The following is a 119,689-nucleotide window of genomic DNA, read 5'->3' on the forward strand; positions in this document are numbered from 1 at the left end:
GCTTTTAAAAAATGTATAGAATCGCAATCTTATTTATTATCATAAATGCTTTTTTTGTTTTTTTTTTTAAAGCTGAGTTGTTCCTTCAGGAGAGCGAGATGGAGCACTAGGGATATTGGCGTTAACAGGAGCTGCTAACATAAACACTCCAGTACCCAGTACTGACCTCTTGACCTCTAAAACCTGGCTCTCCACGACCAGCAGCAGGAGACCACACACACGTGCTGGGGGGAGGAGTACAGAGGATGCAAAAAGTCTCTGGTGTCCTTGCTGTAAAGAGCTTCACATGCCTTAACTGAGGACTGTGAAAAATTAAACCATACTCCAGACATCTGTGTGGCTTTCCCACTCATGGATTTTTGCAGGTTTTTCAGAATGTAGGTATGGCTTCCCCATATGGAAAAGTTATTTGAAAGGAAGCCGCTTCTGTCTCTTTTGTTCTCCTCCTGTTGTTGTGCAATGAGCAGTTTCCATTATAAATGTGGAGACTTTGTCACAGCCTCCTTGGACTGGGCTCAAATCTTCATGGTAAAAATGTGGTTTTCCCCCTTTAGCCGAACCACGTTTGCTGAAATCACTGTAGACGTAGCTCACTTGTTCACTATGTTTTATCACTGTTGTAGCAATCAGTTAACAATCAAATAACTGATTTAACACAAGGATACGTGGTTAAATTTTTATTCTGCATCCAACATGTAGTACTTAAACTTCAACACGGAGGACTAATTTTTGCCATCAGGATAAAAAAACATGATTCATCCCTTCGTTTTCCATTCTTTGCTTCTGTCTGTGCGGTACTGCCTTCACCCCATCTCATTCTGCTGCAGAGCACAGGTCCTGCAGCCGAGTGTGTCCCCAGGAGGTCTGGCCTAGTCTGCACTCATGCACCCATGACCACAATAGATAGAGCTGGAGGCTCTGCTGATCTCTACACTTATTTCTGCCAGAGGCCGCTATCCTTCCAATGCCAGTCGTTCACAGCTGGTTGAAACTGGAGGATGGCGAGCACTCCTCGGCTGTATACCTCGGCTCCTGCACTCCTCCGGACACCCACACATTCGGTCTCTGTCAAACGTAAAGCTTTTGCACATAAAGTTTTGGACAGTTGTTGGCAAAACAACACACATTTGCAATTCCTCAGCTTCTTTAAATATAAAGTTAATAGATTTACATATATACATGTATATATACTGGGAACCCACGACTGATAAAACAAGCCTTCAGGTGTTGACCACACAGTGAGACTTGGCGCCATTTCTACTGAGGCACTGTGTCTACACAATGCACCCCTTGTTTGGTAGCGACAGCATGTCCACAGTGGGGCAAAAACTGACCTGGAAATTGAACACAAAGGGTCACTTCCTGTTGTCCAACTTTAAACTTTGACCTTCCGGCCCTTCTTTTTTCTCCTGACATTATGAGTAATAATTGTCCAGCCGTCACAGCGAGGGCAGAGAGAGCTGAAGGGCAGACAGAGATTGATGCCTGACGCTAATCTGGAAATAAGTGGATCCTTTCACGCACCACATTTCATTCATTAAACATCTCTTCTATTCAACAATCTAAAGTTATTTTGAATATTTATTAGCCCGCATAAAGCACATTTATAAGCATCTAAGTAATTCCAGTCCGTCACATCAATCACTGTACTTCAAAATTAAAGTCTACATGAGCAGATTTTGATGTTTAATGGTTTTTTCCCCTCCCTTTTCGGCCAATGAAGTGGAAAAAAATATGCAGCTCAATAGCTGTGGTATTGCTTCAAAAAATGTTTGATTTCCCAGCTAAGATGAAAGATATTTAAACTAATTCTCATTCACATCACTCGGTCGGATGGATGGGGATGTGTTCAGGCTTCTGTAGTTAGAAAACACAGAGCCCACTGTTCATTTCATACTGCTCTTACTAATATCAGCACTGGCAGGGGCAACCAGACAGACTTTCCATTACAGTCACAGCAATCACCTTCCTGTTTTCATGCGACTTTATACGCAAGCTCTACTTTTGCTTGTGGAAATACTGCCGCAACCTAAAGCCTCATTCGCTTTCCTCAAATCTCAGCAGCATTATAAATCAAGGCGTGCCTGGAGATAGAAAACAACACTAGGGTGAAGAATCCCAGAGCTCCATGTGTAGAGATGATTTTTAAAACACAGTGTACTGGGTGTTGGTCCTCCATTTAACAACTTCGTCATCCAGTTTATGCACTACTCCCTTTGGCCATGGTCCCCTCAGGATTGAGCTGGAGAGGAGAGGGGGAAAACTTCAACAGATGCTGAATCTTTTTATCGTCTTACTGGCCAGGCTTTAACTCTCCTCCTCCAAGTTCACATGGCCAATCAGAGCTGACAGACCATAAACAGATGTATTGTGTGTACTAGTGTGTTCTCTGTTGTGTTGACTTGAGTTTATTTTATTTTTTTGTATGATTTGATCATTGAATTAGGCTTGGGTTACTTTTTTCTTTGGTAAAGCAATTAAAGATGTGACTTTGAATTCAAAACAGGCATCATACTGACTCAGGAAGAGGCTGTTATCTGAGTTCAGCATCCCGGAATAATGTGCATCATCTCTTGCACGCATTCAATTCACACATATACAATTTCTGCCTTATGCTGAATTACAGAAGTCACACGAAAACATTAAGCAGCAGTGGCAAACATCCGCTACGATCCTACGGGCATTCATGCTATAAATGTAAATGCCGGATAAAAACCACTGTGCAATTATTTGATCTTTTAAACAACCTTAACATTCTCACATCTGTCATGAGACCTTTTTTCCTTTTTTTCTGGGAAGATTTAGCCTTGAAATTTAAATCGGCAGTGTTTATTTTAAACATAAACACTCAGCGTGACGCTTTGCATGTGATGTAGAGGCGTGTCTGGCTCTCAGCTCAAAAGATCCAGCTGAGCATGAGGCCATCTCCTAAAATTCCTGTATCAAACAACTGCCTTCTGGCAGAGTAGCTAGCATGGTAAAGCCTGGTTTAAGCTCCCCCCGCCCTCTCCATCTGTAGCTGTTTACTTTGATTGGCACCGCTCTGCAGTGCTCAAAGAAAGTTGTTCAGGATTCATCTCAAGCGAAACACTGGCTTTCGCACACCGCCATCCCAGGAAAAATCTCACGTTGACAGCAAACGCATCAATCTTAATGTGAGTGGGACTTGTATATCTCTGTGTATTTAGGAATGTAAGAATTCTTATGTGGGTGTTTGACCGACTTGGTGAGCTATATGGATGAGAGTCATAAAGCGAATCAGAGCAGGGTGGATCAGATAGGGAAGGAATGGATCATTAATCTCTCCCCCACTCCCTTTAAAAATATATATATAAATATATATTTATGTATTCTCTTGGTGCATGATCCAGCTGTGTTGCAGCTTTGGGCCAGCAAGGAAGTGTTGGAGCAGGATACAGGGTGGAGGCAGGGTGAGGTCACACTGTTGTTGGACCTGGGCTGGAAGGATGTCTGTGGGGAAAGAGGAGACACTTGGCTCAGTGTTGCAACTGTTTTCGATCGCACTGTTAATTGAACCGTTCATCAGAAATACTCAGACTCTTTGACACAGTACTCCACACAGAGCTGCCATTTTGAACACTATCAAACACTGACCCTCTCTTTCACATGTGGAGCCATGTACACACACATGCGTGTAGTGAAAGTGAGTCACCCACAGAGGCCCAGGCGTATTTAGAGACCACTATGTGAGCGCCTGGCCCTGCATGCTTGGAATGCCTTGGGTGTGACCAGAGTGGCCATGTGTGTTTGCGTGTATGTGTTTGTGTATGTGTAGTAACGTTGCTCCAGCTGCCTGTCGTCTCCAGCTTGTCCCATCGGTTCTCACTTAAGGAGCAGAGCCAGCCAGACAGTGACTCAAGCAGACACACACACGCACACAGAGGATGAAGTAGTCAATGGAAAGAGCTGTACACATTGTTTGGAATTTCCTGGTCACCAGAAATTTCGCTTGAAAACGATCCATTGGTCATTTTTAAACTTTCACTGATCTTCTCACATTGAACTTCACTGAAGTTGTATTCATTAATGAAAGTGAAGGATATTTAACTGTAATTGCTGGAAGTGATCGTGCGAGCAGAACAGTTTTCCAGTTTTCCATGAAGTTTCAAGTTATGCATTGCACAACGGTGATCCTCAGAGGTTGGCTAGCACTGCCTACTCCCTCCTCCCACAACCATGTGTGTAGTTTTTACAGACTTGAGATCTACAAACCTAACCATGACCTCAGAGAATTAAATATTCTCAGTGGAAAACCCCCGTATCCCGAAAGTGGCATTTCGGGCTTGTCAGCTGCATTGTATGTGTAGTTTTTCCATGTGTGAGTGTAAGAAAGAGCAAAAAGAGCGAGAGAAAAAAGAGATTTTGTTTGCAACTTCAAATACAGGACTATTTTCCACGAGCCTGCATCTCTCTGCTGTTGTTTATATAGTGAACATATGTTTGTACTTGTGGTATTTGTACAGCACACAAGTTATTAAAAAGACTGTCTTGCAGGAGCAGAGCTTATTTAACAAGGCTGAAGCTGCATTGTAAGCTCAGTGTAATGGGAGCCCAGGTAATTGTTTTGAAAGGGTAACTTTATAATGGAAAAATATAAAAACAAGCCCTGGTTTCAATTAAGCCTTTCCACCCCATCCCCCACAACCCCGAAAAAGTGAGGAGTTCCGTCCAAGCTGCCATGTATATTTTCTTCTCTGCCGTTCACCATTTGCCTGCTCCGTATGGCCAAGTATGGGATTTAATGTAATTTTTCCGGCTGCACATTCTGAACCACAGTTTTGGGGTCATGGAAACTGCCTGAGTTTGCATTTACAGTCATTCATTTCCATTTTTTATTGAATAAAATGAATATTTTTTTAAAAATGGAAAGCTGAATCATTTTTCTTCACAGCTCTGCATCATTTTTCTTGACCACACCCTACTTTTAGTCTTTAAAGGGTAAAATCCATTTCCTAGAGGAACTCGAAAGAACAGATGTTTTGAAACTCTCAAATGGGTGTGGGGTGGGGTGGGGGGGGATAAGCTATGGTCTCATCTGGAATGCGTAAAGCACAACAATACATCCCACAGAGTGGGCGGAAACTGTTATGACTTAAATCCTCCCAGACCAGTATAGGATGATGGTGTAGGCTGTATAGATCAAGATGTTCTTTCTGACTTTCTTCACATATTTGCAAGGCATACAGAGTTCAGGGGGAGGACATTATTTTTCTTTAAAGTAATCTTGTGGTTTCATTAAATGTGCAAGGTTTGGCATATTGTGAATCTGTGTGTTGGCCATCAAAATAGTCCTGGAGAACAACACAGGGGCTATCCCGTGGATAGCCTGTAAGCTTTTCATGTCACATATTAATTCAATATACTGTTATGGTCTAAACTACTCACCACTAGTAAAACTATACTTTCAATTTCCAGCATAGGTTGAATCGGTTCTGATAACGAATACTTCTACACACTGCAGATTATCAATGTGGAAAAACAGCACTGAAAATATCAATCCTGCAGGGAGCCTATGTGGCAGCATAGGCTAAGGGCTGCTTTGAGATTATTGTAAATTGTACAAGTCCGCAATGCTCACTAAAGTCAAATTCAATATCTTGTACCCTTTTGAGAATTGGTCACAATTTCATTTCTTACAACTTGTGGCCCCAAAGTAATAATTTTCCCACACATAAACCAATATATCAGTTTTATTTGATGTTAGAAAGATACAATAATCAGTAAACGACATAAACGCCTTCTGTACTATGTACTATTATAAAACAATTTATTATTATTGGCACAATTCACTCAAAGCTACAAATGTAAGCTTTCTGGTTAAAATGATAGGATTTGTCCTTCCGGGACTTTAATTCAGAGAAAAATGACTAAAATACGTTTACATAAAATGACAGATGAACTGACCAGCAGACTGAGGGTTTTCCTGTTTGCAAGTTCAAAGTGAGGCATATTGGGGTCAGGGAAGAGGTGGAAAAAAAAATGCTAGATTGGCTGTGACTTTGGTGATGTTTTTAAGTATGTGGATTGTATGTTTGTAGAACATGCTGATGCACTGAGGTGTCTGCCAGAGTTTATCAGGCCATCCTCACCTCCTCATTCACTCAACCACTGAGAGGAGCTGTCAGTGGGTTTGGCACAGATCTTCTATGAGTGGCTGCTCTGGGCTGCCGCCCAGACTGATGCAGATGGATGAACACACACATACACCATCTCCGCTTCAAGCCAGGCTTTACAGCAAGGCCACAGTTTCCTTTGGCCAGGCCACAGTCTCTAGGCTACCCAACACATATGTATGGGTATCACCGCATTCGCTAACATTCGATCAGACAGACTACTCTCTAAACCGAGACTGAACTGAGCACCATGTGCGTTGTGGATTCCACTATCAAGTTTGGTTTCATGTTTCAGCAGGCATGACTCATAGCTTAGGCAGTGAATCTGATCTGGAGAGATACCTGTTAAACAGCATGCTGAGGATTGTATTCTTGAATTTTTTTCTTTTTCCTCATTTCTTCCACATAAGTTGATAGCTTGGCCTTTGTTAACTGAATAAAGAGCTCCGCTGTTTTGTGTAAAGAATTCATAAAAAGTCACGGCCAAGAGTAAGGGTGTGTAAAACCTGTCTGATGAACTATGTAAACACATTTTCCTTCAGAAAGTAAATGAACTCTAGTTTCTACACTGGTATATCACGGCATTTGACCTCAGAAGCAGTTCTGCAGATAATTCCTACAAAGCTGCAACAAATAGTGACATAATAGCCAGTTAGAGGCAACTTCTTCCAGGCAAACCCGATTTACAAAAGCTTCAAAAGTGCTGGCAACATTTCAGGAAAGAAAATATTTCCTTCCAAGCACCTTTATTCTCATAAAATCTCAGTTGGCAGCTTGTGAAAGAAATGCTGCAATGCTAGCTGTCAAAGAAGGACAGCTACAGCTTCGAAAAGATAACACAGCAACTGGAATGAGTAAACTTCTGATAGCAAGTACACAGGAATTAGTTTCTTCTCTGAGAGTTGTAGTGGATTCTAGCAACAGATCTGCAGATCTCAGAGCAGTTGGATCATATGATCACGACTGCTTATTGCAACATATTTGATTGTAATTAAAAAACAAATAGCAATAGAGCATGTCTGACGCAACTTAAATTCTTATCCACAGATATCAGAGCTGTGAGAACCGAGTAGAAAGGAGAGCAAAGCAATTCAAATTGAATTCTTTCATAGTTTTTATTGCTTCATTCTAAACCCCCGAGGCCAGTCGCACTCTGATTCCAAGCAACAGTCTGTGTTACAGTCTTGCCTGTTGGGATGTGTGTCCTGATGACATCGACTCCAACAGGAAGCCAGGGGCTAATGATTACCACATGTTTAGGATCACTAGGGTGCCACAATCTGGATTTTGTCATGCCGTATGTCTCTCATTTATTTGGTTGTTGATTCTTGATAGGGAAGGACAGAGCCTTTTCTAAAGGGAAGGAAACAACAACCCTAACCACTTTTAAACATGGCCTGTTTTATCTGATTTAACACCCGGCCAATGGATCTCTTCAGCTCAGTTATGGGTCTTCCTGGAGTTTTGACATTTAAAACAAAAGAGACGACAAGGGGTGTGTATTATAGAGCCTGGCCATATTTTCAACGTGCGTATTTAGGATCATTGTCAACATGCATTCTGCTGTTGGTGTCACTGGGTGTCAACACATTACCATGCAAACACAGATCAACTTGTGGTTCCGCTTCAGCTCTTTCTGTCTATGGGATGTCATTTGATAGTCACTCAGTGGTGTAAAACATAAGCAGCGAACACAGGGTAAGACCAGTTCAGCCCTGAGGGTTAAGAAACACAAGAAAGTGTCATGAACATCCTGGAAAACATAAACAGCATCTGTAAGAGGAATGTCACTGTCAGCGGATTCACATAGTATCATATGTTTGGAAACGAATCACGATTAAAGCAGGCAACAGAACAAGCAGTGAAAATGAACAAAAAGTTCTGTGAATAGTGCAGAAAAGCATTCAATGATTTCCAGCTGTGATGAGCCAAAGATGTGATTTTTTTTTTCTTTTTTCCTTTTTTTAGATTCTCAAAAGATTGATGTCAGAGCTTCGGTTTTTCCTCAACGTCCCATAGGTGAAGAGGCTTCCTTCATTCCTTCATATTCCCACATGTAAAATTATTAGCTGTCCCACTAATGTGTCCAGAAGGCAGCCAATTCATGGTCACATCCAAAACCAAACCCTAATCCCCAGTTGTGTCACTGTTCCTTCACTCATATGTTTCCTGTTGGACATGAAGCAGCCCCAAAAGCCCCCTGGCCACTCCTGCAGGTGGAGACCAGTGCTGTAAAACTGGGTTGGGCTTGAGCTGAGGCTGAGTCATTTTTATCACAAAATAGCAAACAGTTCCAGTTAATCCAGCTCATCGCAAGTCTAAACTTGAGTCTCAATATGTCTGCTTTGAGAATATAAGAACGAAAATGAAAGTAACATCACGAAAGAAAACGCAGAATGTGCTCACCTAGCTCTGAGATTAACACTGGATCCAGAAAATGGTAGGTAGGTAGGTATGTAGGTAGGGGAAATTGTTAAATACATGCAGATAAAGATGTCAGCAGCAATGCAAATAAAGTCATTCATACTGGGGAGGCTGCATTTTGTGGTGAGGTTACTTTAATCTTGTATTAAAACTAAATACAAACCAAACAGTAGTCATTGTGACGCCTTTGTGGTTTGGTTTCAGGTCAGCTGTTTTGCCTGAAGTGAGTAGGTCTCACAAATAAGTGAGGTTTATTTAAGAGAATAAATCTGAGCATGTGCAGTAAATGGCCGAAAACCTTGCAATTTTGACATTTTAAACAGCCATCTAACATATCTCACTTTTAGTGAAAGTCTTAATTAAAAGGGTGTGCCAGTTTTAAACTCAGCTACAGCCGAGCCGCAATAACCTCGCACCGTTGTCGCTGGTTTTGAGCTGCTTCTGCCTGTTTGCTTTGTAATCACTCTCTACAAAAGGACGAGCCTTGTGTTTTGTTTCTTTTTTGGGGTGGGGGTGGTGGGGGAGGGGTGGTGGTGGTGGTGGGGGGGGGGGGGGGGTGATGGCTTTGGGTTTGCTATCAGCCATGTAACAGAGATCATAACTGAACAGGGTTACAGTTGAGTCATCACTGAGCGAACCAAGTAATCAGTCAAAGCGAGCAGCAGTAGCTTTTACAGCATTCCAGAGTATGTGAGGATTTTTTTTTTCCTTCTGTTGTTGTCCAAGTGTGTGTTTCACACTAAAATATTCATCACTAAAACATCAAACAGCCGCATAAAAATTTCATTAGAAAAGCAATTTTTGTCCGTTTTTATAAATATGATTAAAAATCCGACAGCTCCATTAATGAAATGTTTATTGCATTCTTATTAGAGGTTATTAACTCAAAAGTAAAGGGTGGGGCACATTAAGGCTCACTGCAATAATGCTTCATTTGCTAAGGAATGCATCACCTATACTGCATTAGGAGATTTCACAACAACAGCAGCAGCAGCAATCTAACTTTATAATTCATGTCCTATTATTGTTTGAAGTTTTCTCTATTTTTAGTCAGATCCAGCGCTATCCTTCCTGCTCTGTATCCTTTTTGTAAGTAACAAAACCGCATTGCCTGTGAATTCTCCCTGACCACAGACTAGTGTTACACCAGTGAGATTTGTAGGCTTCTCTCACACCTGCTTCAGCTGCACCGCCAGGTTCATCTTTTCCCCCTGCTTCTCCTGCTGCTGGCAAAGCCTGCCCCCACTGACCACTGCACCAATTACATCTTCATAAACAGTGGCACGTCCATCCAGTGGTCTGGGCGGTTGTCAAAGAGATGTCTTTTTTTTTTTCTTTTTTTTTTTGCCTCTCCAGCTCTGCCAGGACACACAGTGCTGCCTCATCGGGCATCCCACAGGGAGGCTGTACAGCAGCCCACAGTTCATCCCTTTGCCTGTTTACAAACACAGACCACAGGAATCCACCTGATGGGCCAAGAACAGCAAGGGAGAGGAAAGAGGGCAGGCACGAGCTGTGTTCTCTGACTGCAGCAGGTGATGACTTTCACGTTTGGACTGTGATGGTTTCAAAGCAGCAGCGTGCGCTTGTTCTTTTATCGCTGTTGTCACTGCCATTCTTAATTTGGGGTTACAGCTCTGTCACTGTGAGGAAATGGCACGAGACCGCAGTGTAATGAGCGATACAGAACTCTGCCGGGCTTTGGCCTGCAATCTTAGTAACCCATCGATGGACCTCGAGTCAGGCCGTTCCATTAGTGTAGCATGACCAAAACACTGCACTGTTTTAATTCTCTTTGGCACTGGACAAACTCCCCTGTTTCTTCATAGACTCGGAGAGACAACACATGAGGCTCAGTTCACACAAACGCACACACACACAGGCATTCTGGGCATACCACAGGGCCCCCAGAGCACCTCGCTGGTTCACGTGCAAACACATACATGCACACACTGCTTGACATGTGTACAAGTGTGTTTTATGACGATCAGTGGGTTTTGTTTGCAATCAAATGCAACAAAGTCAAGAATCATGACTGTCATTGTACAAATAAGAAAATGAATGAGCACTCTGGATGTAATGAAGGACTCATTAGATCATAAACCAACTCTACATAGTTTTATATCGACAGGTTATGTTAATGTTTTGGAAAGTGTGGAATTCTGTTTGTGTGTCTGTGGAAGGCTTTAGGTTTGCTCAGCAGTGCCACAGGTTATACTACAGTCGTGTAGATTTCACTTTAGTTGATGGGCCTCCACGGGAGGAAAGAGAAAGAGAGAGAGAGACAGAGGGGAGGAAAGAAAGGAGTAGGCCTCTGGTGACGTGCAGGGCCTGCAGGGCGGTGTTCAGGCGGAGAAAGACACAGACTGGGGTGTGTGAGCTACATCTGGAATAGTATCTAGAGAGAGTCGCGAAGCAGAAGCAAGGTGATACTTTCCCAGCTCTTCTCTTCAGCTCGATCCGTTAAACGGAGAAAAAACTCCAACAACTTTTGATTTGCCTTTTTTTGTAAGTGGGATTAATATATTTGCTTTTTCCGTGCTCTTGCTATAGTCAGTGATCTCATTTTTTCCCCATTGAGTTTTACCCTCATACAGCAGGACTTCTCCCCGGGACTTAAAATCGACCATGGATTTTACTTTTATGACGCAAAACCCGTTAAACCGTTTGAAGCTGTGACTTTGCCTGAGAGTCTCGCTCGTCTCTCCCAGTTTTAAAGTTAGGTGCTTTGTACTTGAGATGACCAAACAGGGAAAGTTGTGGCTCGCGCATGGCGGTACTTTGCTGGAATGTTTTTCATAGAGATGGGTTGAGTTTGTTTTCCAGCAGCGTGCTCCCGATTACTCGAGAAACCGTCTCCCTTACTCACACCGACAGCTGATTCATGGTCAGGTTTTTATCCAGAGATTTTTTTTATGCAAACCCGTATTGCTTTAATCAGTTAGTTACGTCGTTTGGGTATTTAAATAGATCGAAAGTTCAATACTTTGATTCACTTTGACAAAAATAGATTCATTTGTGCAACTCGACGTTAAACTCGACATTAACTATTAACTTCGGGAAATAGTCAATGGTCCTCCCTTCTTCGCCCTGTGTTTGAATGTAAGGGAATACTTTCACATTGAGGTAAACATTGCGGTCGATGCATAAGTGAGGTAATGCCGCCCTCTGGCGTGGAGATAGGCTAGTGAACACACCTAGAAGAGAGTTGGTGTAATGGCAAATTCACGTGAAATGTCTTCTCTTTTCTGCAGACCTACTTGAAAAAAAAATGCTGCTCATCCTGCTTGGAGTGCTTATCTTGCACGTAATCATTCTCATTCTCCTCATCGTGTCGACAGCTGCCAGTGTAAGTTCTGTGAGACCTTTTGTCAACTTTTAAATTGCGAAAAATACAGAATGGAGCATGAGGATGTGATCTGAATAGACAAGGAGTTGTTTCGGTGATTGGTTGCTTTGTAATATTGCTACTGAATGTACAGCAGTAACAGGTTAAATGGTTCCGTGTTGTTGTGTTCATCAGGCCTGGTCTGTAGCTGACAACAGTGGCAAAGATCTATGGTACAAATGCTCAACAAACAATGGAGGTTACCATTGCCAACCATCCAGCAATGAAGGTTTGTTCATGTTTATAGAAAAACAAACAAAATGCAGCGTGCTTTGTTACTGAAAAGTGATGCACAAGTTCAATTTCATGCTATTCATCTCTTCTGTCTGCCTCCTAGACTGGATCCAAGCAGTGCAAGCTCTCATGATCCTGTCAGTGCTCTTCTGCTTCTTCTCCCTCATTGCGTTTTTATATCAGCTGTTCAGACTAGTTAAGGGCGGACGCTTCTTCTTCACTGCCATCTTCCAGATCTTAGCAAGTGAGTATGACTTCATCGCATGCTGACGGTCACACCCCGAGAAGAAACGGGTGGAGTGGTGAGATCATCTACATTCACGCCAATTTTCTTCAGATTCCCCTCACCTCTCTTCTCATCTTTCCTAGGTGTGTTTGTGATGTGCGGGGCGATCATCTACACTGTGATGTGTCCAGATGATGGCACCCATCCAAACTTCGGGTATGCGTACGTGCTGGCTTGGGTGGCTTTCCCTCTGTGTCTCATCAGTGGCCTAATTTATATTGTCCTGAGGAAGAAAGAATGAAAGAATCAGGGGAGGAGAAATAAGGAAGGGTAGTTAGGAGGCCCTTTACTACAACAGCGCACTGTGCTTACTACCCACAGACCATAGACTGACATCCCAACAAAAGTGCATGTGTCACCAACACAAAATAATTTGTTTTTGTTGCTGTATTTCAGTATCCGTTATTTCTCTGAAAACATCACATCTGTTTGTTTTTTTAAATTTCAACACCACACACGTGTTATCAGTGTGTGTTTGGAAATGCATTGGTGACATATTGATTTTTGATGCATGCTGGCACTTGATTTCAACAAATCCATCAACGGTGATGAGATGAATAACATTGCATTGCTTCAGTACAAAGATGTACATAGTGTCTGTGGTTTTTAGACATATTTATAACATTTTTTCATACATTGTGTACATAATGTCGTCAAGTTAACATTGTCATGCTCAATTATGTGATAGAGTTTGTGTCTTTCACAAGTCATGCAGCTGTGCCAAAGAGATGTCGCTTCAAAAGCCAGAATATCAAGCTTCTTGTTTCTTTTTTAACATTGTTTTTTATGTCTTAACTGTCAGATGCTTTGATCCGTGTGCCTTACTTAATCTGTTTAATTCTTGAAGGAAGTAAGAAAGCCCTCAAAATTGAAAATAAGTGTTAATACTCATGAAGTTTTGTTTCCTGACTTATCATTGTACTTGATATACCAAATAAAAATGTTTTGCATTTTGTAACCTAGTTTTAAAAATGGTGCTTTTTTTTCTTTTCTTTTTTTTATTACTATGCTTGAACTGTATAGCCTAATTTGTGTTGCAAGTGTGTCATGTCCTGTGATTAATTTGCTTTTGTACAAACTCGAGTTTGCCTTTTTTTTGTCAGTATTCTAAATAAACCTTTTGAAAATAATTCTGCTTGTTGCTTAAAGGTTTAATCATGTGCACGCTTCACAGAAGTCCGTAGGATGGGCTATCTGCACTCTTTTAGTAGTATAGGGCATACTAGGAAATGGCACAATTGTTTCTTTACACCATATTTTTGTACCTCTTGGTGGCGCTATGACACACAAAACGCGTAAATGCCTGCGAATAAGAGTGTTCACCATAGCCACAAACTACCGTGATAAATGCTTTCACTATGTAAGCATGGTGCTACATTATATTTACATGGTGTGTGGCAAGAATGGTGCAGATTAAACGATCATGTTTTGAAAAGTTAGGAGTCTCTCTCTTGTTCATTCATAGAGTTGGAAGTAAATGGAGGTAAACTGCTGATCTGCAGTTTTTCATGTAGCTTTCATTTAATTTCCATTGATTGTCAAGTATGGGTGAGATGAGAACAAGCAATTTTATGAAATCAAATAGCTCCACCTGGCTACATTTCGAGGACGTGCTTATCAAATTCTGGAAACTTGGCACCATATGCAGACATTATTTCAGCAAAACAGCATAAATCAAAGATCCCACTGAAACGCGGTTAAGGAAAAAATGTCTCAACAGCATCTCTGAGGATAAACCAAAAATAAAAAAGGGGGAAAATACAAGAAAAATGTAATAGTGCAAAGTGCCTCAGAAAAAGACATTGATCTGTTTAGAATTTGCTTAGACAGTTTCTCCCCAGCATCCTTTCTATTTAATGAGACATATTGAAAGCATACTAGTAGATTTACATATGCTATATCTTTTTTTTTTTTTTTTTTTTTTTAATTCAGTTTGGCTAAGAATAAGTTTAAGATTCTTTTTACTTATTAACATGATTTGGCAGCACGGTGGCACGGTGGTTAGCACTGTTGCCGCACAGCAAGAAGGTCCTGAGTTCAATTCCACCATCAGGCCGGGGTCTTTCTGTGTGGAGTTTGCATGTTCTCCCCGTGTTTGCGTGGGTTCCCTCCGGGTACTCCGGCTTCCTCCCACCGTCCAAAGACATGCAGCTTGTGGGGATAGGTTAATTGGATAATCCAAATTACCACTAGGTGTGAATGTGCGAGTGAATGTGAGTGTGAATGGTTGTCTGTCCCTGTGTGTTGGCCCTGCGACAGACTGGCGACCTGTCCAGGGTGTACCCCGCCTCTCGCCCTATGACAGCTGGGATAGGCTCCAGCCCCCCCCCGCGACCCTGAAAAGGATAAGCGGAAGCGAATGGATGGATGGATGGAACATGATTTGACCATGTCAAATGATCAGTTGTGATTTTATTTACTTTTGTTTGTTTGGGCAAACCATTGCTTTATGATTAGTATTTTACTGTAGTCCTTATGACCTGATAAGATAACATTACACTCTGATGACACTGAGGCACATAAAACAATTAAACAGCAATATATTTTTTGCTAATGACAAACAATTGTAATAAAGATTTTATTACTGATCAGTGATTCTGTTGTAGATTATTAAATACATACAGAGTTAATCTCATGAATGGATGTATTTTACCCCCAAGCCCACATTTTTTCCCTAAACCTAACCAAATAGCATTGCTTACTACATTAATTTAACGGTCTGAGTGCCATTTATTGATGGTTTATAAGCCAATTATTAATAAATTATGTGATTGATCATCATTTTTATTGCTTTTTTCATCTTCTTTCAGCTGGTTGCTTCAAGGAGTCACCACACTAACTGCCTGCTTCCGTCTCACCTTGTCTTTACTATCCACTGCATGTCTCCCCTCACTTTTTATGAATCTTTTCTGCGGTCTTCCTCTTTTCCTGGTGTCTGACAGCTCCATCTTTAGCATCCTTTGTCCGATATAGCCCCCATCCCTCCTCTGCACATGTCCAAACCATCTCAGCCTTGCCTCTCTAATTTTGTCTCGACATTTGTTTTTAAATTGTATGCTAACACAAAACTAAAGAGTACCAAAGCTTGATGAATCATTTTACCACAAAAACAAGTCTGAAGGAGCAAAAATAAAGGACCCAACAAACAAAGTGTGTTGGAGTCACCACCTAGTGGAATCATGAGCAGTGGTCAGAACATTTTTCTTTTTCCATGATCATTAATTGTCCGGGTGCTGCTTTGTGTAAAATAACACAACAAAGTTGACTGTCTCAAGGGTGGTCAGAATTTTCCCAGGTTTTGTAAGATTGATCAGATTAAAAAAATACCACTACTTCTAAATAAATCTTGACATATTTAATGATTTTTGCTGGTGGAACTCAGTTATTTCATATCAGCATATGATGCAAAAGTGTACTTAGACATGCATTGTCCATAGTTAGACATAGCAATAGAGCTGTGTATGACAGAACCTGTCACAAATGTAACATGGTCAAAAAAAGAGAAAGCTGTCAGCAGACAATGATGCTATGCCACTAGGTGGTGACTGCAACACACGTTTGTTGTCCATTAGGTCATGGGTGTTAAATGTGCAGAGGGTAAAAAGTGTCTCAGTGAACTCATAAATAGCTTCTTCTTCATCATCATCTAATAAGATGCACAGCCATTTCTGCTGTGAGGACACAGTAAGTGTAAATATGTGGAAATTCAAATCTTTTTTTTTCTATTCAAAGTTGTAACATATGGAGCTTTTGTGCTTTTGCAGCTTCACTGTGACATACTGTTGAAATTGCAAGTGTTGAGAGAACTCAGGGTGTTAATTGTTTGCTTTGCAAATGAGAGGTTCAATAAACACATTTGGAACATTTTCAGTACATATGTTTTTCCAACAAATGGCAGACGATGAATTTGGAGGTGTTGGACTACAAAGAGTTTAATGTCCCTGTTGTAGGATAATCCAGATTTATTTTTATGGCTTTCAGAAAATAACAAAGCTGTAGCTGGAAGTTTGTACATTGTTTTATACATACGGCGTAGGTTATATTACTGGCTTTTTGAATCATGAAGAAGACATACATCTCCACTCTGTTTCCTGTTTAAAGCATATGTACTGGGGTAATATGACGCTAATCTTCTCTCGTGCTTGCTCTCAGAAGTTGCCACCGCAGTGTATTGAGACAGGCTCCTGTCTTTGATCTAGAAGAGTCTGTAGATATCTTGCACTTCACATCAGTTTATGGGTGAAAACTCTAAATTGCATAAAACTACAGTGTGCAGATGGTGTTTATACAAAATTATTGCTGAACGTCCTGACAGCCACTTTCCCCCCGACTAATGTGGTTGATCATCGCTGTCTATTTGTCTTTTTTTTTTTTTTTCACCAGCATTTACAGGAGAAGTGACACTTTAAGTCATGTTACTTCTGACATGAATCACAACATCTCCAGGCTCCAGACGTTTTCAAAGATAACTTCGGTAACCGAGAAAGATAAATGCAAAGCTGCTTCCAAGACATCAATTTGCAGTCATCATGAATTCATTACCCACCACTATCTCTGCAGACACTTGTATGCACGTGTGCTCCTTCAGTAATAAATGCAGGTCAATTCACAACACACAAAACGTGTCACGTTCAACACACAATGCATGCGTTTTATACCAAGACTTATTATGCTTACTGAACGTGTAAAAACATCTAGATGGAAGATTGAAAACTTCTCAGATTTTTTGGTTAAAAGAGCTCTTCCAACTTCATCGGGACACAAAAGAGAGCTCAGTTAATGTTACTCTGGTAAAGGTCCCTGGGCATACAGATAACATATTGAGGATGTCAAGAAAACTCTGGAGGCCTATAATGGCCTCACTGCTCCATTTGAAACGTAGTTAACCTTAAGGGTTATTTATCACTGTTAGGGTCACTGGGGGCACTTAGTATTTACTGCAGGACATGGAGGATAGAGGAGAGGGGATTGAGAGGAAGCAACCCTTATCACTATACACTGGGTAATGTGGTTGAGGTATACATACATCAAAATTGTTTAACTGGTTGATAGAGACCAGGATGCTTCACTCTTCACTCTTTTTAGCGTTAAACTGTTTAACAGCAGCCAAGGACCTTTACATGTTGGCAGCCAAATGTTTTCTTGGTATCCCAGGAACACATCAGAATAATTTCCATAAGTCTTTAGTTGGGAATTTCTGTGGAAAGGCAGTAATAGTCGTGAAGCAGAACATACAATGGGCCTCAGCCAGCTGATGGGTCCCCGAATGGGACATGTGTGGACTTCAGAAGAAGCTGCAGCCCGCCTTTCTTCTTTTTCTTTAGATTTTCTGCCATTTTATCCAAAGTATTTGTCCCCCGTAACAAACCCTGGAGCCTTCAGATGTAGTTAAACGATAGAGAAAATGGCCAAACCCTGTGTATTCAAAGCTGATTTCATCACGCCTATAAATCTCTGAGAAATCAAAGCCCATCTTAAACCCACCCCTCAACTCTCCCATTGTCTTGCTAATTCACATTAGAGCGCGGCTGGCTGCCCACTTTGACAGCGGCCCTGACAGTCTGGGCAAAGTTGTAGATGTGGAACCTGAAATTCCCCTTTGGCCCATGACCTCTGACGCTACAGACCCTCAAAATGCACAGCAATCTCCCAGCCATGTCTGTCTTTGGACTCAAGGATGCATGAAGATACAATGAATAAAGATGAAAATAATAGTTTTCTGATTTCTTTACACTGTGCATCCAGAAAATATTCATAGGGCTTTAACTGTTCCACATTGTGCCATGTTACAGCCATATTCCAAAATAGATTCCCCCCTCAAAGTTCCATCAAAGTTCTATATATAATCCCTTTAATGAAAAAGTGAAACAAGTTTGCTTGAAATTCTTTCAAATTTATTAAAAATAAAAAACAAAAATATAATATGTATCTCTTTAATATGTACATAATATGTACACAAGTATTCACTGAGCATTGCTCAATATTTTGCTGGCACAACTTGAGCAGCCATTACCGCCTCAAGTTTTTGTTTTCTTTTGTTTTGTTTGCTTTATGAGTATAACGCAACAAGCTAGGCATACCTATTTTGGGATGTTTCTTTCATTCTTCTTTACAAAACCGCTCACGCTCCATCAGGTTGGATGGGGAGTGTCAGTGCAGAGGTATTTTCAGATCTCTCCAGAGATGTTCAAGGGTTCAAGTCCGGGGTCTGCCCTGGCCACTCAAGAACATTTGCAGATTGGTCCCGAAGGTATTCCTTTGATATCTTTGCTGTGTGCCTAGGGTCATTGTCCTGTAAGATTAACCCTTGCTCCAGTCTGAGGTCGAGAGTGTTCTGAAACAAGTTATCATCATGGATGTCTCTGCAGATTGCTGAATTGACTTCAGTCTCACAGTTCCTGCTGCCAAAAATATTCACAAAGCATGATGCTGCCCCCACCTTGCTTCTAGGGATCACATTGGCCAGGTATGGTTAGCATTCAGGCCAAAGAGTTCAATCTTTGTTTCATCAGAACAGAGAATTTTGTTTTCTGTGATCTATTCATAGTTTTCATGGACAAGTGGGCTGTCATGTGCCTTTTGCTGAGGACTGGTTTCTGTCTGGCAACTCTACCGTACATGATTGGTGGGGCGTTGCAGAAATGGTTGGGCAGTCTTCTTCTTTCCAAAGAGTAATGCTAGAGCTCTGTCAAAGGGAGTGCTGGGTTCTTGGTTACCTCCCTGGCTGAGGCCCTTCTAACCTGATAGCTTAGATTGGCTCAAGCTCAAGGAAGAGTCCTGATACTTCCAAATGTCTTCCATCTACAGATGATGGAGCCCACTGTGTGCATTCAGGCCTTCAGTACTGCAGAGATTTTCTGCACTCTTCCAATACCTCCTATCTCAAATTCCTTGGATTTCATGACTTGGTTTATGCTCTGACCTGCATAGTCAGGTATGGGACCTTTATAGGTGTGTCCCTTTCCAAATCATATCCTATTAACTTAATTTACTACAAGTGGACTCCAATGCTCTCCATCCAACCTGATGGAACACCAATTTAAGGTGTGCTATACACCGTACGCTGTAATTGCTGCCAAAGGCACTTCAAGTATTAAACAAAGGCTGTGAATCCTTACGTATATTATATTTTTGCTTTTTATTTGTATAAATAAATAAATCTAAAAGACGCAAACTTTTTTTTTCACTTGATCTGCATGGTGTATTGTGTGTATAATTTTGGAATAAGCCTGTAACGTGACAAAATGTAGAAAAAGTGAAGTGCTGTGAATATTTTCCAGATGCACTGTAAAAAGCTCATTGCCACAACTGCTCATGGCTACAAATACTATGTGGATGCACACGCCCACACAAACACTTACAGTGAAGCATACAAACACATCCGCAAAGTACATTAAACATTAACATATTCTATCTAAACTGTGAGCTTGAACACAAAATTGCCCATCATTCAAGCTCTTTATAGGTTTGTTTCCAATAGCAGTCAGCTGTGTGGAAGCAAAAGGGTCAGAGGTACTAAATGCAACACTATAACATCATGAATTAAAAAAAAAATGCATTTTCAGTGCTGTTTTGTATTTAAGCCTCAAAAAATTGTCACAGTGTGCGTTCACCAATCTCAAGTGACATAGAATAGTATTTGATTCAAAACATGGCTTCTGCAACTCGAGGCTTAATTAAACCAGCATCTTGTTAATAATTTAGTCCCAGAAGCAAGATTCATAATCATTGAGTAAGAAGAGACGTGATTACATGTGGTGGGAAAAAAAAATCAATTATCGAATGCTATTTTTATGCACATTGGAATTGTCTCCATAAATAGAATTTGGGGGGTGATGTTACCTTTGGTGCCTATACGTCAAATTTCCCTTCATATTTATGCGTGTGTGTCCTTCTCTCACAGATACAACTCATACACTTAATTCAGTTTCAAATGTTATATGGCCAGCTACAAAGACCTTGTAATTCAGTGCTGGTGGCTAACAAGGGTTTCTATACTGGTGTGACAAGACTAGTGAGGCAAACATTTCTTCTTTAATTATACGGCAGCGAGTTGGAGAGTGTTTGCTGCTTTCTGGTGTTTCAGGCCTGAGCAGAGATCCTCCAAATTAAAGAGCGGTGTGACAGTGCCGAGATGCATCGCTGTTGGGAAACATGGTACAGCGGTTAGACGGCTGCTGATCCATTTATGTGCTTCAAATGCGCTTCCCACATTTGAGTCGTAGATGAAAATATGTGGATAATTTGAGAGCGCTTGTGAGTGCGTGCACATGTGCAGATAATTACACACAAAGTGGCACAAAAATTGATTTGAAACCATGATACAGTTGAGACCAAAGAGATTCAGATCTCTTCATACAGAAACAAACGGGTGATCTTCATCATGAAGACAGAATTTGTCACATTTGATCATTTCACCCATGAAATGTTTGGCTGTGTCAGTCAGAGGGTGGTTATGCACAGAGAAACAAAACCCAGAATTGATGCCTGCATGTATTTCACTGCTGGTGACCTGTTGTACACCAGTCATTCATTATCAATCCTTACTGAAGCAAACAATGAATTACACATAACAGTCTTCCGTAGTATTGCCACTTAGTTTATAGTTATTTTCACAACTGACCTTGCACCTTTTGAAAATACCCAAAAGCCACTAATAGACAGACAGACACAGATAGTAAGCATACATGGGTAGATCCAGTTACAACCATTAATCGGTCAGTGGACTAAATAAGCCCATAGATGTGATATCTGCTGGCAGATCAAATGAAGGATGGCGGTCATGGCCTGATCTGGTGGGTCAAACTGAAGTAGCTGTGTTATTTCAACCTCAGTGACCCTGGCCAGTGGCTTAAGCCTTCCCAGTGGATTTGAGAGTGGATGAGGAGTTGAGACCAGAGCAGCTAGAGGTGTTTGGAGTGGGCGTCTTTGTTTGTCTCCCCAATCTGAACGCTTTTCTCTATCGTGACTGATCACCTGAGCCTCGGTGTCTGCTGAGGTCTCGAGCAAGGAAAGCTTGAATTACACCTTTAGCAAACATTTCACCTCTCAGAGTTCATAGAAGGGTGGATAGCACGGTCGCTTACACCAGATAAAAGCGCCACATACTCAGACCTATTCACTCAGGTGAGTTCAGAGGTTGCTGGTTCCGAAATGATGATGCTCATACAGATAATAGTAAAATCCCAGTCATAGTCGGCATGCTCTGAATAGAAGTAAGTTAATCTCCCTCTTGTTCTTCAACTTCAAGTTACGTTATGTTTGTGTGAATTCACCTACATTTGTTACAACTGTATTTTTACAAGCTTGGGTCAAGTCTGTTGTTGCTATGCTGCAGCTGCAAGTATGTTAATGATCAGACCTATAAGCTACCAGCTTTGTACACTGTGTTTCAATAGCCTCTGTCTGATGACTGATTATGATTGGCTGATTGACTGGTTTAACATTTTTAACATCCACAGTCGTAGAAGGAATTTATCCTTATTTATAAATCCAAGACAAGGATGTATGAGTAAGAAAGCCCAATTAGGGTTGTAAAGAGTGTTGATATGATGGAGACCAGACAATGTAAGCAGCACAGAGACCAGAAAACCTTTTTAAAGATGTCTGTAAACACGAAGGAACCCCAGTCGCAAGAGATTAGTCTAAATATTGTCATCCCACAGTTAACCCTGCCAGTGAGAATCTTCACATACCTAAACAGTGAGAGAGAGAACCCGAACTGAACCTCTGGTTCAGATGGGGTTAATAGGTTCCCCTAAATGTCTGTGTAGTGCAAATATTGACAGTGACTCCATGTTCTCATCTAATGACCTGCTTCATGGAAGATCTCTCCTCTTTTCTTGTTGCTTGCAGCCGCAGAGCACAAACAGCTGTTCTGTGATTGCTTACTTGGACAATGAGAAAATCCAGGTCTCAGTGTACAAAGAGCCATATCGCTAATGATTACCCAGGCTGCCCACAGCTGAAACACAAGCCTAAGCAGTATTCCAGACTCATGCCAGTAGTTTACTTCCAATAGCAAAAGTAAAGATATAATCATTTATCATGCATCATTTGATATGTGTAGTAATATGCCCTCCTATTAAATCCCTTTGAAAGGTAATGAAATTACATCCAGGGAGGGATATTATAAATAATTTCAATAATGCAATCTCAGTTTGACCACAGCCTAATTGGGTAGCAGGTATAAACATGTGAGCAAATGAACAATAAATATAAGATCTGAAATGCTGTTATGTCGCTCAATCAGGCTCACATTTCAGGTAGCAATTAAACCTGTTTATATTTAAGCTTCACTTGTAAATAATTTGGTAAGGGAATGATGTATTGGCTCACTATCCCTTTCAGATTCTACCACAGGCAGGTAGAGAGAGGTTTATATGTAATATAGCTATATAGATACACACAGCTATTCAATGGCGCATTCACATTAATCCAGAAGAGATGAACCCAAGACACCAGCATCAAACAATCAGGCCTCTCAATGTTTATTCAGTCTGTTCAGTCAAGTATACTGCAGTGTAGCTAACGGAAAGGAAGGTCTTCCAAAGAAAGGCGGTTCTTTGTTGTTAGCAGCTCATACTGAGCTGTAACAGTCTTTGTATATCTGTTGCTTTGTTAATTTTGACAATTTTGAATCCAAAGTCCATCTCAACATGCTGACTACAAGTGACCTGGAGACTGGACCTTGAATACACAGGAGGATAAATATATACAGTGTCTCATGTAATGTTATCTGACGATAATGTAAATCAATTCTATTGAATAAACTGATGTTTTGGTCTTACAGAACATGTTAGAGGCCAGTCTTATGCAGACTGCTAGTCTATGATATTTTCCCTCTTTATCTCGGATAAATGTTGTATGTTTCAAAATTGAGAATGAATATGTTATTAAAATAATTAAAAGTTATTTAGGCTTATAATCCACCCTGGTTCAAGGCTTCCAATAAATGAATAAAAAAATGTTCTTTGCCCTGGAGAAGTGTCTTTCTGTTGTCTTTCTTGTATGAAAGCACCAGTTATCTATGATAAGCCTGGTTGAGTGAAATGTCTATGTAAGTCCCCCTGATTTAATTCCTCATTTATGTTGTCAGGCAAACAAAAGTGCCCCAGGCACACGTAAGGCTGTGAACCCTTTAAATGTGTTTTGGAAAAGTCTGAACTGATGAGTGAGTTGTGCTTAAGCAAGGAGGAAATTTCCAGCAACACGTTGCTTTCACAAACACAGGGGCACACTTTGCACAGCTGTGATTCACCACTGGCTTAAAGTTAAATCTGCAACGTTGTTTATAAATCCATCAAAGAAAAGGCATAAAAAAAATGAAATTCTATTAATGAAATCCATAAAGTCAAAAACATGCTAAGCTTGAATGTTCATTCCCTGGATCTCTCACAAAGCCTCGAGTGGTAAAGGCAAACAATGGTGATCATTAGCTGTATCATAAAGAGCATCAGCTAATGATCCCGGTAACCTTTCAGCCTGTATACAGAGGTCCTCTGCTTAGCGGCGGAAGTCAAGCGTGAAAATTTGAGGTACCAGATTTCCAAAGCTGTGTGGAGAGATGTGTGATTTGTTTTGATGCTGTTACTAAGTATTCATTTAGGAAGCACAAATACAATATGTGTATACTTTCAGTGCGTGCATGGCATTACACAATATCATAGAAACCTGCGTTATTTCTTCAATAGCAGTGCTATTGAAGCACTATTCAATAGTGCTGTGATGGAAAGAAGGTATTGTTTTGGATTTTCTGATGGCTGGACCACAGACAAACCTCTAGCTTTTAAAATTCTTCCCTTTCAGCCTTTACTACACTACGCATCTTGAGCTCTCTGTGGTTGTATGGAAAACTGGCCAGTGGTAAACTTGGTAATTGTTTCTTTCTGAGATAGTAGCAGAAAATAATTGCTGTCAGAGCCTTGACCTTTTTTGCTAGCTGCATTTGAAGGAAGAATAGTTTGCATACCTTCTATTGATTTATCCAAGACAAATGCTACCTTTCTGTGCTCTTTGTGCAGTGCAGATGCAGTATGACTCAGCGCCACGTTATATGGCATTAATGTCTTCAATTAACCATCGGTATACAACACCTCCATGCATTTATCCATGTTCTAAATAAAAAAGACATATAAAAGCTGAAAGGGAAAAGAAAAACAAATATGCTAAACTTGCTGTCAGAAAAGGCTCTATTCTAGTAGATATCATATTGTCTTCGACAGAAGTAACAAGTGTTTTTCTACAGCTACATTGACACCTCAAGTGTGTTTATGCACTCTAACAAGACTTTTCCGTCTGGGCCTGTCAGCGTGTCAAGAAGCCTTTTGACAGTGCTGAAGTTCACACCATGTTCATTTTGTCAAGTTTATCCCCCACCCTCGACATATGACCAGCAGCGGAGCAAACGTCAACACTAAACCTCTGGATCATAAAACGCAGACATGAGGAGAGGTTCTGGGTTAGCCAGGGGTAAGATGAGGATTTGTTCAATGCAAAGCTGGAGGTGGAGCACAGCACTGCCTTGACATGGAACCCAAAGCTGTACATCATCACAGTGAGCTATTGCAAGCACTAGGAGCTTGGCGCGTATCAAAGTTCTGATTTTGTTCAAAAGGTGCACTTTGCCATTATTCATGTCACTGTAGCGTGACATGAATAAGGCGTCATATATCTAATCTGGCTGTAAAACGTCACCTCAACTGAGAAAGGACTTTTGAGCCCTTTGCACTAGTTTGCCTTTTCAATTTTATGTGTATTTGTTTGTACGGTTCCACCGTGACATGCTGAGATGACTACAAATTAAACGACTCATACAACTGCTTATAAACGTTTGTCATAACTTTCTAATTAAAAACAAGTGTGGAGCTGTACAATAACTTAGAAGTGAACAGAAATACTTCCAAATCCGCTGCTTCGCTCACGTCTAGTGCTCGCGGCTATTTCCTAGCCAGGCAACCAGATCATAGCAGCCTCATCTTAAGCTTGCGAGAGTTCACAGGTCCCATTCAGCCACTGTTAAACTTGAGTCGTGAGTGGAGCTGACTAACCCTGACAACTGTGGCTCACCAAATTCTGTTTGATCAGGGATCAGCCTGCTGAAAACACTGCAAGGCATGATGTCGCAGGATGTCTCTTGTGGGCGATGTGAAATAAGTGTTGACAATTTAAAACATGGTAAATTAGCAAATCGGAAATGTTCTCATCGAGTTAGCACGCCTGGAAGGTGCCAGTCGAGTCCTTTTAGTTCATCCCAATGGTAAGGAATGAGTTCATCAGCCAAAATGATGTGCACATATCTAAAGTTTTTTATTGTCTTGCAAAGAGTTTGACTTACTTTTATGAGGAACATTTCTCTGTGGCCACCTTAAATCTGTTTTTAGTGTTTATAAAGCTTAAAACGGTCCTTATCCATTCTGGAAACAAGTAGCATTTAATGTGGAAACTCCAGTGCGTGTACCCGGGGAAGGACCTCACAATGAAGTGGGAGTGATTTTGTGTCAGGCTTTTAAATATCTGGAATGAATCGTGTCTTATAGTTAAGGTTTTAGGATTGAGATTAAGTAGAGGGTAGAGTAGAGAGTTAGTAAGAAACATGACATTCAATGTTTTTTAGAGCTATTATATCAAAGTATTATAAAGAATTCACAAATAAAATAATTGTAGATAAAAATGTGTCATTAGAAAACAAAGTGCTTTTCATGGCTTTTCATTCTTTCTGTCTAAAGAAGCTTCTTTTAAAAAATAAAAATAAAAAAGATGAATTGCTTCACACCAGGCTCTTATAATGTAGGTCAGATATCAGGCTTTATTTTAGTTTGTTCGTTATTTGTACGAGGATAAAAGACAAGGAGCAGGAGAGAGGAGAAGAGGAGATAGGGTGAAAAGAGAGAAAGCTCTTTGAAAGGAGTAAAGAGCCTCTGAACGGTCTGAGCCATAGGCATGCTGTTTCTGGGTGGAAGCTGAGTTCCTGATGAGCTAAAAGCAATTTTTCAAAGTTTGTAGGGCATGAAGCCATCTTTAAAGCTGACAGGTCTTTGATCCTGTGGTTTGCCATGATTCGTTTCTGATTAATGTGGAATTTGGTCCTTCATTCATGCGGATACGTCTCACGCACACACAAACACACAGATGCGCACACGCATACACATGCACTGATCCTGAATTCGTATTCTGCCTCTACACATTCACACAGCGCTGACAGACCAAATGTGAGAGACGTCAACATGCAGCTGATTCCAAAAGGAAAAAACAGTATCCCAGTGCAGTAGGGAACACGACTTGTTTTCCTCTAGTTTCATGTGTTTGAAGACCAAGTAAAGAAAAATTACCCCCGAAGGCAAAATTTTAGAGATTAAAAAAAAACATAAAGACACAGGGAAAGAATTTGTTAAATAAGTGATTTGTGACTATCATACTCCTGGGAAGTGTTTTCCATAAGAATTTACTGCAGTGTACTAAATACCTTGCAGTTCAAACCAGGCCACAGTAAACAGAGGAAGTTCCAGGTGAAATGGGGAAACATTATCTTTAATTTTATTTGCCTTTAGATATAAAATCCATGCCTGCAGGGCAAAGAAAATAAAACTGTCAACACTTTTGTGAGCTCCCTCTGTATCTTTAACTGCAGCAGACAGCTGAACTTCATACCCTCTTTGGCTCAGTTTGAAGGAAGTCGACAAATGTTGTAAGACAGCACTTCTAATCCTGACCTGAAAGTGGCATCCGTCCATTTCCAACTGTTCGTGCTAGCCAGGCTGATGATGGCAAAAACAGAAAACAATACACTCTAAACATCGTAAAGTCAATTTATAGCTATAGCACAATTCATATACAGGTTTGAAAGGCACTAAAGCACCCACACACACACACACACACACACACACATAAACATATAGTTTAAAAAAAATCATGTCCTTATCCTGACTACTACACTATCATACTGAGGCAAATTCTGCCCTGGCAGCTAGCAAAGCGCTCAGTGGAGTTATAATATGCTTTATTATACTCGACCCATCCAGCTGAAGATGAATTGGACCCTAAATATAATCTTCAAGGGGAGCAAAAAGTGCATTACAGTAATCTAATTGTGAGGTGAATACATGGATCACTTTTTGTGAGTCAGGAAACTCTTATGTTTGGATTCTTTTTTTTTTTAATGATTACTGAGCCCTGCCATAATAGCAGTGGTGGAGTGCTGTGAGTACAGTTGGACATCAATAAAAACACTCAGGTTTCTGCCTTTGTACTTTTTCGGCATGAGGTTTTTTTTTTATTTCTTGGAGTTGGAGAAAGTTTTGAAATATTGAGTGCTTGAGATCATCAGTGCATCTTTCAAGCTTTTCAGGTTGTCTAAGCAACGTAACACATGCAGCTGTATGTCAGATTGATAGTGGGATTTATTGTGTTTCAGTATGATGGTTCCAAGAAAGCGAAAAGACTGAATAACAGTGGACAAAGGGGTGACTCCCATGAAACACCTCAGAAAATGTGGAATTCTTCAGACTTGAAGTTGTTGAGAGATGCAGTTGAAGTCCATCCATCTATCCAGCCTATTTCAGCTGTCATGGAGTAACAGGCATAGCCTGGATAAACTTATTTTTTCCAATTAACCTAATCCATGCGCACATATGTCTTTGGACTTTTGGAGAAAGCTGGAGTGTCTGTAGAGAACCCACACAAGCATAGGGAAAACATGCAAAATCAAAATGTCTCAGCTGACCACTGGATTTGAATCCAGGACTTTCTTGCTCCACGGTAACAGCACTAATCAGTGCACCACATCTACCTTAGTGCTACACTACTGTGATACCTGCAGTTAAAGGTCGTCCTTTTAAACCCTTTGGAAACATGATCAGTATAACACATGGAACGTCACATATGCACTGTCACTGACTGAGTGGAAGCTTTCTAAATATATTAAGAATTAGTGAGGAAATTGTCTAAATAATAAAATGCAGCACCAATTACATCTGTTTAGTGTAATCATTGTTCAAATGTTGTGAGTCCTTTAACAAGAGGCATTTCAGTGCTTTTTCAGTGTTTCCAGCAGTGACTGAAATAATAAGAAGAAGGTGAGCTTCCTCAATCCTGGGTCTGGTGTTACTGATAAGTCAACATGAGCAGATTGTTTGAAATAAAATTGAGAAAAAAAAAAGTCTAGAAATGTAAATATGGTCTGTGATCTGAAAGGAGAATTATACCACGTTCAGATTTTCCATCTTCAAATCAATCCAGGCAAGTGCTGAATGTACTCAAAGGAAAGATGTTTGCCTATGATGGTGAAGGAAATCAGGTCCTGGCTAAACACGTCAAGGTGTTTTCCTTAAAATTTTCAGCTCCATTCACCATCATATAGCGTGAGGGCAATCATGCTGAGGAAAACCTTCTCTTCCCTCTTTTCTTTATGTTTCCCGAGTCCGGCTGTATCACACCACATCGAAAAGCCTCAGCAATTATTCGGTTATTCATTCAAACCTTACTCTTCTCTGTGTTTCTCTTTGATGACTTTCATTAAATCACTATGTGAGACAACAGGCTGAACCCCAAAGGCCAGTTGTTCCATTCTGTGGGTGTGCACCAGCTGGTCCAAGTTATGTTGGGAAACTATTATAGAAGCTCTTCAAATCTGCTTTCTTTTTCCTCCAATGCAGCACAGAGAAGAAATTCTGCTACAGTTTTACAGCCATTGGACTACAACACATCTCTCTTTCAGCCAATGCCTTACAAATGGGGCAAAAGACCTGTCACAGTATGGATTTAAATGTGTTAATTTCAGCTTTTAGTTGCAGAATAAATCTTTATCTAGGTCATCCATCTTACATAAAGGATAGAGACTCTTTTTTTTTCCTGTTGTGTTCCTTCACGTGTCACTTCGTATTTAGATTTCGGGTTAGTGAGTGTCTTTGGAGCACATTTACACCAGGCTGCTGTGTAAGTCTTGGAAGGTGAGCCTGCAGACCCATCAAGATTTGTTTAAGTCAAATACCCAGCCTGGTATTTCTTTTATTCAGAGATATTACAACCCCGTAAGTGATTCATAAACATCTTAACGCTCAGTATGAATGTTTCTGTCAGGGCTCTGTGTGCGGGCAGGCGGAGAGGAGGATCCAAACGCAGGACTCAGACACTAACTTGAAACTCAAAAACCTCAGCTTTATTGCTGGTACGAAAACAAAACATGAAGTGAACACTGACTATGGAAAACAGAAACACACAGGCATAATCTGATGGTATGACGCGACACAGGGCTAATATACACAGGGTGGTAATCAGGGAATGGGTAACAGGAGGGAGACACAGCTGGGAGAGATCAGGGCTAACGAGACAGGGGGAGCTAAGCTGCACACACTAACATAAGACAAAGACTTTCACAATAAAACAGGAAACAAGAAACCACTAAACAAAGATGCAGACCCGACACTGAGAGACAGACTAGACACTGAACAGAAACTGCAATACACATGAGAACCCAAAACCTAAGAACTGATCCCTCACCGAGAATAACAGAAACACATCTATAATGATAATAATAATAATAAAAAAAAACAAAGCACCAGAACATCAGAAAACAATCCATAATGCAAAAATAAACCAAAATATAAGAAACTCAAAATGCTGGGTAAACACTGACCTAGAACCGTAACAGCTGCAACTGACAATCAGATGTGTGCGTGGGTTTACACATGTATGGATCGCAAGTGGTCAGTATCCATTATAGACAGAGTATATATCAGTGTCTGAAGCACTGACTGTTAATATAAGAAGACTACGAATCATAAGTGCCCAATTTTGGATGAAAGGGTGGCAAACCACCCAAGCGAGGATGCAGCTATAACCTGCATACATGGATTGCCTGGCTAATTATAACATATAAATAAATAAAAAATATGTTATTTACTCAAATTAAAATGCACGTTTCTTGGATAGTTTGTGGCACACAGCAAGCTATATTAATTGTCAGAAATGAGTGTATTAATTAATTCTATATAGTCAACACTACACATACAATTAACAAGTTTAGGTTCAGTGACTCAGATTGGTGCAGATCAAGTTTAGCAGGCAACTGGGGAAACCTACCTGTCATTAAAAGCAGCCGGGTAAGATGAAGAGGTGATTTCTTTAAAGGAAGGAGAAAAAAAAAAGAAGCTTCACCACTACCATTTTGCATTTGTTATAAATGCAAATATTAGACGTAGAGACCGAATTTCTTTTTTCATACCAAGCTGTTGGTCTGATTATTTCACATGAGAGTTGTGGAGTCTCCCTAGCTTTGTTTTTTATTCACTGAATTTGCCGCTTGATCTGAATATGCGACTTTATTTATACCCTGTTTCTGCTTGACATGCATTTCTATTTAACTTGGAGTTTGGTGTTGTGAAATAATTCATTCGAAAGGACGTGGAAAAAAAAGTTGAATAAACAAAACAAAGGGCCGCTAATGCTGCTGGTTTATGAGAAGAACTAAAGTGTGCTGCATGGTTAAAGTGGGCATATTAAAAGCATTATAAAACAACAATCAGGATTTAAAAAAAAATAAACAGAGTAGTCAGATATGTTTGAGAAATATTACATTTAATGGAAACCTTCAACAGAAGGCCAAAAAACATTTCCTAACCTCAAGTACAGAGAGTTTTATGTGGGCTTGCAGGCGACCACCCACTCAATGCTTCTCTCTGTTCGGCTCTTTTTCTCCTGACTTAGCCACCGCTTCAACCTTCTATAGCACACGGAAGAAAGAAAAAAAAGGTCTAGGTGATGATGATGTGGGTGGCTGAATGGCTCATCTTCGTGACTGCTTAAATACTGACACGCAAGACTGTCTAGCTAATGCCACGTCAAATTTACAGTACGGAGATATTAACCCTGCAACGTGAAATTATTAAGTTCACACCATTAAACAGTTTGCATTCCTTTTCAGTACAGCCTTTCCACCAGCCAGTGACCCATAGCTCAGAGGACTAGGACACGCTCTGTATTAGGAGAGACAAGGCAGACTAATTTAATTATTTCTGCTGTGATACAATTGTTATCGTGATTGTAATGACAGTTATGTTCAGAAAAATGCCTGTTTTCTGTGAGTTGGTGCTTTCCATTCCCACATTAGTCTTTGCTGTCTGTTTAAGGTTTCCTGGGATTTGCTGAAATTATTTCAATATTATATATGTGACAAGAGTTCATTTGTAGGTCAGACATTTAGCTTCATCTGTCTATCATTGTAGACTACTTCACAGGCTACATCTCAAGTGGGAGGTGCAGTAAAACCATGGCTGAACACAAAATCTTTAAAGGTGCAAACCCTCACATCAGGAATAATTTGGTCCTAAAAATAAATAACAGGGTTTTTGTTTTTTTTTTTTGATTTGACCAACTACACCACACTAGGAATAGTTTGGTGTTGGAAAATTGGAGTTATGAATGACTCCTCCGCAATTTACATACTTTTTCTCAGTCATGCAGTTGGCTACATTGGACCTGTGTTGAGTAATAAGTAAGGAGAGTATTTGGTATCAATGTGGCAAATACATGATGCACAGGTCTTGCATCTCCATGACGGCAATGAGCGACGCACAATCCAAGGAGAGCAGCTGTCTCAGGGGGCAGACTCAGACTCAGGTGTTTGACACCTAGAATGTGCTAATTGCTGCAAAGATGCTGATGTTGTGTAATTCTCCTACGCTTACAATCACAACCGAATGAAAAGAAAGAATGGGATCCAGAGGGTACGGGGAAGTTTGGTACATCTGTTTACAACTGAGTTTGATAGCCACACTTGGCTAATTAATGATTACCATTTGATTGGTAGCAGAAATCTGTGCTCCTCTCATGTTATAGTTTGCATTTTTGCTTCAAGTTGAAGCACCAATGTCTCAAAAGGGCAAATGTGGCAACAGGAAAAAGAAATGAAAGCTTGTCATCTTATTGACAATGACTGACAGCGCTCCCCTGATACCATGGCAACATAAGCAGTTCTGCTCAATAGAACCCATGACGAATCAGGACCTTGATGTTCACTGCTTACCAAATGAGGACAACAGGGGGAGGGAGATCAAGGGCAGAACTCATTCAGATCAGGAATAGGTCACCAGCTTTATAGAGGCAATGAAATATGATCGCCGGAGTGGATTTCCTCCTTACTGGGGATCAATTAAATGCTCAGTATCATGAATTATGAACATGTAAAGAGTACATCAAGAAAAGTTATTATACACATGGCGTGGGTGTTGTATATTATTTCTGTAAATACAGAAAATGACCATTTAGTTTGTATTGCCTCATAATGAATATGTTGAGTTTGTGATGTGTTACCCTTTGTTCAGAGTGTTGATACTTCTCTCTCACATTCTTGGATCCACCAGAGGTATAAATGATCAAAAAATATGATCCAATGACTAAAGTACTGTTTTCATTTAATTAGGCATTCAATGTGATCAGAATGTGAGAAATAAAAAAGCAATCAAGAGTTCAGATTCACAGTGCTTAGCCTGCTTCAGGGACTTACCAAGAAGAAGAAGAAGAAACACATGGCCTGCTGAAAATAAGCACCAAAAACACTTATTGACTGATTGCATTTGTGTGGATGGAAGATTACCAGAGTGTGTTGGAGTGACCGTCTTGGGAAATTCCCTGTTCTATTCCCGAATTACTTTAATTTCTGTTTAATCCCAGGAGCAGGAGTTTAACAAACCAGTTAATTGCAAAATCAGATTAAATCCCTAAAAGCCTTAAAATTATCTCTGTGTGAAGTGCTTCTCAGATGCTCAAGGCAGACATATTATTGTCCCTAGGCAATTTTTATTGTGGCTTCTCTGGTAGAAGCCAACGAGTCTTTAAATCATGAATTCCCACTGCTTATCCTTGTCCAGGACGATACTGAAATATGTTTTGCAATATAACTTTATTGAATATAATGCCTCATGGACTTGTCTCTGCTCCTGCCAGAAGGAACATTTCTATATTTAAGAGCTCTGTTTTAAAAATTATTCCTATCCATTACACACTTATGTACAGACAAATACATCCAGCTAATTCTCAGACAATACAATGCCTCTTACTCCAGATTAGCAATAAGATAAATATCCTCCTGCTCTTTCTTCAAATTTCAGACAGACAACAGACCATGCAACAGACAGTCCAGTTTGTAATCCCAATGAGGGTCCTATATATCCCTCTGGGTCCAAATCTTGGATTATAAAGGTGACATTGGTGCATGGAGAGTAGAGCTATACACACCTCATTACAGAGAAAGCAGGATAAGACTGAAAAAACATAGACATGTCTGAGCTGGGTGAGGTCACAGGTGGTGAAGTCTGAACAAGCGAGGGGGGGAAAAAGCTCTTTCTTTCAAGACGTGAGGTTGAATTAGATTAGCCAAGCATGCTAAGGGTTGTTCTAGTACATTGCTGTACATTGTATAGTACATTGCCTTTCAGAAAATATAGGGTACAATTCCAATAATGGTATTCCAGTCAGGACTGGTTTTGCTGAGATACACTCTCAAAAAAACGGGTACGGTAAAAGTCCAGAGCCATCCGTGAAGACACAAATGTACCCCCAGGTTTAAATGCTGAACATAACATATACACATCTAACTATGTGTAGATTTTTGAGACTTTTACAAGGTAAACATGTTCCCATGCACTATAAACTGTATCTGCATTATTTCCGTTAGATTTAAGGTGCGGAATTAGGAGACAGTCTTCGCCTGGATAAAAAAAAAAAAGGTTCAATATAGATTTTTACTCTTAGATTTTAAGGTTTTACTCTGTACTGCACCATGATCAGCACAACAAGGAGGTCCTGGGTTTAAACCTACTTTTGTTTTCTCAGGTGCAGATGTCATCGAGAAAAAGGTTTTGCGAATTTTAAATAAATGAATAGTTTCCCTATAACTAATTATAATGTTCTGTTACATTAAGACATAATCTGTTGTGACACTCTGTTGTACCTCCAAAGGTTTAATGAGGTATTTTATTTTCTGAGAGTGTAGAGTGATAAAGTCATTACAGCGGCATACAACTGGGATTTGGTAGGTCTGGCCTAATGGAGAGTCCAAAGTGGTACCAGGCAGGCGGGCGACTGCAACAAATAGTGCTGGGAGACCACAGAATGAGCATTAACGCTAGAAGTGCCTGCACTGGTTAGAGGGCACTTCTCCCTCCATACCTTTCCTCGAGGGAATCTCTGGTTACAACAAGTGGATTTCACTGACGGTGACGCAACTCCCTGTATTCACAACATCAGAGTATCTGTTATTGTCCTCTGAGAAGTCTTTTACAATAACGCCACAAAATCTGATCAACGTTAAGCTCATAAAAAATATCTATTTATAATGATTAGGATGATGATAAAACCTTGGGTATCTTTTAAATAAAACCTAATGGGCTTGCACATTGTGAATTTGGTAATCGCACTGGACACACCCTGCAGCTTGAGCTTTTCACGAGTACCGATAATGACACAAACGACTGACAGTGTTTAAGGGAAAGAGCAAAATATTTTCGGAACAACTGAACTGCGGCAGAAGAATTATGTGCGAACAAAAATTTTATGGGGATTAGATGAGAATATTTTCAAGTGCTACAGTTTGAAACAAGCACCTGAAGTACAGCTATGCTAGTGCATGAGGGCTAATTAAAGTCAAAGCAATTGCTAAGCTAAAAATGTGATTAAAACGAGGCCCGAGGACTCTTTGCACATCTGTTTCAGCTACTGATGAAGCTAAATATAAGTCACAGATCGAGAACACTGTCAACATGAACAGCACTGAAAAAGTGTTAGTGAGCTGATTGCAGCCACAGCTGTAAGGTTAAAGGGCAGGGTTTTAAGTTGTTTGATGTAACTGTTTACTGTTTGAAAATAAATTTCTTAAGAAAAATATCATTTTTACTAACACTAACCATGCTGTTCACTTCCACAGATGTTAAACAAATAAGTTCAAGCTAAAGCAGCTTATAATGGGCTTTTTTTTTATGTTGCAGTAAACCAATTTGGATGTGAATAGCTCTGCTGCATTTGAGCAAATAAGTAATCTGCATCATTATTTTCAGAATAACATGCTGAGAGATGTTTAGCTTTGCCGCATCTTATGAAAAACTGTGTTCACAAGTCTAGGTCCTGCCACCGAGGAGATCGCGAGCAGTAGCAACACATCAGAATCTGACAGCAGTGAATGCAGTAATTAGACCTGACCCGACAACTCCGAGGTGTGAGCGTGAGGCACAAATCAGTACTTTAAAGGAGCATCTGCTTCATCGTCAAATATAAATGATCCCTTGAATTTATGTAAATCAAGTTGGTCCAACTCAAAGCTAAAAAAGCCCTTTTGGAAAAGGGATTAGAGCTGGATTAGCTATGTCAGCACATACATGCCAACTCCAAGTCCACTGTCTGAGATTAATGCTTGCCCTTCCTATCGGATTAGGATTAGGGTTTGGACAATGTATAATAAATGATTAAGGGCAAGAGAGGAAGGCAACTGTTTTATTAAGCTCTAAAACAAAGTTCAGATTGTTGCTCTAGAACTTGGTTTTTTTTTTTTAACTTTCTCCCAGTTATAAATCATGTCTTAAGATACAAAACAACTACAAACAAAATTATGTGATCATATGCTAAACTTTGTGAAAATAATATTCAGAACAAAAATTAAAACATAAAGGGGCAGAGTAAGTTTTGATAATGACCTTATATCCTGTTTGTAAATGCTGCTTGATGGTGCAAGGATATTTCATCAGATAGTGAAGATGTCAGCAATCCAAATAGTAACTATTCAGTACAATGTGAAACTAAAATGATTACTGCAACATTTACTGATTTATGAATACTTTTCAGTTTCCACTCACCCTGTTTGAACCTTTTGTTAGCAAAAAAAAAAAGAGAGCGAAATAGAGAGAAAATGTCCTGTTAAAATAGAAGATATGATAGTATTAGACTTTAATACTTGGCTAACTTGGTGCAGTGGTGGTGTAGTTATTACTGTCACTTCTCTTTAAACCACCCGGGACCTTTCTGTGCTCAGCTTGCATGTTTTATCACGATCCCTGTATGGATTGTCTCCAGGTGCTCCAGCTGTCTACAAGAGAAGTGAATATGAGCGTAAATAGTTGTCTGACTTGTGGACCAACCAGGGTGTGCCGTGTTGTTTTACCTCATGTCAACTGGAATACACCCCAGTCTCCTCAAGGACCTCGAAAAGAGTAAACAGGTAGCTTACTCCCGTCTATAGAGGCAGCTGTCTCTGTAGATCGAGGCATCCACCAAGTACCTGAATTATTTTTAGTTCAAAGTCAGCCTGGTTTCTCTGTACATGCCTATTTCTCTCAGTTCCTCCTGTCAGATGTTTTGTTTGTTTCTAAGGCCACTTAAATGCACAATTTAGAATCTCGCAGGTGCAGAACTGAAAGCCAACAAGTCAGATGTTGACTGAATTAATCATCTGCAATGATTTCTGCATGTGTATGTTAAACATGTTAATCGACTCCTGCATGATTAACATCTTGGCACAATACGAAGACGTCTCATTGACATCCTAATGAGGGTACAGTTCATCCTACCGCCTCCACCCAAATTACAAATGTCTGTTCATATGTCCTCTAAACCAAACCTTCTGGTGTTGTGTAACACTTTTATTTCCATTCACTTTTGTTCAGCTTCTCTGATTCTATTCCCCAGTGGTAGCTGCCAAGTTGATATTTGAAGTCACTTAATTCTCATGGATGCCAGGTGTCTATTTTCCTTCATCCTAACCTTCAAACAACATCAGCCTTCCTTACAAGAGCCTGTAGGGATGTATGCTAACAGCAATTCCCCAGCTGGGAGCCTAGCAATTACAGCACCCCTCATCTATTCCTTTAATTGCAAAGGGAGCTGCTTCCTGGGCGATCAGACTCCTAGCCTGCCACCAGGGAGACTGGCTTCATCACTGCTGGGAGCCTCAGGTAAATGAGGGTGTTTTGCTGGAGAGTTAAATAAAGGTTGTTCGTTAATAGAGCGAGGTGATTCATACCTCTCTTGAACCATAACTTTAGCTCAGCGATTAGTTGTTCTGCTTGATGAATGGGTCACATTGTTTGAGACTAGTTCAAGGACAACACAGAATGCCTCAACAGGATATCTAAGTACGATAAAACATATTAACAGAAGGCTCTAAATATTTTCTGGAATAAAAAGCAATATGAAAAACAGACTGAATGCTATGCAATCGACAGCAGTATCATCTTTATGAACACTACAAAGTGCATGAGGGGGATCGCTCATATATATAAATTGACTCCTGAAGGCTCACCCAGGAACAAAAAAACAATCCGGTGCATTTCATAATAAGTCACTTCTGGCCTGATGAGAAACCTGACACTTAATGTGTTTGTGGGGGTCATGGCAACGAAATCCTCTTAGTGGTGGCAGTGGGAAGCCAAGACAGCTAACGTGCTAATTAGCCTGTTAGCGCAACAATGTGTAAAATGGTGATTAGACACAAGAGCACACTTTTGCCTGCAGAAAGCTGAAGCATTAATAACCCACGCTGCTACCCAACAAATAAAACACATTTATAGCACTATCCTATTTTTTTTCTAACCATCCAAGGATGCCAGAGACTGCATTGTTTGACTTTGATAAAACACACTTTCTTTATTTCTTCATTAAAGATGACAAGACTGCACCTTTTAATCAACATCTCATTTAAACCCAACTAATTTCAATGTTTTTAAAGCAAAGCATACAGTGAAATAGTGCCTCTACAACAACAACGTTGTAGCAAATCATTTTAGAATGACCCTGGATGATGTCGGAACTGCTGAATTGTAGAGGCTGAATAAAACTCAACCACAAATGAAACTTAGATGAGGAATTCTGAAAGGCTATATTGGTTTAGTTTCTTCTGAAAGTAAAGAAAATAAGTCCTTTTCACTCCAGCAGCTGATGTACTGTGGGAAAGGATATAATTAACACATCCACTATCAGATGCAGTAAGAAGCTGCACAGAGTGATCAATGAGAGCAATTTCAGTACAGATCAATAAACGTGAATGGCTCATATGACTTTTCATATAAATCATTTTCTATAGGCGTTATGAAATCTGGGAGGCAGCTCTTTGGAAAATGGATAAAAACATACAAAACAGATTTGACACGACTCTATTGGAACCCGATCAACATTCTTCTGTAGAGACAAAATAAATAGTGGTTAAGTCAAAATATTGCAGTGGAAATTTATATTCTCATATTAACTTGAATTTGGCTCAAAGGTTGACCATAAACTTGCTACCATTAATGGATCAATGTTTTATTGAGACGCTTGAGAGATCAAGACAATGCCATCACTCAGATCTAATTGACATGATGAGGAGCTATTACTTTATTGATCTACCTGGCAAGTTGCGCTGGATCAGCTGAGGCCTGTATCGACCTAACTAAGTGGGTCCACAGACCTCTGAGGGTCAGGCAAATGTTAAGGGGATATTACCAGTTTTGTTGTCAAGCTGGGTCTGAATTGGGTAAAAAGAAAGAAAAAGAAAGAAAAAGAAAACATAGTGACCCTGATTGTAATACCTGTAAAAACTGTGTGCTTTTAGGTCGAAAAAAAAATAGATTTTGTAGCTCGCGACAAATAAAAACATGAATAAACCTAGTTAGGCAGCTTAGTGAGTTAATATCATAACAATAAATTATCATAAAATAGACTTCTGATCTTTTTACACACCACCAAATACTGTACATAGACTGTAAAACAATAACTCCAGAGTGATATAATTATAACAAAAAGAAATTCCAGATAACCAGCGTGAGCCTGTCATCATTTTTTTTTCTTAGTCCCAACCAAAGTCATGACCAGTCATCTGGTAAAACTTGAAATTAAAGGGTTTATAAAAGTCTCTTAGCCTCTGAACCACCTCTGGGTCAATATTAGGATGGGTCCTGCCTTTGGTTTTACCCAAGCAATGTGGCCTACTGTTCCCCTCAGGTCTCTTAAGGCAGGGGAAGCCTTTTGCTGGGTTAAAGTGGAAATGCTTCTCTGTGACCACCCTCCTCAGCCCGAGAAAGTCCTGGACACGAGCCATCTCACCTGCAGGGTCGGTAATGAGACGCTCTCCGCTAACGAACAGCAGCTGCTCCATGGGAAAGTGCTGGAGCCAGCGCTCAAGGTGCTTGGCGTACATGCCAATTTGTACAGCGCTCCATGTGGTGTCGATCAGACCTGCCGAGGTGTTCTTCAGGGTCAGGCTCTCAAAAGAAGGGATGTCTGGCTTCTTGGAGCGGGTCTGAGTGTAGTCTGAGATGGCTCGCGTGACAGGATCCCGGACAACTACAATTAGCTTTGTGTCTTTAGACATGGCGTAGATTCGAGCAGGGACCTCCTTAGTAACGTAGTAGCTGGGGGTCTTTTCCATGGTCAGCTGGCCTTCTGATGACTTCGGCATTAATTCCCTGTAAAGAACAAACACAAAGAATTACATTTGCACTGCAGATGACATATTTTGCAAAAACCTACTCTACCATTTCCGCTGTATACTCTGTTTTCCTTTGTAGAGTTAACAGCTTACAAAAGTGCCAATCAAGGACGATGAGATTAGCGATGACACAATATCACTTCATGGCAGCTTTATAAACACTGTCAAAGAGAAGCTAGTCAGTCATCACCAAGAAGACAGGGTTAGAAATCTTGAGCTGCATTAACAAAGCCTGTGACAGTGCATGACGTGACAAGGACTGGCAGGTAAAGCAGAAGTCCTATCAATCTTCAGTAACTGTGTGGAGAAAAAAATACACAGTTCCACATTCCGAGTACAAACTGTAAAGGAAGACATCCACCCTCGTGTCCCTCTTGTACCTGCATTAAACATCTAATGACCTAAATCATCTCACAATCATCACACTGAAATATTCCTCAGACTCATTACGTTATACTTAAAAATGCTGGTTTAGCTATGAATAGGCAGCATTATGCACTTTAATGGCATGCACCTTTCTCCTAATATCAGTATTTTTGTGAGAAATGTGACAATTTGATGAAGCTTTGCATTCCTTTGGAAATATGCTTGGAACCTGTCTGTTCCCATTACTGCATATTCTTCTTAACCCTGGATGGCTCGGGTTGATCATAATATAGCCTGTTAACTGCAGCCCTCACTGGATAATGGCTCAAGTGAGCCAAGGGGGATTAGGACTAAGCCAAACACGCAGCAGCATTAGAGGCTGGTTGGCTGCCTGTTGGCGAGCTGGGTGGTTGGCTTGTCTCTAGAGAGAGGGGGAGAGAGATATGTGGCTATTATGATGAGAATCACTGGTGAGCATTTTAAATACATGAAAAAACAAACAGTTACACAAAGTTTGGATACAACACCACATATTCCTATACAGCTGAGTTCAAGTAGGGAATGCAATTTTCATGCTGGGATCAAGTCAGGGAGTTGGTGATTCGACTCTTTTCCTCATCTGGTCCTCATCCATCACCAAAAACATGTAAATAAAAACAGAATGCAATGATTTAGAAATTATAGCATTCCAGTTTTACTTTACACAGCATCTCTCTTTTTTTTTTTTTTTTAGAAATTGCATTGCATGTTGAACTAACGTTTTGGTGCCCCGCAGCTCTTAATCAGAGTCTGAGATCTCATGCTGATCTGACAAATGACTTGAATCAAGAGCAGTGTGCACATATCTCTTCTTCTGACAAAGAAATGTTAAGCCATGGTATATTGCCTTGCGTTAACAAGCATCCCTTTCAATCAAACCTCATGTGGGTTTGCATTAGTCACAATGTAAATCTTCAGTTGCTACACTGCATGGTAATATTCTTAGGTTTTGATAGTGAACGGCTGATCTAAATCAAACAACAGGAAAGCAGGGAGTCATGTCATGTCATTAAAACAATTACCACAATTTCCAACCATCTGTTGGTTTAACAACAGCTTTCTTCGTGCAATTCTGCATCAGCAAACCAACAGAATATGGCAAGATTTTGCTCTTCACAGCACTGCGAGAAGAGAAGGCTTTAGCTACAAACATCACCCAAACGTTATTAGTGCAATTTATACAGACGAGGGGTTCTCTTCCTTATACAGTTTCTTCGCCTAATGTCACCTGCTCTTTCTTTCGTCTATAGAAGCTGTGGGTCTTACATATTTATAGTGTTTTTCCTCTCCCTGAGAACCTTAGCTACAGTTGAAGGTGATGGAAAACAACAGAGGAGAGAGATACAAAAAAATCTATACTGGAGCCCACTGCAATTATCTTCTCCATCTCTTGAATAAACACAAGTGCAGTGCCGTAGGCCCTTTGTCGAGTCCCGAATAGGCACAAAAACTCACTACCTATCAAACTTTCCACTTAGTCAATGAGAAAAACAACCTGCGTGATGAGGGCATGCATTATTCATCTTAGCACCGATAGAGAACAGGAGAACATCTCCAACTGAACGAGGTCTGAGAGCGAGTTGCCTTAGGGGGGGGCAGATGTAGCAAGCTTTCGTAATTTGTTCTGCTTAATAAACAATGTTGCCTGGAACCAATAGGTTTCAGTGCATCTATCAGTCAGCCATGCAAATGCATTGTCGTTTAGCATTGAGGCACACTGAGCCATAAGGTGCTGACTTTTACCCCTTCATGAATTTTTCATGGTTTTATTTGGCTATACAAAGCTAATAGCCAAATATATAACCATGGTGGCACGGTGTTTAGTTAGAATCCTGGGTTTGAATCCACCAACTGGCTGAGTTTGCACCTGTGGCTGTGTGGGTTTTCTCCAGGTATTCTAGCTTCCTCCCACAGTCCAAAGACAGGAAGTTAGTGGGATTAACTGGTTATTCTAAATTGAATGTGTCTCTACTCTGAGTTGGCTTGTCCAAAGTGTGCCTTGCCTCCTGCCCTATGAATCAGGCATAGTTTCCAGCTTACCTATGACCCTGGTTGTACGTGTGAAACAAAATGGATTGCGTTTTCTGAGTCATGAAGCAAAAAAATAAAAACGCTTGTAATTGTCACGTTACAAACTAAATTGCATTTCAGACAAACCTCACTCAGAGCAATAGCAATGGGGAGATAAGGAGAGAGGAAGAGAGTAAATACAAGGATTAGATGGAATCAGGTGCATTGTCGGAGGATGGAGACTGCATGCCCCCACCCCTCTGTTCTGACGCCAAAGTTGTTGGCAGGCATTTTTAGATGCAGCGTCTGCATTTTCTTGCCTCAATAGCACAACCTACAGACAGACATTAATCTGGGATTGGTGGGTTGTGTAATGGGCCTCTGTTTTGTCTGCCGGGCAGTCAGGTGTGTCCATTTAACTGGCTGCCGGGGAGACAGGGTTTGTTTCTGGTGCCTTGTTTACATTCATTGCTATCAGGAAGCAGGTTCAAAGGTAGGAATTTACAACATTACTGCATGTAGCTTGGTGCTCAGCTGCTGGGTGATGTCCTCAGTAATGAGTTCAGTAAGGAACAAGTAGGGTGCAAAAAACTCCAGGAGGAGGCTTTTTTTTTTTGTATTCTGCAGTATCCTGCTTGACTGACTCTAATTGGCATCTATATTTCAGCTTTCTTAGATTCTAGTGACAAGGGACAGTGCTTGAAAAAAAAAAAAACCCTCAACGTTATCTAATGGCATGATGAGTTCTAATCTTACCCTGCAGCTCCAAGAGCAGTTGAGCTTCTGTGGGAAACATCCCTCTCCTCAAAGACAGGATGAGAGGTGTGGTATGCAGCCACTCGGAATAATCAGACCAGTGTACTAACACGCAAGGATTTCTCTAGCCATTGTGCGCCTTCTTTTCAAGTATCAAAAACATCGTCATTACACTTTAAATTTCCTTCTTATGGAGCCACAAATAACAGCTTTTGCATGTCCTTCATTATTACTGTCAGTATATGCAGAATTCAAGGCCACCTGGCTGCCTGGTGGAACCAGGCCTGTTTTAAAGAGAGGAGGAGGAGAAACAGGAGGAACGGCCATTCTGGTTTCTCTCACACAACTGCCAGCCTTCCTTTAACATCTAAGAATTCAGGCAATCCATTCTGTACAGAGCTTTTAATCTAGGTCTTGGTGCTCAAAAATGCAATTCAATAACATTCAGCTAATCGCTTAGCGTGCACTGTTTTTTTGTAATTATGACAACAGCTATAAAAACCTTTGTTGCTATCAGTGCATAGCAAGCCTGTATGGGTTACTCGCTACTGTCTTTACACACAGTAGATGAAAAGAGACAACAGTGTGAGCCATCAAATTTAAGGGGGTTTCACAGGAATGTGTTTGTGTCTGAATCTATGGATCAAAGTTCAGGGGGTGAACGGTCCTGCAACAGCAGCCAAGCTGAAGTGAACTAGTAGTCACTCAAATGCAAACAGCACTGACAAACACTCGCATAGTTGTGGATGTAAAAACTGTGACACAGATGTAACAGGGCCAGGAAAAACGAACTAATATGATCAAGCTTTAGTGTGCTAACTGTGAATAAGCACAAAGTTGCCGAGAGCTTACTGCACGTGGTTTTGCACAGCATTAATATATCGGAGCCTCGTTAGCTTAGCTTTGTATTGTTTTGAGCAGTAATGGAATAGAAATAGTGTACATTAAAAAGCTTAAATTGTGTTTTAGAGTTATTATAAAATAGAAAAGAAATGTTTTGTGTCTATGTTTCTGGCATATGTGATGTTTGGAACAATTAGACTATTTCTCACAGATGCATGGTGGTTTGAGAGGATCAGAAAACGAAAACAAGACTTCAAAGAAGAAAAACAAAGATGGCTGAGGCAGACTGGTTGTTTCTAAAGTTGCGCTGACGTTCTGTCAGGGAGTCTCTGCAGCAGAGTGAAAGACAGCTTCAGGAAACAACACATTTTCCCTGAAGAAACTACAAAAGAGAGAGATGAGGAAGTCAACAACTCATGGGGATATAATGGAGTGAACTTGTTTTGTTTCAGTGTTTCCAAAGTGCTGTAATAAGTGCTGTGGTTTGACAAATTGCCTCAAGCAAAAGCCCAGGGGGTTGTTGCAGCAAATTAAGCCTCCAATCTCTGGAATAGGGAGAGGATGCGCACATTACTAGTATCGACGATTTATAGGATTTATTCTAGGAATTGCTAGCAAACAAGAAGGTCTTTGTAGGAAATGAAGTTCTTAAAGTGCAAGGTTTCATGGTTTGCTGGGAAAACACCCCCCCAAAACTTCTTTTCTTGTGAGTGTGCTGACACATTAGTTTAAGCCGGGTGATACCTTCATCGAGAGCTGTCTCACTTAGACCAGTTCTCATGTGTCCTTGCAGCTAAAAGTGTTGAGTGAGCAAAAAGATACCAGTGGATTTAAATAAACCCGCTCCTGGGAAATGCAACTTTTCGCACAGAAAATCTGAAAGTCAACTTTCGGGCTAAAAAAGCTTAAGCGTAGTGTTTGAGTCTTTTCTTGGGCGAGTTCCAGTGAATGCTCTTCCTGATGAACTCCTGCTGGGCTTCCTCAAAGGGCACTTTCACCCTTTTGAGCACATTTGCATACAAAGTGAAGGCAGAGAAAACATGTTTCACACTAATTGTCTGCTCTTTTATTGTCAGGGTTAATGCAATCCTCGGGGGTTCTCCAACATCCCTTTTCATGGAGCTCCATCACGCAAAAGTAAGAAAGGACTCACTTTAAATTTACTGCCCTCTATCTGCCGCTGGGCTGCAGTAAGCTCCCCCGGGGCTCCGAGGAGGATTAGGCCCTGTTCTCCGACACCCTCCATGAGTTAGTAAGAAAGCTCTTCATTGTTCTATATTTGGAACCTCAAGAGGAAAAACATGATTACAGCAATTAAGTCACATCTATCGCACAGAGCCCAAAAGACCTTGATCAGAGCATTGAACAGAAGATAACCTGTCTATAAAGATATAGAGGAGGAAGTTAGAATCGTGCTAAAAAAGCCATTCCCACGGCTTTTGGGAGTTGCCTCCTGCGCTTTGTTCGAGTAAGCATGTGGTATTGTATGTCTGCTTCGCTTTTTCTGCCTTAGAGTGAAAATGCTATATTGTGGTTGGCCTCCTGCTGGGCGAGGGCCCCTCCTCTATGTGGGGCTCCAGAGGGATGGACACAACAGACCTCCAACAGAATGGAACACACCAATCACAGCAGATAAATGGTGCGGGCACAACTCAATGCCACCCCAGGAGCTGATAAGCCCACCCAGCAGAATGCACCTCTCCCCAAGCCACTGCTCACCATTAGTCGGGGGGCAATGAAGTGAAAGATATGGGCCAACAAGTCAGTGGATGCCTCTTTCTGGCTTGGTTAGTGTGGACACAGGATTGTCTGATGACTTTTTTTTTTCAGCAAAAGTTCAAATGCATTACAGAGTATACTTTTAAAGATCATCCAGCAACAATGCACTCTTCCTTAAAGGCAGCCGGAGGTTTTCTGAGCACCACTAAATGATCATTAAGGGCTGACTTGATGTCACAGGGCTGTGCTGCAAGGGGGTCAATTTGTGGCACAGCGATCTCACTGTGACAACTCAAGCCGAGTTGTTTTAATTAGCTGGATCACCTCTCTGAAAAAAGAAGAAGTCTTCATTATGCATTAAACATTCTCAAGATCAAACTGTTTCTCACAGCCACTAACTGTGTGTTTAGTGTGCATGTGTCACCGTGAACAAGAAGTAAGTATGCCTCACTTATCTGTAAAAGGTTTTTTTCTTGGACTTAATGAACATTAAATTCTATCCATCTTTAATGATGGCATTTCCTTTTCTTTAAGCCATCATCCATTCCAGACATGTGTTACTTGTAGATTAAAACCGCATGAAGACTAATAAGCGTTCAAGCGCAGGACGGTTTCATGTTATTTTTGAGGCTACAGTGATGGACAAAAGAATTTCTCCGTAGACTGATCATCCAAAAATGCCCTAAACCTGTCCGGAAATTCTCAAAGGAGCTTAGGCAAGAAGTCCTTTGAACAATGCTTCGCTTCCCCTATTGTAGCTCTATGAAGCCAGCTTTGAAACAGTGTCTACATCCTTTGACATTGCCTGTTAATCCCTGGGCTCAGTCAAATGGACACCTGAAGCAGCAGTATCTCCTATTATCTCTTGTTAACAATGTGGCTGCTCTGATGTAAAGCACTCAGTTCCAATCTACAGTATTTTCTTTTTCCACTAAGAGTAGTGCATTGTTATTGTGCAGCTGGGGTGCTAGTAAAGAGCTTGCATACAAGGACAACAGTTGCCATGAGAGAGAATACAGTAAAAATGTTGCCTTACAGTGTTGTTGCCTTATTCAGTGTTTAAGCAACCAAAGATCTGTGATGAGAGCCTCTGATCGACTGAGCTTCTGAAACAAATTACTCCAAATGAATCAACAGAAAGTTGAATCTCACTTCAGGAAGTTAGATGACAGTTTTATGTAACTTGCTGACTCCTAGCTACAAACCAAAGGCTATTACTCTGAACCGCATCCAGAATTCAGGTCAAGTCTAAATGGAAGCTCTGCATTATCATTTTCTCCCTGGTGCCTGCTCTCCTTTTTGGAAAGCCAGCGAAAGTCAAGATCCAAGGATAGATGTAGAAAAATTCCGGGAACTGTCAGTCAGGGTCAAGCAAACATGCACAAAATAATTGTCCTTTGTGTAAATCGACACAACTTGGAAAACCGGCCAAACAAAACTGCGCAAATGATAACAATTTCCCTTTATTAAAATGTGAATTCGTACTGTGTCACTTATTCAAGTGCTTAAAGCGCATTAAAGGTTTGACTTCACTGACAGTTGTTAAAACTGTAAAAGTTTGTCATTTATATGCTAAAAGCCTGAACCTGCTCTTCATGCTGGTAGATACAGAGATTATACAGTGCTGCAGATAACTCTATGACAGGAGGAAACAAATAACATCTCACCAGCAGTATTTATTTTGTGGATAAACCCCATGGTTGAGCTTCAGTCAGCTAAACAATGAACCTGCATGGCAATGAACCTGCATGGTGTTTCCTCCTTTCCACAATGGATATTTTACATTATATATTCCTCCTTCATGATTGGTAATCCGCATGACAAACTGTGAATGTGTTTAACTAGAGGCCATAATACACGACACACTCTACACTACATAATCTCAGTATGAGTGTTTGTATTTATTTATTTATTTAATTCATTTTTGTTAATATTCATAAAATAGAAATCTAGCAGCATCTCAGTGTTACTTGGTTTTCGCTGTGACAAATACACCGCGTAAAATTATTTTTCTTTTTTTTTTATGTAATCTCTTGGTTTCTTCTTCTTATCAACTTTCACACATAGCTCGATTATCAGAGCTGATGTTATGAGGCTACCTGTCAAAATAATTTACAGGCGTAACTTTTGGTTAAGTGAGGCTTTCAGGACATGAAAGGCTTTAGTAGAAATGTAAATATAACTGTGTCTTTAATAAGCCAGGGGAGAAGGTGGTTGTTAGGTTTTATGAAGATTGAAAATATGTTGATCAATCACAGCAATGTAAACCTCAATTATTGCGATACACTTGCAGACAACTGGAGATTTATGTCCACATAAGTAGCCCACGTTTCAATGAGCAAACAGCTTTTTGGAAAATGAGGCATGGCGTGTTTTTGTAGCGCTCGTGTGCGTGACTCGTGGGTTTTTAATACTGCACTGTGAGGATGAGTGAGCTAGTCTACCTGTACCACTCCAGTCCTTTATCGTAGTTGCGGTCGAAGAAGTGCGGCTCCGCTCCCACCGCTCGGATGTCCGGATGCAGGCGCAGAAACTCCAGCAGCGCCCGGGTGCCTCCTTTCTTCACTCCGATGATGATTGCCTGGGGCAACTTTTTACTTTCCGACTCATTGAGGGAACCTGACATGGCATTATCATCCAACGCTTTCGCCTCGCCTCTAATTTCATCCCACTCGTCTCCTCTGCTGTCCAACTCGTTCTCGTTATTTAGTAAGTCCCTGGACGCTCCTAAAGAGGAACCCTGGTTGTCAACTTCTGCGTGGTTTTCGCGTCTGTTCACCGATCCGTATGTAAGGTTTGGAACAGTGGAGCAGTAGCCAACACAGCAATATATCATATACACCCAAAGGGACAGCATTATGCAAAATACAAAGAGTTTGTTTTTCACGTGGGATGATGGCACAACATGTAGACTGTGTATAATCGGACTATATTCCATAGGACCGCCGTGACAAAGTTGTATTCCAGTTACTTTGCATTTTGACAAAGCTGCCTCACTCCTCTGCCATGGTTCTGCTCCTGGACAACCGCTGCGCAATTTCCCAAAACATAAATTAGCGCTTAGCCAACATGGGAAGTAAAACTGAACTGCATATGCTCATCTAATTCCACTTTAATACCTGTAAAAAAAAATACTTTAATTTAAAATAAAAACAAAAAAACTGAGCGGCAAAAAGCAATTCAAACAGATCACCAGTTGAGCGATATGCGCGTCAGGAACCAGCTTGCCTCCCATCACTGCCTCTGAGCGTCTGAGCGATCACTCTGAAGCACCAAGTTATTTTCGGGCGACAGCGTCAAGCAGAGAAATTATCACTTCCGATAAGCTTTTCAAAGTAAGCGTTGTCAAGTGGTAAAAGAAATCTATACATACGGTCTACACTCGCATGTTCACATTTTATCCATGATTTGTTTTTATTTAATACATTTTCCTTATATAGATTTTATGCATACACTACTTTAATACAACTGCAATCTATAGACAGTGGATCAGATTATAACTTTAAATCTATGGCAGGATATTATCCATAGGCAAATAATAATAATGATAATGATAATAAGTAGAAGAAGAAGAAGAAAAACCTATGTACTCACATTACAGCACACACTGATCATAATTTAGGCTGAAATTTACATTCATATGATAATATGTGCCACCCTTTGGTACTTGCTGTGATTTGTTCATCTTTATTACTAGAACAACATCGATTCAGGTTGTGCTTAAAAATATTACACACAATAATATATATATATATTTTTTTTTTTTTTTTTTTTTAAAAACACATTTCAAATTTTGCAAGAATTTTGACATTTTCTTTTTCTTTTGCTGTTTTTTCCCCTCCGTGCACATTAGAAGTCGGCCAGAAACCTCTTTTCTCTACCATATCACTTGACTTTTATTTTGAAAGTTCCGGGATTTTTCTTTCAGCCTTGGTCTACTTTGATGCAGGTGAAGCGCTGAATGTAGACTAAGCTAAAAAAAAAAAAAAAAAAAAAAAAAAAAAACCCTTACCAAAACGAACTTCAGCCTGGAGCGGATTGTCTCAACTTTATTAAAATCAAAATATGTCTTTTTAAAAAATAAATAAATACATAAATAAAATAATTTGTTATGAAAGAATGAAGCTGAAGTATTTATGATTATAATAACAGAGGAGGTCTCTCTTTGGTGTAAGGCACAATTTAATTTACATATCATCTAAATTCTCCTTCGTTAAACAGGTGGCTTACTTTAGCACAGGGAACCACCAAGGAAAGCAGTAGGTAATTCTTATTTGTATTTTAACTAAATAGAAATAGATCAAAAATGTTTTTATTTATTTATTTAAAAACAAGGGAATACTAATTACGCTATTATCTCATTTGCACATTTGACCCGTGTGATTTTTAAATACCTACTGATCAAATGGAAGCACATTACTACATACGTGTTTCTGTCAAGGGAGATCAAGCCATTTTATAACTTTAGAACTTACTGACACAAGCATACATCCAACTAACACCGTAAAAAACGTGTATTAAAGATCAGCTGTTTGTTGCCAGCCTCCCACATTTCTGTGCTATAACCGGTTCACGTGAGTCACCTTTAATTGGCCTCGTAATGATTCCTAACGGCCCTGCTAACGCCACAAAAATGTGAACGTGTAGTTCCACACAAACAAACGGTATCACGAACCATAAAAGTTAATCATTTACCCCTTAAGGGTGTGGGGGTGAGGCCACGGCAAGTCACGACAACGATGAAGATGTGTGATTGTAAATTTGGAAGCACAAAAGTTTGTTTCAGTGTGTTTGTGTTAGCACCTCCTTCTGGTGCAGGGTCAAAGGCCTCCAGTCCCACTGCACCCCTGAGCTAGCAGAGGATTAGCAAGATTACCCCAGAGCTGCCATGTCAGTCAGAGTTTCGCCAGAGACCACCCTCCCCCTTCATCTAAGCCCCTTATCTCATCTCTCAGACACTGCTATATATGATATGCGTGTGGTGTGCGGCTAACTGTGTGTGTGTTTTCTAATCCTAATAGTTGCACTTCCACAGGACACGGGCACAAGATAACCTGTTTGGGAAACTGTGTGCACCAAGGGGCTTGGTTGGAGCTATGCACTTGTGGTTTGCCCTTTCCACTTTGTGTACAGATCATGTTTATCTTTGCTCTGTGTACTTGTACCGCTGAGTGGAAGTTGAACTGTTGAGTTCAAGTATCGAAGCATCAGCAGTAAAGTTAAAGTCCAAAAAACGTGTTCATTTGACGTGCAAATGAAAGAAGGTAATGCTGTTTTCATGTGGATATGTCACTGAGACATTTTCCACATCCAGAGCTCACAAAATGGGAAAACTATCTAAGTAAGTATAACAATGAAAAACTACTACACTGCTGTCTTGAAAGAGATACAATGTGTTTATCTAACTTGGCTGAAGCCAAAGTTCTACTGACAAATTCAGTCTGTTTTTGCCAAGTGTAAACAGACTGGAACACTCATATGGATGAGCATCAGATAAACAGAATAAAAAGGGGATAAATTAGTTTTCTCATGTAATGTTCCCTGTCACAAATTGGCTCAAGGAGAGTGAGAACCAGGAGTTCACAGATGAAATGTACTTATAAAAAAGTGGAATTTATTAAAACTTTACCAAAACTTCAAAACATCAAATGTCAGTGGATGTGTGTCGTATGTGTTGTTGGGTTGTTGGAGGTACAAACACACAAGAAGGCCGATGCCTGGTGGATGGCAGAGAGAGGCCAGGGGCACGTTCAAACCTGAACACGGTGCACAGTGTTTTGTTTTGTTCCATTTTTTGGGGATGAATGAAATGCTTCCTTGAAAGGATGTGTGTAGTCACCGGTGGGCTTGGAAGCATGTGTGCTCTCATTTTGGTGGGTGTGCAAGAAAAGTTGTCCTATCACACAGCAATGCCTACATAAATCACACCACTCTGGTTAAATAAAATAATAATAATGTTTTGAATGCATTGACTTTAATAGGCTGGGAGACCCAGGTGTGCTACTTAAGCTCATGAACCTTTTATATTAGCCTCCAATCTATAAGCTAGGATCATAGGGGCACTGCAGTCCATACCAGATCAAGTATTGTTATATATGGAGGTGACAAAAGTTTGAATTAGTCCAAAAATTAACAGAAATTTCAGAAGTCATAGAATTTCGCCTTGTGTAATGCAGCCGCTTAGAGTTGACTTGAGTTGACTTGAGCCACATTTCAAGCCACTGGAAAAAATACTTAGCAGCTAATAATGAAAACGCCCACAGATTTAGTATATATCCTGTTTAGTATTTTATTTGATATTAATGTGATGTTAAGAGAGGATCTCTTATGTGCTCTTTTACAAACTCTAGCCACTTTGTTTTATGATGTTTGTGTATAAATGAATGTAGGCTGTACGTGTATTTATAAATGTGAAGGACCCGTGGGAGAAAAGCCAAGACTGAAGCTTGTGCCAAAGAGCCAAAGAAAAAAGGAAAGAAAGATCAGCATTAATATATAATGTATCAAGGCACTAGCTGCTCAAGAACACCCATATGTTTTAATATGATCAATACTACAGCATCTGTATAGATGTGTAGCCAGCTCACTGGTAATTTGACTGAAAGAGCTATAAAGATAAACTATTATCACATTGATCATTTATTTGCTTGTGATTGAGAAACACTGTAGAGCAGTTTTCAAAGAGGGCATAAGCCCTATTGTTAGCTTTTTCTAAGGCCTCCTTTTTGTCTCCATGCTGGGGGGATTGACAGACTTCAAAGTGGTGCACAGTTTTGGGAGGATGAAACCTAGAGTTAGAACAAAAGACACCTGAGGGAGGATACACACAGATGCACACAAATACACACACGAGCACAGAAGGTGCCCAAGCACGTTTTTTTGTTGTTGTTTTTTTCCGATTTCTATAAAAGTGTGTGTTAATTTGTTCCATCTGTCATCCTTCACAATAAACAATATCCAGCAGACACACACACACGCACTCTGCACTCTGTGTCACTTCACAAGGGTCGATGAAAAGCAAAGTGGACACACTAAAGGGAGCGCTTGACTTGTTCTACACATCCTGGACTGTGTTAACAGACTTCTATTCTGCAGCCTAAACAGATGACATAAACAGCACCCAGCTCATACATGAAAGCCAGACAGTCAAATAAAGACCTGTGTCTCAGCACACACTCCTACTCCAATCATGGGATTCAGTGTGTGTGTGTTAACCACTAAAATGTGTACTCTTGTTATAAACAAATGCAACCTTATCTTCCTTTTGTGTATTTGGGTTGCCAGTCTGCAATTATAATGCAATTAAGAAAAGCAGAAAGTTCAAATATAGAATCGTTTAACGTCGTGACTGTTCGCATTAGTGAAGAGTGCTGTTACTTTACTGCCAGGTGAAAAAAGAACCCTAAAGCTGAGTCTTATTAAACATCTGCCTGCACAATAGAACTTCAATGGCACTGCTTTATCCCGTGCTCGCTTATCACCTTGTCCTGTCAACGTCTTTTCAGAAACCTCTTTTCACCATCCTCGCAGTTGTGTGAAGAAAGAGGGAAGCAGGTGGAGACGTAAACCATGTGTGCTCTTGCGTGCGTGTTCACTTGTGCATCCTGTGTGCCGTCTATGGTGATATCTAATGTGTACATATAGACAAATACAAACATAAACATAAACACATGGCATTGCACAAGAGTCTCTACTGGAGCAACCTGCAGATGTCAGAGATCTGAGCCAATTAGAGGGTAAAGTCGACTGATGGATGATCTCATCCGGCACTCTGTCCTAGAAAAGGCAAATAACAGCGGGGATGACCGAGATCCTACACACGCAAAGCCTTCAATCTAATGACAGGGTTATTAGGTAAGCTGAGAGGCCGATCAAGACACTTCTCTGACTCCATTAGTCTTCCTTCAAGGTCTTTGACTCTAGCTAAGGCCATTTAAAATGTCTATAAATTGTCTGGAGCCGTGCTACAGACCATCTTATCTTCTCTTAAGGAAAAGCCACCGTAGCCTGAGCGGATTTCCTCACTTGATCCTGTAGAAAAAGTCTTATCCCATACTGATGTCCTCCTGGACATGGAAACAGCCTTGTGACAGGTTGGAAAGCTCAGGCAGGCTTAGATGTTCTGGCCCTGCCAAGTCCTGCACAAGCTAAAAATCCCATTATACGTTTAGCTTTTTTAATATTGGTCAGTGTGGCTATAATAACAGCAAAAAGATGCAGACGCATTTATGCTTTTTGCAATTTTTTGGAGAGTATATATAGAGTTAGCGGTGTATCTGGATGCAGTCGCTGTCTAATTTCTCCTCTTAGACAAATAAAAAACTAAAACATACATGGTGTATTTGTTCTGACCTCCTTTCACCCTATAAGGATGCTTCTTGTATTTTGCTGCACATAGACCACAGCCTTTTGTTTCACTGGTTTCTCCCAGTGGCACAAAAGGTAGAGTATTCAGTATAAGAAACAAGTCATCAACAATGAACTCACAAAGAAAAGGGTACTGAGAATATTTGAGTTCCTCTGGCAGCTGTTTCGCATGTATCAAAAAAGGCTGTGAATCATCTGTGTTGTTTGATGTTTTTTTTCTTTAATTTTCATTTTTCGGCAATATCCAGACGGTTACCAGTTCATTATCAAGTTTGCAGTATCTGTTATGATACAGTTTTAGCACCTCACTTTCAGATTTATTTTAAATAATATCAGATACATTTGCTTTCGCCTACCAGCTCGACATATCTTTGCTTCATGTTCATAAAAGTTAGAAATCTAAGCTGAGCTCAGGTTCTAACAGCCACTGAGAAAATGACCGTCATAGCCTGGAAAAGCCCACACAAACTATCCATCGGATAGTGTGTTCCAAAGTCTCTTAATGGTATATAAAGTGTGTTATTGACAGGCCTTTTAAGTGGAACTAAAGAGGTAAATTTCAAAATAGGGCTCACAGCACCTGAGTAAGTGAAAGGCTTGCTGTAGGTTATGATCTCTTACTGTCAGTTTTCTACTTGAGCCACATTAGCTGTGATCACCCATGATTCATCCATCAAGACTGAATTCTACCAGTCTTGGTTGGCATTTTCTTTTTAGTTCTTTTTTTAAAACCTTTATTTTCTTGTTTTAATTTTTGTTTTTATTACCACATTTTAAACATAAACCCCAGACAGTTCCAGACAATAAGGTTCTCACTTGATTATTTTAAACAAGGTGTAGGGACAGTACAGCGGTGCAGTGTTTGTCACGTTTACCTTTCTGTACGTAAGCATAATATGCTCAGTCATTTAATGTCCAAAGTGACTGGAACTGAGGTTAACATTTGCAGCTTCATAGTGTCAAGGCTTAGGACAGCAGCGAAAACAACTTTTCAGCTGTTATGTTATAGTCTGCTCAGTTGCCTGTATTATTTTTCCATCTTCGTGAGCAAAACAGGTTTGATTAAAAACAAAAACACAAATTTTTTGACAGTAATTGATGTTCCAGTGAGGACTGAATCAGGTGACCTTGAGCCATCTCTTAGGTATGCTGGGGGACTTCCCATGAAGCACTTCTTCTCCACTCCCATCTTTTAACTCCCCATGTGTTTATGCAGCACGCCAGTATGTCATTACATTTTTGTCATTTTTGCCTCTCTTTCACAGTTTGTGGTTTATCCTCTTTTCCTATGTTCTCTCTTTTGTTTGTGTGTGTTGTCCCTGACCTCGCAACCGTAACAGCATATGGCTGCCCCTCCCTCTTCCTGTTTAAAGGGAGTTCTTCATTTGCACTGTTTCCAAGTGATTGCTAAAGAAGAAAAGTCTGAACTTGGGGGATTTTTTAAAATCTACTATTGTAGGCTTTTACCATATGATCCCCGTATAAATACAGGTGAATTGAATTGAAATGTTATGAATCAAATGTTTAGATATTTAGAAAAATATATCCATCTCTTCGTTTCTTAGTTAATGTCATGGTACAATATTTTGGGTAAGAAGTGTGAGCTTTAATGTCTAACATTAGAAGAAGATTTCTAAAACAAAAGCTCTTATTTGCAGGAGACTGATACGGTGTATGATAAACTGAATGTTTACTAGTTAACAAGCTGGCTTATCGGCTGACTACCTTTGATATCTGAGTTTAAATAAAATGTAATTTATCTTGTTTAGGAATGCTTTCATTCAGAAATCTTATCATATTTTCACCTGCTGCTTCAGAGTGACTGTACTTGCATAACTTTAAAGAAAACAAAAAGTGACACATGGCAAGGAGAGACTGTGGAATGTGCATGGCTCTGAAGTAAATCCCTGAGACATTCATGCTGAGTATATTTGACCCTGATGACTGCTTTATCATAATGTACACAGATAAAAAAAAAACTTCAAAAGATAACACGACCTTGCTATTTGACCACTTCCATAAACAGATCCTACCAGCCAGAGAGCACAACTGACTGGTAGCGTTCAAAAGGTTGCAGTGAACGCTCATTGGCAATCGTGGCAACTAGATACCCTCAAGTCTAAGGTTTGCAGTGTCCCTTAGGGAGTATATCCTGGATGGAAATGTAGCCCATTATCTGAGCAGAGAACAGGTGCTTTCAACAAAGAAGCCTGCATCATTACAGTCCTGTGGGAAATTAGGGAAAATATCAAGGTCTAGGAATTTACGATGTGGCCTTTTGAAAGCAAAGCAGATCAGATGCCAGGGTTGTGAGTCAAAGTGGTGAAGCCAGTTATAAATAAGGGAGGAAAAACAAGGGAGGCTTTCTGTAAATTAAACTGGAAGTTCAGAGAGTTTTCTTAACCTGCACATCTCAGGTTTATGCATGCAGACATTATGAGTTATACTCAAAACTTATGTTGATTCTGCCATTTATGCTCTGTGATGAATTGTGTTTATTACCGTACTGAATAAACTTTATATGATAATGGAAAATGTGCAATTTTATTCTTTTTTAACTCAACATCCAAATTTTATTGATAAATAATATGTTATACTTGAGTTTTCATTAATCTCTCTAAATCATATGCACTTTTTAAAATTTTAGTTCAAAGCACAGACTCCATAAAACTGAACATACTGTCACACAGCTTCATAAGTCGTTTATTTTATTTCTGTGACTTCATTTTTTTATCTTTATTCTCAGCCAGTGTTTATTTTCCAATAAAGAAACATGGCATGTCAGCAGCGCTCTGAGGTCACAAGAAATTCAGGCTGGGGCCAAGACAAATTTCTCACTGAAGCTCCGTCTGGGTGGAGGTCCTCTAAAGACGCATTATGCTCAGCACCACATGTCCTTCCCTGTGCTTTTGTTTCAACATTCCAGTCATGCTTCATCTTTAGAGCTTCTTTTATCTCCCTCATCATTTTCCGATTAGGACTTCATATGGATCACACTTCGCATTTGTGGAGCATCTCTAAGAACTACTGTACCCAAAGCTTCCTCTTGCGGCCTCATGCCACCCGTGGTGCTGACTAAGTTCTGGTTTCCAACTGCAAGCTCATCAGAGCCTTCATCGAGGGCCTTGGCTCCTGTCAGACTGGACAGGTTCGCTTTGATCTGGGCTAAGATGACAAAGCTGTGTGGCTCCAGGGCTAAGCATTTGCAGTACTAAGCTATACATTTTGGGGTATTCAAAAACATCTTCCCCTCATAAAATTGATCGGATTTCAAATAATAGCTGTGCAAGAAAATTAGACAAGTATGTCGGATTTAACCACTGAAGCAGTGTGCATAAGTAAAATAATATCCCACAATCAATGAAAATCAATCACTGTCAAAAATGTTGCTTAAAATATTTTTTTTTAAAAATACCCTCTTTGATCCGTCTAGTTTCATAAAGTAAAGTTTAGCGTGCATGCAATCACTCCATTGAAAACATAACTCAGACATTCCCAGGGAAAGAATTAAATGCTACTTTTCTCTGAAATGCTGTGATTAGAGATGTACAAAGTAAATTTCGAATCTTCCAGTTGAACTTTTTATCCAGTCACGGATGTCTCTGTGGAGAGCCAGCTGAAATGAAGTAAAGCTTGTCTGTGGGCAAGCAGTCAACCCCCTGAGGAAGAGACAAGACAAACATGATAAGAGGCTGTCGGTAAAATTACAGACTTGAGGCAGCCCTTAATGGAGTTCAGCTCAGGGTTGAGAGAAATAAGGTCAGTCTGTCACCTAAGCTCTTCACCATGGATGATGCTTTCTACATTCCTGAAATCTCAGCAGGACAAAGAGGTTGTTTTTTACATTTGGTTCAGTCATTTGAAAACAAACCTGGGGAAAAAAGACAAACACGCAACCTTGATTCTGTTCAGCCATATGTCCGTAAAAACATTAATTTGAATAATATACTGATCCCGTCTTAACAAAGCATGAAGGAGTAGTGTGAGGCCAATACAAATACGGCATTAACAATCATGAACTCTCTCAGCGAGGCTAACCGCGCTCATTAGCATTGAATAAACACACCAGTGCCCTACAAATCTGTGCAGTGTATGTATATTTCATTGGGTTTTGACAGCCCGTTGAAAATTCAACCTCTTCCAGATTTACTGTACATACTAACTACAGTACGAAGTGTGGACAAACACCAAAAACATCTTTATTATAATATCTTTGTTAGATCGAGGTTTTTGAACTGTTTTGTCAAACATATACTCCAAACGTCCGACACTTCAACTCGGCTTCATGCTCTGCAAAAGAACACGAAATTTGTTTGCTCGCTGTACATTTTACTTTTCCCATGCTTTATGAGCAATCAGCTGTAATATCCCGACTGTAAATCTCTCTATCACTAGTGGCTGCCAGCACAGGGAGGAGTTGGCTTGTCCCTCAGGTTGCTCGCCTTGCATCATAAATCCTGAACCATCTGAGTTCAATCTGTCTTTCAGATCCATAAAATGCCAAGGCTGCCTCAAGGCCTTGGTTTCCATGTGTTGGTCTCATATCAAAAGTCTTCTGTGTCTGTGTGGGCGCGCGTATGTGAGTGATCTGCTGGGATAAATCTTTGTGTAAACGATGAACCAGCTCCACCTGCAACAATATCCAAGTGTGGCGTTACAGCTGCAGTCTCTCTCATAATAATGAGTAGGAAAATGCTCAAATTCTCTAAAACAGATCACTCTGTTAACGTTAAAATTTTGATTTATGACCTGTTCATATCTAAGCTGATAACAAGCTGCACACATAAACTTCACATGCCCCTCTGAAACTTTTCCTAACCTGCATTTTAAACATCTACTGCACATCTGAACCTGGACTGCTCCTTTACACACATGTAATAAGAAAATATAATAAGGGAGGGTAACAGTGGCCTCATGTTTCAGTTTACAGGCCTATAATGTGACATCTGCTCCTAAAACACCAGCATCACACAGGTACAGTAGTACAGCAGTACCACCTCACCCATGATTTCCAGTTCAGAGGTATACAATCCTGTTTGCAACCCTTCATTTCTTTATATTTTGCATAGTTTGCAAAAGCAATATTTGAAACCTTTATTCTTCAACACAGCCTGAGCTGTCTTAGGCAGCTTTCTTGTAATTTCTTTAAGTCGTCTTTAGGATTTGAAGTCCAGGCTTCTTGAAAGACATTTAAAGCTCTTCTCTGGATGTTTGCTGCTTTTTGGTTTGCTCTCTGGAGGAACCAATCCATGACTAACAATGCTCCATTGTGTGTTTTTCTGTCCTGCACCCAATCACCCTTTCACTGAGACCATTTTTGATAAGGCTTCATTGAACAGTAGACTGATCAAATGAAAGGCCAGATTCATCTCTCAGGTCCTGTGTCAGGTTTTTGCTGGATTTTTTTTCTCTCACTTTCCAATGCTGTTCATCTGCTGTGGATAGATTTTTAGGCCTGACACTTCTTCTTTCATCCTCCACTTGTTCAGTATCCTCAATTTTTTAGAGGACACGCTGCACAGCATGTGTCCTTAGCTATTGACGAATCACCTTGTTGGTACAAAAATACTATTTTCTGCTTGTCAAATTGCTTTATCTTTAGCACTTTTCAAAGATTCAGCTAAAGAATTGGAACAAATTGTGTGTGTGTGTGTGTGTGTGTGTGTGTGTGTGTGTGTGTGTGTGTGTGTGTGTGTGTGTGTGTGTGTGTGTGTAGGTGTGTGTGTGTAGGTGTGTGCGTGTGTGTGTGTGCCAAAAGGTGCAGTTTAAAATTGTTTCTTTGTGAATTTGTCTGTTTTGAGTAGACGCAACACTGGTTCAGCCCTTCAGCTGAATTATGCTAAAATGACTGATGGGAGCCTAACTGCATTTTTTCATATTTAATAGTGTGTTTGTGTAAATTTCATTTTCTGTAGTTCACAAGAACACCATAGTGAGTTAAACTGATTTCCTAATTCATTATTCTGAGCAGTATTTAGTGTCCATGTACAACTTAGTTATTTTTCAACAAGGTGGGATAATTATTATAATAAAATGTCATTTATTTGAGAGAGCCTCACAGTTTCCTTTTACCTCTCTGTCTCTCATCACCTCGCATCATTTTTAATCGTTTTGTAAGCGTTCAGGGTGAAACGTAGCACTGCCACGATGTTCATAAATAGCTTGGTGTCAAAGTAAAGAGCCTCTGTGAAGTTTAATAAATAGTCTGGTGAGGCTGTTTGTTAAGAAGTGCGGATTTATTTGAGGAGGAGCCGTCAAGAACGTCAGGCTAAGGCTTAATTCATTAGGATTTACAAGTGGCTTGCAGAACTATTACTCAAGACCAGTTTTTAAAAAATGACCAGAACGTTAGACTCTTTGGAAACATAGAAAAATGTTAAAATGAGGGATGACTCAAGACTTTTGCACAGTATTGTATTTAAAAAGTTCCACATATCAAACCCCTAAACAGAAAAGACAGACCAACATTTAGTGCATATTCAGGCTCTCTTTCAAGCAAAACCCAGCTTGCATTTCGTGTGCTTGCATGTATATACATGCAGACTCCAATAACAAATACATTCACAATACACCGCAGCTGCAACTCACCACACCCGAGCACAGTTATTGAGTTGGTATTAAAAAAAGGTTGACCAAGTGTACCATGCCAAAAACTTCCTGTAAAACACATCACTGAGCTTGCCACAGGCAAAGACCTGTCACTCTGGTGAACCACTAACTGTTCAAATAATAAAAGATGGTTTAAGTCCTTTTATATAATATTAGGTTGTTATAACTGGCAATTGGTTATGAAACTTACGCAATGATCAGTTTAGTAAAACAAAACGATAAGAGGGTAATGACTTAACAACTTTACAACTGCCAGGTGGCTTTAAATATTTTCTTTAAGAACAACTTTCTATTGTAGCCAAGATTTATTTTTATGTTAACTCACTCCGATAGCGTCTTTTACATCTTTAATTATTGTTGGTCTTCTATGTTTAACTTCTCATTTCTCATTATTTTTGTATCAAAGTGGAAATGCAATTCTCTGGAGAGGTTTTCTGCACAGATGAAAACCTCGAGTGCAACAGTTTTCATTAGTGCGCATGTGACTGTTTATTTCCAAACGAGATGATGAAAAATTGTATGCTTTTAGCTCATTTGCTGCTCTCGGGTTTAATTTTCCTCAATATGGCGCGGGTTCCATGCTAGAAGATCTAGGTGATGTGCTGTGAAAGATAACACCTTCGTAGCTGATATGATAGCGCCATCTTCTTAGTCCGCACCTTACTGTATAAATAGAACCATGTGTTTTTCTGCTAAAGTGCCACAGTTATCTTCTGCTTTGTCCAGAGCAAAATAAAAGAAAAAGTATTTTTTATGTTTTCCCATATGTTGCATGTCCAACACACCATCAGTGTTTGACGTTCTGCTTGTTTCTCTCGACTCGAGGCCCACTGGCTAGCAGACCTGCATTTAGTGTGTCTGAAAGGTGTTTGTGATAACCATCATTTTCTGTCATTTGCATGTTAAAACAACCCCTGTAGTTTAGACCCATAATGCCTTTTCGCCCTCAGATGTCACAGTGTTTTCATTAGGCCTGGCGCTTAGCTTGTTGAGGCTTACTATGGCCCAAGGTAACCCTTTAAAGACACACCACAAAGTCAGGCCTCAGCTCTCGGGCTTACCTGAAAAGCTGACGTTAATGCCTGTGCAGAACTTTTTGTTTCCACACCCGAGAGGCAAGAACTAAAGTATATTAACTCCAAAGAATGGCCTTTAAAAGTAATTTGACACAGATCTGTATATCAGCTATCAACAGGGTCATAATGATTACCAAATAGGTAAACTCTTCTTGTTTAACCCTTGTGTGGTGTTCATATTTTTGTTATTCAGCCAGTGTTCATGGGTCTGGTGGACCCGCTAGAGTTTTGGCTTTCCAAATTAACACTATCAAACAATTTTATGTTAAATTACTCAACAGATGTTTACTTCATCCCAATTACAAGCCATATGAACAGCAAACATGGCTATTTTTTTCCCTTTACCTTTGTTAGATCACATTTATGAATTAATGTGCTTCTCATTTCTTTCTTTTTTTATATAAAATGTTAAAAAAAAAAAAAAATCAGTTATAATCAAATGGAGTGAGTGGAAAGACACAACACATTTACACGTGAAGCAATATGTTTCACAACTAAATGGGATCAGCTGCTCATCAATGGTGACATCAGGCCCAGGGTTGTAAAACAGGGGGAGGTGGTGCACACACTTATCCCACACTGTCCTGATGGCAGCTAGCTTGTCTCTCTGCCGTCGAGCTGGTCTGTCGTCTCGATTATCAAAACGGATAATCCTGGAAATTTTGTGTAAGTTTTCCAGAGACATTGATGCACGAAAAAGTTCTCTGCCGGTTTCTGCATCCCACAGAGATTCTGTGGATTCCCCTTTGGACCTGAAAACTCCTGCAAGGATAAGAACCCCAAAGTAGGCCTTTGGGGTTCTTAGATGAATTTGGTCCATCTCCTTCCACCTCTCTCCAAAAACACACCTTTCCTTCTAGATTACTGCAATCCAGAATAATTTTCTGGATGAAATCTGGGATGAAAAGCTCAAATGAAGACTTGATGTCCTGCACATGAGTACCTGTCAGCTGTGTTGGCCCTGGCTTATCACAGTAACAGCTCTGCAGGGTGGCTCATTTCTTGGGCAAGAAGACCATTCAATTTCACCAGTTATTGACATCCATATTTCTTCACTTGCTGTCTGGTGGGCTTGTTCTGGTCCTGGAGCTGGCTGCAGATGGGGTACTCGTCTTCGTTTTGTTACTAAATAGGGCTCAACCTCTTCTTCAAAGTCACTGTCAGACTCTGAATTTTCAGAAATGTGAAATATTCTGAAACCTCTTTGTCAACATCATCATCCGAAGCCCCTCTCTCTTCCAAAATCAATTGGATGGCCCTCACAGCAGATAATCTTTTGCCATCTTGATCAGCTGTGATGAGGAACCACACTGGCAAAGTCTTATTTATAGTATTATGCCCCTAATTTGCAGGTGGGACAGGGTATGAGAAAATAAAATTTGGATTCCTCAAGAAAGAGGGTAAAATGTGTGGGAATGTAAGAGCAGACGGTGTTGGTAGTTGAATTTTCAACAATGTTGCAACTTTGTGCGGGAGCAGGAGGGGAAGAAAACACTATCAGCAGCACCAGAAAGGAGGAAGACAGAGTATGGGAACACAGGACCTACACTTTCAACACTTTTATTAGACCTGGGTCCAGTGGACCCGAACACCTTGTATGTAATGTAAATGCGTGGGGGGAGGTACAGTATGAGGTCAGTAAAAATTAGTTCGGATTTATGTTCTTCACAGAAAATAAGCCAAAGCCAATGAATTTCAGGTTGAAAAAATAATTAATTGTTTAATTTTTCTTTTGAAAAAAAAATGAAAATGGGTCTCACAGACCCGAACACCATACAAGGGTTAAAAGGGGGGCCACTGTGTCTATCTGTTGCTTTGCCCACACTTCCTTGATGAATATATTAGTTCTCTTTAATGAAAGACCAAAGGCTTGTAGCACCCCACTCCTCACGCCTGGACTAATTGATGTGGGTAATATGATGCTAACTGTCTGAAGATAAAAACACAAGCGTGACGATCCTACCAATCTTGCCTTTGTTGACTGGGCAGCTTTTAACCTGATCTCATAACGTGCCGTTAAAGCTTTCCTAAGGCCCTACCTTTGTTTGTTTTGAACAAAGCAAACACATGCCACCAGCAAGACCTAACACCTCCACTGGCTGCATGCGAAGGCCCTGTTGCTTTGCAGGAGTGACTATGATACCACGCCTTAGTGAACGAACCACAAGGCATCCGTCTTACCGGGTCACTGTCGAAGTGCAGAGACACATCAGTAGCAGCAGTGGGTCATCAGGTGGACAGGTCATGACCTGGGAGACGGCTTCATTAGACAAACTGGGAGCCAGTTACTCCCCAACTGCCAAGCTAAAGGAGCATTAGAGTGAGAGGAAGAACACTCAGTCATCTCGTTCAGTGGCACGAACAGCAGGATACCAGATGAAGGGTTCATTTTTTTCTTCCCGTTGTGCCATAATGTGAAATATGCTGCAAAAATACTGTAAACCCAGGAGATCTTTAATAGTTTTCTTTAACATTGAAATGCACCACACAGTTCCCATGTGGTTTAAGTTTATGTTCACCCTTCCTGTTTCTCTGAAAAAGGGCATACTGTTCATTGTGCAGGGATTACCGGTGAAAGAGTTTCTGAAACAGGCTTAGCGGATGTGAGGAATCATCCACGCTGATTTAGAAGTGTCCAGAGACTCTAGAGCAGTACATTTTGGGGGTTGGGGGCTCTAGAGTTAAGAAGACCCTTGGAGATACTTTTAGGAATCCTCACTTCTTTAGGGGGGCAGGGTAGGTGTCTGAACTGGAACTGGCCAGTTCATCTGAGTGCGGACTAATGAAAACAAATGATCTGACAAGGTCAAAAGGTTGAGATCAAGGCTGAAGGTTCCCCCGCCCTTCTCAATTTCCAACATGTGAGATTAATGAGGGCAGAAAACAGCTATTTCTCTGTATCATTTACTCCCCGAGGCCTCTGAACCTTATGGCAGCAGCGTGTACCCCACCTGTTGGCCCATTAAGGCATATGACACTAAGCCAGAGGGCGTCACTCCTAGTCAGAGGTTTTAACTGCTTTGTGCTGTGAACTGACATGCAGGGACATATTTTGTTATGATAGCCCTATCCATAGCCTTCCTATAGCTTAATTTATAAGTACTCTCTTTGCATTAAGAAGAAAAGAAAAACGCAAAATGATGTGTCGTAGGTTGTAGTCACAATTGTTAGCAGTGTTTCCTCTGAATAAAGGTTTGCACAGTGTTTTCAGGCAATAAATAAAAGAGCAGCAATGACACTGTGACTAATAAATATGCATTTTAGATTTGCAAGTTTTGGATTTATGTGATAAACTCAGCAGACGAGCGTGCCCAAAAGACAAATCCAGCTAGTCCAAACATTTGAGCTCACACGTAATTTTAGTTTGAATGTGGGAACATACCAGACGTTATGATGCTAACACTGTTATTTCACACTGCAGCTGTGAAATTTTTAAGTGGTTTATAAAGCAAGACTGCTCCCTTCTGGACAGTTACCCTAAAAGCAGCAAAGAGCCCATAACACAGATGCAACAAAGCCTATGCCCTTACTTTTAACTTTCACAAAGGAGACAAATAAAAAGACCCTTTCATAGTTGATTTTTTTCAGTTCTGCACTCGAACCAGTTATAGGACAGAAAATATATTTCAGAAATATGTCTGTTATTCTTAGTGTCATTAAAAATTACATTATGAGCACAAGAACTTCAGTTAAAGTTTTGTATTTTTCACGTAATAATTAACTTTTTCCCCTTAATATTATAACCTAATACTACATGTGCCATGTAGTTACATTGCACTGGCAAACAAATGACACTAGATGGGGATGTTGTGCAAATGCAACAAAAGGGTGAATTGGCAATGCATTGGCACATAATGGACATTAGATGGGGTTGTGGCCAAGGCTGACTTACAGTAATTGAGCTATTAGTGGAGGTTTGAGTGCAGGTTTCCTTATTGAAACTCCTGTAGCAGCTTATTTTGCCATAAGGGTAAAAATAAAAATACAAATGAATAGTAAAATTTTCTCAATCAATCAACCAATCAACCAGTAATTAACTGGGATTCCCTTCACGCTTTCAGCGGACCAGTATAGGCAACCACTGATATCTACAGAAACACACACAAAAGAAATAAATACAAAAATGCAAAAATGAATACACATTTGATCTGTTTAAGCCTAATAGCTCACAGGAACCGGCAAGAATAGAGTCTTTATTCAAGAGTCAGCCATAGATATACTACATTTCCCACACTGCATTGCTGCGCAGCCGCTACTTGTCACTGCTGTCGCTCCCTGCCTGTGTGTGTACGCGCGGTGGACTGGTCCAGCATCCCTGCGCAGGCAATGGGGCAAATATAGATGTGCAAAAAATATACATATATCTATCAATTGAAAATATGTAATCGTGGAATACTTCTTCGGCGCTGGCAGCTTGCGATGAGGGAAAGGGGGGGAATGGGAGATTGGAATTTGTGCTGCACCTCTGTGGAGGATGGAGATATGTATTGTGAGAAGTAATGCGGAATATTTCCCCTCGTAGGTGCTAACAGAGAAAATACAAGATGAAGAAGCAATTCAATCGGATGCGACAGCTCGCCAACCAAACGGTGGGAAGGTAAGGAAACCGTTTCCGTGCGCTATTGTCGCGACTGGCCAAGTCAAAGAGAGGAGAACCCCCCTGCATGGCCCCAGTAGGATGCGAATCGGATGAATGCAAACAGACTTTCATTCTTTAATTTGCCCCTTTTTTCCCCTTTTTGCGCTTTTTGCTTATTTACTGAAGAATAATGTGTACCGCATGTTCAAAACGCCCTAAGTGTTCTATGCGTAATACCAACTGGAATAGGCTACCGCATAGGCAGCGTGTAGGCGCATTGCCACAGTAGCTCCAACCTGCCCACGGAAATATGTTAAATATAGAAAATCACAGCGACATGGACCATCAAATAGTGACGACCCAATTTTTATGACAGAGTATCATCGGTGAAGTTTTACAAATATGGCATTGCCAAGTTATGTCGTGATTAAAATAGACTCCTGTCACCGAACCTGTCGATAGGTAAACGTGATGCAGACGGATGCAGTGTGGGCTGCGACGTGAGGGGAAAATGAGAAAAAGGCGCAATGTTTTTATTACGCAGTGATATCAGCTGTGAGGAGGGAAGCACCTCTTAGGCGTGAGTTATCCACTCAGTGAATTCCTGAAGGTCGTGATCACGCCTCCCTGATGCGCTTCTGGAATGATATGTGTCCGTTTAAATGGACGGTTTTTCATTCCACTGAACGTCCTAAAAATAACTAAATAAGGGGTTTCTGAAGACAGATTTCCACCTCTGTCCTCACCGTTTCTTTTCGTGTTCTTGCTCTGCTTCTGAATGGTTCTGAAATCCGGTGACATTTTACACCGATCCAGTGGGCTTATCAGTCTTCCCCCACCCTCTGTGTTCAGGGAAAGCAGCTTGTCAAGCAGCGCTGGGCCAGAAGGTGTTCTCTGCTCAGCAAGGGGGTGGGAGGGGAGGTGGGGGATTAGGACCAGGAGGTGTGGGTCATTAGTATTATTATTATTATTATTATGCGCCCAAAAGGAGGGGCACACATTGCAGGCTGTGTTGGTGCTATCATTTTTGTTTTCCCCGTAGGTCATACTGTTTTTTCTAGCCTCAGTCTTTTTTATCATCATTTCTTCTAGTGACTCATTAGAGTGTTTGTGTGTGTGGGTGTGATTCTGGATATGTGTGTGGGCAAGCAGGTTGGAGGACTTCAGATGGCCACAGAAGATATGGCACTTTTCCTTTTATGCATGTGTACGTGCACTTATACAGCTTATTTAATGCAGATGGTCCAAGTGGTGCTAGTGTAAGTAGAAAATTAGCTCTTTTCTGGGGCTGTCTAAGTTGGTCTGTTTGTACCACAGTGATAATGAGGAACATAACTCTCCTCAGACAGCCCTGCTGGGCTCTTAATAATAACAGTGGTCCATAACAAGAACTGACACTGTCAAACCATAGTCAGAGATTTGATCTTTGGATCAAGAAGTAATGGATCTGACCCTGTGGTGACCTTGAACAGTGTCAAACACTGGCTATGCCATGTGGAGATAGATCACTATCTATCTGGAAAAACCAAATCTCGCAACCAATCATGCTGGTTGGTTGCTGGTTTGACGATCGTGTTTTGTTTGTTTTGGGGTTTCTTTCTCTAGAAAAGAGCAGGTGTCTCCATTCAGTAACTATGTCTGTATTTCTCCACCACTTATAATTTGAAGGATTTTAAGAGGTGTATAGAGGTGCTGAAGCATGGTTCATCTGGAGAGCTAAATTTAAACAGCTCTTACTTATATTAAACCACGTAACATAAATGTTTCTTGATATTACCACCAATAAAGTAAACACGTATGCTGTATGCATACACTATGTGTGGATCCATGTGTTCTGCACCTACATGCCTTAGAGTGTTAGTGTGGGACAGTGGGAACAATGTGTACATATCACAAATGTGCAGATTTTTTGGACTTTTATAAGCATTTATACAAGAAACAGTCTTATCATGCCAATGTCATTTTGCTGCTCTTCCTTGCACACTGCTCTTGCAGAAGATATACTATTATATAGTACATTAAGTGAAATGGACTTAATTTAGCTTTACCCCCGAGCTGTCTTTTAATTCCGCTGGTTTTGTCCTGTGAGTAATGCAGGGCTCCTATAGGAAAGAATAAAGTGCCAAAACAGTGAAAACAGGCTTCATATTAACTGTTCTGCTGACTCAAGCTTTAACCATCCTCAGACTGGAGCAGGGTTTCTCTGTGGGTATGGCCTTTGGTCCCCGTGAAACTCAGTGCTCTCTTTAGATTTGATAATACCAGTGACAGGTCCTGTTACTAAGAATATGTAGAGTTACATTTTATCATTTAGAAACAAGATTTAATAATAAAAGTGTGCTTTAGTTTATTTATTGCAGATTTCTTTATTAAGAATAGACTCATAACTCATATCTTTTTAATATCTGTTTTTTACTATATCTGCTCGTCTTTTTGTCTTGTATTGGCATTTGTAATGGCAAGTCTATAGTGAAGGTCTTCTTTCAGCTGGGGGTTGGTGTTCAGGTGTGCTGTGTCAGCATCCCTCTGACTCTCCAAGGCGGCTGCTGCTGCTGCTGCTTCTGCTTCTGCTGCAGCTTGCCTGGGTGAGACCCATGTCATGTGATCACCAGCTTGACCAATTACCTCTGTGAAGCAAAAGGGTGTGCAGCCATGCATACTTTAGTGCTAACAGAAATGTGTTTTGGTACAGCAGGAGAGACCTGTATTGTAAATATTATTTTTGGACATTAACCTTTAATTGAGATTTTAATCTTCGTGAAAACTCTCCTGTACTTTAGTGTTTGCGTTTGTCTAAAAAAAGACATTCTAATTTTTTTGTGTCCTTACAGGAAGCAAGCAAAAGATTGTATTGGTTCAGCCAGCTCCCACCCTTCATTTCTCTTGACCTATTTCTCTATTCCCAACTCACTGTCCTATGTAGGTCTAGGACAGACTGTTACAAAGATTCTATGATTCAAGACTGTAAGAATATGTTTTGCTGCACAGTAACATTTACATATAGATACAAACAAAAAAAACAGGACTATCTCATTCCCTAACACACCCACATTCCATCTTTGCACTCTGCTTCTGCCACCTTTGTGGTGTTCGCAAGTACCTCTATGATAGATGCATTCTTCTTACTTGTGCCTTCTAGCTCACCAATCCACAATGCAATTATCTGAAAATGGCAGTCATTTGTGGGCTGCTTTCTCTTTCCTGCATTGTCTCTTACTCGGTTTCTATCTCTTTTCTGACGCAGTAGGAGAATGAATTATTGTTAAGCACGCAGGTGGCCGATTTACAGATTGTGGGTGTGGAAAATGTCCACATTTTTTTGAAGGTTTCAGGCCCGTTATCCCGTTATCTGGTGTAACACTAACACAGAATTTCATAAAAAAATAACATCATATCAACAGTCAAACATTGTGGTGGTCAAACAGTGTGATGCTCTGGGGCTGCTTTGCTGCTTTAGGAAATGGTCGACTTGATGTAATTGATGGAACCATGAATTCTGCTGTCGACCAGAATATCCTGAAGTTAAATGTCTGGTCATTAGTTCATACCCTGAAGCTCAAGCACACTCGGCTTATGTAGCAGGACAATCTAAAACACACCAGGAAGTCCACATTTGAAAGGTTTTTGAGCGACCTAGTCGAAGTTTAGTACTAATATTAGGTTGAGATATAAGCTTAAACAGGCTGTCCACGCTTGAAATCCCTCCAATGTGGCTGAGTTAAAACAATTTTGCAAAGAAGAGTGGGCCATAATTCCTCCACAGTGATGTGAAAGACTCATTGCCAGTTATCAGAAATGCGTGATTGCAGTTCTTGCTGCCAAGAGTGGTGCAACAAGTTATTATGATTAGGGCTCATATTATTGTTTTACACAGGGTCAGGTAGGTATGGGTAAGTTGTTGTTGTTTTTTCCTTAATAAATGAAATAATCGTATAAAACAATGCATTTTGTATTTACTTGAGTTACGTTGGGTTTTTCTACTATTGAAATTTGTTTGATGATCTAAAACATCTAAGTGTGACAAATATTCACAAAATAAATAAGCAATGAGGCAAATACTTTCTCACTGCACTGTATAAAGTAGAGAGAGGAAGGGGCAGAAACAGCATTGAGCACTAATATGTAGCTGACCATATTAACACTGAAAACAAATTACTGTTAGAATAAGAAGTAGGTGCCTGTGCTTGTTTTTAAATTCAGTGCAAGATTAACACATTCACACCTCTTGGTGAGAATGTGTGCCAGGCTCTAAAAGGGCATATGGTCGCTGACAGGTAACTTGTTGCATGAAAATGCAGCGTCCCCTGTTCCTCCTCTTAGCCTTGATTCTCTGGGTTGGAACCATATAAATCTTGGAGCAAGTTGCATTCACAATCTGATTCACTGCTCTTGTTGTCTTTTTTGTAATCATTTCTAGCTGAACATGGAACGGCATTATGGTGTTATGAACCGTTATGAAGCCATCAACAGTCAGAAGTGAATCATTATGTGTGTGCTAGATCATGCGAGAGCCGTTGCTAAATAAGTGTAACCCTCCCATATCCCCATCAGTGCCTTTCAGAGACAGCATACTACAGGGTATGGTAGAGATAAAGAGCCTTTGTCAAGGGGCCATTTTGGCCATCAAAAGAGAGATGATGTAATATCAGAGAGAAGCGCTGTTTCTCCCTCTCCATGTCACTCGTGTTGATTCATTCAAAAGACTAACTTCTTAAAGAGCCCCTGTACTAAAGATCAACTAAAAAACTCGGTACTGATTTTTTATTTTTTGGGGTTTTTTTTAAAGAACAAACGACAAAACTTGCAAAATTTTGAAGGAGATTGATTAATCCCATCAGATCCAGATTCTCCTGTGGAGTTTTATTTTCGTTTTGTCCCTATCGACCTGGCTCCTGTACAAGTGATCATGTGCACAGCAGGGTGGCAAATAGAAGAACTCACATGATAATAATGGTGTCACAGAAATTCTGCAATATATCACAAGACAATCTTCTCCGATACATAATGAGATCTGTGTAACTGAAGTAATTTGTCCTAAATTTTGTGTATTTATTCACTGCGCTTTAATGTCAGTGTGAGCGTGTGTGTGTGCGTGTAATGTCATTATTGTTCATTCCAGTAATGTGTCAGTTGAGCTAATTAGAGATCTGATTCGCTTTCCACCACCATCCACCATTTTCCTCTTGTGAATATCTTCTTCTTCATTTAAGTTTCCATTCGCATTACCCTCATTTATCTGAGAGCCCCCCCCACCCCCCCACCCCACCCCACACACACACACACACACACACACACAAATTCGTAAAATAGCAAGTCAAAATGTCAGGGAAGCTGTTTAACTGTTTATTAACACATGGGGCCAGCAACTCAATAACTGGATTGCAAGAGAAAGCAGTAGAATAGCATTGCTGCATCAATATTTTGACGTGACATGTTAAAGTATTAGGGTTGACCCAGGCTGTTGCTCATGATATCATCTCCAACAGGGATGCAGAGAATGAATCACTAAAGGCTTAATTTATGATGATACCACTGTACATAAAGTTCTCTGGTATATAATTCTTAGTACTAAACTGCTATAAATGAACTGGACAAGCTTGGCATTGTTAAAAAGAAAAATGAGACGGGTGACTCCCTTTAAGCATGCTCACTTCCGTCCATTCAAGAATGTCAATAGGCTCAGAACAGGAAGCACTGATCTACTAATAACAACTTCCTGTTTTATTTACCTCTTTTTCCCCTTTGTTGTTTAATCATAAAAGATCATTCTCCAGCTCCTTTTTTTTTTGTGCACAGCAAATATAGTCGTTCCTTTGCTTTGGTTGCCTAGAAACGCTCATTTAGTATTAGCTGTTTCATCACATTCGTTCGACTCTGCCAGCGCACATGTTACATTTCCCAAAATGGTGAAGAAATTTATAGCTTTAACAAAAAAGGTGGCAAGAAAAGGTTTCATTTCTAAGTAAAGGATTGTTTTTACCTTTGTTGCTTTGTCGTAGTTTATTGTTTTCTTGCATTTGAAGTCATTTAGCTGCTGTGTGTTTGTGTGTGTCTTTCGGCAGACGACAAGTGTAAAAACACAGTTAAGCCACATTGTTGCACGCCTTTTTGTCGAAATTATTCAGCGCACCATGAATAAAGTTATTAGAGATAACTCAGTGCTTGTGTTTCCAGTGAAACATTACTGAACACTGCAGGCTCTCACTCTCTCTTTCATTCACTCCTTCTCTGGACGCGTATGTGTGTGTGTGTGTATATGTGCATGCCTATGTGCATGTATGTGCTCACAGTTGCATACTTGACAGAACTGTGACCTAGTTTAGTGGACAACTACAGTAAGTGGGTTTTTCTGTTTTAGTAACCCCGTATCCCATCGCCAGCCCCGCCTCATCGTTTGGGTAGAAACCAACTGGGCCTCTAGATGCACGATGCAGGTCTAGAGAAAACAAAAAGCAATCAGTGGAGAAATATTCACGGAGGATCTCAAGCATAAACACCATTGTGGGTTTTTGTGTGTGTCATTGCTTGTGTGTATGTATATAACTGACTGTGGATCTCATGCCAGCGCTCCAGGGTGTGCAATGCCCCGCTGAGGCCCAGGGCCACCATTCTGCTCCACTACCCTCCCCTAGCAGTACAAGACCTAGCATCCAGTGTAGCTCTTCCAGGCCTCAGAGTAGGGGCCTTTGTTAGCCATGCTAGCAGTGTGAGCAAACCAGATAATGACCTTTTTTTTCCTTTTTGTCCTGCTGAATCTCAGACGAACTGAAAGTCAGCAACAGCCAGCAATTGGCTCGCTACCAATGCAATATGTTCTAGACAGCGGCTGCTTCTTTATTCGCATTTTGATTATGTCAGCATGGATTATTTATGCTTTCATAAACCATGCTCAGTGCTGGGGGGCTAACGATGCAGCTGTCCAACATTGACACAGCTTGAGATAAAAAATATATAGATGCAAGCTAACATTTTAACTGCAACTTAACAGAAATACAACGACTTACAATCTCTGAAACCTTACAAATATGTCCTAAACGGACTTTACCTAGACTTTTATTCATGTCAGCTCTTTGCTAATGTTCCTCCCAGATGTAGATAAAGTTTGTCATTCTGGCAGCTGATCATCTTGCGCAAATATTGTGTCAACTCATTTATCTTCCTCCGCTCTCTGGGGTCGTTCATGTTTGCATTGCTCCGATTTGAAGTCCTTTCACCAGTGTTACATTTTGCATGCAAGCCTGTAATAAATTTCTGCAATTTGAAGATTACTTCATTAACTTGCATATTTTTAGATGCCTGTGCACATGTTTGTATTGAGTCATCATCAGTTCCAGGTAAAGGAATGCCTGCATAGTGGCAGATGGTTGGCATAAACCTGGCAACGTCTCCCTTTCCCTCCATGAGCATACCACCTGCGAGGCTGCCAACTCTCCCACGTCTTTATTTTCCTCCCAGGTCTCACTTTGCACGATATTTGCTGAGAAGAACATCTCTCCTCACCTCTAAGCTGTCCCTGAAGCTAGACTTACATCAGGTTCCGTAGGGCCAAGAAACTTCAGTACCCCCCCCCAGTTTTCATGCCTCGACAATGCTGCTTTTTCTCTGCATCTTCGCAGCAAGATTATGTGTGATGCTGCTTTCCTAAGAGGAAATGCCACTCTCTGAAAACAAACAAACTCATAGAACAAGACAGCGCTGCCTTTGAAGATAGGCTCCAATCTGTTTGATGTCTAGGTCATAATAGCCACACCGCTTGCGGTCCTTGAGGATGCTAGATGTCTATGATTTAAATTGTTATTGCCTCCTTTTAAACAACAAATCCAGTCAGCTGATCAGCCTGCAATAGACAGTGGCAGTGACAATGCAGAGCTACTACCTACTTTCAGTACATAATACAGTCTTGCATGGGAAGTTGTTTCATAAACCATGGCATTTCAGAGTTTTTTTGTCTGGTGGAGTGTTCAGCAGAACGGTGCCAAACTTTAGTGCGCTGCTTGGGTTATTTTCGTCCTCCCTTTGTCATGTAATCGGCAATCTGCGATCGCAGTTATCCTTATAAATCACGCCAGAAATCTCTTGCTTTGCTATCTTTCTGTCGCTCTCTCTTAGACATGCACACACACATTTCCTGTATTTTGCCTCCTAGCTCATTGAGTAGAGCAGTTTTCCGAGAGGCTGGCTGTGATTAGATCCACTGGTACATAATTTGACCCAGTTCCCATGGCTCCATGCTCACATTTTTTTTTCTCTGAGGCTGGAGATGCTAATGCCTCAATCGTTCAGCTTTCTGTTGTTGGTAATGTGTAAACAACTGTGTGTCAACATTAGACACTTTTTAGTCATTTCATACTTTGCCTCTTTTTAGCAACAGTTTTAGAGAGCTGTTATGTTGCCTGTTTGGTAACATAGATGAAAACAGCATTTTGGTAATTTGCTTCTGACTTATTTCCCCTGGCTCGTGACAACTATTGCACAAACCAAGGTCCTTTATATAATTTGCTTTGCCAAGATAAATTCAGATTCATTATTTGTGATTGGCATGGGCATAGTCACAATCACAGGAAGAGGCTGTGCATACAGGAAGGGAAGTCCCAAGTAACTGTGTTCTGCTGGGGATCTGAAAATGCCTGTCTGCCCGATCCCTGTTTCTTGGCAGAAAGCATATGTTAACCTCCACATTAGGTATTCCTTATATATTGTTTATATATTGCATGCATTAAAGTTTGGTTGGTGTCAGATTCTGTAATAGTTTACCACAAAAAAGAAAATGTACAATAAAATTGTTCTTAGGAGACAAGTGGCTACTCTGTCTTTTCTTATAGGATCATAAACGGCATGCTAAGCTATATGGAAAATGTCCTTGCTGACTAAAGTCATAAAATGAAAGCTGATTGAACTGAGCTGACACCATGTATTTGTAAAATCCAGTGGTTTGCTCTTTTCTGAACTAATGGCTCTTTCACTTCTCCGGATGAGTAGCTTTATCTGCTTCATCTGCTCTGCAGCCCTTTCCTTCAGTCTTTGGCTCAATCCCCATCTGCTGGATTTTTAGTAGGATGTGATGCAGTGGGAATTAACACATTTGAATCGGCGGCTTTAATGTGCTGTTGTTATGTATTGTTGAAGATGATGACTCAAAGAGACACTTGCATTCTTACACAAACTCACCCACTTACAACAAAGAGACAGGTGTGCATGTGGCCTATAAATTTTGGAGCATTGCCACATTGGTAAATGAGCCTTCTATACCCACAGCATTTTGGGAAAGACACGCAAGAATTGTAAAATGTGTTAAATTATTCAAAACTAAACTGGCATGTCATCAAGAACTTAAAAAGGTAGCATGTCTGATGTTATTTCTCCTGTGTGAATCAGAAACTGTGATTGTGGCAGCTGCTCTGTGTGTATATGGAAGCACCAAGATACCGCCTACCCAATGAAGAGCATACCAAAGCTTCGTAATTTTTTGTGCGCGTTGTGCAATAATTCCTTTCATTTGTTTTCATCAGAAAACAAAAAATAACATAAAATAATACAAGGAAGAGAGAAGCCAAATACTTTAAACCATGGGTTAGTTTCCAAGTGAGAAAGTTTGCTTCACTTTCTTGAATGCAGTGTTTAATATATGAAATTTAATAAGCTCTGCATAGGAAAGATGATGAATGAACATTTTCCAAGGATTTCTGCTACTTTGCAGTAATGTTTTATTGGTCTAGAATTGATTCCCATATCTTTCCCTACATACTGATAAAATTGCCACATGCAATCATGTTTCTGTGGATTTAAGAATACGAAAGAAAAAGTATTAATATATATGTTTGTTTGTTTTTTTTATCTTTACAGGGCAGAAAAAACAGAGGTGTTGAGCGAAGACCTTCTACAGGTGAGCTGTAGATGTGTATGGGAGCTGTGATGTCAGATGTGTATATATGTGCACCTGTGAACAGCAGTGAATTATTAGTAGCCTGTAATAAATTGATAATGATTACTAAACATCAAAAATAATGTCCGTCAAAATCACCACATGGTACATTGGGAACAATGTACTTTAATTGCTATATATTCTGTACTTTTTTTAAAAGTGCACTTTAAAGTCACAGTTCTGCCAGCTTTCCAAAGTGTTTTTTATTTTTATTTTTTCTTTGGACATTGGCTGCTTTTTCAATTATTTTCAGTCAAATCCTCAAACATGACCATTTTCAGAGGACACAGAACAGAACAAAAACCAGCCAAAATTCAAAGAAGAGCTCTAAATGTCCTTGAAGAAGCCCAGAGAACTATTCCTAAATACTAATTGAAGAAATGGCAAGAAAGCTTGCCTTTTTTTTACAAGAAAGTTTGTATATTTCTTTTTCTTATTTTCTTTTGCATAGTGTTATATATATATATATATATATATATATATATAGAGAGAGAGAGAGAGAGAGAGAGAGAGAGAGAGAGAGAGTGAGTGTTTGTGTGTTAGATTTAAGTGCAACTGAAGTGAATCATAGAAAGGCTTAACTATAATGCATAATGTTTGCTGATTCATGATGCTGCATTAGAGCTGACAGTTATGTTACATCTGTGAGGATACGTGTGTGCATGTAAGCACATTCATTTGGTCTGCATGTGCTTTCCCAGGTGGAGAAACGCCTAGATCTGGTCAAGCAGGTGTCACACAGCACTCACAAAAAACTGAATGCCTGCCTGCAGGGTCAGCAGGGGACTGATATGGAGAAGAGATCTGTAAAGTCACCTTCTGTGAGTACGGGCGTCAGTCCTGCTGGCAACTGTTGAAGTTTACAGAAGTGTGTGTAACGTTTTTTCTATGTACCATCAGAAAAAATTACCGCTTACCATCTTGGCACAATGCATGGAAGAAGGGGCTGCAGTGTTGGGGGAAGACTCTCTCCTGGGGTTAGTGACTACTAATACGCCTGTGCTTAACTCACACACACACACACACAGAGTCATCTTTAATTACAGATTTGGCAGCTGAATTCTTCTCTGTCCTTAATATCCTTGTGTGCATTTTAATTGTATTTGATTGCTTATGACTTTGTGCTTGGCTTTTACCAACAGAAAAATGCTGAAGCTCTGTGGGGAGACAGAGGAGAAGCTGGCCCAGGAACTCATTCAGTTTGAGTACCAGATAGAGAGAGATGTGGTGGAGCCTCTTTATGTCCTTGCAGAGGTGAGCAGAAAGTGTTATTTTAATGTCCCAGTTAAAAGTTGCATTTTGGTGTTTTTATTTCCATTGCTATTAGCAGAAAAAAAAGTATAATGAGTTGACTGTTTTCATATTAACTCCTTGGATTTTTTTTTCAGGTGGACATTCCTAATATCCAGAAACAGAGGAAGCACTTAGCTAAACTTGTCCTGGACATGGACTCAGCACGAACAAGGTGAACAGTGTTCAAACAGGGAGGCTAAAACCTGCTGTGGTTAGTGTATTGCTAAAATAAAAACTTGGAATGTCTAAAGCAGGGGTGATTGTTTCATTTACCCACAGATATCAACAGTCATCCAAGTCATCCAGTCACCCCAGCACTCTGCAACCCGGTGCCAAGTCTGAGTCCCTAAGAGAGGAGATGGAGGAGACAGCCAATCGGATGGAGATTTGCAGAGTGAGTCAACGATCAGAGCTACGTGTATATCATGCCTTCCCCCAGCTACTTTTGCTCTCCTCTTTGATTTATAACACTTGCACATGAATCAGACACAAATGGGCCACAGTCATGGAATGATATTAAAGTTCTATCTATGACGTTAGTGAGATATTTTCTTTAAGACAATTTTTCTTTTTCAGGATCAGTTGTCAGCAGATATGTACAATTTCATGGCCAAAGAAATAGACTATGCAAACTACTTCCAGACGGTAAGTCAAATATGTCATCACATTGGCAAATTGTTTTGTTTTTTGTCTTTGGTGTAAGAGTTCATTTACACCAACAACATTAAATATGGGAGCTACACAATTGCTTCATATCATGTAAGTCCCACTCATGTTGTCACTTCTAACCTGTTGGGGTATGGACAGGACATGTGGCATTAAAACTTGATATTTTGGCTCCTTTGTGATCAGGCCTTCTCTGGCACATCCTGTGGGTGCTTGACCAGATTAGGATTCTAAGAGGCTCGGTTAGGTCAACGCCTTGGTGTCTTTGTTGTGTCGCTTAAAACCATTCCCGACCGGGTTTTGTTATTTGGCGGCGAGCATTGTCCTGCTGGTTGAAGCCACTGCCTTCAGGGCGTGTCATTGGCTGAATTGGTGGGTGAGGTTGGTGCGCAGCGATGAGTACTACGTGTCAGCGAATGAATGAATAAGACGATGAGTGTTGCTGTCTTAACCTGCCGGACATTTTAACGTTGCGGCTGATAAGAATCAGATTTCTTTTGCGTTTAAGCACAAGCTGTAGTAAACACTGAAGATGACTTTAAAATCATAATCGTTTGGTGCATTATCTTATATTTTATTTTCCCCTGCTCTCCTCTGTAGCTGATAGAAACGCAGGCAGAATATCACAGGAAGTCATTAGAGATTCTTCATAGTGTCCTACCCCAGATTAAAGCTCACCAAGGTGAGTCATGCATTGTGTCAAGAGCTATGTGTGTGTTTGTGTTGAGATCTGCTCCATTTCTGTACCCGAAGGAATACCAAGATGATCAGTAAAGAATACACTAATAGGCCTGGCATGTTACATAACAACATAATTAAGGAACAGTTATGCACCTTGATATTTAATTAATGGTTAATTTACAATTGCTAGACAAAAGACATGATGCATAGGGTTGTTTTTATCCACGTGTGATTCTGGGCACTGTTTGGTATTGCAGAGGCGTGGGTGGAGAAGCCGTCATATGGCAAGTCTCTGGAGGAACACCTGAGTATAAGTGGGAGAGAGATTGCCTTCCCCATCGAAGCCTGTGTCACCATGTTGCTAGAGTGCGGCATGCAAGAGGAGGTAGAAGAAACGCACATATACACGAATCACTTGTCCATAATTAACATTTAATGGAAATATTCAAAATCTGCGTTGTGTTCCTGCTCAGATGTGTTAGATATGATAATTACACATCACGTGTTTCCTGTGTGGGGGCTGTAGGGCCTCTTTAGAGTGGCTCCATCAGCCTCCAAGCTGAAGAAGCTGAAAGCGTCCCTGGACTGTGGAGTTCTTGATGTGCAGGAGTACTCCTCCGATCCACACGCCATCGCAGGTGATCTACGCCCACATAAATGCATTGTTCAAAGCACATTTCCATAACAACAATCCCAACTCTCTGTAATTGTTAGAGGCTAAATTGTAAACAGCCAATTATTTTAACTCCATGATCAAAAGTTCATTTGTAAAAAGCTGAAGTGTTTGCAGTCCTTTTTTTGGACATAATGCACTTTGCAAATATGGTTCTTTGGAAAATGTCTTCCTCAGCGTTATCTTCCCAAGAGCTTTCTCTTCAGATATTGCTGTTCATTTCACAGATTAGCATGAAATCTGTGTTGAGCTGTCTGACTTTGGCAGATGCACTAGCTATGAGGGCCTGCTAGAGGGGAGTAGAGATATGGAGCATGGGCTCGGCAGTAGAGAGAAAACAACCCTCCACTTCTTTCAAAGAGCTGACCAGTTTTTACGCTGTCCTTGTTTTTTTAATCCCACAGGGGCCCTGAAATCATACCTTCGTGAGCTCCCAGATCCACTGATGACCACTGAACTTTATGATGAATGGATTCAAGCCTCCAAGTGAGTCGCTGTACTCTTAAGAGTATTTTCTCAAATTGTGCCATTGGCAGTGATTAAAAATAGAAACCAGTTCAGCGTGTTAGTACAGGGCCCCTAACTGTCAAAAAGAAAAATTACTTTATATTTCCTCAGCATTCAAGACATGGACAAGAGACTACAGGCGTTGATGGCAACATGTGAAAAACTCCCCACGGACAACTTAAACAATTTCAGGTCAGTTTCTTTCCCTGATTTTCTGCCCATTGATTTGCAGGATTGCACATGTTTCAGTGTAGCCTTACTATCATAAGCAAAACATTAGGAGATCAAAAACCGGGAAAGTATGTAGAAACAAAACTGGACCACATCCAAGTGAAAATCCAGGTGAAATCCTTTCAATCCTACAAATATCTACTCAACTTGTGCCACCTACAGGAAATAATATTAACAGCAGGATCAGCAACTTTAGAAGTACAAGGATCACTGACAAGAAAATTACTGTAATGTCTTTGCAGTACTCGTACCTCCTGCAGGCAATAACTCATGCAGTTTTACAGTCTTATTTACTGCGTGCAGGTGGCACGTCTAATATTGCTGCTATCATTTTTTTTTACATTATAATCAGTAAATGGTACAAGCAGACATGTCACATCTAACCAAAAACAGTGGGTTATACTTTCAAAATGCACAGTTAATTTTATCCAATCCTACAGATATTTGATCAAATTCTTAGCCAAGCTGAGTGAGTATCAGGATGCTAACAAGATGACTCCTGGTAACATGGCTATTGTCCTTGGACCAAACTTGCTCTGGACACACAATGAACCGTATGTATTCTTAAAGCAACTAATAATTTTATTCTTTGGATTTAAACCAACGATTGAGTGACTCTGCTATAGCTCACTTGTCTGCTCTATCCAGGAACATGACAGAGATGATGACGACCGTGTCCCTACAGATTGTTGGCATCATCGAGCCAATCATCCAGCATGCTGACTGGTTCTTCCCTGGAGGTGGGGATTACACACTATGTATGTAAAATTGTAACTGCGCTGGGCATCTTTTCTTGTTTAAATTATATCATTGTAAGTAACAATTAGGGGATTTGAGATGATAAAAAAAAATTGCCCAGAACAAAAAAGTGTTTAGCTTTATTCAAATGGACATAGTTTTGCATGTCATAATCATGCAAACATCTCAAAAATCATATGGTTGCATGGCTATTCTCCCCAGCCTGATAATACAAGACAATAATAATACAAACAAACACCATACAGCAATACAGCAAACTGACTAACCCAATAAAAAACATACATAAACATACTTAACAATGGACAAGACACTATGGACCCTTAAGAAAGGTAATGCCTGTTTTTTGTCACGCTTCAGAAATAAAAGAACCACTGATGTTTCATATTTCTGTATGTTGAAGGGACTGCAAGAAACTCACTCTGGTGATATTTAAATGTATACTTTTTTTTTTTTTTTTTTTCATTTTTGTGGATTTGGACAGCAGCACCTGGTTGGTGTATCAACTACCATTATACATTGATTCACAGCACAGTGCAATGCTGATGTTGCAGCATGTGACTTAAATTGTAGATTAACTGTTATTGATTGGATGTTCTATGTAGACTTTCATATGCTAAAAAAAAGCATTAAAATGTCATTTTAGTACTGTATTTGTTGCATAGCTTAATCTTAATTTTATTATAGTTATTTCAGTTCTTCATACTAACTGTGGGGTTTTGTTTGGAGTAATTGTGTGCACTAAAAACGCACACAATTCTAAACATTACTGTAAGTATAATAGACTACATGCTGATGGTGTGTCTGCTTCTGCCTCAGAGATTGAGTTCAACTTGACAGGCAGCTATGGAAGCCCGATCCACACCAACCACAACTCCAACTACAGCTCTATGCCCTCACCAGACATGGACCAATCCGATCGCAAGCAGCAGCACGATCAGAGTCGACGCCCACTGAGTGTCGCCACTGACAACATGATGCTGGAGTTTTACAAGAAAGATGGGTATGATGCCAAGTGCTCACTTCTGCTACCCACCTCTCACTCTCCTTCAGTCTCTCTCTTTCCGCCCACGCCTCTTCTCAGGCAACTGATACTGAATTCTTATATTTGAGGAGAGCAGCGTTTGCACATTAAGATCCTCCGATCTAAAGTTTTCATTCGGATGAGTCAGAAGCCTTCATAAGCAGCACAGAAATCAGTTTCTTGTTAAATATCTTATCTCACAGTAATATATACAGGTGTACCTTTAATTATCAGGATTCATCAAGAGAAGCCTGAAAACTGCCCTCATTTAAATACGTAGGGCTGAATAAGTTTGAATGGCATGGTCTCTATGGCAACAGGTTTCTGATGGAGAGCTGCTGGGTTTTTTTCTTCAAGAGGAAATATTTCTCCAATCCCATCCTCCCACACCCAACTCCTCGTTCACAGTCTGGATTGCACGTCACCTGGCGTGACTCATTCACTGAGACGGTGGAATATCACTGGAGAAATTAGAACCAACACCTTGAACAAAACACCCCAATCAAGTGAATACAAAGGATGTAACACTAAAGGCATCAATCTAAATTTGTTTAAGCAACTATTCAATGTGGGGGAGAAGCCTGAGCTTTTCTTAGACTATAAAGGTTTAATTGGAAGAAATAACCCTCTAAATGGCATTCAGCAGATTAGCACATACTGGTTATATGACCTGACTTTCTCTCTGAATCCCTTTACTGTTCCCTCTACTGTTGATCTCATCTCCCTGCCATAATCATTGCTTCATATCAAATATTAAACATTTTGTGACCCTTGTCTGCATTACTTATGACCTCATGTCACTTTTGCCTCTCTTCTCCCTTACTAACGCAGCATTAGGAAGATACAAAGGTATTGTATCATTCCTTCTTCCCACGACTTCTTTCCTTACTATCCCCACTTAAGTCACATGAGTTTTGCTGATGTCACACATGAGTCTGTACATGTTTTTGTCTCCAGTATGGGCGTCAGGGTTATGGATACCTCCTGGGTGTCTCGTAAGGGTTCATCCACCCTGGCGCGTAAGGCTTCCTCCACTCCTCCAGGCATGCAAGGCCCCGGCTCCCCTGCAGACACACTCATCCCCGAGCAGCCTGGAGAGCTTGCCATCTCTCCGTCTGCCACACCTCCACTTGGAGAAAGGGTTTGGTAAGTCACCGTGGAGACCCTGGCCCTTGCTTCTCCATGCATCCACCCGTGTTCGTTTTTATTGTCATCACCATCATCACCATCATCTTGCACTGGTTCTTGGCCGTGTTAACCATGCTTCCATTCATATGCAATGCTTCCATCTTTTTTTTGGAGTATCTCCCTCAACATGTTCATGTCGCATTCTGTTATGAATTTGTTTTCAGGCATCACACATTCTTAGAGTTGTCCTTGTGTCTGTTTGTCAGGTCACTGTGGGTAACATTTGCCAAAAAAAAGGCCATTTCTTTTCAAATCTGAAGGATTTTAGTCCTAATACTGTATAAACAAGTTTTGTTTATCTACGTGACGCAAAGCTTCAACCTGCTAGTTGTTGCGTGCATGCTAGTCTATCCAATATCCCATTGTTGTGGCTTGGCTTTCTCAGCTTTGGTCGTGAATTAGTTATTTTTCTGTTGACACGCAGACTGATTTCACAATTTCTTTGGTATCATTATCACAATTGAACACATGAGTAATCACCTCATGGTCACTGGCTCTGCCTATGTGGCAGACAAGAAATATTATGGCTTCTGGCTTGGCTGTCTTTCTCCCCCCCACCCCCATTTCCTGTGGCTCTTTCAGCCTTTGAAAGGGTTTTGTGTCTGTTTCACACTGCCCTGGGCTGACTGCAGGACCTGCGATACAAACAAGTCATATAGGATTAAGGCGGGTAGGGCTTCCATATCCAGCAGTGAGGAGCGTTTCAGTCATCAGCTCAACTTAGTATTACTGAAAGCTGCAGACCAGCACTTTGGTTCCAGAGAAGGATCCTCACAGCTCTATGCAGTGTGCAGACACAAGGTGATCACAGAGGGAGTCCAACACACTGTATCATTTTTTCTTTCACAATGAAACTTAATTTTCTTTGCTATTTCTTTGTGCTTGTCTTTGTATTTGCAATAAGCTGACTGTGTACCCACTGCCCACCGCAAGATGCAGCACTTTTTTTTGCCTACTGGTTTTGGCTTCGAACTGACTAACACACTAACACACCTTAATCATCCAAACAGCTTATCCTATATCGCTCCAGTGCGTTTCCCTGTTCAGTCAATAGAGCTGTTTCTTTTGTGCTGTCTATTCTCTTAATATCTACAGCTCAGACAACGTGTCGCTCAATCGGCCGGACACCTCTCATGCCCACCCGCCCCCAGGGGAGGACCGTCCACCCCCCCCTTACCCCACTTCTATGTGCCACACTGCACCCCACCACTTCTATCCCAAACCCCCACCCTGCGCTCGCCCTGTGGCACCAGGTCCAGAGTCCCAGCCGCCTGGCTCACCCCCACCCCCAATGCGCTGGTCTGGCTTCACTCCCCCTGTTCCTCCCCCTTCCTCCTCTTCCTCCTCCTCCTCCTCGTCACTTGACATCAATTCGAACCCCAAACCTAGCTGTCTTCACTTCCCCAAACACAGCCCGCCTGGTGACATGTCGCATGCCCCCCCACAAGACACTAATGCTTCGCCCCTGTACGTCAAAACCCCCTTGGTACTAACCCGTCATGACCAGAGCCTTGGCAACCCCCCTAGCCTCCCTTCATCCGTGCCCCCGCCCCCGCCGTGGGCTGCCTGCCCCTGTGCCAGAGAGAGAGGACCCCCCAGGCTGACTAGGTAAATACAACACACGCCTGGCCACTATGGATGCATCACAGAGTGGCAGCTGTATTTCTCCTTTAGCTCGCTGGCTCATATTTTTTCTTTTTGCTTTTTGCTTTTTTTATTACCTCTCCCATCAAATTGCATAGCTGAGATTCTGTAACACACAGGTTGTCTCAGGATGCCTGTCAGCTGGGTTGCCTAGCAACCAAGGATGTTACTGGCTTATATAGCGCTCAGTTTGTTGCTGTTATTGAGTAGATGATAAATACACAAGGAATGGCTTCAAACTAGAATAGAAATGTATTTATTGTCAAGTCTGCTGCAGTTTTTCTACTAACCAGCACACAGTACATGAAAAACCTCTTTGTTTTTTTTGAAGAATTTTAAGGATTTATGAGATTAGCAAAATGGGAACCCTAACAGTGCAGTACCTCCAGCTGGACCCAAAGTGCTGAGTTTTACAGTTTTGCCTCTGAAGTCTTTGGTGCTACTACCAAACAGGACGGTGTGAATCATTACACCAAATCTCTGTCTGTGGTCAGAACTTGTTGTTTTAACACTTTTCCTGTGATTTGGAAAGCTGATAACCTGTGGTTCGGAAGTCTGTTTGCTGAAGATGTACAACTAAAACGAATACCATTTAATTAGACGGCAACTTTAAATGGCACTTCTATAAGTGTGTTATTTTTTGTTTGTTTGTCTGTTTTTTTCTTATTTGTGGTGGTGGTGGTGGTGATGGTGGAGGGGGTGGGGGGGTATTCAAATGGGTCATGTAAAACAAAGTTTCTTATCAGATGTAAGCAATTATTTGTTCTTGTCGTTCATGCAGTATATTTAGAGTCACTCGACTTCGGTTCATTTATGTACTCAGTTAATACTTTGTCAGTCATATCTAGTTGCATGAAGTGTCTCTCATCTATTTTGAGTGTATTGTCACTGTCCAAAGACACATTCAATCCGTATTCACACCCTGTTGTTTACTAAATCTGGCAAACGTTCTGCAAGCCCAGCTGGAATTTTTCTGTTTGTTAATCACTCATGAAAATGAATGTCACATCCCAGTAATTGAGTTTCTTAGCACATATCTAGTCAATATACTGGTATTGCTCAATTATTTTTTGAAGTGTTTGTCTTATTCTTTTCTATAGTGTAGAGGTTTACACATTTGCCAAGCAACAGAGCCATGATTCATTTTAAGAGGGAGACAGAAATCCTCCAGGGATGCATCAGGAAGCGCATCTGCTGTAAAAACTCTGCCAAATCAAATATGTAGAGCTACCTGCTGTGGCAACCCCTTGTGAATAAGGAAACACCCAGAAGTAGCTTTTTTTGCAGGGGGATTGAAAGCATCTGCATCCATATAGAATATTGTGCACCAAATTTTTGTAAATCTATTAAAAAAAATAATAAACAGGTGTTGAGATTTTGAACTGCTTTCCTTGAGATGAGAAAAATGTTGTTAACAGTGGAAGCAGCCATGTATATGATGGTGATGATGGTGTAGTGACTGTAAATGTAGACTGCGATGAGTCCAAAACACTGTTTATATGTTTATATGTTCACATACTAATATATATCCATCCTTTTCAGTTCATTGAAGAGTAAAGAGCTTTCCCCTGTAATTGGACACAAAGCCATCCAGGTCGCAGGTCCAACAGTACCCCCCAGCAGTAGCCCTCAAAGCAGCAGCCAGTCTCCCCACTCCACAGAGCACAGTCCACACACCCTGCGCAAAGGTCAGGGCCTCAGTAATATGTGCTTTCATTGACATTGACATTAAAGTTTTAAACATGTCTTATTCGTATTTCCACAGGTAACTTTAATATGACTATGGTGTGTTAACAGGTTCCAAGAAGTTGGCTCCCGTGCCTCCTAAGGTCCCATACGGCCAGTCTGGAGGGATGTCTGACCAGTCCACAGGTCAGCCGTCACCAGTCAGCCTGTCCCCTACACCTCCTAGCACCCCTTCCCCTTATGGACTGGCATGTCCTCCAGGTCAAGTACCACCGTCCTCCCCTGGGCAGACCCCACTGGGTACACCCCATTCTCTTTCGTCCCCGCCTTCCCTGACGGGGACACTCACCAAGTCGCGGCCTGCCCCTAAGCCCAGGCAGAGACCCAGCCTGCCCCCTCCTCAGCCACCCATAGCCCCTCCGGGGCTAACTGGCCCACCTGTGGCCCCAGTCCCTCAGCCCATGGAGCAGGGCCTCCTGGATGGACTGTCTCCTGGGGAGAGCATGTCTACAGGTAAACATCAACCCTTGGCAACAACACCCCCACCGCCACCCCCACAGGTGGGGCTGCAGCGGCCCTCTCTCAGACTCGCTGTGGCTCTGTCCAATGGAGACGGTGGACGAGTGTAGGACTCTGTAGAACCTGTCACTGTAGACAAACCTGTCCCCTTTACTGACTGCTCCCAAACAAATGTCTGAATGAATACAAGTTGCCTTTTAGACACAGATGCCTGAGAATGATAAGAAAATGTAAATATTAGCATTTCTTGTGCTACTGTAGTAAGGAAATCTCTTGACCAATGTATTCATTGCTTGTGTTATGTGATGATGTTTCTGGGTAATGTGTGGAAACATCAGAGAAGCATAGCTCGTCCTGCTTGTATGAAAGTTGCCATTAGATTCATCATGTGCTCTCTGTTTATCTGTGTTACCCAGACCCCCACTTGGCAGAGGTAGGTCAGAGGCTTACACAGTTCACACCAGTCTAGCATCTCTTACTGGGTAGCAGGAGTGGAAACCTAGCCAGACAAACCCAACGATAAAGCTACAATATGATGTTCTCAAACTGAGGTGCTCTGTCAATATATATACACCAGTGATTTTGTCACTTTGTTATATTTATCATTCTCTTGTTCCCCCTGCTACTATTGTGTACTTTGCAGCTGTGTGAGGCCAGGGATTCAGTGTGGGCTAAGTGTGAGGGGGACTTTTAGGGTAAGCCAGACCGCCCCCGCCCCATATACTCCATCTCACTGCCTGGCCTCGTACCGTGGATGCCTCTGGGGTCTCCTGCAGCCTGCCTCAAACATACCTACCCTGTAATGCTCAATCATAATCCCCGTCCTTTTTTAGCAGGTTGGCTGTACTTTCCTTGCACTGTCTTCAACCAATAATGCACGGCTTAAGGACTTCCCAGAGTGCATCACACTGCGCTCACATTGCAGATGCCATTGCTTACAACGGTTTCATCTTAAAGCCCCTTTCCTTTTGTTCCCCATTCCCAGCCCTATGCTGGCAGACATCTCCAACGCCCCTGCCACTAGTATCAGGGGGGTCACAGGTAACCCCCACTCCTCCTTTGGCAGGTTCATCGCTTTTTATAACCTCTGCTTCCTCTTACTACACTGCCACACTCCATCTCATTCCGACACAGGAGTAGCCATCCGTCTCTGTTTGGATCTGCCGCTTCCATTAAATGGAGCAGCACGTAAGAGTATCTATATTCACAGCAAATACTAATTTCAGTCCTCTAGAGATCTCCATTCTTACTTTAAGCCCACTTGGTGTCTTGGTGCCATTTTCTTTCCAGAGAGTTCCACACACATCCTGTTGCCTCCTTGATGTTTATCTGTCCTCTGTTGTAAACATGTAATTTGTCACTGTGCAGTCATTTTGACTTGTTATTGTATTTTATCTGACAGAATATCTGTTCTTCCTGTCTCAAAAGACACAAAAGGCAGAGACTCGCTACACTAGCCTCTACCAAGTTTATTGACATAATCAGCACCACACTGTAAAATGTGAAGCACACGTAATCTACTGATTCCTTCGATCATATGCCACTTACCATGAGTTCAGACTCAAAACAATTAATATTATTTCTGCTCTCTTTCATTTTTACACTCCATTTTCATTGTCATATTGCCCTCTCCTCCTCCTCCTCCTCCTTTCCCCGGTGCTCATTATCACCATCCACACTATTCTGCTCACCATACTCACCTTTCCCATCCTCACCATTAGATATCTTCAATTATGAAATCCCCTCCATCAATGTCAATCTGGACAGCCTCATCGATGAGTTCAGCGGTGCCCCCTGCAGGAGGTCCATGGCAGTGACAGATCCAGAGGGGGATGGTGTGCCTGAGGAGGAGCCCCAGAGCACCACTCTATGACCTATCACCCATAGGCATCATTTCCAGAACCCCTATGGCTGTACATACTCTTTAACTGTCTCCGCCAAGGCCCGATGGAAACACACTGGCCGCACCATTGCCAACCAGAAAATGAACCCTCCCTCACATCTGCTACAGGCTGCAAACAAACTGAACTTTTCCAACTGCTTGCTAGTAAATTAGTGTGACTACAACTACCAAAAGAAAAAAAAAACACACCAAAATGCCATAGTGGAGGAACAGTTGCCTTTAGGAGGAAAGACTGGAATTTAGATGAGTATTGCATTAAAAAGATTTTTTTTTTCTAATTTCTTTTTATAGCTTTGCTTTGTCGTTTAATGCAGTGGTCTGTATTTCTGTGTTTTCAAGTTTCTTTTTGCCTTATTAGAACATGCAATCAAATTGCAATATGATATTTGCAAGTTGTACAATATTTGGTTAGGGAAACTCAGAGCCTGACATGGTTTGGAGCAAAGCCCATCCTCAGGGTGAAACGGAAACACGGAGCGAGAGCGTAGTTTGGTTTTATTGCTCACAGGGTATTCAAGCTTTGTGCACATTAGGAATATGCGGAGCCCCAGAGACAGGCTTTGCATGCCAGAGTAACATTTAACGTTGTTTTTCTTAGTGCCACTCCCCATTTTAAATTCCCCTCTTCTGTCGCAAGTACAGCTACAGTGCTCTGTCTGAAATTTACCTTTAGGTGAACTCACTTTAACTCACTTTATACCAGCACAGTAAGAGAAGAATGTTATTATGATTCAACTTTTTGTACTTCTTGCATCCATTATTTATTCAGAAAGAAAGCACCACGACGTGTTTGCATGACAAGCCAATATCGATCGACCTGCTTCTTACCAAGGGCCTGAGAATGGCAGTGCTTTATTTTGTGCGAGTGTTACTGTTGTTGTTCACACCGAAAAGTAACTTTAGTTCCCACCCCAGTGCTGTAACAGTGAGTGATAACGGATGGATGACTACACTGCCTTTAGGTTCGTATGTCTTTCTCTTTTAACTTTGTTTCAAGTGCTTCAGGTTCAGTGACCTTTGACCCCTTGTGTAAATACAAAGACTGTACATAAACTGATGTATATAAGCTGAGAGGAAAACTATATGTAAAATGCATATCTTGAATATATAATAATGATATATGTGCTGATATTTATTGTGTAGAAAATGTAATGATTAAAAATTTGATGTTATTTTTGTCCCGACACACAATGAACAGGTTTACTGTAGAGTCATAATTTTTTCACTTTAACACCAGGTAACTATGATGCTGCAGCAGAAACGCAGAATGTTTTTTTCTGCTAAAAGAAAAAAAAAAATCAAATGTGGTCTTTCTAATTCTTCCTCTTAAGCTTTGACTTCAGGCATGCTAAAGGACAAAGGAGTTGCACACAGATGCCATCTTCTCTTCTTTTTTGTTCGAGTAAATGATTTGTTTGCACGGGCCATTTAATGAATTCATAATGAGGACACATTTATCCCCTAAACTGCTGTTGTTAGTAGTAAAATTGGCACATGTTTAAATTTGAAATAATTGCCCTTTGCTGTTATTTTCAGACAATTGATGATACAAATTTATCATGTAACAGATGCTGCGGTGGTAGTATAATTTCCTTCAAAGATTCCGAGGACAATAACGTTGTCAGTTAAAGTGCAATTACAGTGTTTACTTATCCACGAGAGTCCAAAAAGTGGTCAAAGTCACCTTTCCCGAACCTGCAGAAATAAGCCATTAATTTCATTTGAAAGCCTTTTTGATTATAATTATTATTATTTTATGTGTGAATTAATCTCTGCCAAAATTAATTATGGATTATTCTCTCTCCAGAAGTAATCTACTGTATGCCTCAGTGTGTGTTCTCAATGGACTTTGTTTATGAAGATTTTAGTGATGTTGATTATATTGATAGTTGTGGTAATTGTATGACAATTGCAAGTGCCCTCACACCGGTTGTTATTTTGGAACTATAGACATAATTAATGTGTGCTAGAGGATTTAATTTTCTGTGCTGGATCCATACATTTATACAAGGAGGCAGGTTTGTTTCTGAATGTGACTGACTCAGATCTCATATAGCAGGCTACCTGATTTTGTAATACCTTACAGGACAAGTAAGAGTTAGCATTGGAAAAAAGGCTGATTAGGGCCTTATGGCATGTATTGTTACCAGTACGGAGCAGCATAAATGTAACGTTTTTGTGAATCATTACTGGAACTTGGAGCCGCTTAAAAGCATGCATATATAAGTGTAATTATTATGTTGCCAAACAAGGGAAAAAATCTGTACCCTTCCCCATAACACAAATCATAATTGTTTAAAAGAAATATTACGACAGTAAAGTAACAGCAGATTTCAAGTTCATATCCATCGGTTGCAACAAAGTTGCATGGGTTTATCATTTAACTTAAGTTGGCCTATATTTCCTAACTCACCTCATCATCAAGTATGTTGAAAAAGTAAAGCCCAGTTTGTTTGCATTTTTTTGTGTGTGTGCATGTGTGTGCGTGCGTGGGTGAGAGGGTGGCGTGAAAGAAAAGCAAAAAAAAAAAAAGTAAAATGTGAAAATGTGTTTCATGCATGCGCTTAGATAGTGTTTTGATAATCCATGTTTTCTGTCGATCACAATTTTCTTTATGGATTGTAAGAAGGACCATGAATAAACTCTAGGCCTGTAGATGGACTCTAGAGAATGTGGATCGTTAAGACAAATGGTCCTTTGTGGGTTTCAGAGCAATACGGTGGAGGAGTCGACGTTGTCTGTGGATGTACTGCCTCCTTCTGCTTTCACTACTAATGTACAAAAAAAACCTGCTGCTTGTCAAGCCCACCCGTCCCACCCCTTCCTCTGCTTAGCATATCAAGTGGAACACAGTGTGTACTGTGAAGCCTACCTGCAATCCTTATCAGAATGTCAGAAAGAAATATATATATTAAACTCTACATTTTTAATAATCTCACCTGGTTAACGTGGGTTTTATTTGATATGCGTCTTGTTATTTATAAAGTGAATATTTATAAAAGTTCCTTACCTACTTACAATTTTAAGGTTCCTATTCAAGTTGTAATTGCAATTTGAGACATGTCCGTGTTAGTTTTTCTGCTTTTCTAGTGCATATTTCTCTACTACATTATTCTATTAGACCCCATGCAAAATTTTACAAATGACAGAAACATCTTTATTTCAGTAACAGCACATAAGAAAAAGCTGATGGTTAGCTTTTGCATTCTTTTAGCGTGCTAGCTATGCTAACATGTCGACTGCCACTGTCCAAGCTTCAATGTTATGGTCACTGATGTGCTAGCTAAGTTAACTAGTGCTAAATTTCAAACAAAGTAAATAATGTGATGCTAGTGGTTATATTTTGGTTAAGTTCACTTTGTAAAAATTTTTGTTGTTGTTCACATGATTGGGGTGATACTGATGGCTAATATTAGGCACCTGTTTGCCCAATGTTGGAGAGAGGAATAATGGGTTATTATGTGTTTTTGTTCACATCAATGTCACTTTTTCTGGTAAATGGACTGGTACTTGCATAGCACTTTTCTACTCAAACTGATCAGTCAAAGTGTTTTTTACTACAAGTCACATTTACCCAATTACACACATATACAAGCAATGTTCCCTCTAAGCTGCACACGTGTGCAATTGCGCACAGAAAATCTGCGTTGCACACAAAAAAAAACTAACCTGAATTGAAATTAAAATTAATACTTTAACAATTCTGTTTTGCAGTGTTAGTCAGTAAGTGACTAGCTGCTTCCGTATGGGATTAGAACAATGCCACCTTATCCCATAGTCCAGCTAATAATGCGATTCACATTCGTATATACGCAGCTAATCAACGTCCTTGACAGGCTATGACAGCGTCCTTATGTGCAGACACCGGTGTTTTAGCTAGCAAAGCGGCGTGGCTGATGTGGAGTGAAGCCACGTTAATCACAACATATACAACCATTGGAGATGTGAGCAAGACAGACGGAACAATTGACGGAAAAAGTGTGGGCTTTATACCAGATTTTTATATTGCGTTGATAGGCCACGTAAAACCGGAGTTATAATAAAAATATATGCAATGTTTGGTTTTCTTCCTGAATACTATCGTTGTTTATATTTACTGTGAGAAGAAACGGTAAAAACTGTGTTTTATAAAGAAAACCTCAAAAGCGCTGCGCTCTCCGCCTTTGAGCAAAAACAAAACCAAAAAACCCCCACCCTTTCCTATTGGTCGAAAAATGTACCATGTCGACCAATCAAAAAATGATATGGCAACATGGCATTTATGGACTATGTGCACGTTAGCATATGCTACTTCCGGTGCGGAAACTCCTGTGGGGACGTTTGTTTCCGGTATCCTATTCGCGCCCTGTTTACGGTCCAAAACAAGTTAAGCAAATAAATAAATAAAGCGGCGATTCACATTTCTATAGATGTCTTGGGCATTTACCCAATATATCTGTAAATGATGTTCATCGACTTGTCGATATTTTCCCCCCACGCCTCAGGGGAAAAGAGAAAATGGATTCAAACGTTATATTTCTCAGCTGTCCGTCGTTTATCGCGGGTGTTATGTTCTAAAAATAACCAGCAATATGTGAAATCAAGTAGCCAATTTTATTTTTTGACGGTGCAAAACGTTTCGTGTACATCGTGGACATACAGCACTGCACTTCAGAGTCACACTGCTAGCGATAGATGCAGCGATTCTGTACTGTACAGGAGAGACGGAGGAGATCGTCTGCAGCGATCAGGACGCAGGACGTAAATAAGCATGCAAACTTGCACTAAAAATCTGCGAAACAGCGAGGTGAAAGGTGAACCGCGTTATAGCGAGGGACCGCTGTAATTTTGAAGGTAAGTCACAACATACCCTTCGTAAATACTAATGTATAGAAACCGTTACCAGCAATCATTAATTTTTTGTGTGGCTTTTTTTCACGGTTTGTTAACATGCTGTGTAGGTGTGTACTTGACTAGCTGATATCGACATAACGGGGAAAACACCTGGTTTGACTATTGTTCACCTGTAGTTTGAATGCTGAACATTTGCCTGTTTAAATCATAAGACCAGTCACTATACAGAGATGTGCTTCTGAATGTGGACGATGTGTCTTCTGCTGCAGTTCTGCTTGTGTTTAGTGATGTAAACAACCGATCGATCTAAACTCTTTAAACGTCAAAATTGATCATTAGATTTTTATGACACAACAGTGGTGAGTGTTCCCACCTTCTGCTCTTTGTAACTTAACGCGATCGTTCCGTTTTCGAGTTTTGGACATCAATTTTGGAGTATATCTTCGCAGTAGCGATTGACCGCAAAGTAAAGCTACCGGAAATGTACAACCCCACATCCGGTCTCAAACCAGGAAGTTAGCATTTTCTCGTGCACAGGGTCCATTGTTTAGGAAGGGGGAAGTTTTAGGAGTGACGGCAGTGTCTTGAGATGTGAGAGATTTTCGACGTTTAGTGCAAATGTTGTGTAGTTAGTGTGTAGTCTAGTCAATAGTTTTGTTGTGTGTGTCAGAACAATGAGGCGACTGCTGAATGTTACAGGTGTTACAGGAGTGATACATCTCCTGTTGTCAGGCCTGCAGGTATCAGGCTGTCGTTCTCCTTTATCTCATAGTGGACAGAAATTATTTTTTGGAGTGGCACAAATAATTTGTGTGGCGTCAGATTTTATGCAGAACACCTGATTGTTCTGTAAATAGTTTGAAATGTTTATTTAAAAATAACGCCTTGGCTGCATTTTTGAAGAAGTAACTATATAATTAATTGCCCAACATTGGTCATTATATTCTGTATTTTGCAGACAGAGAGTTACAGGACTCTCTCCCAGACCACAGACTCATACCTATAACACAAGTCAGAGCTTTTTTTTTTTTTTTTTTTTTTTTTAAAAAAAGAAAGTTGTGTTTTCAAATTTGGAGTTCAAGTTTTTACTTCCAATAGTGTTAACATACTACACAGGTCATGAACAAGATTTTTTTTAATTTTCATTGTAAGTGGGCTAAAGCAGTTAATTAAAAGTAGTCTAACATAAATGTAAATGCTGCAATTTGATTATTTTAATAAACCATGTAACTTGGATGGATTCGATGCTGGCGTGACCACAGTGCACACGTCTACTGTTGCTCACAGTGGTCCAAGGGACCGCTCAGGGAGTTTGTGTGTTCGCTCAGACACATGAAAAATTAGAGGGAACATTGTATACAAGCACTTTTTTCTATACCTCACATTCACGTGCACATTCATGGATGCATCAGGGGGATCTCAGGCTTCAGTATCCCAAGGATACTTCAACGATGTATAACGACCTCCAGACTGATAGACAACCCTCTCATGCTCACATTTGAGTGAAGCCAGATTGAAGCTCTTGGGGAGGTCATCTCTCTCCTTTTCAGTACTAATTTTGTTGACCGGTAACTTTCCTTGCATAGTTTTTGCAAACAACCTGACAAAAACAACATGTTAATAAAAACGAGTGCGCAAAAACTATGATGAAATATCTTGATGCTTTTATCATTGAACAATGAATATGAAAATATTCTTGAGAGAATAGATCCAGTCAGAGCTAATTAAGTTTTGGAGAAAGGCAGGACAAGTTTGAAAGTGATCCAATCAAGTGCAAACAAAACTTTATATTTTAGTCAACCGATTCAACTTTAGTCTGCTATAATATTATGGTAATAATTTGACTAAAACTAGAGTAAGTATGAAATAATTTAGATGCCTAAATTATGACTAAAGCTATATTATGTTTTAGTCAAAAGACTGTGATTAAACTAGATGTTATTTCAACATGTTTCATTTATTCCTTCTTTTTTGAGAGGAGGGATGGAGGTAAGACCATTCAAGGATTACTGCTACCCTGTGCCACACGTTTATGCACGCCTCTGCTCCACCCACTGTTAAAAGTAAGAGAGTTGTATTGAAGAGGAAGAACTTGGAGCTTTCCCTCAACGGGTAAGCAAAGTCTACCTTTTCATGCTCTCTGTATTAAGTTCACACTGGAAGTATGGCAGTCTATAAGGACGAAAGCCAGGACGACGGACCAGAATGCCCGGTATGTTACGAGTATCTTTCTGGGACCGAACGAACTTTAAGCTGCGGACATGTTTTCTGCCACGATTGTCTCGTCAAAACGCTGGTGACCATCAACAGCGATGGAAATATCAGAAACACGATCGTCTGCCCGATCTGCCGACATCTTACATTCATCGAAAAACAAAAAGCGCTGAACTCACTCGAAGCCGATAATGATCCGAAAGAGCGGCAGACCCTGAAGGTGCCTCTCCCTTTGCCGGTGGGACAGCAGCAGAGCGCACGGCGCGCCTCGGGAGACAGTTTACGGAGTGAAGTTTACTGTATCACTCGCTGCTTTAGAGGCTTTTCTCAGCGAGCTCGCCGACAGAAGGGGATCAGCCCCTGCCAAAAGGGATCCCAGATATTCATCATAAGCGCCCAAGGGCGACCCATGACTGAAGGAGATGCGCCCGGTGTTGTAATATCTGTGGCTCGCCCCCAGCGCAGACGTAGGATTTGCACGACAACGGGATGGTTGTTCTGTCTGCTGTCTTTGTTTGTTTTACTCGCAGTGACAGCTTCGATTTTTCCCTGGATTGTACTGATGTAGCCCAGCGATCCGCATGCCTCGGTCAAAGTATTGAGTAATTTACTGACATTTAAAGAAAGACACGCGATTGGCTGTCTTCAGTGTCCAGAATTACTGAAAATGGAGTGATGTGCTTTAGTTGGAGTGAGGATTTTTAAGATGTTATCAGTTTCCTTCCTTGATTCTTTGGAAAAGTTTATACACGTGACTTGTCCTTTACTGAGAATTGCCAAGCAAGTGTTTGTCTTAGGAAGCCTCAAACTGTAAAACCTTTTGTTCTGCAATCTTGTCTGACGTGTTCAACCTGCTGGAGAACCACATATCACAGCCCATAGATGGTAAATCCAATAAAAGTGGACACAGTAACGTCATTGAACTGTTAAAAAGCTGAAGAAAACAATCACTTTGCTGTTAGAGCTGCTAACTTTAGTTGTGTTACCCTGTTTGTTGTTCAACACCCTGTTTCCAAGCAGCAGCAAATACCTTTGTGCCCCATGCCAAGGGGCACATTCAACCTCGATCTCAGGATTGTTTAGTTTGTCTGCATTTGTCCAAAAAAGAAAGTCAAAATGGTACATTTAATATGAACTTGACCTTGGTTTATTTATTTTTGCAGACAAAATGAGATGATAGAACTTAAAAAACACACATACTTGCAAATGATATATTAAAAATATACACCAAGTTTAACATTAAACTTTTGAGCAAACTGTTAAAACACTTGTATATGACAGTGCAGGTGGAGCCTCATGACAAATGCAAAGACTCATGCTGACAAGCTGTGCAGTTATCACCACCATACTGGGAAACCCGTACACTCCTAGTTTCTGTCAGTCTCTGAGTTGGTTGTCTTGCTGAGCCAGTCCTACAAGTTACAACCTGCAGAGGGTTTTTCCTTTCAGATATATTTGTCTTCATAATGGTAATATTAAAAAGTATTAGGTTATCTTTTAGATAATATACCCTGTTACTGGATTCCATATTGATAGATGGCCCCACATTGAGAATACATTTGTGATTATACAAGAGCACAAGAGAAATAGCCTCGAATTATTGACAGCAAAAAGTGAACATGTTCATACTGTGTGTGTTTTTTAGACATAGAATATTTACATAAATTAAACCATTTGAGAGGAGAACTGTGTATATGTGTCTTTTTCTCTTTAATTATCAAAGATTATCAAAGTGAAACTGCAGCATCTGTTATATGATTATTGTAGAAACATCTTTGAATGCTCTGAGCTACAATATCGGCTAATGACACAAGTAAACATGCAATCAGTCTAACAACACAGGCTGATAACTATTTATTCCCATTACGTATGGCTAGGAAAATTTTTTTATGTATTTTTCTTCTCTGCTTTTACTGCAAGGGGTCGAAGGTCATTGAACCTGAAGCACTTGATACAAACTTAAGAAAGAAAATCATTAAACCTTAAGTCAGTCCAGTCAATCATCAAACGGATACAACACAGTTACTTCTCAGTGCGACTAACAAAACACACAATATAAAGAACTGCCATTCTCAGACCTTTCAGATGTAAGTTGAACATATTAGCTCGTCAGGAAAAACATTATGGGGCTTTCTTTCCTCCTCAGTAACAGATGGAGGTACAAACATTTTAATTGAAAGAGGATTCTTCACATGCTATGCTGGTATGAAGTGGGTATATTAGAGAGAAACAATGTACACTGTACTCAAGTATTGAAAAGCTTTGATACCTTAATTTGAGATATATACATTTTGCTGTGTGAATGTAGCTAAGCCACAGGTCAGTATATAAACTAGATCCAGCTGCAATATATACTGAATATGCTGTCCATCATAAAATATATTATCTCAAGTGCTTAAGGTATTTATCTTATGTCAGACATTGAATGCAGGATTTGTATTTTTTAAGTAGAAAAGGAAAGCAGCATTTAATGAACAAAGTGTAGCAATGTTTCATTATAAGGCAAATATATCTGCCATGCTAATGGTGCTTTGTAAGTTTTTAGCTATAATTATTCATTAAGAGATGCTTACATTTAATTCAAAAGTATTTTTTTAAATCGAAATGCTGAATTATGTTTTTTGAAAATCACAAACAAGTCTCGTAAAACTATTAAGTTATTTTTGATGAAAAGTTGGATTTTTAAATATAATCCTTTGAAAGTAAATATGAAATACATTTTTTTAAAAGCAAAAAACAAATTGTTAGTGTTTGTAAGGTTTATTAAGAGTGTGTGTGTGTGTGTGTGTGTGTGTGTGTGTGTGTGTGTGTGTGTGTGTGTGTGTGAGAATACAAAATCTAGACACAAAGACTGGCTGTACTGGAAGTTTGCCAGTAGAGAAAACGGCAGGCAACATTTTATTGGCAACAGGTGCAACTTGTTGTGAGGCACTTCTGTTGTCTGCAGTAAACAATAATACAAAATTTAGTCTGAACAACATTATTTATAGTTTAAAAAAAAGGGAAATTCTGATAGAAAACTGATGCTTCCATGCCAATGGTGATTTTTTACATTTTAAACTGGTCTGCCCTGGTTATTTCATGGAAATATCTTTATGAAATTCGAGTTCACAGCAAATCTCCAATATAACTTAATGAAATATTCCCAGCCACATTAGCAACCCAGCCATGCAAAATGTGTATAAAATGTACACACTGTACTTTTGTTCATTTCAATTTAGACAAATACATCATGTTTTAAAACAACAATAACATATACTGGCTCAGCATTCATTGTGTTATAGAAAATGAAATGTAGCCTCTTACCATTGTCACATGGTATGCCGACTTTAAAAACTGAGTGCTTGCCAAGTCTTCTATTGTTCTGCCATAGTATATTTTCTGTTTCGTGTCCTGAAACTAGAACCTAGAACAAAAGTGTCCTCACATCACATGCAGGCCATGCTTATATTGTACCCCATGGCCAGGTACATGTGTTAGGCTCAGATTCAACCTCACTTATTTAAACCCAGACCTCTGGTCCTCCAAGCTGCTCCATAAACCTCCATCTGACATGTTGTCTGCTTCAGGCACAACAGGTCCTTCCCCTTTATTGACAAATGTAAACACTACATGATTATGTTTCTTGTCGTGGATAATTGTGGTCCCAATCGTTTTAGCCAAGAATTTGTAACAGAGGGCGTGTCTGCAGATCAGAAATGTTCCTGTACCTGAAAGATATTCATAGGAGTCAGGACATTGTGTTTCCACCTGTCTCCTTTTTGAACCTCAACAATTCTTACCTACAATAACTACTACAGAAAAGTAGACTTCTCGTACTAATAGAGTGAACTTTACTCCAAATTCCTCTTTCCTCAAGACTTTCTTTATTTTTGAGTGGACCAGGGACCACAAATGAAATCCTACAATGTTTAGTTTTCTCTGATTTTTAGGTGTTTTGGTGTGATAGAACTGACTGCTGTGTATTTATGGCACAGGATATGAATTAAACAGGCAATGACTTCTGATGATAAAAACTAAGATCGAAATTAAGTATCAAAAACTGCTTTTTTTTTAAGACCTCTGAGGGCTGGCTTCCAATTTTTTAGACTCCTAACTTTAAAATAAACACTTTTAGGACTGGTTTGAAAAGTAATTTTATTATCTATAGCGTATATATAATTTCATGACAACTAATTACATGTTTAACTGTATTAGGACTTGAGGCTGCTGTACCTTAAAAGTTAGATGGCATTAGATGACAAAACTGTGCAAAAACCATAATGTATGATGATACACTGATATTTACAATTTTCAACTTACACTGATTGTATGTATTTTAACAATCACTCCCAATCAGTACCATCAAATGGTCATTAATTCTTTCCAAAATGTCTTTCCAAACTTCATACCCAGCTGAAATGTGGTGTTTATTAGTCGCAAATGAGTGACCCATGACAAAGGACTGCTAAGTCCTGTGTTTCAAGGCAACTTTCAAGGCTATATAAATAAAACTGATTTGAATTAAGTTGAATTTACCCAAAACTCAATAGAATATACTGTAATTTATGCACAGATATTTGTTGCATCTACTGAGTTTGTGGATTTATTCATTCATGTCAGTGCACATATGTGTCAGTTAATGACATACATGCACATACTGGTCAAGCAAGTTTGTTCTCAGTGAAGACAGTTAACACATTGTGTTTGGGTCAGGTTTAACCTGTTTTGATATTTGACAGCAGCAGAAACTGTGTTATTCTTTCAGCCCGAAATAAGACTATTCTGGGTCAAATTTAACCAGCATCTATTTGAAAGCTTTTTAGATCCAGTCAGTGTTAAATTAAGGAAATTGGGACTTTAGATGAATCTTGAAACTTTTTTTCAATGGGTTCCTGCAGAGACATCTGCTGGTCTTTCAAGGGTCATGGGTGAATCTACAAACAGTGTTGCTTATAAGCAACAGAGGTCATATGGAGGTTAGAGAGTGTCTTGACCCAGAGATGTGATCTGAGAAAGGGTGGCATGGTAGTAGAGTAGTTAGCACCATCACATCACGGTAAGGTGATTTTTTTAGTTAAATAACAGCAGGGTCTTTCATCCATTTATTCTTAAATAAGTTAGATTAAAATTATAGTAATTATTGTGTGACAATAGTTGCTTTGTCTAAAAGTGAATTGTAAAACCTTTAAATAAAACTACTAAAACAAATACTTTTAACTTGGCATAAAGAAATGTGTCAGAAATATGTCACTACCAGGGACATCCTGTAGAGGGCATAGCTTAACTCATTAATGAACCTGCCTGAATTGGCACTGATGTACAAAATTTAACGGATGATATCTAATGGAGATGTATAAAGATGAGCATGGTAAACAGAGTAGATAAAACACAGCAACAGGAACAGAAGAGGAATTTTGATAGAAAAAAAAATTGCAAGGTTTCAGGTGGAAAAGTGGGACTGGGAACATTTCACCTTGACATCGTTTACTTTGAACTTATCTGTAAACAGATGTATTGTGTGTGTGTGTGTATATATATATATATATATATATATATATATATATGTGTGTGTGTATGTATGTGTGTGTGTGTGTATAGATATATAAAAAATTGAACTTCAATCATGTTAAAGGCTAACTTTGGATAACTTTGCATACTGAGTCAGATTTATTCCTAAGAAAGTTATTTTATTATAGTTTATGATTTATGAAGCAAATCTTTTCAAAACCTCTTTACTACAAACTTGACATTAATGTAGTCATAAAATATAGCAAATACTTGTGTGCACTTATATTGGTGATATGATTCTCCCATCTTTCTCTCCATCTTAAAACATCAAGTACTCTACATTCAGATATTTTTCAGATATCATTGTCCTAAAGATGACAGGATCCCCCTGAAACAGAAGAGGGCAGTGTAGTATGATGTAAACTTGTGATTTCACAAGCATTTGAAGCAATCATCAAGTAAAGACAGTTACATTTTTCAGTTACAAACATAATTTGTTGGCCACAGCGATTCATAAAACAATGAAAAGAAACAGTCAAAACATTTTTTTTTCCTTTTTCCAGTCATTACTGGAAAAGGTCAAACTATAAAATATTAAATATTAAACATAATAAATAATCGTCGGTTTTCCTGATAGCAGCTCGTTGTGGGGCTTCCCATTCACAGGTCCTCTGGAAGGAGACTGGATTGATGCATCTGCAGACAGAAACAATGTTATAACAAAATGTCTGAGGGACGAGGACAAGCTACAAGTTAAAGTCAGCACGAGCTGACTCAGCTCATTAACTCTCTCCTTTCAACTGTGTACATCCAACAAGTCAAACGCAACAGGGAAAAGAAGAAAAGAAACTACAGAGCATAGTAAATAAAGTCTTACCGTTATCACAAAGTGAGGCAACGTGTCAGTCCTGAGAATGGATGTTGGAGTCTGCACATCCTCATAGGTGACTCACCAGAAGCCACACCGAAAGCCACACCAGTGCGCTCAAACAAATCATCACTACCACGCAAATGCACACGGATTTGGTGACCCGACACTCGGGAGGTTCAGCAGGAATTCCGACAGCAGTATCGCTGCATGTCGTTGGTCTCACGTGGTCGCTGATTATGAAAACCTCAGACCCATTCCTGTATGTTACCGTTTGGTCGCTGCTTCGGCGAGAAAGTCTCCTCAAATGATGCATCATCCAGTTTTCTACACGCAACACACCGACTATGGAGGCCCTCGACGCCAGCACAAGATACCCCATCGGGAGAGGAAGAGCCACCCCCTGTGTGGTGTCCACATCTGCAGCCAGGGTATCGTCAGCTGGGTTCTCTTTGTTAAGATAAGTGGCTTGACGGCAGAGAGGACAAATGATGGATCCTCGACTCCGGGCGACTACCATTATTTTGCTCAGGCAGTCCTGGCAAAAGACGTGCCTGCAGCTCAGAGTGCGTTTTGCAAGCAGAACATTTTCAAAGCAGACAGGACACTCCTGTGTGGCCTCGTGTCTATTTTCTGCTGCCAGTGCCATTATTCTGTCGTAAAATCAGCTGATTACTGGTACAGTAGTGTTCTCCAACTTCTGTACACAGCACGAAACTTTCTGCCCTTTTAAAGTGTGTGGTGGAGCAGGGGCCTGTACAAAGTTGTGGCACCGGGTGGCACTACCCACACATAACCCCCCACTAAATCTGATGCCTTGCACTGGTGTCCAAATAAAATTGAATAAAATCATAAAATATTTAATAGCATAATGTTTTGCATTTACAACATTTATGCTAATAAAAATATATTAAAAAATATTTTTTAAAATAAGCTAACCCCCTGATATTCCTGAAAATGGTTCAGTCCAACCCCCACCTCTAAACACAATGGTATGAGTCTCAATGACCTGATATTGTCCTCTAAAGGGGCTAGCCTAGCTAGATTATTTAACGCCAGCATGTCCAAATCACATGACCAATTTAAGATTCATTTAAACTTGTATTTAAAGTGCAGACACCAAACTATATAACAGTTTATAATTGTGTTGATAGGCCACATAAAACCAATCTAATCTAAATAAAATCTAATTAATCCAATCTAATTTAAAAACATAGGCGATGCATTTTTCTGAATGCTATCGTCACATTTAGTGAAATAACTGTAAAAACTGCACTTTCTAAGGACAGCATTCACAAGAACTCTGTTTTTACGACAAACTCTTTTTTGAAATGGCACAAATAATTTGTGTGGCAACTTATTGTGACACCTAATTGTTCTGTAATTTTATTTTAGTAGTTTAGTGGTTTGAAATTGTTGTACAAAAAAACACCTGAAGCATTGGCTCCATTTTTAGGTTATGAGTTGCATCAAACCTTTCTGTTTGCAAAATCAGTAAAAACGTTTTTTAAAATTTAAAATTTATATTTCAAGTTATGAAAATGATTCGTTAAACGTGTTTGTGGTTTTTAAAGTCAAAACAGTCAAGGTGAATAGTTTTTAAAGGAGAAATACAAAGGTAAAATCAAAAGTAGTGAAAAACAGCCAATTAAAACCTGGACCCCAGAGGGTTAAACAAGTAATGTGTCAGATAATATTGTTTATCTTTATCACTGAATAGAAAATTGTCATTCATTCAGTTATTCTTGTACAGCGTCAGCTTCTGAGCCCAAACATGGCCTCTTATTACAACTGTTGAATTGTTATTTTTGGATTACTCAGTCGTGCAGGTCAATGTATAGTGCTGGAACTGGACTTAAGTTTCAGGTTTTACCTGACTGGTGAGGCACTTTAATGATCACAGTGTCAGGGTGTCCTTGAGTCTTTGACCCACCCAGCATTGATTTAAAGCATACTGGAAACCTACATCATATTCTTTCACCAGCCCTGATACCCAGGCCCACAGCCTGCAGGTGATGAAGTAATCCCTCAGGTGTGGAGGGGGAAAGCTGACTTGTAAAACACGTCCTTTTATTATGTTCTTTTCCTCTTTCCTCCCTGTTTCTGTTGATCATTTCATTCAGACAACTGCATACCAGCATGAGGTCGTCCAAAAAAAGGTGGTGTGAGTATTTCTTGTCTAAAGAAGAAATCAGTGACAATTTGCTTAAATTTTCCTTAAGTGGCTGAGTGTTCTTATTTTACAAAATTCAAATTCAAATTTTATTTGTCACATACACAGTCATACACAGTACGATATGCAGTAAAATGCTTACACAACTGCTCGTAACCTAAAGAAAAAAGAAAAGGCTATAGTATAAATGTGTAATAGTTTAAGTCAGGGGCGATTTTAGCCCATTTTTGGGGGTGCTTCAGCACCCCCAAAATGAATCAAAGCACCCCCAAAGATTTCTTACTTTTTTTGACAATATTTGCTGTTTGTGTGACACACTACTAAAAATATAAAAAGCATACAGTACTGTACTTGTTTGAGACGAAACATTTTAACAACAAAAGTATAGATAACCCCCCCCCCCCCCCCCCCTCCCAAAATGGTTTGTTCCAGCTCTCTCCTGCTTTGGCTCTAGCGCTCTTGCTGCCAGAGCGATGGTGGCTGAGACACAGCGGAGCGGAGGTGTGAGTGCCTGGCTTAAAACAGGACATATTAGCTGCATTTAACCTTCAGTTACTCTTTATATAGTTAGGTAGGAGTCAGACCATGTTTCTTTTTAACTGAAAAACATTACACCCAGGTAACCTGCAGTGTTGAAAACGTGTTTTCCGACAATGTTTGCTACCCTACAATCGGTCCTGCTCTGTAGTAAATTCAGCGACATTTCACCGTCCTGTTCCTCCCATTGAAATGTATACAGCCTATTTAAAAATCTAAAACTTTAAATTTTCCGTAGCCTAAAGTTGTTACCACTGTCCTGTTTTAAATGGATACTAACTAGCTAACTGACTGAATGCCCATTAACCTTATAACTCCTGTTGTGTGTGTTTGTGTGCGTGTGTGCGTACAGAGAGACAGCCAGGTTCATAATGAATATGAGGAAGTTTTTTCAAAAAAAAAGGAGCCACATTCAGGTAAAAGTGTAAAATCAAATGATCCGTCAATCAAGAATAATGTTGGATTAGTGTTTCAATATTTATATCTTTTATTAGATGTTCATGTGGTTTGGTTATTTGCCTTTTGGTTGAAAGTACACTGAGAGAGGACTTTTTTATTAGTGATCTTAATAGTATTTTTTCATATTAATTTAATTTTCATCAAATTTAATACAATCTATTTGTGTATGATTGTCAGTCCAAAGAGGGAGAGAGGAAAGAGGGGAATGTGAGGAGAAAGGGCAAGGTCAGGAAGAACCAGGTAAGAAAACAGACAGGGAACAGTGACAGGCACAACAGAAACTCACACAATCTGGAAGTTGTGTCCTCCCTATATTAAAGCTGCTATACAGAATCTGAAAAACAAACTGGGTTGAAACATTTTTGACCCTCTTTAACAACATTCCAACATAACATTATAATTGATTGGGGAGATTAAAATTAATGATATATTTTTATGTGGTTCAGCCACAACTCTTCTAAAACCTCAGCCAGTAATAGGTAGGCCAGCTTTTGGACCGTCCAGTTGTCTGTATGACTGCCGCAGTACGTACATTACATTTGCACACTATCAGAAAGTGCCAAACAGCACTGGTGGAGTGAGGAGCTGTAAAGAGAAGCAGAGTGCTCTGTTTATATTCTAAAAATGTTTTAAGCTTGTTTCAAAGATTCTGTACAGCAGCTTTAAATGTTTTCCAAAAGCACACATACACTTCTCAGTGTTTCTCAAACTTTTTACAGTGTGTACCACCTGATAAAATGTCAAGCTCTCCTAAGTACCACTATGAAAGCATGAAACTCATAAATCTTACAACAGAAAATTAGTATTATTAAATTAGTAAAATTAGTATCTGCATACATTGTACACATTGTATACATTCTACCACAGGCAAAGTTGCCTCCATTTTTATAGTTTTTATTAATATTATGTAATAATTTATTTGTAACAATTTATTCTGTTTCGGGAGTGTTTTTTATGTATCTGTATTATATTATACACACACATTAAATGTGAATCTCTGTCCAAAAAATGCACTCAGTTTACTTCTTACTCACTATGAGCATCATTCATTATTCTCACCCAGTAATTAAGGTAAGGATATGTATTTTTTTTATTCCAATCCATTCTTCTTTAGCAGCATTTAAATAACCTTGATCAGATTTGATGGTTTTGTTACAGACTTTTCAAAAAAGTGTTTTGCTTTTCTTTCACAAATGTGGGGATTAAATTGTGTTAAAATGTACAAAACAGTGATGTCATGTTTTGTGACGAGGACCCAGGCACAGAGAGACTTGATGAATTTAAGAATCTTATGATTTAATAAAGAAATTTGCAGACTTGCACAGAGATGGTAAAATTATGATGACTGATAATGGAGATGAATACAACAGACGATGAGGACAGGGAGGAACAGGGGTTTAAATGCACCAAAGTGACAGTCAGAGAGAACTCGGGACAACATTTAAGGATGCAGGGACTGACAGAGACAGGTTTATCTTGCCTGGCTGGGCAGCTCTCTGGGTGCTCAGCACCCCCAAAGCTCTGATTCTAGAATCGCCCCTGGTTTAAGTTCTAGGGAGTAGGAGTAGATGATTGACTGCAACAAATGAGAAAGTTGGAATGACTTGAGACGAGCGCCTAAGAAAAGTAGAGTAGATGAGAGTAGATGTAAGGTGAGATAAGGGCAGTTTTCTCATTAACTTTGAACAGCTGGAGTTGTTTTTGCAGTCACAGGAGTTACCTGATTCTCTTTTCAGGTGCAGAACTATGTACATTCATTTTTTTTATAATCTATCCCAACATTTATTTTTGGATAAACACCACACATGGCCATCCAGGGAACTGCAGATTTTGCCTTTCATGATGCCAACAAGTCAAGTTGTAACCATGCTGACAGAACTAAAGACACAAGTAGAGCTATCATGTATTTCGAAATGGCAAAGGTAACAGGAGTCCACACAAGGGCTACATTAAAATAAAACACAAGTGACTCAAAACTAAACTACCAAACTCCTAAAAGAAGGTTGATGCCACATTAATGAAGAAGAAAGAGCAGGGAACACCGTTCTGACTCAGCAGGCATTGAAAGCCTGGAGAGTCAGGCGAACTGTATTAACTGATGACCATGCAACATCAGCTAATTGTCCTCCACAGTATGAAAAACATGGAAGGAGCTTCATACAGAGGTTAATTTAGACATACTTCATACTGTCCCAACTTAAACTAACAGCACCTGTTTAAGGAGGGGTTCTGGCCTTCACCCTGGGGCTTGGGGTGTAATGACAAAATGTCAAAAGTTCACTAGAAGTGAATGCAATGTTAAAAATTATATTAGAAAATGTGTATGAAGACAGATGAACAGTGTCAAAGTATCTTTAATATTAGTGGGTTCCTGTGGATTCCCACTCTGAAGTCTAACCCGACCATAAAAATAGGACTTACCAAGATTTAGAGTAGAGGGAATCACAGAGCTGAAAAACAGTAATAGCTAGTAAGAGTTTTTCCAGACTGTATATGAAACTGAGTGTAAAATCTTTGCATAATTCTCCTGTACCCACAAACCAAACTGCACCTACCTGACGGTCAATGCAGCCATTAGCTTCATAATGAAAAACATTTGTGAATCACAAAGTACATTTAGGTAAAAACAACAACAAAAAAATAAACATTGCCTCTAAAAAACAATAAAAACTCAGGTATTTTAGGACAAAATGTCTCAATCGAAATAAAGAAAACAACAGCAAAAAATCTATACAAAAAGTGGGACAATCATTTCTATTTAGTGCATTTCTCACACCTCCACCAAGATGTTTGAGTCTCCAGATAGACCTGCTGTAGGTTAGCAAAACAATCCATGTCAATGCTGGGTGGGTCTAAGACCCACAGATGACCATCTCTTGGATCTGTGCCTCACTATTCACGTAAAACCTGAAACATAAGCAAGTCCAGTTCCAGCACTGATGTGTATGCTGACCTGCATTATTTGAGAAAGTTAACATAAGATTACAGCAGTAGAAGGGGACATTTCCTGGGGGGAAATGGTCTTGCTGTCGCACAGCAAGAAAGTCCTTGGCTGGAATCCACCACCTGGCTGCATTGTGTGGAGTTTGCATATAACAGGTTCATTCTGGATACTCTGGCTTCCTCCCACAGTCCATAGACAAGCAGTTGGGAAGGATTAATGTGATTCTATGTGATGTGATTCTATCTGTCCAGCCGGTCCAGCTAGGCTTTCCCCTGAGACACTTGCAGTGTTTCAAGTTAAAAAATCAAGACAAACAAAAAGAGTTTGGAATCAAAGGTTAAATGAAGATGGCTAACAGACTACAAGAAAAAAAAAAAACAACTCCATGTAGAGGACAAAAACCATGGAGCCTAATGTCCCAGCCCAACATGAGAAACTTAATGAAACTCAATGAAAAGAAACAAATACCCTGATACCCTGCATCTATGAGATGACACAAACAAATGATACTGTGATGACATCCAGCAATAATATAAGTAATTTAAAAACCCAGTTTGATGTGATTCTAAGCATTTTGTGACTTATGGTGCTTTGGAAAACCATAAATAATGACCGAAAGACAATGATAATTATAACTATTATTGTTATTAATAGCACTAGTAGTTGCTGAATTTATTTTAAAGACTACTGTTTAAAGTCCTAGGCAGCCAGTCTATCATTTGTTCATATCCATATTCAGAGGGACTGCTATATTTGCATGTGACAAATAAAGGATTGATTGATTAAAATACGAACAGATTCAGGTACAAACAACATTGATAACCTTTGAGGGTTCACTACCAGAGATATCTGCTCAACAACACTCATACAGCTGTGTTTAGAGTTGGGGGTTGGACTGAACCATTTTCTAGCATTTCAGGGAAAAACTGCGTTTAAATATGTAATTTTTAAAAAATATTTTATAAAAAATGTAATTGCAAAATTATGTTATTCATGATTTCAAAATTTTAGTGAATTTTAGTGGGTCACCAAGTCAAGACATCAGATTTGGGAAGGTGGTTGAGGGTGGGGTCGGTGCCACCCCTTCCCATCACTTTGTACAGGCCCCTGCTCCCTATACAATTTAAAAAGGACAGAAAGTCTTGTGCTGAGAACAGAAGAACTTGAAGAGCAGTGCAGTGTACAAGTGACCTACAAATTCTAGAACAGGAAAATGGCACTGACACAGGAAAACAGACACGAGGCCTCACAGGAGTGCTCCATATGCTTTGAAACTATTTTGGCTGGAAAAAGCACATTGGTCTGCAGGTATGTCCTCTGCCAGGACTGCCTGAGTAAAATACTGGTGGTCGCTCAGAGTGAAGGATCCATCGTTTGTCCTCTCTGCTGTCACCCCACTAATCATGATGAACAAAAGGAAGACGGCGAAAACCTGGCAGCAGATGAAGGCCACACACAGGAGGCCCCTCTTCTTCTCCCTGTGGGTTGTTTTCAGTTAGTGCCGCACACCTCCACAGGTGCTGTGTGCCATGGAGGTAACTGGGTGTCACCGCACCTGAGAGAAATTTCTCAGCAAGGCACTGAACAGACAGTTACTGCAAGTGAATCGCGTATTTCCACTGGAAACAGGCAAGGAAGACAGACCACAGACGACTGTACTACTGTCAATATAACCGAGGACCGTGCTCCGGGGTGTACGGCGTATCAGCTCATCTGTGGAGGCCTCTTTTGCCTAGTAGTGCTGATTTTTTATCTCATGATGGCATGGATGTTTTCGAGGCTCCTGGAGAGATCTCCAGACCAGATTTTTTTTATTGCTCCATTGTGAGGACAGACACTTTGTCTCACATTGTGATAGCGGTAAGATTTAGCACCATTTTATATGCTGCATAGTATTTTTTTTTTCTGTTTTTGAGTAGAATCGCGTTTAAAATCAACATGATTAGAACTTCCTATAACAAATCTCAGAGTCCGTGTGTTGTGTTAGATGTACACAGTTGAAGGAGAGGTTTAATCAGCTGAGACTTTGAAGAATGCCTTCACTCTGCATCATGCTAACTTTAACGTGTAGTTTGGTTGTTTCCTTAAAGGGACAATTTCATTGAGTTTTATTGTTGGACCACTTCATTGTAGCAGTAAACGTCAACAAAATATACAGAGAGGCCTCAACATTAACAAGACATTCAGGTGTGTAATTGATGTGCAGCTGTAAGGTTTATAACATTGTTTCTATCTGCAGATGCATCAATCCAGTCTCCTGCCAGAGGATTTGCAGATGAAACAGAAGCGCCCACAAGAAACTTCCAGAAAAACTAACAATGTATTTATTTTATTTTTTGTTTTCATCTTTTAATTTTACATTTTTTATTAAAGGCTTTTTATTAAAGAAAACCTTTGAACATTCTTTGTTTTATAAATTAGGTAGCCAACAAAATATGTGAACAAATAGCCGCCGCTAAGCATTGCTGCACTTTCTACTCTTTTTCATACTTCTGCTTCTATTTATTACACACGAATGTGTGAGAGAAAGCAATACCCTTAAACCCCTCAAACACTGAAACACTGGAATCAAAAGTGCAATCAAATATTATATACATGTAAAAATAATATGTAAATATATTATCCAAATGATAACGATCATTTAGATCAAAGTGAGAGACAGAGACTGGTGGGTGAGCTCCATTTAAGCTCCCATCAGCAGAGAGAGAGCAGCACACGCGGCTGTAAATCCATTCAAATATCTCAATAAAAACTTCCTCTGCTTTTTAATCAGAAAATAAAACAGGAAGAAATATTTCAGCTCTGACTCCATCTGTTCTCTAATTCTTTTTTCTACTTTTAATTGAAAATGTTATTTGCAACATGAAGTGACATCACCCTCACTATAATAGTTACATTTTGTGCAGCAATGAGGAAAATCTTTATACAACAAAAAGAAAAGCTAGAAAAACACACCTATTATATAAAGGTGGTCTGTTTCTTCACAATTTTCATCCAGAGCAGTTTGACGTTGAGGAAAGTTTCTTTATGTTTCAGAGGTTTCTCAGCAGTGGATGATATAAAGATGTGTGTGAAATGGACTGTTATGACTGGTCAGAATTAACCTGTGAAAATGTGATAAATGTTAACTTTTTATAAAGAAGCAAAACACATTTAGTCTTTTGATTTAAATATATATTTTTAAACTCAAACAGGTTTTAAAGATTGAAATGCTGCCATTATAAGATGAATAAGAATCAAAACTATGAAAAGTACTTAATTAAAGAAATGACAAATGAGCTCAATAAAAATATAGTCTTTAATACACTGGGAGGAGAACTTAATTCTGTTAGTTTTATGTATAAATGAACCTCAGTGTGGAGCCCCTCCCACTCTTCAAACTCTGGAGGGTAATTAGCTGAAATTAGATGGTCATCAGTTAATCCAGGTCACCTGAGTCTTCAGGCTTTAAAAGCTGGATCATGTGTTCACTGCTGTCTCTTCTCAGTTGGTGTGACATCAGTTTTCTTTGGTGGGGTTGGTGGTTTAGTTTAGAATTGGTTCTGGTTTGTTTCAGTCAAGCTCTTGTGTGGACTGGTATACCTGGTATCTCCACTTGTGTCTTCAATTCATTCATTAAGGTTTGAGTGTTATTTACTGATAATGACCAATTTGGTTTGTCTGTTAGAAATATCAAGAGAAGTTGCTCTGGTTTTGACCTCTCTTGAGCATAATGTGTCTTGACTTTTTAGCGTTTGTCAATATTTCTGCTTTTGAAGCATCTGGCTGTAGACCTTATTTTGTTGGATTTGCAAAGTTGTTTTTGTCAAAAGCCTTGTGAAATTTTATACCTATTAGTGAGTACACTGTATTATACATGAGCCAAGCTCCTCTTGTAGGCTGAAGGGGCTGATCTCAATAGGAGATCAACCAGCTTGTTTTCACTTTATTGCGATGGAGAACGTGGCTAAAGACAGTGTCTTGGGAGCACTTCCCTGGTTACCAGAAGGTTGCCAGTTTCTGGTTGCCTTTTGGCTCTGGTGGAATCAGTGCATAAGTACCCACCACAAGTATCTGTCTGAAGACTAGGGCTGAGACTAGTTAGGAAATGGGATTGTTAGTTATGGAGCTTGGGCTCAGTGGGCTTTTAAACCTTAATTTGTTCTGTCTGCTTCTTGAAAACCACATTGCTTTAAACATTCAAAACTCTGTTAACCAGACTTGGAGTCTACTTGAAGACAAAACAGTTCTGTGGAGCAGTCAAAGGTTTTGGCAGGATTTCAGCAGGTTTTGTAAATACTGGAATTGTGAACTGCACCAGTGCCGCTATGTGATGCTCCTGTGTCAGTTCTTCGTGTGGGTTGTCTGCTGTAAGAAACTTGAGGGCTTCTGGTGTCTTTATGGCTGTAACACATCAGAAGAGAGGTTCTCAGCGTTTGATGGTCACCAGCATGTAGACGAGGGAGTTGTAATGGAGAGCAACCACACATTCTGAGCAAAAATAAATCACCACTACCAGGGCAATACCGTCTCATTTAGTCACCCAACAGCCTCAGGAATGCTGACAGCAGTATTGTTGTGTGTGTCGTGGGTTTCAGTTGGTTGCTGATTATAAAAACCTGAGACTCATTCCTGTAGGTGACGGTTTGTTCACTGACAGTCTCAAGTCCTAAACAGATTATGGGGGCTCTCAACGCAATCACAAGATGGTGCCGGTGTTAATAATTTCACCTCCTCACTACGTACGACTCTGGATACTGTAGCTCCAGTGAAAACTAAGGTCTCTAATCAGAAGTACCTGACTCCGTGGTATAATTCTCAAACACGTACCCTAAAGCAGATGACTCGTAATCTGGAGAGGAAATGGCGTGTCACAAATTTAGAGGATCATCATTTAGCCTGGAGAAATAGTTTGTTGCTTTATAAGAAAGCCCTCCGCAAAGCCAGAACAGCTTACTACTCATCACTGATTGAAGAAAATAAGAACAACCCCAGGTTTCTCTTCAGCACTGTAGCCAGGCTGACAAAAAGTCAGAGCTCTTTTGAGCCAACCATCCCTTTAACTTTAACTAGTAATGACTTCATGAACTTCTTCACAAATAAAAATTTTATCATTAGAGAAAAAATTACCAATAATAATCCCACAGATGTAATCTTATCTATAGCTACTCTTAGTACCATTGATGTTAAGTTAGACTCTTTTTTTTCCAATTGATCTTTCTGAGTCAACTTCAATAATTACTTCCTCCAAACATCAACGTGTCTTTTAGACCCCATTCCTACAAAACTGCTCAAAGAAGTCCTGCCATTAATTAATTCTTCGATCTTAAATATGATCAACCTATCTCTAATAATTGGCTATGTACCACAGGCCTTCAAGCTGGCTGTAGTTAAACCTTTACTCAAAAAGCCATATCTAGACCCAGCAGTTTTAGCTAATTATAGGCCAACCTTCCTTTCATATCAAAAATCCTTGAAAGAGTAGTTGTCAAACAGCTAACAGATCATCTGCAGAGGAATGGTTTATTTGAAGAGTTTCAGTCAGGTTTCAGAGTTCATCACAGCACAGAAACAGCTTTAGTGAAGGTTACAAATGATCTTCTTATGGCCTCTGACAGTGGACTCATCTCTGTGCTTGTCCTGCTAGACCTTAGTGCAGCATTCGATACTGTTGACCATAATATCCTATTAGAGCGATTAGAACATGCTGTAGGTATTACAGGTACTGCACTGCAGTGGTTTGTATCATATCTATCTAATAGACTCCAATTTGTGCATGTAAATGGAGAGTCCTCTTCACACACTGAGGTTAATTATGGAGTTCCACAGGGTTCAGTGCTAGGACCAATTCTGTTTACATTATATTTGCTTCCCTTAGGCATCATTAGAAGACATAGCATACATTTTCACTGCTATGCAGATGACACCCAGCTCTATCGGTCCATGAAGCTAGATAACACACACCAATTAGTTAAACTGCAGGAATGTCTTAAAGACATAAAGACCTGGATGGCCGCTAACGTTCTGCTTCTTAATTCAGATAAAACTGAGGTCATTGTACTCGGCGCTGAAAAGCTTAGAAATATGGTATCTAACCAGATTCTTACTCTGGATGGCATTACCTTGGCCTCCAGTAACACTGTGAGGAACCTTGGAGTCATTTTTGACCAGGATATGTCCTTCAACGCACATATTAAACAAATACGTAAGACTGCGTTCTTCCATTTGCGCAACATCTCTAAAATGAGAAATATCTTGTCTCAGAGTGACGCTGAAAATCTAGTTCATGCATTTATTACTTCCAGGCTGGACTACTGCAATTCATTATTATCAGGATGTCCAAAAAACTCACTGAAAAGCCTTCAGCTAATCCAAAATGTTGCAGCAAGAGTACTGACAGGGACTAGAAAGAGAGAGCATATTTCTCCTGTTTTGGCTTCCCTTCATTGGCTTCCTGTTAAATCCAGAATTGAATTCAAAATCCTGCTCCTCACATACAAGGTCTTAAATAATCAGGCCCCATCTTATCTTAATGACCTTGTAGTACCATATCACCCTATTAGAGCACTTCGCTCTCGCTCTGCAGGCCTACTTGTTGTTCCTAGAATATTTAAAAGTAGAATGGGAGGCTGAGCCTTCAGTTTTCAGGCCCCTCTTCTGTGGAACCTGCTTCCAGTTTGGATTCGGGAGACAGACACTATCTCTACTTTTAAGATTACGCTTAAAACTTTCCTTTTTGCTAAAGCATATAGTTAGGGCTGGACCAGGTGACCCTGAATCCTCCCTTAGTTATGCTGCAATAGACGTAGGCTGCCGGGGGATTCCCATGATGCATTGAGTTTTTCCTTTCCAGTCACCTTTCTCACTCACTATGTATTAATAGACTTCTCTGCATTGAATCATATCTGTTATTAACCTCTGTCTCTCTTCCACAGCATGTCTTTTATCCTGTCTTCCTTCTCTCACCCCAACCGGTCGCAGCAGATGGCCGCCCCTCCCTGAGCCTGGTTCTGCCGGAGGTTTCTTCCTGTTAAAAGGGAGTTTTTCCTTCCCACTGTCGCCAAAGTGCTTGCTCATAGGGGGTCATATGATTGTTGGGTTTTTCTGTGTATCTATGAAGTGCCTTGAGGCGACTTTTGTTGTGATTTGGCGCTATATAAATAAAATTGAATTGAATTGAATTGCCTCTGCATGCCAACATATCAGCACTAGTGGGAAGATAAATCCTCCGCATGTGAGCTGATACGTTGTACACTCCTGAGCATCGTCCTCGGGTATATTGACAGTTGTCTTGCCATCTGTGGTGTCTCCCCCTTGGCTGTTTCTGGTGAATATATGCGATCAACATGTGGTAACTGTCTTCTAATATGTGTATGTGTTAGTCAGCAGTGGGCAGCCCCCGGGGAGCAGTGAATGGACGGTACCAGTTGATTTAGCGTTCAGTGGATTCAAACCCTCGACCTTCCGATCATGGGGCAACCCATTGTCTTTTCAGTGCCTTGCTAAGAAATTCCTATGAAGTACGGTGACATCAGTCACCTCAATGGTACACACAGTGGAGGTGTGTGGTGTTATTGAAAAATCTCCCATCGGTAGAGGAAGAGCCACCTGTGTCTGGCCTTCATCTGCTGCCAGAGTCTCGTCAGCTTCCTTCTGTTCGTTAAGAATAGTGGCTTGACGGCAGCGAGGACAAGCGATAGATCCTTGACTCTGGGCGACTACCATTATTTTACTGAAGCAGTCCTGACAAAGAAGATGCCTGCAGCTCAGGTCGTTTTGCAGCCAAAACACTTTCAAAGCATATAGAGCATATAGGCCTTGTGTCCGTTTTCCACTGTCAGCGCCATTATTCTGTTGTAGAATTAGCAGATTACTCGTCTCCCTTGTCTGTTTCTGGTGAATATATGCGATCCGCATGTGGTAACTGTCTTCTAATATAATATGTTAGTGAGCAATGATTTAGCTTTCAGTGGATTCGAACCCTCGACCTTCGGATCATGGGGCAACCACTTTACCTACTCGCACTTTGCTGAGAAATTCCTCTCAAGTATGGCGACATCCAGTTACCTCCATGCCACACACCACCTGTGTTGGTATGCGGTGCTATCTGAAAATATCCCATCGGACAGGAGGAGCCACCTCCTGTGTGGGGTTTTCATCTGCTGCCATCTTTCTTCTGGTCATCTTATCTTATCTTAAGAATAGTGGCTTGACAACAACGAGGACAAATGATAGATCCTTGATTCTAGGAAACTACCATTATTTTACTGAAGCAGTCCTGGCAGAAGACATGCCTGCAGCTCAATGCGTTTTGCAGGCAAAACATTTTCACACTCCCATGTCCTGTGGCCTTGCGTCCGTTTTCCACTGTTAGTGCCATTATTCTGTTGTAGAATTAGCAGGTTACTTGTACCCTAAAGTGTTCTTTAGGCAGTTCTTGAAAAAATAACATGGAAATGTGTGACATTTGGTTGCTAGTGGTGATATTGTATTTATGCTGGAAAGTCTGTTTTGGTGAACTGACAATAACTATTTCCAGCAGCACAATGTGCACACTGGTGCCTCCTGGAACATCTCTTGGTTGACTGCCGGTGTTTCAGGTGACTGCTCAAGTATGGCTGTGTGGTAACAGGTCTGCAGGTCCAAGTGTTCTGCTGCCAAAACACTTGGATAATACACTAGGTATTTGCATGTGGTGTTCTATAAACATTAAATGTTAAGCCACTGTCCCACATGCTGAGCTATTCATAACTCTTACTTACTTACTTGTGAGCTATTAAAACAGTGGAAAGATGTAGTTTAAACAGTGTTCAAAATGTAGTTTAAAAGTTAACTTTTCTTCTGCTAATGTTTTTGTTGTTTTGTCGTCTTTAAGTACACTTCATTGTGAGCCAAGCTCCTCCTACATTGAAGTAGCTGAACTCCATAGATCAAACCAGGTTGTCACTTTTATTCTGATAGAGAATGTGGGTTAAGACATTACTAATGTTTTCTCTTGGATGCAGAAATTAAATTAGAACCATCATCTTCTGCTTGTCTAGGGCCAGGTCACAGGGGTAGTAGCCTAAGCAGAGAAGCCCAGACATTTGGTATTGCCATATCTAAACCTCATGCACTAACACAGGCTCCTTCCCTACCAGAGAGGTGATATTACATGTCCCAATCACTAGTTTTGGTAGACGGATAATGGTCCGCCAGGGCCTCACACCACCAACTTTATCAACTTGAACCCAATATTACAGCAGTGTTGTGCACCTTTCTACTTTTTGGATGCAATCACTGGTTCTTTAGGTTTGTGGCTTTCTAAAAATGGTCCAATAATAGTGATACTAGATCATGGTCAGTGTTGGGGAGTAACGGAATACAGTACATGTACCGCCGTTACGTATTTAAAATACAAAATATGAGTAACTGTATTCCATTACAGTTACCGTTTAAAAAGGTGGTATTTAGAATAGTTACTTTGTTGAAATAAATGGATTACATGGTGGTACTTGCCTGTTTCATATTGTGGCGGGTTAGGACGGTTTGGGTTTTGTTTGACAGCTATGTTCTGTTGTTCCAGGTGGCAGCGTTACAGTTGCCATGGTTACAGGGTGACGCTCTCTCTCTGCGTGTTTCCTTGGTGAGAGCGCCTCTTTGTTGTTGTTGTTGTGCTAAGCTAATAGGCAGAATGCTACAGGTATAGCTCTAAAGAATGTAGCATCATAGGCAGTGTAGTCCGTGCTGCAGGGAGAATGGACTGCCATACCCGTTATGTGTCTGAGCGAGGGAGGGAGAAAAAGGAAAAGTACGAGCTGTCATCAAGCAAAAACGGGAGCTGGAAGCATGTAAATATAATAATAACCACTGCAGCCAAGAAGAGTGCCTGACGAGCCCAGTTGTAAGTAAGCTATTAAGACTCGACTGTACACCGTGTTCGTGTTTTCCTCCAAAAACAATAAGTTCCTTTGGAGCAGCCATTCAACGCCCCTCTTTGTCTCTCGCAAGCAAAGTTGACCCAGACAACAAAGTAAAGCTATTTTTCAGCTATGAGCCCGACACAGAACCCACTGTATTAGTCAGGGGTCCCTTTACTACGGTTCGGAGCCGTGGACCTTCAGTAACAGTAATAAATCACAGCAAAATATTCACGTAGTTGTAAACAGCACGATAATATATTAAGTAATCCAAAGTATTCAGAATACATTACTCTCATTGAGTAATGTAACGGAATACGTTACAGAATACATTTCGGGGCATGTATTCTGTATTCTGTAATGGAATACATTTTAAAAGTAACCTTCCCAACACTGATCATGGTCTAGTAACATCTGTCATCAGTCATTGTGAGCGATATGTAGTCTGCAACAGAAATGTTACTGGAAGTCTTGTTGCAACTCTGGCTGGAAACCCCCACACACGTTTCCTAGGGGTGTCCCACTGATTAATGCCCCACTACTAGAGTGACATGTGGAACCTTTAGTATTACAAAAATTCAATGAAAATAATAAAACACAAAATGTATACAATGCAGTTTTGAGAAAGTTCAGCTTTGACTCAGCTGAGGTTCAGTCATGGGTTTCCCTTGGTCGCTTATCATGAAAATGTGCAACCCATTTGTTGGTGATGGTAACTGTAATAGTAGCACAAATGGAGTATACCACAAGCAGGCAGTCTGTTTTGGTGAGTCAGCAGTTGGTGGCTTGTCCAGAGTTTAAACTTTGTTATATCAACAGCAGCATCACCTTTAGCCAAGGGTCTACCTTGTTTGGTTATGATGAATCTCAGGCCTACGTCTGTATAAAATCAGCATCTTACTTGCTAGAAGGTTTCCCTAAAGCTGAGCAGTAGTGCAACCAGTTTCCTCCACTCCAGACTGTTTTGCGCAGTGCATTGTGTACTCTGGTGCCTTGATGGCCTTGATCTGTTGTCAGTGTTTCAGGTGTTTGCTTTTAACCCTTTATGACCGGTCAGAGCAGGCACGCTCCATTTTGCGTAACTATTTTTAAAGGCTGGTAGAATTGCAAAAACATAGGCTAGCACAATAATTTTGGGGGGGCATATGAAACCGGAGGAATTGTACTTGCATCTTCTGCAATCAGCTTGTCCTAGGTCACTGTTTCATTAAAAATCAGCATTAAAAATCACATGCAGCAACAAATGATGCATATGCTTTTTTTGTTGTTGTTGCAAATTTGCATTATAATATTCATTTTTCCTGCAGTGTATATAAAAATTGGTG

The 119,689-nt window shown here is 40.2% G+C and overlaps 4 protein-coding genes across 7 annotated transcripts; 3 read left to right on the forward strand and 1 right to left on the reverse strand.

Annotated features, from left to right (window-relative positions):
• The first annotated feature begins 10,911 nt into the window (after window positions 1–10,911).
• pmp22a (peripheral myelin protein 22a) lies at window positions 10,912–13,596 on the forward strand. Its single transcript, XM_006791358.3, has 5 exons — window positions 10,912–11,066; window positions 11,813–11,907; window positions 12,082–12,175; window positions 12,284–12,424; window positions 12,550–13,596. Exons 2-5 carry the CDS (start codon window positions 11,830–11,832, stop codon window positions 12,705–12,707), a joined length of 471 nt encoding a protein of 156 aa, XP_006791421.1. The 5' UTR covers window positions 10,912–11,066; window positions 11,813–11,829; the 3' UTR covers window positions 12,708–13,596.
• A 24,481-nt stretch (window positions 13,597–38,077) lies between these two features.
• hs3st3b1a (heparan sulfate (glucosamine) 3-O-sulfotransferase 3B1a) lies at window positions 38,078–48,882 on the reverse strand. Its single transcript, XM_006791357.3, has 2 exons — window positions 48,089–48,882; window positions 38,078–39,888 (listed from the first exon to the last, which is right to left on the reverse strand). The coding sequence occupies exons 1-2, from the start codon at window positions 48,580–48,582 to the stop codon at window positions 39,270–39,272; spliced, it is 1,113 nt and encodes a 370-aa protein (XP_006791420.1). The 5' UTR covers window positions 48,583–48,882; the 3' UTR covers window positions 38,078–39,269.
• A 17,085-nt stretch (window positions 48,883–65,967) lies between these two features.
• On the forward strand, window positions 65,968–90,140 carry arhgap44a (Rho GTPase activating protein 44a). 4 transcript variants are annotated; one of them, XM_006791354.3, is made up of 23 exons: window positions 65,968–66,293; window positions 76,119–76,158; window positions 76,899–77,018; window positions 77,098–77,174; window positions 77,340–77,451; window positions 77,586–77,662; window positions 77,770–77,884; window positions 78,067–78,135; window positions 78,757–78,838; window positions 79,095–79,222; window positions 79,364–79,475; window positions 79,915–79,996; window positions 80,129–80,209; window positions 80,689–80,802; window positions 80,897–80,988; window positions 81,824–82,007; window positions 82,860–82,877; window positions 82,986–83,174; window positions 84,312–84,824; window positions 86,403–86,548; window positions 86,658–87,059; window positions 87,709–87,760; window positions 88,787–88,876. In XM_006791354.3, the coding sequence occupies exons 1-22, from the start codon at window positions 66,241–66,243 to the stop codon at window positions 87,714–87,716; spliced, it is 2,814 nt and encodes a 937-aa protein (XP_006791417.1). In that variant the 5' UTR covers window positions 65,968–66,240; the 3' UTR covers window positions 87,717–87,760; window positions 88,787–88,876. The 4 variants fall into 4 exon arrangements, with proteins under 4 accessions (XP_006791417.1, XP_006791416.1, XP_006791418.1 ...); XM_006791353.2 differs by lacking the exon at window positions 87,709–87,760 and having other exon boundaries at window positions 88,787–90,140; XM_006791355.2 differs by lacking the exon at window positions 87,709–87,760 and having other exon boundaries at window positions 86,658–86,732; window positions 88,787–90,140.
• A 5,747-nt stretch (window positions 90,141–95,887) lies between these two features.
• On the forward strand, window positions 95,888–97,690 carry rnf222 (ring finger protein 222). Its single transcript, XM_006791628.3, has one exon. It carries the CDS (start codon window positions 95,966–95,968, stop codon window positions 96,581–96,583), a length of 618 nt encoding a protein of 205 aa, XP_006791691.1. The 5' UTR covers window positions 95,888–95,965; the 3' UTR covers window positions 96,584–97,690.
• Window positions 97,691–119,689: the final 21,999 nt, after the last annotated feature.

This window comes from Neolamprologus brichardi, chromosome 4 (assembly GCF_056152115.1).
Source record: "Neolamprologus brichardi isolate AB-2024 chromosome 4, ASM5615211v1, whole genome shotgun sequence".
NCBI classification, from domain to species: domain Eukaryota; kingdom Metazoa; phylum Chordata; class Actinopteri; order Cichliformes; family Cichlidae; genus Neolamprologus; species Neolamprologus brichardi.

What these genes read in the sequence shown, in the direction of transcription:
- hs3st3b1a (XM_006791357.3), bottom strand. Translation starts at nt 48,582, where the DNA reads ATGGAATATAGTCCGATTATACACAGTCTACATGTTGTGCCATCATCC. An exon ending in AAAGGACTGGAGTGGTACAG is followed by an intron (nt 39,889 to 48,088) that starts GTAGACTAGCTC and finishes TGTTCTTTACAG; the next exon opens with GGAATTAATGCCGAAGTCAT.
- rnf222 (XM_006791628.3), top strand. Translation starts at nt 95,966, where the DNA reads ATGGCAGTCTATAAGGACGAAAGCCAGGACGACGGACCAGAATGCCCG.
- pmp22a (XM_006791358.3), top strand. Translation starts at nt 11,830, where the DNA reads ATGCTGCTCATCCTGCTTGGAGTGCTTATCTTGCACGTAATCATTCTC. An exon ending in TCGTGTCGACAGCTGCCAGT is followed by an intron (nt 11,908 to 12,081) that starts GTAAGTTCTGTG and finishes TGTGTTCATCAG; the next exon opens with GCCTGGTCTGTAGCTGACAA. An exon ending in CCAACCATCCAGCAATGAAG is followed by an intron (nt 12,176 to 12,283) that starts GTTTGTTCATGT and finishes TCTGCCTCCTAG; the next exon opens with ACTGGATCCAAGCAGTGCAA.
- arhgap44a (XM_006791353.2), top strand. Translation starts at nt 66,241, where the DNA reads ATGAAGAAGCAATTCAATCGGATGCGACAGCTCGCCAACCAAACGGTG. An exon ending in GAATGGATTCAAGCCTCCAA is followed by an intron (nt 79,997 to 80,128) that starts GTGAGTCGCTGT and finishes ATATTTCCTCAG; the next exon opens with CATTCAAGACATGGACAAGA. An exon ending in GGACCCCCCAGGCTGACTAG is followed by an intron (nt 84,825 to 86,402) that starts GTAAATACAACA and finishes CATCCTTTTCAG; the next exon opens with TTCATTGAAGAGTAAAGAGC.